Source organism: Lynx rufus, unplaced genomic scaffold (assembly GCF_022079265.1).
Source record: "Lynx rufus isolate CCGP_SWC_20201006 ecotype Redwood Valley unplaced genomic scaffold, mLynRuf1.p SCAF_4, whole genome shotgun sequence".
In the NCBI taxonomy this organism is placed as follows: Eukaryota; Metazoa; Chordata; class Mammalia; order Carnivora; family Felidae; genus Lynx; species Lynx rufus.
The window spans coordinates 39,812,399-39,933,100 of record NW_025814856.1 but is presented as its reverse complement, the minus strand read 5'-3'; the positions used below and the strand labels follow the sequence as shown (position 1 = coordinate 39,933,100).

Sequence of the window (120,702 nt, the reverse complement as noted above, 5' to 3'; positions counted from 1 at the left end):
AGTACGCATAAAAAACAAAAAACCCAACACACTCTGTGTTATTAATAATCATAACAAAAATACCTCCCTGCCTGAACCCAAGGCTCGTCTTTGACCCACCTTAAAAAGAAGCAATGCATACAAAAAAGAGATGAAAATTTCGGGATTGTAGCCATCTGGATTCGAAGTCCGACTCAACTACTTCCTGTGTGGCTTTGGGCTAGTGATTTAAACTCACAGAGCCTCAGTTTCTTCACCTATAAATGGAGGTTTGTAAACTCCCCCCCACCCCAAGACTTGAGTGAAATGGTGAATATCAAACATGTAACACGGTGCCAGAGAACTTGTAAGCACTCACTTAACGTGACTTCTATTTTTATTATCATCATGATTGGGATTGTCTTACATAAGCACCCAGGAAGTTAGAGAGGGCGGGATCTCAGAAGGCCTCTCCAACCCTGACATTTTACAAATGGGAAAGTTGAGGTGTAGAAAGCTAGTCTGGCAAAACAGCATCAGAACCCAAAACATCTGGCTCCCAGCCAGTGTGTTCATTTCTACTACCTTCTCTTGTCTGTAAGCTTTTCAAGGAAAGCTCACAAAAAGGTGTTCTCATTTCCAAGGACTTGCTAAGATAACTAACCAGTCAGTATCTCTCAATCACAACCTAACATGGGACAAGTGCCCTCTCAACTGTGGCCTGGAAAGCAGGGTCTCCTGGTGTAAGCCTGATTGCTTTGTCCATGAATGTGGGGCAACAGGGCCAGGCAATGAAGAATTCCGAGAGGTGAGGGGAGTAGTGATCAGAGACCCCAAGAAATGACTACAACAAGGGGCCTGATTGACCCTAACCAAACTCACACAAGAGCCTGAGCCAATGAGCAATCTGAGAGAAAGTTCATGTTGACTGTGCATGTTGTTTAGAAACACCATCCCATCCTATGTGAGAGTACAGTCTTCCAGCGTGTGCAAGAAACCACACCTTGCTCTCTCCCTCAGGCGGGGCTGGATAGGTGCTAATCAATTCTTGCTATCAAAGTCCACTGTTTAGCCTAGTGTCTGTCTTTCTCTCTCTCTCTCTCTCTCCCTCTCTCTCTCTCTTTCTGTCTTTCTCTCTCATATATTATATGTATATATACTGTGATGGTTAATTTTGCATGTCAACTTCTCTGGGTTACAGAGTGCCCAGATTCTCAGTCAAACATGATTCCCGGTGTTTTTGGATGAGAGTCACGTTTAAATCAGTAGACTAAAGCAAACTGCCCTCCCTAATTTGAGGGGGTCTCATCCAATCCTTTGAAAGCCTGAATAAACCAATAAAGCTAATACCTCCCTCCTGCCCACCTTACCAGGTATGAGAAAATTCTTCCTGCCCAATGACTCTGTAACTGGGTTGTTGGCTTTGTTCCTGCCTTTAGATTCAAGCTGAAACACTGACTTTTCCTGGGTCTCAGGTCTATTGGCCTTTGGACTAGAACTACACCATTGGCTCTCCCGGACCTTCCGACTCAAACTGGAATTAAACTACTGGCTCTCCTGAGTCTCCAGCCTGCAGACTGACCCTGCTGATCTTGCGGCTTTCCAGCCTCCACAATAACCAATTATTGTAAACCAATTCCTTATAATAAACACACACACACACACACACACACACACACACACACACACACACCCTTTTGGTTCTGTTTCTCCACAGAACCCTTCTTAATATGTATACACATATAACATTCAATAATTGAATATGATAAAATTGAATGGTGTACTGGTCAAAAGAAAAGGGTCTAACATCAAATAGATCTGGGTTCAATTCCTGGCTTATCACGTCCTAGCTGTGTGAACTCTGGTAAATGATTAATATCAAAATGCCCCAACTTCCTCATCTGCAAATTGGAGACAGTGGAAGTACCTCGCTCATAGGTTTGCTGTGAGAATCCAGCAAATGATCTGATTCAATCAACGTTAGCTATTGTTACTTAGATTAAGAATTACAACATTTGCGATTTTGTTTCCTTTTGTTAAGAAAAAAAAGTCAGACTCATAAAAAAGTTGCAAGTAGAACACAAACGCCGTGTTTTTAAAAAGCCCTTGAGTGTAAGTGGCCAAACACATTCCCCCAAGGCTCCTGAAATGACATTCCCCTTAGTATGCAAGTCCTACAAGGCCATCTGCTCATAACCACAATACTATCAAGATCGGGAAGTTGGCAGTCATAGATTATCTCAATCCGATCCTCATAACCTGTTTAAGTTACACCAGTTGACTCAGTGTGTCCATTTCTAAGAGAAATATCTAGTCCTGGAGCACCTGTTGCATTCAGTTGTGAGGTCTCTTTAGTCTCCTTCAGACTGAGGAGACTTCCATTACCTTGACCCTGTTGAAGATTACAATTGTAGACTGTCTCATTTTGGGTTTGTGTGACATTTCTTTGTGATTAGATTCAGGTGATGCATCTCTGTCAGGAATGTCGTAGAAGGGATACTGTGGTCTTCTCATTCCATCCTAGTGGGTGACCCACAGTTTCAATTTGTCTCATTACTGATGATGTAACATTCACTTGGATCATGTGGTTAAGGTAGTATTTGCCAGATTTCTCCTCTGTAAGATTGCCCTTTCCCCGTTGGAATTGGGTGAGTTTACTGTAGCTGCTGTAATAAGTTACCACAAACTGGGTAGCTTATACCAGCAGAAATGTATTTTCTCACATTTCCGGAAGCCAGGAATGTGAGACCAAGGTGTCAGTAGGGCTACACCCCCTGGAGGCTCTAGGGATGAATCCATTCTTTACCTCTTCCTCTGCTGACTGTTGGCATTCCCTGACACGTAGCTGCCTGCATCAGTCTAATTTTTGCCTCCGTGGTCACTTGCCTCTTCATCTGTCTGTCAAATCTCCCTTGACCTTACTCTTAAAAGGACATTGGTTTTTGGAGTTAAGGCCCACCTAGATAAGCCAGGGTGGTCTCCTCAGCTCAAGATACTTAAATTACATCTGCAAAGACCCTTTTTCCCAGTAAGGTAACAATCACAGGTTCCAGGGATTAGGACACGGACATATTACTTAGGGGGCTACTGTTCAGCTAACTATAGTAATTAAAAGTGCTTTGTGGCAAGGGACTTTGAAGCTTTGTAAATATCCCATTTCTCATTAAGCTTTCACTCTTCGGTTTTCATATCCATTGATCATTCTGGGTTGAATTAAGTATTACTATGAGGGTTGCCAAATGGTGGGTTTCTAATCCCATCACTCACTTTACATTTATTAGTTGGCAATATAACATAAGGGAAGCATCATCTCCTCGCATTTATTTGTTTTTTTAACTTATAGTAGTTTGGACTCATGGATTCCTATTTAATGGGTCGTAATTCATTACTATAACTATTTATTTTGATACCTAAATTGTTCTAGACTTGGCCAGTAGGACCTTCATCCAGCTGGCTTCTGTGTCCTTCTAACATGTTCCCATCATTCTTAGAGGACATCTTCATTTTCTGGTACAACACTATTCCGGGCTCATCTTGAGTCTCTTCCCTTCCTCAGACCTGGAATTGGTCATTTCTCTAAGAAATCCTGATTCCTTTTAGTGCTATTTAGGAATCTAAACAAGACTGCTAGCATACTTGCCATTGATCAGTTATTGCTCCTGGACCCTATTAGCAGACAGAGCTAGAGAATATACACATGTATTCATATACACACACATCCACATTTATTTCTGTATCTATCTATATCAGCATATATTTGGAACCAAGAGTTCACAGCTTCCAATTCCAACCCAACACTGGGGACTCATTCTAGTTTTCTCCCTTTCCATATGTACAAGTCTCCAACAGTAAAAACCTGCTGCCACTGTCCTCAAAATATTTTTTTATTGGAGAAGTCCTCCTGGTATGTGACCAACCTGTTACCATTGCCAATCCCTTTAAGAGTGGCCCATCTTACCTCTCTTGGGCCCTGACACCATGCCCCAGGCTACCTCCCCCCCATGCCCTTGCAGATTCCTTCTTTCCTTGGACACATTTAACTGGCTTGAGACTGAATTTTCCTGGAAGGGGTGGTAAAAAATATTAGTATTTATAATAAAAATAATAACAGTAAATTTTAACTCCTCGAATAGCAGGTAAATAGTGTTTCATCAAACAATTCAAAAAATACAGGGCAAGTAAAAGTCTCTTAGGACCCTCTGCCCCACCCAATACCTACCACAACTATAGGAAGCATGATGAGTTTGCTGTAAGTCTTTCCAGATATGTATTAGGTGCTTACATGTGTCTCACCTGTATTATGACACCAGCCTCCACCAGCCCTCCTGCCGTCTGGCCTTGCTTTCAACACAACAGCCAGGATCGTTTTAATAAGATCAGATCATGTCCTACCACTCTGCAAGTAGCCCTGCAGTTACTCCTCATTTCCCTTAGAGTAAAAACCACAGTTCCTCCAGCGGGCCACTCTGCCACTCCTGATCCCTCCAACCTCATCTCCCACCACTGCTTTCAAGCCCTTCTTCAAGCTGCCCCAACCTCGCTGGTCTCCAGGAGGCACCCTCAGCCTGTGGGAACACTCCCCACTTAGGATGATGACCTTGCCGTTGCTTGGATCTGGCTGTTTTCTGGCTTGTCACCAGGTATGTCTCATTTGCCTTATTGCATGTGGATTTTATAGTGTTACCACGCGCAAGGGGGTGGAGTAAGTAGAGCCTGAATATTTCCTGAGTGTGTACTTTATACTAGGCACTGATCTGTGGAGACAGTGGTGAACAAGGCAGACAGGATCCTTGTTGTCACGGATCTTACATTCTAGTAGGACAGAGAAATGTAAAGGAAATAGACAATTACATAAAAGCCCACGTATTGTAGACTGTAGTAAGCACTGTGAAGGAAATAAACAGGATAATATGATATGAGGGCCATGTGGGCAAGCCAGTCTGGATGAATGATCGAGGAAGTTTTCTCTGGAGAGGTGACATTTGGGTTGAGACCTAAGCCATGTTGGGGAAGAGCTGGGGAAACAAGGGACAAAGGCTTTGAGAAAGGAAAGGACATGGTGTGCTCTAGGAACCTGGAAGACGGCTGGAGCACCATGGGTGACTGGAGAACAGAGCAAGGGCAGCGAGGGGTAAGCCAGACGCTGTCGGTCCTCCTAAGACATCCTCAGCAGTTTGGTTGTCATCTTAAGGTGATAGATAGTGGATGGGGCACCTGGGTGGCTCAGGTGGTTCAGCGTCCGACTCATGATTTCAGCTCAGGTCATGATCTCACAGTTGGTGGCTTAGGGCCCTGTGTGGGACTCTGTCCTGACAACATGGAGCCTGCTTGGGATTCTCTCTCTCTATTTCTCCCTCTCTGCCCCTCCTCCACTTAAGCTCACTCCCACTCGCTCTCTCTGAAAATAAACTTAAAAAAAAAAAAAAGGTGATAGCGGAAAGTTTCAAGCAAGGAATGGCATAATTCAATTTATGTTTGTCAAAATCACCATGGTGTCTTGTCCAGTCTTCTCTTCCAGGATCCCAGAGCAGCACATTCTTTTAGTGATGCCCTAGTTCCTGTCATTTCCTCTGGCATCCTAAAATCTCCATCGGATGACATTCCACCTAGACCTGTTATTCTCAAAATTTAGGGTACATTAGAATCACTAGGAGAGCTTGATAAAAATAGGTATTCTGGGTCCTTACCCCACAGAATGTGATTTAGCAGGCCTGGAGCAGGGGAGCCAGGAATCCCCATTTTAGCAAACTCCTTCATCAGTGGTGCTCAAATTTCAGGCTGATCAGAACTACCTGGAGGGCTTATTAAAATACAGCTGTCTGGGTCCCGTGAATGGCTCAGTTGAACATTCCACTTTGATTTTGGCTCAGGTAATGATCCCAGGGTCATGGGATCAATCCTCGTGCCGAACTCTGTGCTGAGCATGGAGCCTGCTTAAGATTCTTCCCCCCCCCCCCCCACTCACATGTGCAGGCGCTCTCTCTCTTTCTCTCTCTCGAAACAAACATAAAACAAAAAATCGCAGATGTCTGCATCTCACCCCCAAAATTTCTGGTGCAGATCTGGAGTGAGGCCCAAGATCTGTATTTCTAACAACTTCCCAGGTAATACCAATGCTACCGATATTACTGGTTCAGAAACAACATTTTCAGAACTACTGCCCAAGTTGAGTCTAATAAAAGTGATCTCTGGGACCACACTTTGAGAAACACAAGCCCAGGGACTAAAGCTAATCTTACCAGTATGTCATAAAGATCCTTTGTAGTATCTCCCCAGACTATCTTTTTGGTCTCATCTTGTTACACCCATTCTCTGCCCTGGGACACCTGCTGGCATTCTTTCCTTCCCTGACACAGAATTCCAACAATTCCTGGCATCTGCTGTTACTGTGCCCACTCCTAGGCCTTTGCACGTGCTACCCTTTCTCCTTGCCATGCCCTTCACCTAATCATTCCCTTAAGACTCTGCTCAAATGTTGTCCCTTCTGTGTTGAGTGTTCCCCAACGCTGTGCTAGATATTTATTGCTTCTTTCATCGGCTTGCCTAACACTTTGTATACATCTCTAACATAGAGACTCCAAAACATTTTTGACCAAGAATGGAAGTAAAAAATTCATTTTATATTGAAACCGAATACGCATATAAGAAATACACGAAAGATATAAGAAATTAAAATGTGATTTTGTAAAACAATATTAATATGCACTGATATTCTATTTCATTTTTTTAAATACTAGCTAGCTATGACTTTTTATTTTTATTATTTTTTAAATGTTTCTTTATTTTTGAGAGAGGAAGACAGAGAGAGAGAGAGAGAGACAGGTAGGAGGGACAGAGAGAGAGCGAGGGGGACAGAGGATCCAAAGCAGGCTCTGCACTGACAGCAGTGAGTCTGATGGGGCTCAAAGTCACTAATGATGAGATCTTGACCTGGGCTGAAGTTGGACGCTCAACAGACTGAGCCAGCCAGGTGCCCCTATTTTTATTTAAAAATTTTTTTGGGGGCGCCTGGGTGGCGCAGTCGGTTAAGCGTCCGACTTCAGCCAGGTCACGATCTCGCGCTCCGTGAGTTCGAGCCCCGCGTCGGGCTCTGGGCTGATGGCTCAGAGCCTGGAGCCTGTTTCCGGTTCTGTGTCTCCCTCTCTCTCTGCCCCTCCCCCGTTCATGCTCTGTCTCTCTCTGTCCCAAAAATAAATAAACGTTGGAAAAAAAAAAAAAAACATTAAAAAAATAAATAAATAAATAAAAATTTTTTTTAACTTTCTTTACTTATTTTTGAGGGAGAGGGGCAGAGAGAGACACACACACAGAATCCCAAGCAGGCTCCGCACTCTCAGCGCAGAGCTTGATGTGGGGCTCGAACTTATGAACTGCGAGATCATTACATAAGCTGAAATCAAGAGAAGGACGCTTAACTGAGCCACCCAAGCGCCCTTATTTTTACTTTTTAAACGTTTACTTATTTATTTTAACACACAGAGAAAGCATGCACGAGCAGTGGAGAGGGTCAGAGAGAGAGGGAGAGAGAATCTTAAGCAGGCTTCGTGCTCAGCTTGGAGTTTGATGTGGGGCTTGATCCCACAACTGTAAGATCATGACCTGAGTGGAAATCAAGAGTTGGACACTTAACGATTGAGTTACCCAGGTGCCCCAAGCTGTGACTTTTCAAAAAAAAAATTTTTTTTTTACATTTATTTATTTTTGAGAGACAGAGAGAGACAAAGCACAAGCGGGGCAGGGGCAGAGATAGAAGGAGACACAGAATCCGAAGCAGGCTCCAGGCTCTGAGCTGTCAGCACAGAGCCCAACATGGGGCTGGAACTCACAAACCGTGAGATCATGACCCAAGCCGAAGTCAGACGCCCAACCAACTGAGTCACCCAGGTGTCTCCCAATTTATGACTTTTTAAATTGACCTTGAAATGAACACACAGCTCCAGTACACTTTTCTCCTATCACATTGTAATTTTATATTTATATCCTCAATTAAAATGTAATCTATTTGAAATTTGGGATTGTATCTTATTTATCATGGATCTCCAAAGCATACTAGTGACTTTAGCACTTAATAGACACTCAATAAATATTAATTGAATGAATGAATGAATGAATGAATAGAGGGCCTGTTGCCTTTGATTCTCCTTATTCAATGTTGATCTAATCATTAATGTCTAGCTAAACACAAGTCAGTAGGATCGATTGCTGAATCAACTGAATACCATACGGAAATCAATGAACATCAACCCTTATCTCTTTCCATATACATAAAAATTAACTAAAAATGGATCATGTATCCTCACATGGCTGAGAGAGAAATGTCTCTTATGTTTCTTTTTGTAAGAGCATTAAACTACCCTCATGACTTAATTACCTTTCAAAGGACACACCTTTTTTTTTTTTTAATTTTTTTTCAACGTTTATTTATTTTTGGGACAGAGAGAGACAGAGCATGAACGGGGGAGGGGCAGAGAGAGAGGGAGACACAGAATCAGAAACAGGCTCCAGGCTCTGAGCCATCAGCCCTGAGCCTGACGCGGGGCTCGAACTCCCGGACCGCGAGATCGTGACCTGGCTGAAGTCGGACGCTTAACCGACTGCGCCACCCAGGCGCCCCAAAGGACACACCTTCTAATACCATCACATGGGGGTTAGGATTCTAACAGAAGAATTTTGGAGGGACACATTCAGTCCTTGCAGTATAAAACATAAAACTATACAATATTTGAATACAAAACCAGGAGATTATTTTTGTAACCTGGGATAGGCAATCACTTCTTAAAACACAAAGCATAAAACAGAAAAAATTGACAAACTGGACTTTAACAATAAAAAACTTTTGCTCTTAGAAAATGCATTAATGGGGTACCTGGGTGGCTCAGTCGACTTCGGCTCAGGTCATGATCTCGCGGTCTGTGAGTTCGAGCCCCACATGGGGCTCTGTGCTGACAGCTCAGAGCCTGGAGCCTGTTTCGGATTCTGTCTCCCTCTCTGACCCTCCCCCATTCATGCTCTGTCTCTTTCTGCCTCAAAAATAAATAAACATTAAAAAAAATTAAAAAAAAAAGAAAATGCATTAATGGAGCCCCATTAAGAAAATGAAAAGGCAAACCATAGATTAAGAAAAAATATTTGCAGCACATATATCAAAGAATTTATATCCAGACTATGTAAAGACTCCCAAAATTCAATACGATATTAACAACCCGATTTTTTTAAAAAATGGAAAAGATATTTTAAATATTTTATCTATAAAGATATATGAATGTCAGATGAACACATGAGAGGATGCTCAATATCATTAGTCACTAGGAAAACACAACTTAAGACCACAATAGGAGGGACGCCTGGGTGGTTTTGTCGGTTAGTGTTCAACTCTTGATTTTGGCTCAGGTCACGATCTCATGGTTCGAGAGTTCTGGCCCATGTCAGGCCCCACACTGAATTTGGAGCCTGCATTGGATTCTTTCTCCCTCTGTCTGCCCCTCCACACCTCTCAAAATAAATAAATAAACAAACATTAAAAACAACACAATAAGGCATAACTTCATACTCACTTAAATTGGCTAAAATTAAAAAGATTGTCCACACAATCTTGGCAAAAACGTGGGGCAACTGGAAGTACTAGCGGGAATGTAAATGGTACAACCACTTTGGGAGACAGTTTAGCAGTTCCTTGAAAAATTACACATACACTTACTGTACTACTGTACTACTCACCTATTTCATTTTTTAAAAATTTTTGTTATGTTTTATTTTATATTTGAGAGAGAGAGAGAGAGAGCAAGCAAGGGAGGGGCAGACAGAATCCTAAGCAGGCTCCTGGCTCCGAGCTGTCAGCACAGAGTCCAACACAGGTCTCAAACCCATGAGCTGTGAGATCATGACCTGAGCTGAAGTAGGACCCTTAACAGACTGAGCCACCCAGGTGCCCCTCACCTATTTCATTCCTAGTTTTTGACTGAGAGGAAAAAAAAATGTCCAAAAACTTGTTCATGAATGTCCGTAACAGCTTTATTTGTAAATCCCCAAACTGGAGACAAGCAAATCCATCAACAGGAGAATGAGCAAACATATTATGGTTAATCCATAGAAAGAAATATTACTCAATAGTAAAAAGGAATGAACTATTAATACATGCAACAATGTGGGCTAATCTCAATTATGCTGAGTGAAAGAAGTCAAGCAAAGAGCACATATTGTGTGACTTCATTTATATATAATCCTAGAACCTGCAAACTCATGTACAGTAACAGGAAGTAGATCAACAGTTAGCCAGGGACACAGATGGGAAATGAGATAGATTGAAAGGGGTATGAAGAGACTCTTAGATTAGAGACTATTAGAGGTGATGAAATATTTGTTACCTTGTGAAGATGGTTTCAAGTGAGCATACATAAGGTACAACCAATCTAACTATACCTTTTAAATATGAGTAGTTTATGGTATTTCAGTTATTACCCATGACAAAGTTATACAAAACTATTAATGACTAGCTAAATATAACTCATAAACCTAACAAACAAAATAAAAACCCAAGTCCAAAATATAATGTATTTTAAATGCATACCTTAAAAAGGAAATAAAGGATAATGGAACTCAAAGCATTTGGGAATCTTTGAAGATCAATAAAAACATCCAACTAAGCTTATTTATAATACAATGGAAGTAATAACCATGCTACAGCTCAGAGTATAAATGTTATACAGCTTGAATATGTACAATAATAATAGCTAATAAAATCCTGTGATGGGAGAAAACTCAATAGTAGGATGTATAAGAATTCTAGTTTCCAAATATTTTGTGTGGGGGCTTAATTAAAATCTTCCCAAATGCAAACAGAGATGAAGAAGAAGGCAAAAGGGAAGAAGAAGAAAAAGAAGAGACAGAAGGAGGAGAAAAAAAGGAAAAGGAGGAACAGGGAAAAGGGGAGAGAAAGTGGGAGGGGGAGACACACTGGGGGAAGGAGAAGAATTAAATTCATAATAAGTAAAATAAGATCATAAGTATTAATTTTTATTTTTTATTGGCATGAAAAATTTATCAGTTGCAGATGATGAAACAAAGATTTGAGTACAAGTGGTTTATTTGGGGCCAAATCCAAGGAAACACCAGTAGAAGAGGAGAAAGTGAGACAGGGAAGGGAAGGAAGTGAACATGTTAGCAAACATGACAAAAAATTATATTAAAGATAAATAAATAAATGCAATCTGAATTTCATTATATATTAAAAGATAATATATTATCAAGGAAATTACTGTGTGGGGAGTTTGAGCGCTCTTTCTGTGAAGAATTCTGTGTGAGTAGTTTGAGCTCTCTCTCAAGAGTGGAGAATTCTGGGACAGAAAACCAAGTGTCACTCAACCTGAGAGGAGAGAGAGCTGGGGTATGTATCCACCAAGCCCTGTCAATCAATGGTTGAGGGCTACTCTCAGATGTGTTAATTTTCCAACACTTCCAGCCTGTCCATAGATGAGCAGGAGCAGGCTGCAGTGGAAATAGAACCTTCAGGCAGAGTCCCAGGGGCTGGAAATTAGATTTCAAGCTGACATGCATGGAAATAATGTGTGTTAAGGAAACAAGGGAGGGCATTCTGTACTGGTCATCAATTACATGCCAGATACTATAACAACTAAACAGACCGATAGCAACCTTAAGAAGTTTAAATTTCCTCTCACTTGAACACAGCTTCTTAGTTTGATGTTAGCTCTCTCCTACACAACCATGCACATGCAGACAATAGCAGAATATCAGGGGAACACTTATAAACAACTATCAAGATTTAAACATGCCAAAGCTGGTATCAGCTCTTTTATTTTTCCTTTAAGTCTGTCTGCTTGCAATCATATCTAATAACAATAATTTAGATGCAGGAGAACTCAATTTCCTAATATGATATTTAGACTTGTTCTGTCACTAGACCCAAAGCACAGAGTAGCAATCCTTAAAAAATATATATATTTTTAAAAATTTATTATTATTTTAAATATAATTTATTGTCAAATTGGCTAACATACACCGTGTAAAGTGTGCTCTTGGTATTTGGGGTAGATTCCCGTGGTTCATCACTTACAATGCAACACCCAGTGTTCATCCCAACAAGTGCCCTCCTCAATGCCCATCACCCATTTTCCCCTCTCCCCCACACCATCATCCACCTTCCATTTGTTCTTTGTATTTAAGAGTCTCTTATGGTTTGCCTCCCTCCCTCTCTGTTTGTAACTATTTTTTCCCTTTCCATTCCCCCATGGTCTTCTGCTAAGTTTCTCAAGATCCACATATGAGCAAAAATATATGGTATCTGTCCTCTGGCTGACTTATTTCACTCAGAATAATACCTTCCAGTTCTATCCACATTCGTGCAATTGGCATGATTTCATTCTTTCCCATTGCCAAGTAGTATTCCATCATATACATAAACCACATCTTCTTTATCCATTCATCAGTTGATGGGCATTTAGGCTCTTTCCACAATTTGGTTATTGTTGAAACTGCTGCTACAAACATTGGGGTACACGTGTCCCTATGAATCAAGAAGTGCTATTATTCTGACAAGATCTAAATGCTCAATAAACAGGCAAAGTCATTCCCAAGAGTCTCTTTATAGTTCTAGCCTGAGAAGACACATCTATGCTCATGATTTTGACTCTCACCTCTCAGAGTCTATGGGACTGTGGACTGGAGGGATGGTGATAAAATACTCTTGTCCAATAGTTATGAGAATGCACCCCCCCACTGCATCATCCATTCATATTAGTTGGTGAGTCATTTCTGGTATGAGAGCCTTATTTGGTCAATGGTAGTTCTCAATGAAGGGAAAAAGATATATTAATTTTAAAACATACACCAGGAGAACACTTTTCTTGATGTCTTGACCCAGGTTGACAATACAATTTTTCAGCTGGACACGGAGACAATGTATTTTTCCAAAGATGGACTGATTCTATTGAAATGACATGAAAGTTTTATGGCTGGAATCCTAGAAGGATATGTGGTTTTCAATAAAATATTAATGAAAAAAAGCATTGTTAAAATGATACATTTCCCTTGGCATCACTTAAGCCTTGAATTCAGAGCTATTTCTGGACTTTTCACTCACATGAGGCAATACATTCTCTCTCTCTCTGTCTCCCTCTCTCTGTGTCTTTTCCTGTGTATTAATTTGAATTGTATTTGCTGTCACTTGCAATTGAAAGAGTTTTAACTAATTCAGAAATTGGACCATGCGTGGTGTGGTTTCCAGGCAGCCAAAATCCTACAAATGTCCACAAGAGAGCCACAAAAAACAGATTATGGAAACACAGAGCATTTAAGTAGAAAGGAATTTAAACATTATCTAACCCAACCATGTCACTTTTAGGACAAGTTAGTAAATCTCCAAGAAATTCAATGAATCAATATACTTTCAATGAATGAGACTTTAGAGGATAGGGTATTATAACCTAGAACCCTGAACATTTACAGGAAAAAAAATAGTTTTTGAGAACAACACTCAAAAGTCAATACAGAGTGTCATGAAGTTTTGTGGATAGGAATTGGTCCCAATTCATGATGCAGCACAATCACCTCATTTATTCTCAATAAATATATTTTGAGCACCAGAAATGTATTAGTCATTGAGTTAGGTGATGGGCATAGAACAGGGAACAAGATCAGCAAGAAATATACATACCTTCAAGGAACATTGTGTCTAGTGGGGAAAGCAGTCAATAAACTAAAAGTTCTACGCAAATAAGTATTGTTGCTATTATAATATACACTGCAAAGGAAAAGGTTGACATGAATGAATGTAAGAGGAGGAGCTGCCCCTATAGCGGTGTGGTGGGGGGAAGGGGGGAGGGTTGGGGATCCAAGAAGGTTTCTGAGAAAATGGTATTTAAGTCAAGACCTGAAAGATACTAGAAATTTGCCAGGTGAATTTGCAGGTTGGAGGATTCCAGGCACATGCAGAACCTCTTGATGGGTAAGAGTTTGGCTTCTTAAAGAAAGAGAAAACAAGCCAGCATAAGTGATGATTAGTGGAGTGGAGAAGAATAACTCAAACAAGGCCAGGAAGATAGGCAGAAGGTAAGATCACACAGGGACTTCTGGGCAGATTGGAAAGAAGTTTGGACATTATCATAGGAGCAAAGGAACCACTCTTCACACACGGTGGGGTGGGTTGTGGTTTGGAGGGGGCCAGAATGAATGCAGAGATAAGACAGGCATGAGAACAACAATCCAGGCCAGAGATCAAAAGACCGCAGACAGTACTAGTTTCAATGGAGGCAAAAGTGAGGATAAATACAGGAAGTGGACTCTTAATATTCTGGAGGTATTCTCTGGCTTTCCTGTACTGGTTGAAGTTGTGTGTGGTCACTTAATTTGAAGGGTTTTTGCTACCGCAGAAACTGGTATCAGGGGCGGGGTGTTTTAGTGGGGAAATGATGATTCAACGAGGAGGGTGGTGTGCAAGGAGGGAGAGGAAGCAGATGAGAGTAAAGAATAACAGCCAGGTTTCTGGAATGAGGCAGCGAGGGGATGGATGCTGGTGACGTTTACCAGCTTATAAAACAAAGGAGGAGAAGGAAGGGGAATACCATAGGATCATGATGGCATACCAGAGAGCTACTTTTGAACTGTGTTCCAGCTTAAGGACTTGATAAGAAAGCCAACTAAAATAGGATTGCTTTGGGAAGGGTAAAACTACTGAAGCCTGAGAGTCTCAAACATTTCCACCTATGTTCCTGTAAAGCAGAACTTCAGCGTGTCGATGTTCCGGTGAGTAAAATCTCTGACATCACGGCAGACAATTCAGCTGGCATCCCTTCAATCTGATATCTTTTAAAAATCCACTAGCCAGGGGTACCTGGGTGGCTCATTTGGTTAAGCCTCCAACCCTTGATTTTGGCTCAGGCCATGACCTCACGTTTTTCGAGTTCGAGCCGCCCTGCGTCAGGCTCTATGCTGGCAGTGCACGGCCTGCTTGGGATTCTCTCTCTCCCCCCCTCTCTTTGCCCCTCCTCTGCTCGCTCATGCTTGTGCACACAGGCTCTCTCCCAAAATAAATAAATACTTTAAAAAAATTTTTTTTTAATCTATTAGCCATTTACTTAGTGGAGGTAGAGTTCCACAAACAAGGAATTTTAAAAATTTTGAAATTTTGTGTTTCTGTGTTTATTTCTTATCACAATCCAGAAGGAGAGTCATCCTCAGCCCTGTCCTAGTAGGTGGGAAGTATGAAGTGGAAAGAGGGTCAGGCTGAGAATGGTGGGACTAGGATTTAAATTCAATGTAAACTGCACGTAGTTCCTGAAGCTTATATGTCACATAATAATTGGTTGTGGGTTCCCACTTGTTCCAGAAAAACATATTCAAGTATCTTAGCTTTTTAAATGTTTTAAAATATAAGGAGGGAACTCAGTAGATGCATGGAGTACTTTGTGCTGATTTTAAAAAAGAGATTAGGGATTGGGGGGAAAACCTTTATAAAGACTCAAAAACTCATGGTACAGTTCAGTTATTTTTGATATGTTACTAGCTTTACAAGTAAGTTTCAACTTTGCTAAATAAAATGTGGGAATGGGGACAACTGATTTTTACATCCTCCAAATTCTCCTCGTATCTCAAACACAAAACACCATTAAAACCAAACAGCATATAATTTATAGTATGGCATTTGAAAAATACTTTTTTTTAATTTTATGGGGCTCAAACTCACAACCCTGAGACCAGGAGTCACATGCTCTGTGGATCAATCCAGCAGGCACCCCTATAATACGGCATTTTTTAAAATGAAGCAAAGTTTTAATGATTTTTAAAAATAGGCTAAGCTGTTTACCAAACCAAATATTACTTCACCAATCCTTAAAAGGAAGGAATTAAATATTACTATTTAATATAAAATTTTAAGCTTGAAATCTTAAAAAAATTTTTTTTTAAATGTTTATTTATTTTTGACAGAGAGAGAGAGACAGAGCACAAGCAGGGGAGGGGCAGAGACAGAAGGAGACACAGAATCTGAAACAGGCTCCAGGCTCCGAGGTGTCAGCACAGAGCACAAGGCAGGGCTCGAACCCACAAACTGTGAGATCATGACCTGAGCCAACGTTGGACGCTTAACCGACTGAGCCACCCAGCCGCCCCGTAAACTTGAAATCTTATAAAAGAAAAGAAACACACTTCCAAAATAACACCAAAAAAGACATGTCTTTTTTAAAGCTTTTAATTTAAAAAAACAAAAACAAAAACAACAAGAAATCGATAAAACAAGAGATGGCATTCAAAAGGACAAGTAATTAAATCATAATATTTCTGTTTCTTTTAATTTGCTGTAACAATTAATTTTCTTTGGAGTGTTGTTTTTTTAACGTGCATTTCTTCCCAAAGAAAAATCACTAAGAAATAAGTTTTCCAACATAAAAAATCTACTCGGGGTTTCCTTGGGACCTATAAACAACGGGCGCACTTTCCAGGGACAACACAAATGTGAAACTAATGATGCAGAAACTGCACCAGATTCTTACATACTCAGGCATACGGTGACACAAACACCAGTGCTTTTTCTTGAGGACTCACGAGACTATTTCCAGTTTTGACCTGGGAAGAACAAAAACTAGGATAACTTTCTCTGTTTGGCAGAGAAATCTCATCGGCTTCAAATACCAGCGCTGTCACTGTGAAATGAGTTGACCTAAGGTGTCACTCTCTATAATTCAATTCACAGAGCACAACGGATTCACAGAGCTCTTTCTGTAAAAGGCATGTGCGGTGCGTGTGTGTATATGTCTATGTATGTGTTGCATGGTTTGTAAATTTTTTTGAAAATTTCTTATCATAAAGATTCCATCTAAGGATTAGAACTTCCTTCTGCCTGCACAGGGTTCCCCAAGTTCTGTCACTCTGCCACTAGCACCAAGCCTCTTGGTAATGCTTAGAAGCCTGCATCAAAGACAGGAAGGGAAAAGCAGAAGTGAAAGGGAGATGAAAACATAGGACCCAAGAAACAGAAAAACCTAAGAAAGCTTGCTTACCATAATACTAATTGATGATATAATAATTTGTACCCCCATGGCATCCAACATAATTCTGAACTCAGTGTGTTTCTAAATTCAGTCATAAAATCCTGTTCATGTTAGCTTATCCAACATATGCAACCTATCTTTTTTTTGTATAAATAACAGGCAAAATTTGTACATAAACCTAAATTTGTACAAATGTTGTCCTGTCCTCCAGGTGGGTTGGAGTAATTACTCTATCACCGGGTCCCTATTTTGTGACCGTGAATAAGTTTTTGTATGGCATGCTTGTTTTATCAACACCATAATTGTAATAAGATAAATACTCTCCAACCTGGATGAGTCCATATAAATACCAATTTCAATAATAAATCCACCCATAGTCACAATTTGCAATGGAAGTCCTGAATATGTATTAGACATTTCAAATAAATAGCAAAGCTGGAGTGTCATACCCTGAAATGCTAAACTGTCATTCAGGAAGTTGAAGGAAAACTTGAACATATTTTCTAGCCAGTTAATTTTTTTTAATGTTGAAATTTTCAATGTAAGTCACAATTTCTGAGGTTTATATTAGAAAAGAAAAACTCAGCAAGAAAAATATTGTAAGCATTTCTAGTGACCCTACTACTGAACGTCTCAGTCTCAATGCATACAACAATACTGTTACATTTTGCTCTTAGACCCTGTTCTTTCATTTTTCCAGTGGAACTCTGTAGTCACATGTGTTTGAATAGAATTCTGAAGGAAACAAGAAGAGGGGATGACAGAACCAGTGTCATGCTCTTCCTGTATAGATTCTACGTGCCATATGGAACAACCCAACCTATGGCAAACTTCAGATCACAGAGTACATGTTTTAGGAGTCCACCAAATTAAAATCTGTGGTTCCCAGATTTCAAAGGCATTAATGTAGTAGTTGTCTGGGAATTATCAAAGGCAGAGGAAACACCACCTTGTGGTAATATACTGGATGGAAAACAATTAGCATTTTCAGGTAGTAGGGATTGCGAGAGAAAATTAACTGCAGATTCTCCACCAGACTCACCTCAAAATTTCAGGATACCATGAAGAAATTCCAAGGCAGAAAACCACACTAAATTCTAAGGTTTCACATTCCCATCGTGCATCATTCTAGAATGTTCTAGAATTGTATCATGGACCTTTGCTGGAAATCTGATTCTATGTATTCAGACCAGAACCAATAGTTAAGAGTTGCGGGTAAGATTCTCATAAAAGAAAAGGTGTTTCTATATTCAAATTCTTTATAGCACATTTTTTGTAGGACTCACCAGAGGAGGAATAGAACTTTTTTAGGTTTATAAACCACCAAAAATGTGAATGACGTTTGTAGGGTTTGGTGGCCATGCTGAACATGTAGCAAAACTGGAATGGAAGTCAGGCAATCATGTTCACATCCTGGCTCTTTCAGTAAAACCATATTTGTGGGTATGTAGGGTACTTTTCCTCCATCCAAAAGACAATCCAAAAATTCCTCCACAGACTTTAGACATAAACTAACGAATGACATCACCTTTAATGGTGAAATGAGGAAACATAAAATATAACAGTGAAGAGTTCCACATCTTAATGGTAATTTCCTTAACAAAAATAAATCACCTGACACCCAACTGATCAAAAGGAGGGTATGGGCTAATACTTTAACATTTTAAAATTTGCTACTACCATAATGGTACTATATCCCAATATTAATTGGCATCTACATATTTCTTTGTAGTGCTGAGGTTTTCATATATTTTTGCACGGTTAAGACTTCTTCTGTGGATATAGTACCTATGATATCCTACCAGGTTCCAATATATAGCATACCATATTTGCATTAACAAAATATTATTTTTCATTTTATACTTTTAGATTACTGTCCATATATGATGAAAAGTATTTAATATTTTTGTCTCCAAACTTCCTCTGTAAAAGAGGATGCATCTTATACATACCTGTATGTGTTATAGAACAGCAATTATATTGGGTATGCTTGTTTCTTTGGGTTACAATTTCCTTCTTTGCCCAATGACAGAGGTCCCTACTAAGTTCATTAGGCTGTTGCAAACATCAAGATCATTTAGGCACAAGGTTTTTGAGATAAATAAAGCATTATAAAAAATGTTCTTACCCTGTTACCAGCTACAGGAGCAACAAGGGATTAAGTCAGATCCCTCTGGGGAATATAGAATTTCCTCTACTGTAGCTAGGTGATAAGACCTGCCCAGTTCCTTGGCTAATGGATGGGTCAGCCTAGAGAAGAAAAAACATTTAAAGAGACCTTTCCAAGGCTGGTAGGAGGTTGAATTTTCTTGCCAATGGAATCAGCTGAACTATCTATTCTGTACATGTAAGTTTGAAGTTGGCCTTCAATTTCCAACCGTTGCCCAAGAGTTTAAAGAAGACAGAAGGTCACACCTATGAAAGTAAGAGATAAGATGTTTTTGTCTGTAGTTAAACACAAAAACACATCTCTGTTAAACTGACCCCTTGCGTTTAACACAATGACTGAATTTCCTTTCAGAAGGTATGGTTGCATAAATATTTCTTATGATTTAACCTTCCACTAATCTAAACAATTTTTCTTAAAAAATACCCCCAGATATGCTTCATCCTTTAACACTGCCCAATTAGTTGAAATTTGAATACTTCTTCCAGCTCTGTAAATACAATCATTTTGTCTAAATTTTTGTCTCAACATAAAAATCTCAGCATAGGGGCCAGCTTTTACTCAAACTACCTGTTTCAGATATGTATTACAATGGAAAAGACAACCAACAAATAAATATACGAGTAGGAAAAAAAGGCTGGAAGTAACTACCTTTAAAATAACTGGTTGGTAGGATTATGGCTAATCTAATCTTGATTTTGGTCCACTGGCCTACATCCTCTACAAACTTTTTTTTTTTAAGGTTTATTTTTATTTATTTTGAGAGAGAGATAGACAGCAAGCAGGGGAGGGGCAGAGACAGAGAGAGGGAGACAGAATCCCAAGCAGGCTCCACACTGTCAGAGCAGAGCCCAACGCGGGGCTTAAACTCACCAAACGTGAGATCATGACCTGAGCTAAAATCAAGGGTTACACACTTAACCAACTGAGCCACCCAGGCGCCCCACTCCTCTACAACCTTTGAACATTTTTCTGTTTTACAACAAGCATGTATTACTTTTACAAGAAGGGTATGGGGGAGTCATTGACATAGAAAGAGTCTCAAGAATACTAGATAAATATACAACACGAGATGCCTCTGACATTGTCTCAGACACTGAACAGGAAATGGAAGGCTCACAAAAGTTCCTCTTCACAGCTAGCTCAACCTGCTTGAACAATGCTAAGTGTGTAATAATATTTTTTTTAAAAAAAGAGAGAGATAAATACCATTTTAGAAAAAATTAAAGCACATTTCCTTTTAGGGGTGACTAATTCATCAACATTTAACGAAGCTTTTAAAACGCAATTGTCACAGAGCACCATTAAATATTCACACGAAAGAGACCCAGGCAGCTTAAAGATGGACACGTCCTTGTTCTTGAGATGCCCAATCCGCTTGCAACAATATGAAAAATATTCAGTGCATCTGGTTGGGGCCCACATGGATGATGACGTGTTTCTCGTAAGCCCTTTTCATTGTTTTCTCGATTTGCTTCAAAAACACTTGTGGGATTCGTCCACATAAAGTGTGCACAGTCTCCAAAAACTTCAGCTGGAGAGGGTAATACATGGATTGAAAGAGATTGTCTTGAAAGGGAAACTGAAAAATGGTTTAAAAAAAAATGAAAGAAAATGTTTTAGTTACTGAAATGCCATTTAAAACGCAAACAACATTTACCGAAAAATGAAACGGAATTAAGCATGCAAGCATAGGTTTGGAAGTTCGTTTTTTTTTTTTTTTTAATTTTTAAAAAATATTTATTTTTGGGGGAGAGAGAGAGTGCGCGCATGAGTGGGGGAGGGGCAGAAAGCGAGGGAGACACAGAATCTGAAACAGGCTCCAGGCTCCGAGCTGTCACCACAGAACCTGATGCGGGACTCGAACTCACGAGCTGTGAGATCATGACCTGTGCCTAAGTCGCACGCTTAACCGACTGAGCCACCCAGGTGCCTCGGTTTGGATGTTCTTAGACATAGTGGAAGGGAACTCTGAGGATAGCAATTCAAAACCTGATTCAATCCTGTGCAACCTGAGGCAATTACTTACCCTATTTGGGCTTCACTTTCTTTCTTTTGTTCTTTTTTTTTTTTTTTTTTAAAGATGGTTTATTTGGGTCCTTAAAACTCTTAAAAGCTAAGACCAACATGTATCTTCAGGGACAGGATATTCTCTACATTGTATGCTCTTGCTGAAGAGAAGCAAGGCTCAAGTAGAGACGTGACATCACCTGCAATAAGACACTGAATTCCTCGTATATTTTGTTTGTCTCAATCTCTTCTTTTCCAATTTATTTGTTTATTTTGAGAGACAGAGAGAGAGAGAGAGAGAGAGAGACAGACAGACAGAAGGGCAGAGAGAGACAGAGAATCCTAAGCAGGGTCCGTGCACTGCCACTGCAGAGCCTGATGCGGGGCTCCATCCCACGAGCCATGAGATCATGGCCTGAGTTGAAACCAAGAGTCAGATGCAGAAGTGACTGAGCCACCCAGGTGCTCCTGTGTTTGTCTCAATCTTAAATGAAGAAACTCTAGGGTATGTCTATAGTAATCTGATGAAGTCCACAGTTTGGCAATTACTAGTGAAATCTAACATCAATGAAATTCATTTCAATAATTCAGGTACCAAACACTGCTTGTTGGTTTTTTCCCCAAGTAATCCTGTGCTTTTCTTTTTTCTTTTCTTTTCTTTTCTTTTCTTTTCTTTTCTTTTCTTTTCAAGCAGGCTCCCTGTGGGGTGTGGAGCCCAACGCCGCAGGACCTGAACTCACGACCCTGAGATCAAGACCCGAGCTGAGATCAAGAGTCAGATGCTTAATTGACTGAGCCACCCCGGTGCCCCATTTTTAAAAAAAACATTCTCTTGTCTTCCCATGGAAGGTGTCTATAAACAGAATTTTCCAAAATAGATCCTGAAGATCACGTAGTTATGAGCATGTGTCAAATTTTTATTACAATCTGGATGAAATGGAAAAGGCCTCTAGTAAATGAAGTTAAAGATTCATTGTTGGCGAGGAAATTTTATACAAAGAGAGTAGAAAAAAAAAAAAGGAAGAAGAGTGAAAAGGTCAGTAAATGCTTGCCTGGCAGCAGAGTGGGTGGGTGTCTGGTTTCCTAGAACAAGCCTTAATCCCTTTAAAGTTCATCAGAAATATTGCATAAGCGTGTTTATCAGAAATGCGAATTTCTTCCCAGAAGGAGATTATGCATTATGTAACGCAAGAAGGACCATGTTTGGGACAACTGTTTTCTTCCACAGCACAATTTAGACTACTGATCAACTCCTTTTTCATCATGGTGTCCCTAGTGATAGGAAAATAGGTCAAAACCTGGAAGTCATCCTTGATTCTTTCTTTCCCCCACGTCCCTCTTTTCATTAATCCACAAATGCTGTAAAATCTGTCTTTCCAACGAATCCTACATGTGGCCACCATTGCCAACCTTCCCGGTGCCACACAAGTACATGCCATCCCCATGTTGCTCCTGGATGTCTCCAGTAACTCTCATCAATAGCCCTTGTGTTTTCACTCTTGCCTCCTCGCACTGAGTTACTGAGGTGATACTTTTAAAGCAAAGATCAGACCGTATCACTTTCCTGCAGGGGCTTCACGCTGCAATTAAAGTAAGATTCCAATTCCTCTCTTGTCCTCAAGGCTCCATGTGACCTGGAATTGTCATTGGTGTCTCTGTCCTTCTGGCCACACTGAATTCTTCCCTGTCCTTCGGGCTCACCAAACTCACCCTTGCCTCAGGGGCTTTCCCTGGTTTATTCCTTCTCCTTAGCAGTATCTCCCCCTAAACTGCCCCAAGGCTGCCCCGATTAATCACACTACCAGGCTAGCGGAGGCCCCCTGAGGACCCCAGCTCACTAACGCTCCTCCCTACCCCTGACTCTCAGCCCATCACCCTGCTCCGGTTCCCTTTTAACACCTCTCACTACCTGGTACGATTTTTCTTCTTTCTTTGTTTATGTGAGTATCGTCTGGCTTCCTCCACCCACAATATATGTGTCCTGGGGACCAGGCTTTATCAGTCTTGTTAACTTCTGAGTTTCTATAAGCTAGAATTGTTCCTGCAATAGATGATTGTTGGAAGAACTACTGACAGAACGTGTACCTGATAGATGACTTCCTTGGGTCACGATGGGAGGAGACTGCATGTCCCCTTTGCCAAACACAGACACACAGGCTTAGGATGTGTGTGTGAGAGAGACAGAAGATGGAAAGGAAAGGAAGCAGGAAAGACGGACAGAAGGAAAGGGGGAAAGGGGAGAGGGACAAGAAGAATATTTTCAGAGAGGGATGAAGGGAGAAAGAAATACAGTGTGAGAGAGAGAAAATACTTAGGAAGAGAGAGAGAGAGCGAGCAAGTGAGACTATGTGGACAAGGTAGAAAAGGAGGCAAGTGTGAAACTGTTAATAACTTGTAATTATTGAGCACAACCATAGGTCATGTGCCATACTACAAGTTTAAAAACCATCAGTTTGTTGCGTTCTTGCAACACTTTTATGAGGTAGGTAATGTTATCATCTCCATTTCACAGATGAGGAAACTGAGGCCCAGTAAGGTAAGAGCAAAGAGTTAACGACTAATCACCAGAAAGGGGCAAAAATTGGGCCTTGAACCAAGGTCTGTTGACCCCTACCCCAAGCCCTGACCCCACCACATGACGGTGCCCAGCCCTGGGGACAGCGGGGAAACATGTCTTCCAAGAGGGAGTCTACTTCTATTCAGGTTTCAGGATGGGGTTAGAGCATTCCTGTCTGAAATGATTCAGTGAAAATGGTCCCTTTAAGCCCATGGGAGGATCATCATTGAGGGTATTTGGCAGGATCATTTATGACACAGTTATTTGTTTTCTTTCTGCTCCTCCAGAAAGCAAACAAGATGTATTGTAACTCGAGCCACAGTTGCTCAATTCCAGACTAGGGTTGACAGATCACAAAAGAAACCCAAGAACAGCTCTGAGGTACATATACCTGCTGCATACTCATTGAACTTCTGTTTGTACTCCTCAATGGCTTTGCCCCTGGAGCCATGTTTGAATATCTAACGTGATGGTAGCACTAAGTACAGAACAAATTTTCTGTGTAATTAAATCACCTGGTCTTTGAAAACCACCAGCAGGAAATGCAGGAGAAGAAAGCGGTGTTAGCTTAGCTTACATGCAGGCTAAACTCATTCCCTGCAGAGAAAATTCTGGAAATTCCAGAGACTCTCCTTAGCAAGAGGCACAGTATTCACACACACAAAAATGCATGCCTGTGTCTCAGGATTCACTCCCACCGAAGCCCACTTGTGACCGTGAGGTTTTCTAAATTCTTAAGAAAAAAATCCTCTAAATCTACATACTTGATGTCTGGGGCCAGCAAATGTTTCCGATAAAGGACCAGATAGTAAATATTTTAGACTCTGTGGGCTACACAGTTTGTTATAAATACTCGTCTCTGCCATGATGGCTTCCAACCAACTACAGCCAAACACATAAATGAATGGGTGCCACTGTGTCCCAATAAGACTGTATTTATGAATGCTGAGATTGGAATTTCATATCACTGTCTCACGTTACGAAATATTCGTCTTTTCCTTTTTCCCCAGTGATTTACAAAACCATTCATAGCCCACATGTCTTGCAAACACAGGCAGCAAGGCAGATCTGGCCTGAGTTTACTGACCCCTACTCTACGTCTTGGAATTACGGTTTCAAAAGGGACATCCCTGAATCTCTGCCACTCCTAGCAATCTCCAGATAAAAAGCAACATCGAATGCAGCGTTTCCCACAGTGTGGGATGCAAGGCAAAGGAAGGCAGTATTTGAGATTTTAGGTAGTGAACCGCAAAGTGAGGTTTTTCTCAACTTTCCCATTTACTGCAAGAAAATAGTTCCCAGGTATCTTTAATTCCCCAGCACTTGCTAATCAATCCCTTCAAGGTTGTAAGAGGGGACCTCAGGCAGTGAGAAGTCCAGCTCCAGGCCAAAATTCTACTGTGTGATCTTTCAGACTCAATCACAGGTAATGACAAGGCTGCTGGCTGGCTCTGGAGGGGCTGGGAGCTACCTTTGTGACACCTGACTTGGTGCACAGGCAACGCCCTGTAGTTTACTTGAAGGAATTGGGGTAAAAAACTCAGGTCCCTGCCCTGGGCCAGCCACGCTCAGATGCATATCTGCATTCCCATCCCAGGCACCTCCATTTCGAGGCCTTCCAGGGACAAGGGATGGGAAGGATGGACACGGGAGTGGGGGGTGGATTGGGAGGGTGGTATCTTTCCACTCCTCCCTCTTTCCCTTCTCCTTCCTCCTCCCCTGGCCTAAGGTCAGGGTCCTAAGGATGCAGAGGCCTTGAGATGACTTTTGCCTCTAGGCTGCATTCTGCTGATCAGTGCCCTTTGCCCGGTAAAAATGCAACATGGGGGCTAGTGCCTCTTTTTGCCTCTTGAGTACACTGTTGCAATATGTAAATAAACACTTGCAGTCGGACCCCTTTTCCTAATCGACCACCTCCACGCCCACTTGTTCAACAGGATGCTGGCAACCAGCCAACAGGCTAAGCTCGAGCTGCATAATATCATTTTGTTCTTATTATGTTATCGTTACCCTAACACATTCCCCTCTATTATGGCAAATGGCACTGGGTTTCTTTCTGATGATATTTAATTTCCTCCTTAAGTGAACTTATTTAAGGACAAAAAAAAGAGTGACTTAGTTGTAAATACTGAGTGGATATAGTGTGAGGGGGCAAGTGGATATAATGAAATAGTGACTGGGATTGGGGAAAGGGATATCACTCACTGCTTCTGGGGGATTCTCTGGCCTTCAAAGGCACTGGTGACCAAAGTGCCTGTACCGTCTCGTGCTGAATAAGCATGTGTCTGCTGAACAGCGGCAAGAACACACTTACATCCCGTATTGCTTCATAGAGTGCTTTGAAAGTTGGCTGCTTTTCATCATGGTAGACGCCTCGGTTCCCGTGCAGAACAGACACGCCTTCCCGCTCAGCCTCTTTGCAGTTGCTTCCGTACATGCAGTGATCGGGACGGTAGTTCCACTGGCACGGGAACACATAGAGACACTCTGGCGGTGACAAGAGAAAGATGTGTCCGCAGTCAGTGCCGGCTCTCCTCTGCATGACTGGTGCTTAAACCAGTGTTTCCATAATCTGCACACCACACGGGATTTCAGTGCATGGGAATGTGACCGTGACCCACAGCCCTGATGTCACTCCACTTTTGTCCTTATTTTGAGGTAGGGAATTGAAGGGGCACATGCTAATGAGGCTGTAGGTTTCACCCAAAAAAGAAGGGCAATGTATCACGGACAAGGAGGCAGACAAGGTCAGCAGACAGCCTGGGTCCGAATCCCAACTGTCTTCACTCAAAAACAGTGCAACCTAGAGCCAGTGATTCAACCTCTCTGTGCTTCATTTTCCTCATCTGTAAGATGGGTACAACAGGACCTCCCTCTTACTGTGAGGATTAAATTTAAAAAACACTCAGCAGAATGCCAAGCACACAGCGGTGGTCAACAATGCCAGCACTTATAATCCCCTCTTTGTAAAGGTTTTATGAAACAGACAGACTTGAATGGGAATCAAGATCGAAGCAAAGATTCCTCTTTGGATTAAAAACCAAACAACAAACAAAATCAACAGGAAGGAAAAAACAAACAAAAAAAAAAAACCCTACAAGGGTAAAGGGGGGGAATCCCCCCAAAAGAGCAAAGGGAAAAAAAAAGCCCCCGTGTCAAGGTGACTATATACACTGTGAGCAATCATGTGCACACTTGTATATTTGTGCGTGCGTCTCTAAGCTGGTGGTTCTTTGCCAGGGCTCCCCTGGGGCCATTGGGTGATGTCTGGAGGGAGATATGGAGGAGGCCACTACTGGTATCTAGCAGGTAGAGACCTGGGATACTCGAAACATTCCACAACGAACAGGACAGCTCCCATAAAAGTAACAGTGCCAAGGTTGAAAAACTCGGCTCTAATTCTGTTGGACTCAGAAAATTTCCTCCTGGTAGCTAGGGTTGTAAAATCAGCAATAAAGTCATGTCCACTGAGCTTCCTGGCTCTGTAGCTTGATGCCTTTTAGGGCTGGGGCTGGAGAAGTATGGATCAAAGCTCTCTGCAAATGTTTGTCACTGTTTATGAGAAAGGCCCCCAGTGAGAACACAGAAGCATTAGAGCAAATCAATTACCATTGTCAGAAGAGCAACATAAAGCTGTGCTCTTTTGTTGGGCTGAGAGCTCTCCCTTCTCATGGAAAGGACCACAGCTTAGAGAATTACAGAGAACTTCAAGATGGAAAGCACACAGGGGCGCCTGGGTGGCGCAGTCGGTTAAGCGTCCGACTTCGGCCAGGTCACGATCTCGCGGTCCGTGAGTTCGAGCCCTGTGTCGGGCTCTGGGCTGATGGCTCAGAGCCTGGAGCCTGTTTCCAATTCTGTGTCTCCCTCTCTCTCTGCCCCTCCCCCGTTCATGCTTTGTCTCTCTGTGTCCCAAAAATAAATAAAAATGTTGAAAAAAAAATTAAAAAAAAAAAAGATGGAAAGCACACATCCTCTCTGGCAGACTGTGTATAATAATTCTACCACTCAGTTTTTACAGGCCACGCTGACATCCAGGCACCCTCCAATTCCTAAGCATTCCCAACACCCTGTGAGCTTTTCCTTTTCTCTGGAGGACCCCTTTCCGCCATGATGTTGCTCTTACATTCACTTCCACACTTATAATCCATAGCTGGGAGAGAGTAGTGCTCATCCTGAAGTCACATTATCTGGATTTAAACTCCTCTTTTAGTTGTGCAACTTTTCTGCCCAATAGTGCAGAGGGGGGCATAAGGGTTCCATGAGGGAAAATATCTAAAAATGCTTCTTGCTTTTATTTTTTAATATTATTTTTTAAAGTTTATTTAGTTTTGAAAGAGAGAGAGAGCACAAGTGAGCAGAAGAGGGGCAGAGAGGGGCGCCTGGGTGGCGCAGTCGGTTAAGCGTCCGACTTCAGCCAGGTCGCGATCTCACGGTCTGTGAGTTCGAGCCCCGAGTCGGGCTCTGGGCTGATGGCTCAGAGCCTGGAGCCTGTTTCCGATTCTGTGTCTCCCTCTCTCTCTGCCCCTCCCCCGTTCATGCTCTGTCTCTCTCTGTCCCAAAAATAAATAAAAAATGTTGAAAAAAAATTAAAAAAAAAAAAGAAGAGGGGCAGAGAGACAGGATCCCAAGCCGGCTCCATGCTGTCAGCGCAGAGGTGAACGCGGGGCTCGAACTCATGAACTGTGAGATCACCACCTGAGCTGAAACCAAGAGTTGGTGCTTAACCAACCGAGCCACCCAGGTGCCCCTGCCTGTGTGCTTTTAAATGGTGTCTGACCTCAGCCCAATTGTGGCCTTTTGTAACCCCGTGAATCCCATCACTCATTTCTGATACCTGCCTGCATCTGCAATTGCAATTCCTGCTTAAGCACCTGCTAATGTTCCCTGCTGAGTGAATCACCCTAGAAGCCATCTCTGTTTCTGTAAATATGCTGATTGAATCAACAAATATTTATTGAGCGCCTGCTATGCATTCAGTGGACAAAGGAAAGTCTGGTTCCTGCCTTTGTGTTGTTTGAGACTGGTGATGGAGGTTTTTGCCTCTTCCCAGGTAATGCAGGACCCACTAAAAAAGGAAACCTTCCCCTCTTTGCAGCCTCTGTAGAGGACCTAGTCCAGTGAGGGCACTCTAAGGCATAGGATGAATAGAAAGGCTGTGGAATCAAACAAAGGCTATGTTCGAAGTTGGCTTCTATCACCTCCTGGTTCTATGACGTTGGTGAGTTATCTGGACCCCAATTTAGAAGCAGTAAAAGGAAGCTAAATTATCTGGGGCTGAATTCCAGCTTTATCATGTGCTGGCTGTGACTGTACAGTGTAATGGCTAAGGAGGCAAGCTCTGAAGTCAACCCATTGGGTTTGAATACAGGATTACCACTACTTGCATGCATTCAGGCAAATTACATAATTTTTGTGGGCCCAAGTTTCATCATCTGTAAAAGGAGGAGGACTGTAAATATCACTTGTCCAGAAGGATTCTGGGGAGTACGAACTGAGCTTATAAGTATTTGGAACATGCTGGCACAAAAACAGACACTCAGGTTAATCGAACAGAATAGAGAACCCAGAAATGGGCCCACAAACGTATGGCCAACTAATTTTTGACAAAGCAGGAAAGAATATCCAATGGAATAAAGACAGTCTCTTCAGCAAGTGGTGCTGGGAAAACTGGACAGCGACATGCAGAAAAATGAACCTGGACCACTTTCTTACACCATACACAAAAATAAACTCAAAACGGATGAAAGACCTAAATGTAAGTTAGGAAATCATCAAAATACTCGAGGAGAAAGCAGGTAAAAACCTCTTTGACTTCGGCCGCAGCAACTTCTTACTCAACACATCTCCGGAGGCAAGGGAAACAAAAGCAAAAATGAACTATTGGGACCTCCTCCAAATGAAAAGCTTCTGCACAGCGAAAGAAACCATCAGCAAAACTAAAAGGCAACTGACAGAATGGGAGAAGATATTTGCAAGTGCCATAGCAGATAAAGGGTTAGTATCCAAAACCTATAAAGAACTTATCAAACTCAACACCCAAAAAACAAATAACCCAGTGAAGAAATGGGCAAAAGACATGAATAGACACCTCTCCAAAGAAGACAGCCAGATGGCCAACTGATACATGAAAAACTGCTCGTTACTCAGCATCAGGGAAATACAAATCAAAACCATGATGAGATACTACCTCACACCTGTCAGAATGGCTAACATTTACAACTCAGGCAATAACAGGTGTTGGCGAGGATGCGGAGAGAGAGGATCTCTTTTGCACTGCTGGTGGGAATGCAAACTGGGGCAGCCACTCTGGAAAACATTATGGAGGCTGCTCAAAAAACTAAAAATAGAACTACCCTATGACCCAGCAATTGCACTACTAGGCATTTATCCAAGGGATACAAGTGTGCTGTTTCGAAGGGACACATGCACCCCCGTGTTTATAGCAGCACTATTAACAATAGCCAAATATGGAAAGAGCCCAAATGTCCATCGATGGATGAATGGATAAAGAAGATGTGGGGTGTATTATATATATATATATATATATATATATATATATATATACACACACACACACACACACACACACACACACACACACACAATGGAGTATGACCTGGCAATCAAAAAGAATGAAATCTTGCGATTTGCAACTACATGGATGGAACCAGAGGGTGTTATGCTAAGCGAAATCAGTTAGTCAGAGAAAGACATATATCATAGGACTTCACTCATATGAGGACTTTAAGACACAGAACAGATGAACACAAGGGAAGCGAAGGAAAAATAATATAAAAATAGGGAGGGGGGACAAAACATAAGATGCTCTTAAATACAGAGAAGAAACAGAGGGTTACTGGAGGGCTTGTGGGAAGGGGGACGGGCTAAGTGGGTAAGGGGCACTAAGGAATCTACTCCTGAAATCATTGTTGCACTATATACTAGCTAACTTGGATGTAAATTTTAAAAAATAATAAAATAAGTATTTGGAAGAGTACCTAGCACATTAGAAAGCATACAATAACTGTAAGCTGTAATGATTATCACCAATGTTACTGTTAAGAACTATTGCATTAGGTCACTGGTAGGATAAAACAAAATCAAGGGAATGAGTCTAGCATAGCTCCCAACACATAGTACATTGGTAATAAATGTTTTACTCCAACTGTTTGTAGCTATGCAGGTGGCCAGTAATTCTTAAACTTTTATGGATCCACGCATCTCTCTCGGAATGCAATGAAAGCTTGGGATGCCTGGGGGGCTCAGTCGGTTAAGTGTCCAACTCTTGGTTTCAACTCGGGTCGTGATCTCACGGTTTTGTAAGTTTGAGCCCCACATCTGGCTCCAAGCTGACAGTGCGGAGCCTGCTTGGGATTCTCTGTCTCCTTCTCTGTCTGCCTTTCCCCCACTTGCACTGCCTCTTTCTCTCTCAAAATAAATAAATAAACTTTAAAAAAATTGTGAAAAAAGAATCTAACAAAAACTTTAGACCACATCGTTGGAAAAGTACAACTGGATATATCTAAGAATATTTGCTTATAAGTTTAGGGGCTTACTGATCTCCCAAAGACCAGCTAAGAACCCAGCGGTTGAACTCTGAGTATGCAACTTGTTTCTAGACAGAATTCAATTCACATCTTTTACAATCCTTTTCAGAATTTTTCAGAGGAAGAAACACAAAACACATGGAGCATATACATTGAAACAAGCATTTATTCACACACAGCAAGGCAGTGTTGTCGTTGGATGATAAGGTTCTGCTCCTGCTCTCGGAGAATTTATACTCTTGTACAGGAGACAGCATAGAGTATATAGTAAGATGAACATGTTTTTATCAGGTTTCATAGAAAGGAGGACATTTAAGTAAAGTTTCGTTTGAACTCAGGCTTACAGACTAAGGATGGGACTTTGCCAGTCAGAAATGCAGGCCTGGAAGAGCATTTGAGGAGAAAATGGCCGGATCATGGTGAAGAGTCTGGAAATCAGAGTGTGCTTTACAAAAGATGAGCCGTTCAATTTCGCTAGGATAAATTCAGTCTCTTCCAAGGGAAAGATAATGGTAACAAACTTGTCATATATAGAATGCTCTGACCTAAAACATTCAAGAAATATCAGTCTATAGTGGATTGCAAGTAACTAACTTTGATTCTAGTTTGAAGGAGAAAATGAATAAGAGAAAGGAATTTGCCTTTGGAAAGAGCGGGTGGCTCATAAAATCAGAGGTAAAGCTGAACTGGGTCAAGAAGTGGGACAGCTCCTGGGCTCTGAGAGGTGGGCACTAATTAATGTCGGCTTTTCACGACTGCTGCCAGTTCCACAACCTTGGCTACTTTCTACTCCTGGATCCCCAGTCAGATTGGGAGGACATGGTCTGACTGGGTGAGTGGGAGTCAGAAGCAGACTAGGCTCTAAGATTGCTTGCAAGAGAGAATGGGGTATGGGGAGGGAAGGGGAGAGGGAGAGGGTGAAGAGACAGAAAGAGAGAGAGAGGGAAGAGTAATTCCCCTGAGAAAACTGGAGCCCTGTTACCCAAAGAAAGGAAAATCAAGAGTGGGCAGTTAAAAAGTAACAGACGTGTCTCTTTGTTCACAAATTTTGCATGGGTTACACTTTGCAATCTCCATTTTTTAAGGGGGGAAGGAGAAGAGGGGTGGACTGAAGAGGCAACCCCTATGGAGACCAGTTGATGAACATGCAGAGTGGACTCATGATGGTTATTTGGCATGTGATCAATAACCATTCTGAAATGGATCTATTTTAAGCACGATTATCAGGGCTGTCAAAATCTGATGGTTAAAAATGATAGCATGGGGAAATGTCCAGGTTACTTTCCGCTGCTCGGGAAATAATACGGTGAGTGGTTTTAAAATTCCAAATCCCCAGAGCCTTAAACCACTGCAATTTATTTTAAAATATTTTTCCAAGCCAAGCCCTGTTTAAGCCCTGAGTCTTTGCTATTTTCCTCTCATTTTACATAGATAAAGAAGCTCATTAACTGATTATCTATGGCTCTGGAGTCCATTAGTGATCCCTTCAGGGGTCTACATTTATTTCCAGAGCCTCCTAACTATTTGCAAAGTACTGTGTGAATTGATTGTTCCTTACGTTTCTGATTATTTCATACTCTTGAGATCTCTAAGATTATGGAAGAGCTCAATGCCTGGTCATCTTCACTTCATGGTGAAACAGGCTTACTCCTCATTTGCTATATTACCAACAGAATGGAGGCTGTTGGATTGCATCATTAACAGTTATTTTCATTTTTTAGTTTTGTTTCTTTACTGTCTCATTCTGGAACTAGGCTTTCCTAGCATCCTCTTCTTCCTTCTTCCAGAATGTGCCCTGTTCCAGAGAAGGGCAATTAATTCTTCCAAGAAGGCCTCCCTGATCGCACAATCTAAAGAAGCAATCCTCTCCTTCCAGACAGGCTCTTTCTCTCAACCTCTCATCTGTTCCCTTGATAGCATTTATCACAACGTGTGATTTGGAACTAGTTGCTGTTTTTGGAAGGCTACCTCTTCCAATTAAAAGGTGGGTATCATGAAAAGAGGAACTTGTCCATTCTGTCTGCTGTCATATCCCCAGTGCCCACCATGGTGGCTGGCACATAGTAGGCGCTCAAAAATACCTGCTGAATGAATGAGTGCATGGAACCTTATACGTTCCTTTACCACATGTGTTCTTCTGCTTTCTCTTACTTTCTCTTTCTCCTTCCTCTCCAGCCAACACTTGTGAAGACCAACCCTGCTTCAGGCGTGAAGTCTTGCACGTGAAAGACAAAAAGTAGATACAATCCCTTCCCACAAGGACCCTACAATCTTCATTCTTGTGCTTTGTATCAGAGCTCATGAAACCCCCAGATTCCCCAAACAATAAGGTGTTTCCAGTCTCCCAGAACAGTCCTAACACCAGATAGTGGGGGCTGTCAACTCCGGCAACACACTCATCGCTGCCAGATGCTGGGAGCTCTTGGGGTGGGGGAGGGTCCAGGGTGGCTGCACACTCAAATGCAGGGCTCCAGTGACCCTGGCAGTGTGAGAACAAGGCCCTAATGGGGCCACTGAAGAGACCTGTGCCATGTGAGTATCTGTCCTGCTCCCTGTGGCCCCACCAAACCCCTCACTCAACTACCCTATGTAGAGCTCATGACAACCTGGGTATATATTCCAGGGATATTTCAGCTCTTCCCTCTCCCGGTGGGCAGCATCCTACTGTTACTATCTGGCTGAGTGCCTTGCCTCATCGTCTATACTTGGCTGGTTTCATTTCCTTCCTTCCCTGCGCACAGCCCACCTTTATGAAAATTATTCCCGAAGAAAGGAGAGACCTAGGGGCTCATGTCTGAGAAAGGAAAATGCCACAAGGCCTTGCTCTTCTGGCTCCTGATGACCAGATTGTGGGTGGTCTCCCTATCCAAAGAGAACTAAGTTTCAGCTGGGCTGGAAATCAGTTATAGGCTGGGCTGGGAAAATTTGTCTCTCTTTCTCTCTCTCCTTGGTTTCTCTCTCTTCAAGAATGTGAATTAGGAAACATAGGGGGCTGTTACCAAATATGCATCATCATTGGCTGTGGGCTTGTTAGGCTGGGCCACATATATATAAAGAGAATGCTGAGAAATAGAATGGAATCAGGTAGGCGTGGAGAGAAGCAAGGACAGCAGAGATCCTGGGGCCTCTGAGGGATAGAGAAATCAGCTTTGGTCCTTAGCAGATTCCCAAGAGGCCTAGCACAATCTGCCCCATGTATTCCCAGGACCGCCCCCTGGTCCCTTCCTTAGCTGGCCTGACTATAACACATTTTAAAGGGCACCTGGGTGGCTCAGTTGGTTAAGCGTCTGACTCTCGATTTCAGCTCAGGTTATGATCTCACGGTTCATGGGTTTGAGCCCTGCGTCGGGCTCTGTGCTGATGGCGTGGAGCCCTGCTTGGGATTCTCTCTCTCTATGCCCCTCCTCCCATTCTCTCTCTAAAAATAAATAGATAAACATTAAAAAAAAACCCCACACATTTTAACAAGTGGTGTTATTGACCACAGGAGGAGTAATGTTCCAGACATGTGTTCAGGTTTTTTGTGCGTTGCTTCTTTGTCCATGGCAACTTACAGAACCATAATAGCAAGTATGTTTATATCCTGTGTTCGGGCCAATCTCCTCTCCCTCTCTCCTTTCTAGATAAAGGTGACACATCTTTTTTCAAAATAGTTTTCGGGTTTAGAGAGAGTGATCGCAACCCATATAAACAAAGAAAAGGCTTATAATGTGAAAGATATCAATGGATTTCAGTTCAAAGATCTCATGTTTAATAAAGCACCTGAAAAAGGTATGAAAAAGGAAGATCCAATGCAGGTGACACAAAGAATAATCAAGGAGTTACCTAGTAATTTGCTGATCTAAAGCTGGAAAACTTGGTTATTGGTCCTGCTCAGAACCAGGGTTTAGAACAACTTGAAAAATTATTTTATAATGTTCAAGTACTCAATGGATTTACGATGGGGAGCACAGAGAAAACCAGCTGGTTTTCAGCTCCAATTAAAGACAAGGGCTCCTGTCTAATTGCAAAGCTGCTTACAACTGCCTTCAAGTATTATTTACTCACTGATCACGTCCTCAAATAATCTGCAACAGGCTAAGAGGATTTCTGGGGAGGAAATTGTGCGAATCTTTTGAATTCCTATTTGGGAGTATGTACAGATGGGCTTGTAAAAGATAGTTTTAGCCACATTACAGAGGGAAAATTGCAATATTTAAAGGACAAATAATTCAGTGGAGAGATACATTTTGGGATGTCTGCCCAGCTCTGTAGGATTCCCCTTGTTTAGAATTTCCCCTCTCTCCCAAACCCATAGGGCTGAAGTTGGGAGTGGCCTGGGTTTGTACCCCTCCTCCGTCACTCATTAGCAGTGCTGCAAATTATCGAACAAACTCCCTGTCCCTTGGTATCTTTGTCTGTATAATGGGGATTATATTCTCGGGTGGTTTTGAGGATTAAAGAAGATAATGCTTAGAACAGCACCTGGCATTTAGTAAATAATAAATGTCAGCCATGATTTCTCAGCTCCATGCTCCTGGCCTAGCTGGAACCGTCTGCTTTCTCCCCCTGGGAATTTGGAATTGGGATGGAATTGGGGGTTAATCCTTCCATGTGGTTGCACCTGGAGTATGAAGCCTTGGTTATCTACTTTGAGGCCTGAGGAGCAGAGAATGAGGTCCACAACGAGAAGAATAAACAACGTCAGTGGGAGAAAGCAAGTCCGACCTGGGATCCTCATCAATTTCCCCGTCCTGCTTCATGTCCCGGGCTGAGCCTGCTGGCCTTCCTGCCCTGGTTTCTAGCAGACATCAGTTTGCTTATAAAAAAGTATCCTTTGTGCTTGGGCTAACTTGGGGGATCTTTTATATGCAACCAAGAGTCCTAACTAATACATCAACACCTAGAAAAAAAGATGAAATCTGCTTATGAAGAAAAGGAGGAGATACAGACCTTAAATTCCCTGTTACTATCAGAGGGAAATGGATTAAAACAGGCCACCAGTGAATGGCCAAGACATTCCCTTCATCAATGAATTACTAGTGGGAATTTTCCCCAGAAACTCAGTTTCAATCTGCTTTTTTTTCTTTTCCAGGATTTGCTCCATTTAGATCCAACGACATACGACATTAGGTTTTAGTTCTGAGTTTTGTTTAAAAAAAATTTCAAGTACAAAGTAGGTGCTTCCAAGGTGACATGGCAGACAGAAAGAAGTCTTTATAAACAGGAGTCTCTACTTCAGGATTTTTTAAAGGCAAAGAAATGGATGGAATAGGTCCAGGTGAGGAGTGCCCTTTTTTTCCCCCAAAGGTCTTTTTCAAGGAGAAAACATGGTTTTGATTTTTAACAACATAAATAATGGTTTTAGCAAAGAAGAAAGAGGGAAATTTTATTAGTTTTAGGTGTCGACAACAGCCAAGAAACATAGATCAGAAATGTTCTTCTCCCTCCGTCCCCCAACTCCGCCAAATCACTGATGTAACAATGTAAGAACATCTTTTGCCTCCCGTGAAAAGAAAAAGGAACTGGGGAATCTAAGTCCTTATTTTAGGCTCATTTAACTCCCAGACAAGTCACTTAACTGTAGGGATCTCAAGAAATCAATTCCCCTCAATCTAGCCATTGTTCAGCTGTGGAAGGCCTCGTGCCTAGCCTATAATGTTGTCATTCAGTTCTGTGCCCTGCCATTAGTTTGGACCGCACTTCTTAGAAGAATGGTGTGGCAAAAATCGAAAAGATATTCTCAAAAAACGGAGTCCAGTGTTGGAGGTTTCAACATTTGGCCTTTTGTGTCAGAAGTGTGTGGGCCGCCTCTGGGAGAAGCCCAGGGGGTGAATGAAAGGACGCACTTCACAGGGGACACAGGCACAATTCAGGCTCAGTCAATAGCAGACCAGGCTGGAATGCGCTCTGAGGGGCGAGGTGGGCGGACTCCTACACAAAGGGCATTCTCGCAAGAGAGCCTACCTGGATTGAAATAAAAAATAATATTTAATAAATCCTGGTCTCCCCATGTGATGGCATTCTTGTACTTCTGGTACAGAGGGTACAACATGTCCTCCCAAGCCAAGCCTGTTGGAATCATGCTGTTCTGGAAAAGAGACAACCATTAGAATGGCTGAGGCAAAGCAAATACATTTTGTCCACTGAGAAACAGTGCAGAGGACCCCAAATCCCCCAAATCCCCCAAATCCCCCTATGAAGCAAATAGGAGGGGTCCTGCTGGCCTCAAGACATAGGACAAAGCAAAACTAGGGCTGGAAACTGTAGAGTTTTGCCAGATGGGGTAGCACATAGATACTAGATGGGCCAGGAACCACTAGTTGGGGCTATAGTTTCCACTCAGAAAACTATGCCCAAATTGAAACTCTCTTTCTTATGCTTAATTCCTGCCTCAGAGGGGAAGGAACAAAATATAGATGGCAGAGTTAAGGTATCTAAGGGAAAACACCTTCTCCTTGTCTTAACATAATTTACTTTTAAAATAAAAGCAACACATTTATAGACTAAATATTCAAATAGCACACAAAGATAAAATTAAAAAGTAAAAGTATTCTTCCTCCATCCTCCTACCATTTCCACCCCCACTCTTCCCAGAAATATCCACGGTTAACAATCAGGTATTCTATTAGGTATTCCTTCTGGAAATTTCTAAGCCATAAAAGAGATCATACTTATGGTACCATGCTTTGTTGCATTTTAACTTTTTTCCCTTAATATCTTTTTAGAGATCTGATGTATCTTACCTATAGATTGATCTACTTCTTAATTAGAGGATGATTTTTTTTAATTGACTAGCTCTCTATTGAGGTTCATTTAAGTTCTTTCCAGTTCTCTACTAGGATAAAAGATGAGGCCATGAGCAGCCTTGTACAAATATCTCTGTATACATATGTAAATATATCCCTAGGATAATTTCACAAAATTTTCCATGGTTTTTGAAGCTTTGGGTAAACACAGAATTCAAACATTATAGAATTCAGAAATGCAACATAACATTCTTGAATAGTAACTGTGCTGTAGCTTTAAATACCATAAACACCTGGGCTCTTCCTGAACAAACATTTCATAACTTTGCAAATATTTTCCTCTTCCCTGGCTCCTTCCTTCCTCACCTACAAGCGCCTTACTTCCAAAAGCAGTACATTGACAATCTAGGAACATCACTGTTGAAATGACAAAATCCCGAATTTTAAACATGAAATATAAAATATTTCCTTACCTTAAACTGGGCACTTCTTATACGAGTTAAATTCATCAGCATGACTCCTGAATTAACTCCCGCAGAGCCATAGAAAGGGTGCCGAGCAAAGCGGCTGTACCAGCCAATCTTGGGGATTTCATGCTCAGGGGCCATGGCTGCAAGCTGGGTGGCATTAAACTGCCTCAGAAGCTTCCATATGTCATCGACAGGTCTCAGAAAGAGAACGTCGGTGTCCACATAGAGAAGTGAATCCACATCCTTTAAAATCACCTTTGTGTGTTGGGGGGGGGGAGGGGAGAGAAACCAAAACAAAAACAAATCAGAAACAGAGGAAGTAGCCTGATATGTCAACAGTGCCATCAATTTCACTGGTCAAGGCTGAATTGCAGAAAGGGTGGTACCACTCTTAGCTTCCATTCCTCCTTTGACTCCAAGGATACATATTAATTGAAGGGTAGAGACTCAAAGGAAGATAAACCTTCATTTAGTTAGCTTCAATTCTAGGACCCTACGCTGTATTTGGGAAGGGTTGAACTTTCAGTCCATCAGCATATGGACTGAGGGGCTCTTGTGTACTTTCATCCTTCAGTGAAGCCATCTGTCTTTCTCAGTTTTTCTTAGAATGAGGGTCTGGCATTGGACAGCCTGAAGTGGACAATCCCTAGACTAGCTCATGCCAGGCTTTGGGGTAAATACTCTCTGTCTCTGGATCCATTTCTTCTAGTGCCGATGGGTATAACTGCACCTTTTTGAATAAACATTTTCAGCTAAGATTTAGTCTCGGGAACAGGCGAAACAAATCATTGGCAAGCTTGGTTTGTAGATCAGGGATTGGCAAACTTTTTCTCTAAAGGGTCAGATAATAAATCTTTCAGTCTCTTTCAGTCTCTTTTCATGGCAACAATACAAGTCTGCCATGGTAGCATGAAAGTTACAACAATGCATAAAGGAACGGGCACGGCTGTGTCCCAATGAAACTTTATTTGCGGACACTAAAATTTGTATTTTATAGAATTTTCAGATGCTACAAAATCTTTTGATTTTTTTTTTTAACCATTTGAAATGTAAAAGCCATTCTTGGCTCATGGGCTGTAGATTTCAACCTCTATTGCTGTTCTTTCAAGCCAGCCATCTAATAAAGCAAATGAATTCTCCTGTCCTAACTGCTTTGCTTACCAGAGTTTTGCCTTGGAGTTAGAGATTTCAAAGCCTTAGTTAGTAATAGTGTTATTTGCCTTGTTTTGCCGTTATTCCCCAAATTTAGTGGTAGCTTAATTAAGGAAGGATTTGAATATTCCTGTATCCCTGGCCTAATGTTATCCAAACAGCACCACAACACCTACTACCATAGTGACACTTGCATTGGGGTGAATGTCTGTACCTTCAAAATTCACATGCTAAAGCCCTAACCCCCAACGTGATGATATTTGTAGATGGGGCCTATGGGAGGAAATTAAGGTTCAATTAGGTCATGAGAGTGGGGTCTTCATGAAGGGATGAGTGCTCTTATAAGAAGAGAGGCCAGACACCTTGGTCTCCGTCTATCATGAAAGAAAATAATGAGAAGCAGTGTCTCAAGCCAGGAAGAGGTACCCGACCATGCTGGCACCCTGATCTTTGACTTCCAGCCGCCAGACCTATGAGAAAAGAAATTTCTGTGGTTTAAGCCACCCAATCTATGGTATTTTGTTATGGCAAGCCGACTAAGACAATATTCCATTGGAACCTCCAATATTTAAAACTGATGAACAGGTATGTGCACTATATGATGTAGGTATCATGCAGATTTCAGATTTGAATGATTTCAGAGCTTACGTGATCAGCCACAGGATTCAGCTTTCTTTCTCATCTAGTAGAGGAATAGATTTTACAAACCAATAAAATGAAATTAAGAATAACGATCACAAAAAAAATTAATAATAATAATGATCACCTATCATTTCTTTTTTTTTTTTTTTCAACGTTTATTTATTTTTGGGACAGAGAGAGACAGAGCATGAACGGGGGAGGGGCAGAGAGAGAGGGAGACACAGAATCGGAAACAGGCTCCAGGCTCTGAGCCATCAGCCCAGAGCCCGACGCGGGGCTCGAACTCACGGACCGCGAGATCGTGACCTGGCTGAAGTCGGACGTTTAACCGACTGCGCCACCCAGGCGCCCCAGATCACCTATCATTTCTTAGAAGATTATCTTGACATCCATCTTAACAACTTGACAATCTCGATTTTAGAATTAAGATGAATCCTTCGAATTGAACACACAAACTTAAAAACTCCCCTACCTTATCTTATTTTTTCTTATTTTCCCATGGAAAGGTAAAAAAATTTGCCACAGATCAGCCTCTGTTTGATAATTTTTTTTTTTTAATTACAGTTCTAGAGTACGCTGGAGCAAGGGCAAACTCTCTACAAAAGTATTAGTAAATGCATGTTGTGATAAAAATTATGAACTACATGTAAATACAATTATGATGTCTTGCATGTCCAACACAATCCCAAGGGCTCAACATTCTGCCAACTTATTTTACTGGGAAGAAAAACTAAAGCAAAATAAAGGGCTCTGCCCAAGTTCATATGTCAAATAATGCTAATGATGGCTGCATTTTGGCTAATAAGGTTATAACAAGATTAAGTCACTTTCTAGAATGTGTTTTCAGGGAAAAGAGACTGTATGGTGTTCCAATATAAAGCTAACTTAGAATTACAGAATTCGAGAGGAAGAGAAACCTATTTAAACCCATGTGAAATAGTACAAATTTCTCTTTATGGCTGATTACCTAATAAGGCCTGAATAAAAGCTCACAATGTAATGTTTTAATAAATTAAGGGTTATGCAGTCATCTGCCCAAAAGAATCAAGCCTGGTGATTTGCACTTGATCTTAGCCAAAAGGCTAAGAAGTGATAAGCTTGCTGACTTGATCACCCTAATTTTTTTCTTGACCTTAATCATTTTTATTAAAGTTATCATTACTTTCTTCTTCAAAATGTTACCACTCCTCATCAAAACAAAAAAGAAGAAAACAAAAAGACTCTTTTGAAGAAGGTCTGGAAAAAAAAAAACTAAAAAGATCTGAAGAATGGACATATTCCAACATGAAGTTACAGGCAGTATCTTTAATCAAGAGAGAAAAAGGCAAAAAAAGTTGTAACAGAAATGTATAAAATGAGAATAAACTCACATAGGGTAAAATTTTTATTTAACCCATATCCAATTATTTGATATGAAAGACTGCTCCCGTTTTTTATTATTAGAAACAACACTACAATAGGTGTCTTTCTAGGGAAATCTCTAAGCACATAATAAGGCATTTCTTTTTCTCCTTTTTTTAATTTAATTTTTTCAAGTTTGTTGGTTTATTTACTTATTTATTTATTTGGGGGGGGCGCGGAATGAGCACGAGTGTGGGAGGGGCAAAGAGAGAGAGGGGAGAGAGAGAATCCCAAGCAGGCTCCACGCTGTCAGCACAGAGCCCCAGGTGGGGCTTGAGCTCATGAATCTGTGACATCATAACCTGAGCCGAAACAGAGACTTGGCTGTTTAACCAACTGAGCCACCCAGGTACCCTGGCATTTCTTTTTAATGTAGTAAATATTTACACAGTTCAAAATAAAAATATCCTGAAGTAAATTTATTGACAGTTTATTCTTCCTTGTGATTCTGTCACCAACTCCCTTTCTTAGAGGTAACCGCTGATAACGGACTGCCCTTTGCTGTGCCAGAGATATTTTATGCATGTATAGAGCTATGCATGTACAATCCCCTTTCATGCTACAAATGGTAGCAGAGCATACACAATGTTATCGGCCTGCTGTAAAAATAAATAAATAAAACAGTCACGCAGGAGGACTTGACGTATCGGCACACAAAGATTTTGTTTATTGTTTTTTACTTATTATTATCTACTTACATGTTATAGAACATTTAGGTTGTTTTCAAGCTTTTGTTATGAAAAAAAAGTGTCACAGTGAGAAACCTCCTCATCTTAACTCATTTCCAACACACGAGTTTCTCTGTAGGGTAAATTCCTTAGTCAAAGAGTACATGCATTTGTACGCATGATACATATTGCCAAACTACTTCTCTAGAAGTGGACCCCTTTGGACTTCAACCAGCAAGGTAAGAGGGTGCTTTTTTGATCACACTTCAGGGTCTGGGCCTACACGGAGCACACCTCAGGGTTTCAGCCTTGCAATTCATTTTAGTTCATATTTTCTTGCAAGTCTTGCCCTGGAGGACTGCCTGGGATCATGCACTATGGCAAGAAGTGATGCGTATCTGGAAGACCAGTGACGAACATTTAAGGCCACTTGGATTCCAATGCTGGCACCACCAGATGGCACCCACGCAGGCCCCAGATCCCAATGCTTCATAGGTGGAAACCCTCTACAAACCTTCTCCAAGCCATATCTAACCCCTCCTCTGGTGATGTGTGATTCTGGAGACGTGCTTCCTGGACTAGGACCAAGGGACACGGAAGAAAAATTTAGGAATACATTTTCTGGCTGCTAATTCTGGAAAACTTGCAAGTCTTCAGTTAAGAAGGCAAAGCCAGGGGCGCCTGGGTGGCTCAGTCGGTTAAGCATCTGACTTCTGCTCAGGTCATGATCTCGTGGTTTGTGAGCTGAGTCGGGCTCTGTGGTGACAGCTCAGAGCCTGGAGCTTGCTTGAGTTTCTTTGTCTTCCTCTCTCTCTGCCCCTCCCCCGCTTGTTCTCTCTCTCTCTCTCTCTCTCTCTCTCTCTCTCTCTCTCTCCCCCTCTCTCTCTCTGTCAAAAATAAATAAAGCATTAAAACAAATTTTTTTACAAAAGGCAAAGTCAGTTCAACTTATACTACAGATTGCAAACTAAGGCCTGTGGGTCAAATTCAGCCAATGAATGGATTTTTAAGAAAATTTCATACATAGCCTTTTGAAAAAATTGATTTAGTTGCCAACATCTTTTAAAAACTGAAGATTTCTCAAAAATATCTGCATATCTGTCTTAAAAGAAGTCAATGGCCCCAGCAAGAACAGCCTGCATCCTACATGGGAAAAATCTGCTGGTGCTGGTTTACAGGCATTCCTTGCATTTTCTGCTAATTTATACAATAAACATTTATGGAGGGTCCACTAGGTGCCAGGGGTGACCAGCAGTGACCAAGACAGACAAAAATCTTTGCCTTCATGAGGGAGTCCGATAATAAATAAGATACATTATACTGATGATATAGTATGTAAGCAGGAGAAGAATAAAGCAGGGAAAGGGACCAGGGGTACCAGGAACACAGGGAGTTTGCAATTTTGAATCGGGTTGGAGAGAAAGTGTTGCTCAGAAGGGGTGAGCAAATGGGAATAAAGCAGGCTGGCACACTTCCAGAACAGCTGGGGACCAGTGTGCTTGGACCGGGGCCAACACACGAAGAAGAGTCAGGGAAGGAGACAGAGAGGTACGTGGGCCAGTTAGGGCTTTGTTTGCCCTGGGAAGAACTTTGGCTTTTACCCTGAATGACATGGAAGCCACTGACGAGATTCAACAGAGGGGTGACACGATCTGACTCAGAGAGATGGTCACTGTGGATGTTGCACTGAGAACAGATGACTGCGATATGCAGGGGAAGCAGGGAGACCAGTTAGAACACCATTTTATTTTTTTTAAATTTTTATTTATTTATTTTTTTAATTTTTTTTTAACGTTTATTTATTTTTGAGACAGAGAGAGACAGAGCATGAACGGGGGAGGGGCAGAGAGAGAGGAAGACACAGAATCTGAAACAGGCTCCAGGCTCTGAGCTGTCAGCACAGAGCACGACGCGGGGCTCGAACTCACGGACCGCGAGATCATGACCTGAGCCAAAGTCGGACGCTTAACCGACAGAGCCACCCAGGCGCCCCAGGACACCATTTTAATAATTCAGTTGAGATGTGACGGCGTAGTGGCAACCCAGCAAGGGAGTAGTGGTTGAATCCTCCATGTAGTTTAAAGACAGGGCCAACAGGATTTCCTGATGGACTCTATGTGTCATGTGAGACAAGGGAAAAGTCAAGTGCAACTCCAAGGATTTTCACCTGAACAAAAGGTACCACAGAGTCACCTTTAACTGAGATGCCACTTGATATGTGTCACTCCCGAGTTACCTGTCTGGCCCTCGCAGGGCAACGGCCCATTTGTGACCGTTGAAGCCTAGTTCCTTCACTCCCTCCTCTGCATCAGCGCTCCCTGAAATGTAAAGAAGCCCATGGGTGCTCCTGGGAGGGGATACATGGATGGGGGGTGTCTGGGGCAATGGTCAAAGCATCTAGTGCTTGACCACAGTGGTGGTTACAAGGGCGTGAGCTTATTAAATTAAGCATTTAGAGTTTTGGTAGGTAGGCCCTATTTCCAAACAGACACACAGAAGCAGCCCTAACGATACACTTCAGAGAAGGGACAATCCTTAAAGTCTCGAGTCTGGTATTTGTGAGTTCAGTTCCTGGCAGGATGACCTCCTAGCCCTGTGACTTTGGACAAGACCCTCAGGCTTTCCAGGCCTCAGTTCCCCATCTGTAAAAACTGTAAAGCAGTATCACCACCACCACCCTTGTCCCCAGGTTGTCCTCACGACCCAGAGAAACAACACACACGAGGTACGTGGTACCATGGCTGGTGGACAGTAAGTACTCCATAACTAACAGTGCTGTTACTGTAAGAAGGCTCTTGTTCTCCCTCGTCAGGCGTCAAGTGCAATTAGCCACCATTCCTAGCAATGCCCACAGCCCTTCAAAACACGTCAACCACACAAAACCTCTCACACAGAGTCAGGCAGAGAAGAAACGAAGTTTTTGAACTTTCTCATATCATAATCTACTTATTACCTTGAGGGAAAACAAGTCCAGAAGGCCTTTTTACTGTTTATCTGAAAAAAACAACAAAACACCAGGAGAAAAGGAAAAAAAAAAAAAAACACCTCACTCTTTCTGTAACAGTGTGTCTCTGGAGGCTAATTCTGCAGCAATGATTGCGGGTATTAATTTGAAGAAGATCATTTGGCCATGATATAATGGGAAGAGGAATATTTACCGAAAGGATGTAAAATTAGCCATTCTAATTCCCTTATGGAAATCAGTCAGTGCTAGAAATGAGGCCTTTGTTTTCTTAGGAAAGCGGGGCAAATAGGGAGCACACAATAGCTATTTGTACACGATCCTGCGGGTGTAATGGGCACTCCTGGACCTGCTCCATTCACCGCCTCAACCTGGTGGCTCCTTGTGCTTTGTGAGGACAAGAGGCTGGCCACAGGCAACAAAATTCTCAAGGGCTCAGCAGCTTACCTTCAAGTTTGTTTTGCTCCAGTCCTGTTCTGACTTTGACAGTACAATTTGGCGGTTAAAAGCTTTGGGTTTGAAGTCTAATTACAGTAGCAACCCCCCGCCCAGTCCAGGAGGAATACATTCCCAGACCCCTGGTGGGTGCCTGAAACGGTGGATAATACTGAGTCCCCTATTTATATTGTGTTTTCTCTTCTGTGTATATATCTATGATAAAGTTTAATTTATAAATTAGGCACAGTAAGAGGCTAACAATAACTAATAATAAAATGGAACAATTATTACGATATACTGTAATAAGTTACGTGACTGTTGTCTCTCTTAGGGGCGCCTGGGTGGGTCAGTCCGTTAAGTGTCCGACCTCGGCTCAGGTCATGATCTCATGGCTTGTGGGTTCAAGCCTCGTGTCAGGCTCTGTACTGACAGCATGGAGCCTGGAGCCTGCTTCGGATTCTGTGTCTCCGTCTCTCTCTGCCCCTCCCCTCCTCAAAAATAAAAATAAGCATCAAAATATCTTACTGTACTCTCCTCACCCTTCTATGACAATGTGAGATGATAAAACGCCTATGAGATGACATGACGGGAAGTGAGTGACGCAGGCACTGTGACGAACCGTCAGGCTACCGAGGACCTCTGGCCCTATGTGAGAAGGAGGACCACCTGCTTCTGAACTGAGGCCGAACAAAGGTAACCGAAACTGCAAAGAGCAAAACGTGGATGAGACAGGATGACTGTATTTGAAAACAATTCAAATCCCGTGTCTGCTACTAAGTGTGTGGTCTTGGGCAAGCCACTGACGCCTCCTAAGCCTCAGTTTCTCATCCTGTGAGGGGCATAGGTAGCCCACTTCATAGCACTGCTGGGATGATGAAATGAGACGGGGCGTGCGAAGTGTGTGGCAAACACATAGCAGGCACTCGGTCAATGTTGGCAGTCCATGCTCTGCTCAAGGGCTAAGATCCTTGATTCACAGTGTGGGGTACAAGTACCTGGCTATCGCAGTAGCGGCAGTTGTAGAAGCAGTATCGAAAGAATGAGGCATATCCTCTGTTCTCAAGGAGGTCTAATGGGGAAGCAGGTAAAAGACAGAGCAAAGTGAGGTGTGGGGGATGACAGGGGTAGCACGGAAGCACACAGCAGGGCCCCTAAACCAGTCTGCGGTGAAAGCAGGGAAGACTTCCCAGAAGAAGCAACATCTCTGCTGAGCAATAAGTGAACAGCGGGGCAAAGAGTTCTAAAGGTAAGTGGAACAGCATGTGAAAAGGTCCACAACCGAGAGAGAGAGAGAGAGAGAGAGAGAGAGAGAGAGAGAGCATGACACAGAATGGGATGGCAGGGTGCCGGGTGGGGCTGAAGCTGAAAGCAGGAAAGCCAGGCTGGTGAGCGATTAGACTAGCAGAGCGAGCAGGGCCCCAACAGAAGCTATGCTGACTGGATCCTGAGACCAAAGGGGAGATGTCAAATGATGTGAACCATGGGGGCGCCTGGGCCGCTCAGTCCATTAAGCGTCCAACTTCGGCTTGGATCATGATCTCACAGTTCCTGAGTTCGAGCCCCATATTGGACTCTGCTGACAGCTCAGAGCCCAGAGCCTGCTTCAGATACTGTGTCTCCCTCTCTCTCTGCTCTTCCCCTGTTCGCACTCTATCTCTCTCTCTCAGAAATAAACATTAAAAAAAAAAAATGATGTGACAGAAAACCCAAGGTCAGATGCTTCCCCTTCTACTCACATTGCCAACACCAAACCCTAGAGAGTTCCATCAGCTTTTCCTCCAAGAACATGTGAATCTACCCTTTACTCTCCCTCTCCAAGGCATGATTATAGCTCCCCCAGAAGTCTGGAAAGGTCTGTTTGCTAGTCTGTGTCCACACTTATCCCCCCGGAATGTATTCTTCACAGAGTATCCAGAGGGATTTTTAATCTTTGACCCATGGGTTATTTACAAGTGTGTGGTTTGATTTCCAAACATTTGGGATTTTCCAGATTTCTTTGTTATTCACCAGAAAAAAATTTTTTCAATGTTTATTTCTGAGAGACACACACACACAGTACAAGCGGGGGTGGGGCAGAGAGAGAGGGAGACACAGAATCCGAAGCAGGCTCCAGGCTCTGAGCTGTCAGCACAGAGCCTGACATAGGGCTGGAACCCACTAACTGAGATCATGACCTGAGCTGAAGTCGGACGCTTCACCAGCTGAGCCACCCAGGCGCCCCATCTCTTGTTATTTATTTCTAACTTAATTATCGTGTAGTCACAGAGCAGAGTCTACATGGTTTCGGTCCTCTCAAATTTATGGCCCAGCATATGGTGGATCTTGGTGAATGTTCCCCATACATGTGAAAAGTAGGTTTATTTTGCAGTTGTTGGGTGGAGTATTCTATAAGTTCTGTAGCTGTCAACTTGGTTTGATACTGTTGTCAAGGACTTCTATACCCATACTGATTTTCTGTTTGTTTATTCTAACCAAAGGAGCTCCATGGAGTTTTACCTCCAGACATTAAAGAAGGGGTAGAGAATTGTGAAATTACTGCAAATTCACTTACATCAACAGATATGATGAAGTCCCAGTAGTTTATTTTTGCTTTTGTTTCCCTTGTCTCAGGAGACATATCTAGTAAAAAGTTGCTTTGGCCGATGTCAAAGAGGTTACTGCCTATGTTCTCCTCTAGGATTTTAATGGTTTCTTGCTTCACCTTCATGTCTTTTTAAAACACTTTTTTAAGTTTATGTATTTACGTATTTATTTATTAAATATATTTTTTAAAGTTTATTAATTTATTTCAGAGAGACAGAGACAGCATGCATGGGGAAGGGGCAGAAAGAGAGGGAGACAGAATCTCAAGCAGGCGCCATGCTGCCAGCACAGAACCCGATGTAGGGTTTGAATTCATGAAACTGTGAGATCATGGCCTGAGCCAAAACCAAGAGTCAGAAGCTTAACTGACTGAGCCACCCAGGAGCCCCATGTTTATTTTGAGAGAGAGAGAGAAAGAGAGAGAGAGAGAGAGAGAGGGCATGCATGAGGGGCAGAGAGAGAGGGAGAGAGAAAGACTCCCAAGCAGGCTCCATACCATCAGTGTGGAGCCCGATGTGGGGCTTGAACTCACCAACCTTGAGAAAATGACCCGAGCTGAGATCAAGAGTCGGACACTCAACCTACTGAGCCACCCAGGCGCCCCCACATTGAGGTCTTTAATCCATTTTGAAGTTCACTCATATGTGTAATTTAAGAAACAAAACAAATGATCCTTGGGGGGAGAAAGAGAGAGAAAGGCAAACCAAGAAACAGACTCTTAACTACAATGAACAAAGCAATGGTTACCAGAGGGGGCATGAGTTGGGGGGATGGGTGAAATAGGTGATGGGAATTAAAGAGGGCACTTATTGTGATGAGCACTGAGTGTTGTAAGTGTGAAACTACTAAATTATACCCCTGAAACTAATATTACACTTTATGTTAGCTAACTGGAATTTAAATAAAAACTAAAAAAAAAAAAAAAAATCCAGCTATGATTTGGGACCATCACTCATTTTCACATTAATCAGTCAATTATCAAAAGGGAAGTGTTGAAGTCTCCAACTCAGCCTGTGGACTTGTCTATTTGTCTAAGTATGTTTTTGCTTTGTAGCTTTGGAAGTTCTGTTACTCATTTAGGTGGGTGACATCTTCCTGATGGCTTGATCCTTATACCATTATGAACTGCTTGGGAGGCTTTTTCAAAAAATCTACTTTAGAGGATGCCACTTTCCTTCTTAAACCTCCTCAAGACTTGTCCCTCAACTTTAAGTAGTCACAGACATACCATCGCCCATAAAAGGCCCTGGAGAATGGACATGCTCTGCTCACCTCCAACCTCGTCTTCTATCAGTGGTGTTCTTTCACCTCCTAGCCTAACCTAAGGTTTTTCTGGCTTCAGGGTCTTAAACTTTTCATTATCACTCTGTTACTGTCAAAGTCAGCAGAGGCTGGGGAGTGAAATAACTTACTACAGAGCCAATAAGCTCTTGATTCTCTTCCTACATACGGCCAAGGTTTCCTCTGTCGGAGTCTTAAGTCTTTGCTGAGACAGGCACTAACACATAAATCTCTTCTTTCAGAAGGAAAATAAATGGAAACTGGGGACTTCTTATTTACCAAGGAATCAGCTTTGGGAATGTTCTCTCACTACATTCCCTAAGTTCTTGACATCTGAGGTAAAGAAGATAAGGTCTCCAAATATGCTTAAAAAGAGCATGTTTATTTGGGCACCTGGGTGGCTCAGTCAGTTGAGCACTCGAATTTGGCTCAGGTCACGGTCTCACCGCTCATGAGTTTGAGCCCCACATTGGGTGCTCTGCTATCACCACAGAGCCTGCTTTGGATCCTCTGTCCCCCTTCTCTCTGCCCCTTCCCTGCTTGCTCTCTCTCAAAAATGAATAAAACATTAAAAAATTCTTTAAAAAAGAGCATGTTTATTGGCTATGAAATACACGTGCAGCCTCTGATGCTTTCGTCAGTTTCAAGGTTTGTGAGCTATTGTTTTAGATAATTGCTTAAAAAATCAGAACTATGATTAGTGTGAAAATGGACGATGTTCCCAGATCATACGTGCTGCTGTAAATAAGTTAGCAATGATTTGATGTTTCTCCCCTCCTTGGGAGCCTGTCCATAAAGCTCCATTGAGTTTCTGTGACTGGGAATAAGCAACTTCCCTGGCCTGTCAGTGAAGCGTTCCCCCATGGGAAGCAGAGCTTTCCACTCACTGTTCTAGAACACCCAGTTCTGACTTATCCTTCAGATCCGAGCTCAGATGGTACCTCCTCAGTAAGGCTTCCTGGAGAACGCCCACCCTTCCCCCTTCCCAGTGTCCTCATCACAACACCTAAGAACCCTTTCCCACCACTTCTTACACCAGTGGCCTTTGTTGAATTATTTTCTCATTTACTGCTTGCTTCCCTGATTAGAATAGAAGCTCTGTGAGGGCAAGACCCTCTGTGTCTACTTAACTTCTGAAGTCCATGTACCTGGCACAATGCCTGGTATAGAGATTAGGCATCCAATAAATATTTACAGAAACTAAGGAATTCAACTGCTGACCTGCATCAGAACCACTGTAAAACTTGAAATGCTTTAAGGCTGATCGGTGGATAAGACAGGTCCTGAGAAATGAGATGGTCTGTGAGCAAATGAAGTCTCGAAGACCCAAGGGGTCTAAGCATATAAGAAACCTAGGGGCTAAGCATATAATTCCATTCCCTTACCTCTCAAGCATCTCTACAACGTCCTTAAAACTGAAGGAAAGGTAAAGGAACCAGAGAGGGGAGGACAGAACAGAAGGAAAGACAAAGGAGCCATTCAGATCCAAGTAGAACCAAACTCTAGAGAGGGAGCCTTTGGAAAATGCCATCAACGATAATCGAAGAAGGTAAAAACATGTAAAGAGGGTTAGAGCAGGAGGGGGCAACAGAGAGGAGGAAAGGACAAGGTTTCAAGAAGTAGAAAAAAAGAAATGTTTTTTGGCCAGGTGAAGAAGACATCTATGCATATGAAAAATAAGAGACCTGCTTATGACTAAAATAGCCACAATCCATCTAGTCAGAATCAGCAAGGCACAGACCCTGTATTTACTAAATCAGATCATGAGTGAAGAAATGGTGCTCCTGTGGAAAGGCACAGGAAAGGCAGACACTATTTTAATTTTTTTTAATGTTTTTATTTATTTGAGAAGGAAAGAGAGAGACAGAGCATGAGTGGGGGAGGAGCAGAGAGAGAGGGAGACACAGAATCGGAAGCAGGCTCCAGGCTGTGAGCTGTCGGCACAGAGCCCGACGCGGGGCTTGAACCCACAAACTGTGAGATCATGACCTGAGCCGAAGCTGGATGCTCAACCGACTGAGCCACCCAGGCACCCCAGGCAGACGCTATTTTAGTGTGGGAAGATGGAACAGCTCTGGAGATGGATGGCGGTGCACAGCCCTGCATGTACTCAGGGCCACAGCACTGGAGGCTTAAACACAGTTCCAATGGTTAAAAGCATTTTATATTGCATATATCTTACAGTAAAAAAGATATATATTCCCTTTCCCCCTAAAAACAGGGGAAAGAGAAACACAGGCACTGTTAGCACACCTTTGCAATTAAAGTGCGGTTTACACAATGTACTCCGTGGGGTTACTTAACCTATTTCTACCTTGGTGAATTTTCACTTCCCTAAGCCAAATATACTCAAGGCATTTTTCCAAGGTATTCTTTCATTCTTTCATTTCCACAGTTCAATCAGGTCCCTGTCCTTTTCTTCTCTTCTTGTTTTGAAATATCAGTCGTACAGCACATTCTCCTCCAGGCAAGATGTCTATCAAAGCTGACCAAGAGGACATCTCGGGGCAAGAAAGGAGCAAGAGAGAGCAATCCCTCCGCTACCTGCCTCCAGCTCTCTTAACAGTCTTCCCCTGCGGGGATGGGGGGGGGGTGGGTGAGCAGATTCTGGGAAAATGCTTGGTGACCCCTGCCCCTTCTCATTCTACAGGAAGATCAACTAGATGGAACAGAGCTTCTAAGGTTTTCTGGACTTTCCGCGCTGGGACCAAAATTCCAAAGTCTCCAAACGAAAAGAAAAAAGGAAAGTACACAGCAACATAAATCTGCAATTTGATAAAAATAAGTAAAAATAAGTACCCTTTTCCTCCACCATCTTTTCACACTCCTTTTGAAAAAAAATGCCCACTGGACCTATATTGAAACAGGATATTACAGAGACAAGAACTTTTGAGGAAAGAGAGAAAGCTGAATAAAAATGAACATTTCCACCAACGTCTGGGTAATCTGGGAGGTCCTATAGTAAAGAGAGGTGGAAATCTGAAGAATGAAAACTGATCAGAAGGTGTAATAATAGCCTGAGACCCATGTAAACAATAATCCCATAAAATAATTAGGTAGGTAAGATACAATTCTGGCTAAATAATTATAATAATTATAAACACTCATATAGCACTATGTGCGAAGCCCTGTTCCACCAGCTCAACCTAATAGGTAGTAGTATTAGTATTATTAGTAGTATTAGTAGATAATAATAGTATTATCTATTTATAGATGAGGAAACTGAGACACAGAGAGGTCAAGTTACTTGCCCAAGGTCACAGAACTCTATGAAATAATGAATCCACAGATTTTTTTTTTGTCAATAAACTAATTTACAAATGTAAAGGAAAAATAAACTAATCCCTTTGTTTACTCAATACCCATTGCATGTTAAGCATCCTTCTGGGCATTTCATATACAATGGTACCTCAAAAACCTTGCTAAGGTGGTATTATTACCCGCATTTAACAGATGAGCTTGAATAACGTACCCAAGGTCACTGCTGAAAAATGGCAGAGTGAAACCAGGGTTCTTTGATACCAAGGCTCATGCTGATTTTCACCTAATGCTAACCGTACATGTTCACAACGTGACTGGTGGATGTGGTTAGTCACAGAGTAGTTGTTCTTGAACCTCCGTGTACCTGAGAATCATTGATGAAGTTTGTTTAAAATGCAGATCCCCGGTCCCTACCCCCAGATTCTGAATTATTAGGTCTGGCGTCGGCGCCTGGAACCAGCGTATATGTATGTATGTGTTTTTAAATGTTTTATTTTGTGACCATTTTAGACTTTCACAAAGAGTTTCAAAAGGAGTCCAGAGAGTTCCCACGTACTCATCACTGAGCCTCCGCTGTGTTGACGTGTGACATGACCACCGAGAACTTGTCAAAACTAAGAAATTAACCTTGTACAAAACTACTAACTTAAAACTATAGAATTGACTCTGATTTTAGCAGCTTTTCCACTAATGTCCCTTTTCTGGTTCAAAATTCAATCAAGGATCCCAACTTGCATTGAGTTGGTACGTTTTCCTAATTTCCTCCAATCTTTCCTTGTCTTTTCCTTAGTCTTTCCTTGTCTTTTCATGATCTTGACACCTTGGAAGAGTAGTGGTCAACCACTTGGTAAAAGTCACTCAATTTGCTGTCTGGTGTTTTCTCATGATTAGACTGAGATTATGCATCATTGGGAAGAACACAGCAGAAGTGAAGTGCCCTTCTCAGTGTATCATATCTGGGCGTATATGATGTTGATATGTATTACTAGTGATGTGAACCTTGATCACTTGGTTAAGGTACTGTCTCCCAATATTCTCTGCAATAAACATATTATTTCCCGCTTCATAATTGCCAAATATTCTGGAGGAAATGCTTTGAAACATGCAAACATCTCGTTTCTGGTTAAAGTTTCACCCCCTAATTTTATTTTTTTAAAAGGAGCATAGATTATTTAAAAAAAAAATGTTCTTTAATGTTTATTTTTGGCAGAGAGAGAGAGAGAGAGACAGAGCATGAGTAGGGGAGGGAAGAGAGAGAGGGAGACACAGAATCTGAAGCAGGCTCCAGGTTCTGAGCTGTCAGCACATGACCCGACGCGGGGCTCGAACTCACAGACTGTGAGATCATGACCTGAGCCAAAGTCGGACGCTTAACCGACTGAGCCACCCAGGCGCCCCTCACCCCCTAATTTTAGATCTTACCTACAGCCATTAGTACTATGGCATTCTAATGGTCATTTTCTATTTTCCGCATTCTTTCTACAAATGTTAATTCGAATTCTTCTGAAGGGAAGAGTTGTCACTTCTCCCCATTTATTTATCCATTCAGTTATTTATTTATATTAGTATGGACTTACGGAAAATTATTCTATTTCAGGGGTTATAGGTCCATACTGTCATTGCCTATTTTGTTGCCCATGCTGTTCCAAGTCTGGACATATGGGGCTCTTTCAGATTGCTTCCCATGCCCTTTCAGTATGACTCCCTCCCTCCCTCCCTCCATCGCTCCATCCATCCCTCCATCCATCCATCCATCCATCCATTCATTCATTTTATATTTTAACACATCATTAATTTCCAGCACCACAATACACTCTGCTTCTAGCCTCTTTCAGTGGATAGTTAGGAAGTGCACCTATGTATACTAACCAATGCATACACATATATCTATAATTATCTTTCTATCTATCTATCTATCTATCTATCTATCTATTTACTTACTTATCTATCAAAAACATGGATCCAAATCGATGCTTGACCTTGGGAGCCTGTATGACTATTTGATGCTGAGAAATAATTTATTGAAGGTAATGAGAAATTTGAGCTTAGATTATTAGGGTGTCGTGGTGAGTTTTAAAGAAATGGGTATGATTTTAATAAGTGAGGCTGGATTCGGAGGAGCGAAGTGGCCAGGGCATCATCCCCAGGCAACAGTATGGCGAAGGATAATATGTTCAGCATCTCAGGAGGACAATGGCAGACCAGCCTGGCTGGACAGGTAAATCAAGATTTGAAATAATGCTGAAGAATTAACAGGTGAACTCAGTCAAAATGCAAAGGGCCCTGAACAAAAGGCTGGCCCTGAACAAAAACCCTGAACAAAAGGGTTTGGACTGGATCCTACATGGGAACAGAGACTCTGAAAAGGTTCTTAGCTCAGAATTCACAGGCTAAGAGTAGCATTCAAAATCCAAAAATCCAGGAGTGGCATGCAGGAGGGAAGGGACACAGTTGGCAGGGAGATGAGTAACCAGGGTGGTACAACCATCCTGTTCTCTATTATCACTGCCATGTTTATTTTTTTGTATTAATGTAAATACAGCCAGACCCAGAACACCTGGTCAGAAAGAGGCCTGTACTTTCACAGTGTGCCTATATGTCTTCTAGCTTCCATACATTATGAAAAGCTCTTATGTTCTTGTTTTCTTCTCTTTCTTATTGGTTTGCCATTTTAAGAAATTCTCCAAAGTACACAATACACAAATGCATGCTTGTGTGTTAGCAAAACAGACAAGGCAGCAGTCTGTGGCGTCAGAAATTCAAGCTCCTCTTTTCCTGTCTATCCCCTCCCTACACACCACTACTCCAAGCCCCCACATCCTCTCTCTTTTCATTAAAACGAACTCATAGTAAACACTTCAGTGAACAGCACCCTGACTGTTTCTACACATTTATCTACACGTGTGATTGTAGGATGGCTAGGCATTCTGATCTTAACTCACTTATTACCTCCTCAGAGATCTCTACTCCGTCACTCTTTAAACTCATAAGTTTTTTCCCCATAATTCTTTTAACTACCTAAAATAAAATGTGTAACTTTTTTTTTTTTTTTGGTCATTCTTTCATGGTTTGGATGTAAGTTTTAAGAGCAGGAAATTTGGCTCCCTTGCTTACAACCGTATTTCCACGGACAGCTACATAGCTGGGGCTCAATAAACACTGTTGAATGAATGGCTGTGTGTATATATACACTCACCCACATATGTGCATTTGAATTTTTAAAAATAGTAGTGGAATCATGCTATACATACTTGCTAATTGTCTGCTTTGAGATACTTTCCTTTCACTTTGGATGTGCAGAGAGCAAAGGACTTTCTGTTCCATGCTGAATATTCTCAAACATCCTATTTGAGAATGTAAATTAGCCTAAGATAGGATAGAATCACGAACACTTGGAAAGTACTGTTCCTATATACTGTTTTTTTCCAGTTTAAAAAAATTTTTTTGTAGTATTTCTTTTTGAGAGAGAGACAAACAGAGCACGAGCAGGGGAAGGGCAGAGAGAGAGGGAGACACAGAATCCAAAGCAGGCTCCTCAGCTGCTCTGAGCTGTCAGCACAGAGTCTGATGTGGGGCTTGAACTCACAAGCGGTGAGATCATGACTCGAGCCAAAGTCAGACGATTAACCGACTGAGCCACCCAGACGCCCCTTTCCTGTACAAACACTGGGAGTCTGTACAAAAATAAATACCCATTTTTTATTAAATAGTGATCCACCAATTTAACTGTTTTGAGATGTTAAGGTTGATCATTAAATTACCAGCATAAAATACGGTGGCACAGGAGAAAATTAAGATAACAATTTGTATTTTTGCTTCCATTGTGCCCTCTGGTGGAATTACATGTAACTTACATACTCATTTTTGAGAAGTTTTAAAAAAGAGCAGAATGTACCAATGTCATGACTGCAGTCACACATGCTCCCCATTAACAGATTCCTCTGATCACTTTAATCTTTGATCTCCATGCAAACACAATCAGACTGCCTCCAAGTTGGGCAAATAAACGATGGCTTTGTTTGGGATGGTTCTCCTAAAATTCTGGCTCATCAAACTTGTATTTGGTCTTTGATTTCATCATCGCAGCTGTGTGGCCAACTGTCATAGCTGCACGCAGGACGTTTTCCACAGGCCTTGCATTACTGAAGGTGTCTGGTTTCTCTGGTGCGTTCTGAGATGATGGCTGTCTCAGATCTTCCATCTGCTTCCATCCCTTTTGGCTTTCTTCCTCCTGTTATCAGGTGTTGCAGTCCCAGCCAGCAAGTACACACTATCTTTTCCTGTTGACTGTAGACATCCTGGTAGCCAGGGAAACTGTCACTTAGAGCAGTCTAGTCTTTTGGTCAGATGGTGCCTCCCCAGAGGATGTGTTCTCTGCTAGGGAGTTGCTGGAAACGGGATCAGTAGGTCTTCAGGAACTGTAGGTCTTCCCTAAAACTGGACTCGTTTTCTAAGAATGTTTTCCCTTTCCATATATTTGAAAATCAAATCCAACCAACATTTACTGAGTATTTACTGTGTGCAAGGCTGGACACTCTTACGAGCGTTATACCTTCAAATCCTCTCTACTGCTCTTTGAAGCACTTGCTAAAGCCCTGATTGTAAGTCGATGCTCCCTCTCCTTCCCTCCCTCCCTCCCTTTCTCCTTCCTTCCTTCTTTCTTTCCCTCCTTTGTTCCTACGTTCCCTCCTTCCTTCTTTCCCTCCTTTGTTCCTGCTTCCCCCCTCCTTCCTTCTTTCCTTCCTTCGTTCCTGCTTTCCCTCCTTCCTTTCTTCCCTCCTTCCTTCCTTCCTGCCCTCCCTCCCTCCCTCCCATCTGTTCATGCATTGAAATACTTTTACAGAGTGCCATCTGTTATTAGGTGCTGGAGATCAAAGATCTTTCTCCTGACAGGACTCACATGCTAGTGGGAAAAGTAAAAAAAGAAAAAAAGAAACAAATAAATACATCATGCAGTCTTCTAACTGAAGACAGCAGAATCGAGGAAAAGCAAAGTGAGGGGTGTAGCAATTTTAAATATAACAGCCTCACTAAACAGCAAAGCAAAGACATATGTGCTTGCGTTACACCCATTTCATAGTGGAAGAATGGAAGGCTTGGGAGGTATTCTGGAACACTTTGGTAATGTTTTCTGTAAGTATAGGAGAAAACGGGGCCCTCTGAAAATGCAAGAAGTAGGGCAGAATACCTATGTTATAGAAGAAACTTGGGCTAATTTCAGTTTCCTCATTTATAAAAAGGATACAAATCAGAGTTGTGAAGAGTAATGAAACCATAAACTTAAAGATCCTCCAAGTGTTAAGTGCAACAGACACTGCATTGTCTTGGGCCACGTCGTAAACATTCTTTGCTTTCAGTGGTACATCCTGAAAATACATCTTAAAGCCCATTTCTCAAACTACTTTCAACTGCATCTCACAGTAAGAATGCATTTACATCATGATTCTAGTATGTGCATAAATATATGAAACAAACAAAAAATTCAAAAATAATATTTGTGCTCTATGCAGTGCATGCTCACTATTGTATTCTACTTTATTTTACTTTTTTGAAATCTGATTGTAATCCACTGAATTGATTTGAAGAGTTACCAGTAGATAATTTTCCACAATTTAACAAATACAAGGGTTGAAGTTAACAAAGGCTTGGTAAATAATTAAATACAGATAGAGAGACAAGTGGACAAATAAAATTTCCACGTCTCCCACTGCATTTACTACTTTCACAACTAACAATCAATTCTAATTCTTTAAATGCTGTTTTTGAGGGGAACCTGAGTGGCTCAGTAGGTTAAGCATCTGACTTCGGCTCAGGTCATGATCTCACAGTTCTTGGGTTCAAGCCCCACGTTGGGCTCTGTGCTGACAGCTCAGAGCCTGGAGCCTGCTTTGGATTCTGTGTTTCCCTCTCTCTCTACCCCTCCCCTGCTTGCATTCTGTTTCTCTCTCTCTCAAAAACAAACAAACATCAAAAAATTTTTAAAATACAATTTAAATTGTTTTGGATATGTGCATTCAAGTCACTAAATAATATGTTAAAATAACAACTATTTCTCTGAATCTACAGCACTTCTGACACCAAATGTGTCAATTCTCCAACACTGCGGATCTACTGGGTATCCTACAATTCAATGATGACACTAACCACCTGAGTTAGTGCAGATGCCAATGGATAAGGGCCCAGTCTGTCAAGACTGCACCCCACTTGAGATGCCGATCATAGTACTTGGTTCCCAGGTACCCACACTTATGTCTAACTTGGCTACAAGTACATGAGAGTTCCCATGATCTACTCCTCAAGTTAGATGACTTGCTGTAACAGCTCAGAAAACTCAGGAAAACGTTTTCATGGATTTATTATAAAGGATATAATAAAGGACACACATGAAGAAGTACATAGGGTGAGGTCCAGAGGGGTTGCGCTCACAGAAGCTTCCATCTGCACAAAGCATGGAGTAAGTCACCACCCTGGCACATGAATGTATTTACCAACCAGTCTTTATACTCCAAAGTCTACATGTTTTTATGGAGGCTTCATCACAGGGGCATGATAGTTTAACTCAATCTCTAATCTCCCTCTACTCTTCATGGAGGATGGGGAGTAGGGTTGAAAGTTCCAAGCTTCTAATCATGACTTCATCTTTCTGATGACCAGCCCAAGAAGAGTCACCTCAGGGGAACAAAAAACACTCCTATCACCCAGGGAATTCCAAGGAATTTAGAATCTCTGTGTAAGATGCTCCTATTACCCTAATCATTCAGGAAATTACAAGATTTTTTTAGGACCTCTCTGTCAGGAAGAGGGTCAAACACCAAATACTAGAACAAAAGGTATTCCTAGCACCCCTCTCACTCAGGAAATCACAAGAGTTTTAGGAGCTATGTATCAAAAACCAGGGGCAGAGTCCAGATATGTATTTCTTATTATATCACACATGTCTTATCTATTGACTTTCTACCCTGGAAGATAATGTAGCTCCCTTTCACACAAACTCCCAACCCCACCATACTTCTCAAATACACACTTCTCATCCCCTAATACAGCATACCAAACTACTGTTTAGCTCAATATACACTGTTATCTTATGATGGCATGTAAACATTATTTCCAATCAAGCCATGGAGTGAACCACAATACTTTACCACAATTCTTTTTTCCCTGGAATTAATAATTGCCTTTTTTGCTGTTATTGTGTTGCTTAGTTTTACACATATTTAGCAAAGTTCATTCCACAGCTTCCTGATATGCTTTAATCAGAATGCTGTGCAGCTCTCACTTTCTTTCTCTTTTATATCTCTTTTATAAACTCTTTTATATCTCTTTTATATCTCTTTTGTGGGATTCCTTGCTCCCAGGATCCCATGTCCTCTCCTTTATTGATCTACTCCTTCATTCCGGTGGAGCATTCTCAGTAGCTCCCTGAGAGAAGACTCAGAGGAGGTAAATATTTCAAAACTGTGCACATCTGGAAATGTCTTGGTTCTACCCATGTGCTTGGTTTGTAGTTTGGCTGGGTATGGAATTCTAGGTTGGAAATGATGTCGCTCTGAATTTCAAACGCATTGCTGCAATATTTTAGCAATTCGACTATTGCTGTTGAGAAATATGGAGCCCTTCTGATTTCTAATCCTTTGGATGTGACCCTTTCTTCACTATTGACACATAATATGACGTTTTCTCTCTATTGTTCTCAAAGTTCAAGTCCTTTCTGCCATTTGGTCCAGTCTGCTGTTGAATCCCTTGGTGCAGTTGAGTTTTGAATTTTTTGGTGCAGTTAGTGTATTCTTCAGCTCTGTGATTCTGTTTGGTACTTTTTTATACTTTCTATCTCTTTGTTGAAATTCTCACTTTGCCTATGTATTGTGCTCTGACTTTGGTAGCATCTTTATTACTGTTAACATTTTAATCAAGTAAATCATTTATTTCCATTTTATTAAGGTCTGTCTCTGGAGTTTTATCTTGTTTTTTAATTTGTAACATATTCCTCTGTTTCTTCATTTTCCTTGACTCTCTGTGTTGGATTTTGTGCATTAGATAAAACAGCTGCCTCTTCCAGTCTCCTATACATCTCACTCAAGCTCTAGGATGTCTCAAACATTTGTGATGATTCAATCCATCTTCTTTGTTCTTAGTGGCTCCCAGTAGTTGAGAGTGCCAAGACCCATTTCAATGTGGGTGAAATGGGTATTTCCTTGCTTGCCAAATGTGTAGGAATCACTCAGCTGGTTCCTAAATTTCTTTCAGAGGGAATTATTCCATGTGTAGCTGTAGACTCAGGGTGTCCATGAGAGAAGGTGAATTCAAGAGGCTCCTATGCTGCCATCTTGGACTGGAACCCTGAAAACTGAAGCCAATCTACCTCATGATGTATGACTTTTTTTCACTTAATGTAATAGTCTTTTGGTGGTTCCCTCAACCTGGAAATCTATGTCTTGCTGTTGTAAGAAATTTTCTTGGAATTAATTTCAATGTTGATTCCTATCCTTTGTGCTCTCTATTCTCACTTTTCAGAACTACTATTGTTCATATATTGGATCTTTCCTCTAATTTTCTGTTCATTTCACTGCTATTCTCCATCTCATTGGTTTTTATTGTTTATCACTCTACTTTTGGAACAATTTCTTCAACTTTTTCTGCAGTTTTTGTATTGAGTTGCTCATGTCTGCTATCAAATTTTTATTTATTTTGAGAGAGAGCAAGAGAGTGAGCAGGGGAGGGGAGAGAGAGAATCCCAAGCAGGCTCCACACTGTCAGCACAGAGCCCAACATGGGGCTCAAACTCACAAACCATGAGATCATGACCTGAGCCAAAATCAAGAGTCAGACACTTAAACTACTAAACCACCCAGGTGCCCCTACACATCTGAATTTGTAAACATTTTGGTTTTAGTCTCTAAATGTTTAATTTTTTATAGAATCCTATGCTTCTTGGGGCTCAGTCAGTTAAGTGTCCAACTCTTGATTTTGGCTCAGGTCATGATATGACAGTTATGAGATTGAGCCCCACATCAGGCTCCACACCCAGCGTGCAGCCTGCTCAAGATTCTCTCTCTTCCTGTTCCTCTACCCCTGTCCTGCTTACATGCTCACCCCCCCCCAAAATCCTATGCTTCTTCATATAGTATCTTCTTTCTCTGAGGATACTAATGATAATTTCTTTAGAAGTTTTATTTATCCTGCATATATTATTTTCTCTAAGTTGATAGTTTCTCTTTATTTGTTTTGACCTTTGTCATTTCTGTTAGAGTTTCTTCAAATGTCTTGTGATCTCTGGGTTTCTATTAACTCAGTCTGAATCAATTTTGATTGCTTGCAACCAGAGAATTATAGTAGGTACTCAACAAATATGAGTTATGATTCTTATGCTTCATAACAAACATGATACTTCTAGAACTACTAGGAGGGTAATCATGTTGGGGACAAAAAGACAATTTTCTACAGTGTATCTGATATTATAACAGTGGTGTTCTCTGCTGAGGTATGTTCCAATTGTTCTGTGTTGGTTATGGCTTGGCCAAATAGACCAAAAAAAATTTTGTTGCTATTAGCCAAGATAAGGTCCCTTTGAGAAAAAAGTTAATAATCTCAGTAGCTTCCTGCCACATATCAGTCCTTAAAATGATACTAACTATAATAAAAATAGAAGCTCACACTTACTATGTGCCAGGCACAATTCTTACGGATGTTAAATGTATTAACTAAAATTTTTTACAATTTTATTTACAAATTTATTGTTGTGAGTTGGCAATATTCTTATTCCCATTTTACAGATGAATAAATTCAGGCAAAGAAAAGTAATTTCCTCAGGTTACACAGCAGTAAGTGGTATAAGCAAGATCTGAACATATTTGGGCTGCTTTAGAGTCTATAGCCTTAACAACCACACCATATTGCCTTGATATATCTCAAATTAATTTCTATCTCCATTACATGCTTCCTAGTACTGTGGCTATTAAGTTTCTTAAAGGCCCCACCATATATATATTCTTTATCCTAACAAAGTAAAAGGGCCTATCTGAAGGCTTGAGAAGAGATGTTATAGAACAAGTCATTCTTTTTAAAAATTTTTTTTTAACATTTATTTATTTTTGACAGAGAGAGAGAGACAGAGCATGAGTGGGAGAGGGGCAGAGAGAGAGGGAGACACAGAATCCAAAGCAGGCTCCAGGCTCTGAGCTGTCAGCACAGAGCCTGACGCGGGGCTTGAACCCACAGACCGCGAGATCATGACCTGAGCAGAAGTTGGATGCTCAACCGACTGAGCCACCCAGGCGCCCCAAGAACTAGTCATTTTTAACTCAGATAATAATCTGTTGTTTGGCCTCTCCAGCATATCTTCCTTCATCTTCTGAGAAGAACAACCCTCTCTCCTGTGAAAAAATCAAATACCTGTGGTTCACATGTAGGTGGCCCCTGTTGCCCATGGATGATAATGTGATTTAACTTGGGCTTATCAGAGTATCTTACCTTTCTGGCCATAATGATTATTCAGGGATGGGCACATGAGCCATTCAGGGGCAATCACAATATACCACCGGATTTTTTTCTATTTTTGAAATACAGAGACAGAAAGAGAGAACATGAGCAAGCAGGAGAGGTGCAGAGTAAGATGGAGAGGAAGAGAGAATCTTAGGCAGGCCCCATGCTCAGGGCGGAGCCCGATGTATGGCATGATCTCATGACTAACCTCATGACTGTGAGATCATGACCTGAGCCCAGATCAAGAGTCGGACACTTGGCTGGCTGAGCCACCTCGTTGCTCCTACCCCAGAATTTTTATGACAGTTATTAAGTACCATGCTTTTGATTTCTAACAGCTCTACTGAAATATAATTTACATATCAATTCATCCATTTAAAGTGAACAATTCAATGGTTTTTAATATATTCACAGAGTGGTGCAACATCATCCCAATCTTTTTTTTTTTTTTTTTTAATTTACATCCAAATAGTTAGCATATAGTGCAGTAATGATTTCAGGAGTGGAATCCAGTGATTCATCCCATACATATAACGCTCAGTGCTCATCTCAGTGAGTGTCCTCCTTAATGCCCCTTGCCCATTTAGCCCATCCCCTCCCCTACAACTCCTCCAGCAATACTGTTTGTTCTCTGTATTTAAGAGTCTCTTGTGTTTTGTCCCCCTCCTTGTCTATATATATATATAATATATATATAATATATATTATATACATATATATAATTTTTTTAACGTTTATTTGTTATTGAGAGACAGAGAGAGAGAGAGAGAGACATAGCATGAGCATGGGAAGGGCAGAGAGAGGAGGAGACACGAATCTGAAGCAGGCTCCAGGCCCTGAGGTGTCAGCACAGAGCCTGACACAGGGCTCAAACTCATAAACTGCAAGATAATGACCTCAGCCGAAGTCGGACACTTAACTGAATGAGCCACCCAGGAGCCCCTGTTTTTATATTTTTATATTACTTTTGCTTCCCTTCCCTTATGCTCATCTGTTTTGTATCTTAAATTCCACATATGAGTGAAGTCATATGATATTTGTCTTTCTCTGACTAATTTTGCTTAGCATAATACACTCTAGTTCCATCCTTGTTGCTGCAAATGGCAAGATTTCATTCTTTTTGATTGCTGAACATCATCACAATCTACTTTTAGGACATTTTCAGCATGTCAAAAAGAAATTCTGTACACATTAGCAGTCACTCCCTATTTTCCACATCCTGATTAGCCCTAGGCAAGCACTAATCTACTATCTTTATAAATAGATTTGCCTATTCAGTACATTTCATACAAATGGAATCATACAATATGTGTTGTTTTTGAATGGCTCCTTTCATTTAGCACGCTTTCAAAGCACACCCACACTGTAGCATGTATCAATAATACTTACTTCATTTCTATTTCCTGCCAAGTACTATTCCATTTCACACGCATAATGCATTTTATTTATCCAGTCAACAGTTGATGGATTGTATCCATCTTTTTGGGTTGTATCCATCTTTTATCTCTTAGGAACAATGCTGCTATGAATATTTGTGTACATATGTTTTCATTTCTCTTCATTATGTAGAAGTGGAGTTGTTGAGTCATTGGGTAACTCTATGTTTAATCTTTTGGGGAAATGGCAGACTGTTTTTCAAAGCAGCTGCACCATTTTATATTCCTACCAGCAGTGCACAGGGCTTCCAGTTTATCCACATCCTTGCCAACATTTGTTATAATGTCTTTTTGATTACAGCCATCCTAGTGGGGTGAAGTGGCATCTCAGTGTGGTTTTGATTTCATTCCCCTGATGACTAATGATGTTGAGCATCTTTTATATGTATATTTCCTCTTTTTATATCTTCTCTGGAGGCATGTCTATTCAGATCCTTTGCTCATTTTTTAATTGGGCTATTTATCTTTTTATTATTGAGTTGTAAGAATTATTTATAACAAGTTCCTTAGATATGTGATATGCAAATATATTCTCCCATTCTGTGGATGTCTTTCTTTATATTTTCTTGATGGTCTTATTTGAAGCACAGAAGTTTTCAGTTCTGATGTAGTCCAAATATCCAGTTTTTCTTTTGTTCCATGGGTTTTTGGTATCATATCTTAAAACAACAACAACAAAAAAAAAACAACACAGTCTAATTGAAGGTCCTGAAGATTTACTCCTGTATTTTCTTCTAAGACTTTTCCATTTTTAGCTCTTCTATATGGGTCTTTGATCCACTTGAATTAATTTTTTTAATATGGCATGAGGTAGGGAATACAACTTTATTCTTTTGCATGTGGATATTCAGTTTTCCTGGCACCATTTGTTGAAAAGATTACTATTTCTCCATTGAATGAATCTGTAACTATGAGAATTCATTTCTGGACTCAATTCTCTTCCATTGCTCTATATGTCTATCCTTATGCCAGTACTGCTATGGCTTGGTTACTGTACCTTAGTAGTAAATTTTAAAATCAGGAAGTGAGAATCTTTCAACCTTGCTCACCTTTTCCAGGTTGGTTTTGGATATTTTGGGTCCCTTGAGTTCTCCTTCCTTCCTTCTTTCCTTCCTTCCTTCCTTCCTTCCTTCCTTCCTTCCTTCCTTCCTCACTCCCTCCATCTTTCTTTCTTTCTTTCTTTCTTTCTTTCTTTCTTTCTTTCTTTCTTTCTTTCTTTCTAATAAAGATTATTTTTAAGAGCAGTTTCAGGTACACAACAAAATTAAGAGAAAGTACAGAGATTTCTCCTATATCTCCTGTCTCTACACATGCATAGTCTCCTCTATTATCAACATCGCTCACCAGAATGGTATATTTGTTACCAAGTATGAACCTACATTGACATATCATAATAACCCCAAGTACATACTTTACATGATGGTTAACTTTTGGTGTTGTACATTCTTGGGTTTGGACAAAGGTATAGTTACATATATATACCAGTGTAATACCATATAGAATATTATCACTGCCCTAAAAACCCTCAGTGCATTGCCTGTTCATTCATTACCCTGGCTGCCCCCCAACCAGGCAAACATCTTCATTGTCTCCATAGCTTTTTGCCTTTAACAGAAAGTCATATAGCTGAAATCAAAAATGTGTAGCTTTTTCAGATAGGCTTCTTACACTTAGTAATATGCATTTAAGTTTCCTCCATGACTTTTCAGGGCTTGATGGCTCAATTCTTTTTAAGCACTCAATAATATCCCATTATCTGGATGTGTCCAGTTTATTTATCCATTTACCTGCCATAGGACATCTTGGTTGCTTCCAAGTTTTCAAAATTATGAATAAAGCTGCTCTAAACATCTAAGTACAGGTTACTGTGTGGGCATGTTTTCAGCTACTTTGGGTAAATACCAAGAGTGCAACTGCTGGGTCCCATGGTAAAGGTACATTTAGTTTTGTAAGAAACCACCAAACTATCTTCCAAAGTGGCTGCACCATTTTTCTTTTCTTTTTTTTTTTAATTTTTCAATGTTTTTATTTATTTTTGAGAGACAGACAGACAGACAGCACGAGCAGTGGAGGAACAGAGAGAGAGGGAGACACAGAATCCGAAGACAGGCTCCAGGCTTTGAGCTAGCTGTCAGCACAGAGCCAGATGTGGGGCTTGAACTCACGAACCATGAGATCGTGACCTGAGCCGAAGTCGGATGCTTAACTGACTGAGCCACCCAGGCACCCCATCCATTTTTCATTCCCACCAGCAAGGCATGAGAATTCCTGTTGGTCTACCCCCTCATCAGAATTTGGTAACACCAGCGTTCCTTCTGGCCATTCTAACATATGTGTAGTGGTATCTCATCATTGGTTTAATTTGCACTTCTCTGATGACATACTATATAAAGCATCTTTTCATATACTTATTTGCCATCTGTACATCTTCCTTGATTAGGTGTCTATTAAAGTCTTTGCCCATTTTTTTAAATTTAATGTTTATTTATATTTGAGAGAGAGAGAGCAAGCAGCGGAGGGGCAGAGAGAGAGAGGGAGAGAGATAGAATCCAAAGCAGACTCCAGACTCCGAGTTGCCAGCACAGAGCCCAACGCAGGGCTCAAACCCACGAACTGTGAGATCATGACCTGAGCCAAAGTCGGACGCTTAACTGACTGAGCTACCCAGGAGCCCCAGTCTTTGGCCCACTTTTAAATTAGGTTGCTTCTTAAGAGACTCTTAAAAACTGAGAACAAACTTAGGGTTGATGGGGGATGGAAGGGAGGGGAGAGTAGGTGATGGGCATTGAAAAGGGCATCTTTTGGGATGAGCACTGGGTGTGGTATGGAAACCAATTTGACAATAAATTCCATATATTAAAAAAATTAGGTTGCTTCTTATTGTTGTTTTAAAGAGTTTTTGGTATATTTTGGATAATAATCCTTTATCAGAAATTTGCAAATATTCTCTTCCAGCCTATAGCTGGTCTTCCCATTCTCATGATACTGTCTTTCACAGAGCAGAAGCTTTTAAACTGAACAAAGTCCATCTTATCAATGGTTTCTTTCATGGATCATGTCTTTGGCATTATATCTAAAAAGCCACCATGGTACCCAAGGTCATCTAGGTCTTCTCCTATGTTATCTTCCAGGAGTTTTATAGTTTTGCATTTTACACTTCAGTATCTGACCCATTTTGAGTTACTTTTTGTGAAGTATGTAAGGTCTGCATCTATATTTATCCGTTTGTATATGGATATCCAGTTGTTCCAGCACCATTCGTTGAAGAGACTATCTTTGTTCCATTGTATTGCTCCTCTGTCAAAGATCAGTTGACTGTATTTATGGGGGTCTATTTATAGACTCTCTATTCTGTTCCATTGATCTATTTGTCTATTCTTTTGCCTATACAACTCTGTTTTGATTACTATAGCTTTAGAGTAAGTCTTAAAGCTGCGTAGCATCGGTTACGCAACTTTGTTCTTCTCTTTCAACACTGTATTGGATATTCTGAGCCTTTTGCCTGTCCATAAGAACTTTACAGATTGTTTATATTTTTAAAGTAACTTGGTAGGATTTTGACTGGAATTGAGGTGAATCTATAAATTGTCTTGGGAAGGAGTGACATCTTGACAATATTGAGTCTCCCTATCCTATTAAGGTCCTAAAGCTTACTTTGTAAGATTCATTAAGTACAAAATTAGCTGTTGGGTTTCTTTTTAATGTTTATTTATTTTTGAGAGAGAGTGTGTGAGTAGGGGAGGAGTAGACAGCAGGGGACAGAGGATGTGAAGCAGGCTCTGTGCTAACAGCAGAGAGCCCAATGCAGGGCTCAAACTCACAAACCATGAGATTGTGACGTGAGCTGAAGCTGGACGCTCATCCAACTGAGCCACCCAAATGCCCCAGCTGTAGGGATTTTTATAGACAGTTTTTTATCAAGTTGATAAGGTTCCCTTTAATTCCTAGTTTACTGACAGTTTTTATCATGAATAAATGTTGAAGTCTGTCAAATGTTTTTTCTGCATCTATTAATAAGATCATGTACTTTCCCTCTTTTAGCCTGTTGATGTGATGGGCTACGCTAATTGACTTTTTAAAACAATTTTTTTAAATGTTCATTTATTTTTGACAGAGAGAGAGAGAGAGAGAAAGACAGAGACAGAGCATGAATGGGGGAGGGGCAGAGAGCGAGGGAGACACAGAATCTGAAACAGGCTCCAGGCTCCCAGCCGTCAGCACAGAGCCTGACGCAGGGCTTGAACTCACAGACAGCGAGATCATGACCTGAGCTGAAGTTGGACGCCCAACTGACTGAGCCACCCAGGCACCTTGTTAATTGACTTTTTAACGCTGAACCAGCCCTGCATACCTGGGATAAATCCCACTTGGTTAAGGTGTATAATATTTTCTATGCTTTTTTGGATTTGATTTGCTAATAATTTGTTGAGGATTTTTGCATCTGTGTTAATGAGAGATAATTAGTCTATAGTTCCCTTATTATCGTTTTGTCTGGTTTTGCATTAGAGCAACGGTGGCCTCATATAATGAGTTAGGAAGTATTCCCTCTTCTTCTATCCTCTGAAACAGATTGTAGAGAACTGGTATAACTTCGTCCTTAAATGTTTGATAGAATTCACCAGCAAACCCATCTGGCCCTGGTACTTTCTGTTTGTAAGGTATTAATTATTGATTCAATTTCTTCAATAGGCACAGGGTTATTCAGATCATCTATTTCTTCTTGTGTGAGTTTTGATAGTTTGTGTCTTTCAAGGAATCAATCCATTTCATTTAACTTATCAAATTTGTGGTCATAGAAATGTTAGTATTTTTTTTATTAAACTTTTAATGTCCATCAAAATAAATCTGTACTAATGATGTTCCCTCTTTCATTTCTAATAATAGTAATTTGTGTCCTTTCTCTTTTTTATTTAGTTAGCCTGGTTAGAAGTTTACTGACACTACAGTTCCTTGGATTTCTGTATGAATTTTAGGATCAGCTTGTCAATTTCTGCACTGAAGTCAGGTGGGATTTTGCTAAAGACTGCACTGACTATGTAGACAATGTTGAGGACTAATGCCATCTTAACAATATTAAGTCTTTTGATCTACGAACATGAACTGTCTTTCCATTTAACTCTTCTTCAATTTCTTTCAACGACTCTTACAATTTTCAGAGTACAGATTTTACACTCATTTTGTTAAATTTATTCTTAGGCATTTTATTATTTTTGTCATTATACTTGGAATTGTTTTCTTAATCTTATTTCAGGATTGCTCATTGGAAGTGTTTAGAAATACAATTTATTTCTGTGTCTTGGTTTTGTATCTTGCAACCTTACTAAATTTGTTTAAATTTGTATTGATATTTATTTATTTTGGAGGAAGACACTTGGAGTGTGAGTGGGGGAAGGGCAGAGAGAGAGTGAGATAAAATCTGAAGCCAGCTGTCAGCAGAGAGCCTGATGTGGGGCCCGAACCCACAAACCATGAGATCATGACCTGAGCTGAAGATGGATGCTTAACCGACTGAGCCACCCAGGCACCCCACTGAATTTGTGTATTAATGCTAATTATTTTTTAAGTTGATTCCTTAGGATTTTCTATATACGATATGAAGTCATTTGACAATAGAGATAGTTTTACTTCTTTCTTTTAAATCATAATTCATTCTATTCCATTTTCTTGCCTGAATGCCCCAACTAGAACTTTCACTACAATGCTGAATAGAAATTTTGAGAGCATAGGGGCGTCTGGGTGGCTGAATCAATTAAGCATCCAACACTTGATTTCGGCTCAGGTCATGATCTCACAGTCCTGAGATCGAGCCTTGCATAGAGCTCCGTGCTGAGTGTGGAGCCTGCTGGAGATTCTCTTTCCCTCTGCCCCTCCCATGCTCATGCAAGCGTGTGTGTGTGTGTGCATAGTCTTTCTCTCTAAAAGAAAGAAAGAAAGAAAGAAAGAAAGAAAGAAAGAAAGAAAAGAAATTTTGAGAGCATTTAACTATTTTTTATCTGATCTTAGAGGTAAAGAATTCAGTCTTTTGCCATTAAGTATAACACCAATTGTGAAGTTTTTATAGAAGCCCTACATCAGGTTGAGAACGTTCTCTTCTATTCTTAGGGTTGAATGTGTTTTTTTTTTTTTTTTCCATAAAGGGCACTAGATTTTGTCAGTTTTTTCTGCATCTATTGAGATATTCATGACCTTTTTGTTCTTTATTCTGTTTACATATTATATTACATTAATTGAATTTACTATGTTAAACCAACTTTGTATCCCTGGGGATAATCCCACTTAGCTATAGTGTATAATCCATTTTTGAGTTGCTGGATTTTCTATGGTAGTATTTGTTGAAGATTTTTCCATCTCATGAATTTTTACATTCATGAGTAATTGGTCTGTAATTGGTCTGACACCTTGTGATGTCACTGCATGGTTTTGGTAACAGGTTAATATATGGCCTAATAGAGTGAGTTGGGACATATTTACTTCTTTTCTATTTTTTTTTTTTTTGAAAGACATTGGAAACAATTTGTATTAATTATTTAAAGGTTTGGTAGAACTCGCCAACGAAACCATCTAGTCCTGAGCTGAAGTCGGACGCTCACCAACTGAGCCACCCAGGCGCCCCAAAAGTACTTTCTTACTGTTTGCACAGATTATTAAAGAATAGACGATCAGAAGTCAGTCTTTACCCTGTAACTTTTGCCTTTGGGGTTCATTCTCTGAAATGACCTCTACCAGAGGCGCCTGGGTGGCTCAGTCGGTTGAGCGTCCAGCTTCGGCTCAGGTCATGATCTCACCGTTTGTGAGTTTGAGTCCCACCTCGGGCTCTGTGCTGAGTTGTCATTTTCAAAGTTGTCCATTTCATCTAAGTTATCTAACTGACTATCATACAGTTTTTTATACTGTTGCTTTACAATTCTTTTTATATCACTAATGTTGGTATTCATCTTCCCTCTTTCATTCCTGACTTCAGTAATTTGAGTCTTCTTTTTCTCTCTTGTTCAGTCTAGCTACAGGTTTATCAATTTTGTTGATCTTTTCAAAGAACGAACTTTCAGTTCTGTTGTTATCCTCTATTCCTTGTCTATTCTCTACTTCATTATTTTTTACTCTAATCTTTACTCTTTCCTTCCTTGCTCTTGCTTGGATTTGGTTTGTTCTTTTTCAAGTGTATCAGGTAGAAGGTTAAAATATTGATTTAAAATCTTTCCTCATTTGTAATGTAGCAGTTTACAACTATAAGTGTCCATCTAAGTACTGCTTCAGCTGCTCTCATAAGTTTTGGTATGCTTATTTTCATTTATCTCAAAGTATTTTCTAATTTTTTCTGTAATTTCTTTTTTGGCCCATTGGTTATCTAGGAGTGTGTTATTTAATTTCCACATTATTTTTGAGTTTCCCAAATTTCTTTCTCTTAATGACTTCTAATTTCATTCCACTGTGGTCAGAGAACATACTTTACGTGACTTCAGTCCTTTTTAATTCATTGAGGCTTGTTTTGTGGCCTAACATGTGGTCTGCCATGGGAATGTTCCATATGCACTCAGAAGAACGTGGGTTCTACCAGTCTTGGGTGGAGGGCTCTATAGGTATCTGTTAGTCCAATTGCTTTTAAGTGTTGTTCAGGTCTATTTCCTTGTTGATGATCTACCTATTGAAACCCATTATTGAATGGGGGCATTAAAGTCTCCCATTATTATTGGTGGACTGCCTATTTCTCCCTCGAATTCTGTCAGTTTAGACTTCATGTTGTATATTTATAATTGTTATATCTTCTTGGTGGGTTAATGTTTTTAGCATTATAAAATGTGCCTGTTTTCCTCTAGCAATTTTTTTTCAGTTCTGTGCTGTCTGATATTAGTATAGCCACTCCAGCTATCTTGTGGTTGCTGTTTGATTGACATCTTTTTCCATCATTTTGCTTCTAACCTATTTGTATCTTTGAACCTAAGGTATGTTTCCTGTACATAGCACATTATTTTTTTTTATCAACTATCTCTGGCAATTTCTGACTTTTGATTGGATAAAACAATCCAATCAATCATAGTTGAATTTATGTCTGCCATTTTACTTTTTCTTCTCAATATGTCTCCTGTCTCTTTTGTTCCCATACTCTTCCTTTACTGCTTTCTTTTGCATTGAGTAGATATTTTCTAATGTAACATTTTAAGATAGTGATTTGTTTTTACCATATTTTTCTTCAGTGGTTGCTCCCGGGCTTACCATATATATCTTATCAAAATATGCTTCAGATTTATACTAAGTTAATTCCAGTAAGGTACACTAATGTCAGTCCTATATAACTCTATTCTCTTGTCTCCATTTTGTGATGTCATTGTTGTATGTATTACATCTATACCTGTCACAAACCCAGTAATATACTGTTGTAATCACTACTTCATGTAATTGTACGTGTTTTAAAGAAGCTAGGAGAGGAAGGAGAACAAGGATATATTTATGGAGTTTGTTATATTAACCTTCTTCTACCATTTCTGATTTTCTTCATTTGTTCCTGTGGATTTGAGTTACTCTCTGGTATCATTTTGTTATCCCCCACAACTTTGCTCAACTCCAACCACCTTTGTGTTATTATTTTTAAATACATTACATTTCTATGTTACAGTCCCAACAATACAGTTACATACATATTGTATTATATAATTGTTTTTAAAGTAAATTAAGAGAATAAATGATAAGAAATATTCGTTATAGGAGTGCCTGGATGGTTCAGTCAGTAATGCATGTGACTTTTGATCTCAGGGTTATGAGTTCAAGCTCCACACTGGGTGCAGAAATTACTTTAAAAAGAACTAAGAAATATTCATTATAATGTTTTCTATATAATTGCCTTTACTAAGGCTCTTTTTTATGAAGTGATTTTGAATTGCTGTCTGGACTCATTTGCTTTTAGCATGAAGAACTTTCTTTAGTATTGCTTATAAGTCAGTTCTGCTAGCACCAAACTATCTCAGTTTTCTTTATCTGGGAATGACTCAATTTTACCTTCTCATTCTCCTTCTTCTTTTTTTTTTTTTTTTTCTGTGAAAAGTTTTATTGTTTCCATTTGGTGCATGGCTTGGGAGAGGGTTGGGAGAGGCCTCAAGGCTCCAGGGTGGTTTAAAAGCTGCCTTGTGGCCTCAGGAAGAGGCTCAGGCATAAGTCCCCACACCACAGGGATGCCAGAAGGCCCCTCAAAGGCTGCTGGGCTTGAGCAGTTTGTAGTCATGCTTAAGTGTGAGCCTTTCAAAAAGATACTTGCCCAGCCCATCCTGGGGAGGTTAGAAAGCTTGTCGTCCATCTTCTTGATGAGTTTCACCTCCTCATCTAGGAAGTGGTTCTCCAGGAAGTCACAGAGATAGGGGTCTGCGTGGGCAGAACCCGGGGCATGCAGATCCAAAAGGGTCTGGTTCAGGTCTTCTCCAGAACAAGGGCTGCTTCCATGGCATCCAAGGTTTTACTCCACTCATCTGGGGATGGCTTCTGCACATCCTGGGCATGGCTGCGGTGCTGGTTTTGCATCTTCAAGGGACAGCTCAGTAGGCTCATTCTGCTTCAGCCAACTTGTGGAAAGAGTGGCCCATGCCCTCCAGAGCTACATCTTTGCAGAAATAGAAGCCCAGAAAGAGGTAGGTGTAGGAGGCCGGTAGATCCATGCTGACCAGGTGGTTGACAGCAGCATCCACTTCTGTGGAATAATTCTGATGAATCTGAGAGTTCATATTGATAGCTAATAAGGAGCTAAGCTCAATACAGGGTCTTGGCTGGTCCCGGAGGCAGAGGGTAGCTGAGAAGATGGCTCTGAAGGTTGAGACTGAAAAAAATTTGGAGGGTGGTAGGAGGCTGGTAGAAGAGGCATGCCTGGGTCTATTCCATCCAAACCCCGTTGAAGCAAGAAACAGATCCAGAGGACTGTTGGGCACACAGCCTATCTCACCTTCATTTTTAAAACAGTTTTGCTAGATATAAGATTTTTGGTTGACAGTTTCCCCCCACCCCTTGGCACTTCAAATATGTCATCCCATGGCCTTCTGGCCTCCACAGTTTCTAATGAGAAATTTGCTGTTAATCTTAATGGAGTTCCCTTGTATGTAACAAGTTGTTTTTCTCTTGTTACTTTTAAGATTTGTCTTTCAGGATCTTTATTATGATTTGTCTGCATGTGGACCTCCTTGAGTTTATCTTACTTAGAGTTCTGTGAACTTTGATGGGTAGATAGTTTTTCATCAAATTGGCACGTTTTCAACCATTATTTCTTCAAATAGTTTTTTCTATTCCTCTCTCTCTTTCCCCTCTCCTTCTGGCACTCTCATCATGCATATGCTCACTTGCTTTATGTGTTGCACATTTCTCTCAGTTTCTGGTCAATTTTAATCATTATTTTTCTCTGCTCCTTGGATTGCATGACCTTTATTGATCTATCTGCAAATTTACCAATTCTTTCTACTTTAATTTCAAATCTGCTGTGAGCTCCTTTAATGACTTTTCATTTCAATCATTGTAACTGTTAACTCCAGAAGTTCAATTTGGCTGTTTTTAAATATAAGTTTCGGGGCGCCTGGGTGGCGCAGTCGGTTGAGCGTCCGACTTCAGCCAGGTCACGATCTCGCGGTCCGTGAGTTCGAGCCCCGCGTCGGGCTCTGGGCTGATGGCTCAGAGCCTGGAGCCTGTTTCCGATTCTGTGTCTCCCTCTCTCTCTGCCCCTCCCCCGTTCATGCTCTCTCTCTGTCCCAAAAATAAATAAACGTTGAAAAAAAAAATTTTAAAAAAAATAAATATAAGTTTCATCTTTTTACCGATATTCTTAGTTTTATGAAATATTGTCATCATAGCTTACTTTACTTAAGTATGGTTCCCTTTTGTTGCTTGAAAATATAATGGCTGCTTTGAAGTCGTTTGTTATTTGTGTGTGCGTGTGTATGCGTGTTAGATTGCTTTTAATTACTGACAGCTGGGGAGAGCTGGGGTCCCAAGTGGTGGTGATGTCCCTACCTCCTGGTCAGACCCTCAGGAATCAGGCTGGTACCCACAGGTCCTGAGCCCACACCAGCAGAGCCCCAGGGCTGTACTATGTCCCTAGGGATGAGACCCCATCAAGTGACCAGAGCGAGGCCTGGCTCCCAAGGGGTGAAGTCTTTTTCTATTAAATCTGACATCTGGGTCCTATCACAGGCATTTTCTATTGCTTGCATTTTTTCCTGTGAATGAGTCACAGTTTTCCGTTTCTTTGCCTCAAATTTTTTTGATGAAAAAATATGGATAACGTATTTAGCATGTTAATGTATTATAGTATGATAGGATGTTTTAGATAATATATTTTAGCAACTCCAACCTACATGGCTTATTTATGTTTTTTATTTCTTTTTTTTTAATTTTTTTAATGTTTATTTATTTTTGAGAGAGAGAGAGAGAGAGCAAGCAATCAGGGGAGGGGCAGAAAGAGAGGGAGACACAGATCTGAAGCAAGCTCCAGGCTCTGAGCTGTCAGCAAAGAGTCCGATGCAGGGCTTGAACTCACGAACTGCAAGATCATGACCTGAGCTGAAGTCAGACGCTTAACTGACTGAGCCACCCTGGCACCCTTTGATGTTTATTTATTTATTCATTTGTTTAGAATCTTGCCTGGACTATTTTAGGAAAGTCCACTTCACCCACTCTATGCAGCCGGTGGTATTGTTCCTCAGTGGGTGCAGCCTGGGGCATGCACACAGCCATCCTGAAATGATAGTGGTTTTATCACCTCTTTTTGACTGACTCTCTAATCTTTCTGTTAAGCTGTCTACCTCTGATGATATTACACCCAGCTATTACCCTCCACTAACTGCCAGCTAATTGTTTTTGAGGCACTAAGTGCTCCTCCATCTGATCCAATTCAATTTAGGCTTATTTGCAGGGATAGTTATTGAGGCCAGTCTTTGAACGTTGTTCTGGCACCAAGAAGGCACTTTTTATCTGTCTCTTTCCCTGTTCTCCCTGGTAAACTAACTAGCTTATAGTTTAGTTTGTTGCTCTCATGAAGGTACCAGCTTCCTCTTAATTAAGGAAGCCCCAGGATGTTGGCTACATTTGCCTGGAATTTAAGCTCTGTGATACATAGCTGTAGAGATGAGAACTCCTCATGGCCTGCCCTCCCTAAGTCAATACCGTATCTCTCAACCAGGAGCTGGGGAGAAAGGATCCCTGTATTCTTGACTGAATTGCCCAGAGTTGACATTCCATCATGCTGAGTTGGAAGGGGAGACCAGAGGGAGGTTCAAATGTCACAGACTCTCCCTCTTTCTTACCAAGTTTTACTGTAACAGGGAGAAAACCAGCATGTCTGACTCCATGTTGCTTCTATTTCCCTTGCTAGTGTGACGGAAGCTTAGAAACTTCTGCTTTAGCCCTAGAGGTAGCCATGTTAATCAGCGAAGACATTTTGCTTACGGCTAAGATTTGGAAACAGTGCTTTCTACCCAAAATCTACCTTACCTGAGGAGATAGGGAAGCACATACAGAAATGACTATGATATGCTTAACATTCACAGGAATGACATGACCAGATTCCTGTACACAAAGATCACTGACCAAGGACAAAAAAGTTACACAACCTTCTTCAGATATCTACAGACATCAGTCATCTTTGGACTCCAATTCCCTCTCAGTTCCCTCTTTTGCTAACAACATAAAAGAAGCTCAAATTTCCTGCCAAGGGGAGATGGTTCTTTAGGACAATGGTCGGCATCCCCTTGGTTTTCTGGCTTTCCAAATAAAGTCACTTTACTTACCCTAATATCTTGCCTCTAGATTATGGGCCTGTTATGTAGCGAGCAAAGCAAGCTTGGATTTGGTTACATTAGTAGATTTTCTTGAATAATCTGTTTCTTTATTTGCTTAGGTCCTTATCATAATGTCCAAAGATTCTAGATAGTTGCTTTAAAAATAATTTTTACCACTTATGCCTATCTCTCTGGGGAACATTTGCACAGAGTTCTTCTGCCACCATTTTGGAAGTAGCCACCCTTTCTGCTTTTTCTGCTTTTTCTACTAGGCTAAGCTTCTAGCATTTGGATCTCAGGCTGCTTCAAGCAATCATTATACTCCTGGAGTGAGCCCTGGAAGGACTGAGGGAGAGGCACTCAGAGCCTGGGTGACAAATGTGAGCCCCCAGATCAGTCCTATGCTTGGGATCATCTGCATTTCACTGTCAGTTAAGCCAAAAAATTTCCTTCTTTCTTTAGCTACTTGGGAGTTGAGTTTTTTCACAGGTAACCAAGAGTTGTAACTAATATCCTGAATGTCAAGCTTTTAATAGTGTGTGAGTAAATGATAAGAAGTGTGGAAAGCTTGTTCAACCAAACTGGGATCGAGGGTCATTTTCAAGGGATCTTTTTGATAGCTCATCTTATCCTAATAATTTATGGCTTCTTAATGTTTAATGAAATACAGAGACATCATTTGTAGTGATTCTAATAGATGTTCCTCTTACTAAGGATTTTTAATATGTTCTCATATATCTGTCAGTATTTGTTGATGTCCAAAGCACTGGTTCCAAGGAAGCCTGAATGTTAACTGCTAACGCTGAGTTATAATATTAATAATAGCACAGAGGCCTGACCTTAATTATAGAAAGTTCTTATAAGTCAGGTAACCTCTCTTGTCCATTAGCTTATAGCTGACTCATTAAAATATTTCTTGTAAGTATACAGTTTTCCAAATATTGGAACCAGTTACAAACCTCTTTAACAAACTGTAAGCAGAAAAAGGAAAGATTACATATTGCTACTTGAGATGTGATGTAGAAAACCTAGGTAATCGAAGATTTCTATTTATTTGTCATGGTATGCCTTTGAAATATTAAAGGATGAGTCAACTTTGTTAGAAATATCGAAATGTCCAGAAAATTCAGGAAGAATTTACAGGTCAAGGCTGTAAGCAATTTTATCCTACCTCTCATGACAATATCCTTCACTAACTTCTTCCTCTGAGATGGATGGTTGTGGCCAAGTGTTGGGAGCAAGAATGACATGAGACATTATTGTAATCTTGGAATTTATCAAAACTTTGTTAAAGGGGGCCTTTCTCCTCGAGTGAGAACTACATAGCACCTTAACCTAATGTAAATTTCCACAATGGATGCCATTTGCCAATAAAGTCTCTGAAGATTCTGCAATTCAATGATCCCTGTCATGTTTTAAATATCTCTAGGGTCCCCAGAAGACCACAATTAGTGAGGACGTAGATTTTTGGAATCAAGGAGGCAGAGTGTGCAACAAAATGTATAGAGCCATTATAAAATCTCAGTAATTCCAATTAAATGGGAGAAGGGTATTATGAATTCATGACACTCCATTATTTTTTTTTTAATTTTTTTTTTAACGTTTATTTATTTTTGAGACAGAGAGAGACAGAGCATGAACGGGGGAGGGTCAGCGAGAGGGAGACACAGAATCGGAAGCAGGCTCTGGGCTCTGAGCTGTCAGCACAGGGGCCCGATGCGGGGCTCGAACTCACAGACCGCGAGATCATGACCTGAGCCGAAGTCGGTGCTCAACCGACTGAGCCACCCAGGCGCCCCAACACACTCCATTATTTTTACCATAGTGAAAGCTTTATGGCTGTCACTAAAGGAAAAGGGAAAAGTACTCTAGGATAAATTTGAATGAACAGATTTGATTTATTTCTAATTGACAGATTGTTTTAAATACTTTCAGCTTCTGAGTTACCTGAAAGTGGTATGCATCTTAGACAGCTTACTAGTACAAGCCGGCTGGAGCTTACTTTGCACTAATAATGGTCCTGCTCTTAGAACCATTATTCACAGAAAGAGAAAATTAAAGGTCCACTGGTTTCTGGGACTTCATAAATCATGAATTGGTGGGATCTGAATTCCACTAACTGTACTTAAGAAACTAATAGGCTTTGGTTGCAGACTTGTACTCTGATCTTATTCTGATAGTGAGATCTTATGTGAGAAGGGGTTTTATTTCTACAGGCTTGGGGTAGATGACACTGCCTCAGAATATGGGTGAGACTGTGGTTCTCAATCGACTGACCTACCACTTGCTAGAATGTTTGCATTTTGGGACCTCCATCTTCACTCTGCTGGCTCAGTAGTACATTTGATTTGGTTTTACAGAGATGAATTTCAAGGAAAACATCACCTAGACTTTACTTCAAATTACCCTGAGGTTCAATACATTCTATTGATGCCCCAAAACGCCATGCTCATAGTCTGCTGTTATGATACACGACTTGGAGAAGGTAAATGTCCTGTCAACTACAATCCCTCTTTATTATTTTTAAGGAGGGCTAGTTTCCATTATCAAAAGCAGATAAGGAATACCAGCACTCATTTGTCATTCAAAATGGAATGCTTACTTAGCTGGGAATGAATGAAAACCATCATGTGGTAGGTTTGTTTTTTTAATCGTGGCAATAAAGGCACAACTCAAGGTCAGGGAAAATTCAAATGTGGCTCCACTGGGTTGCTTATATTTTTTGGATAGGTGGGAGAGACAATTTTCCAATAGGAACCTGGGTTTTGAATACATTTTCCCCCCTAAAACAGAGATAAGGAAAAGAAACCTGACATTTTTTTCTCATCTTCTGACATGGTAATTAGTTATTATATTACCAACACACAGATTTTAGTTCCAGTTTAAATTAGTTGTTCCTTACCCACACTTTTACGCAGTTAATCCCACCTCACATGAAGGTCCATGGCATGTGACAAACAGGCCATTTCATGAGTGAGTGAGCGTGCACAGACACCAAGAGGACCACCAGGCCTTTTTCTTCTCACGGGTTCTAGGTAAGAAATGCTAAAAGGACCAACTTGCCATTTAGGATTTCAAGCCGACACATGGTGAGATTTTTCTGCATGGCCATCTCCCAGGCACCTCTGAGTCAAAATAGGACCCAAATTAAACTCATCTCCCTCCTATGAAAACTGGTCACCCTTTTGCCTTTTCCATCTCTCCGAAGACCACCATGCATTAAGTAGGATGAACCATAACAAGGTCATCAATAGCTGAATATAGGCAATTTCAAACAGATCAGCCTTAATATCTGTTCAGGTCAGAAACCTGGGTGAAATACTTATCACCGCACTCTCCCAATTCAACTCTTACTACTAGCCAATCACGAGGACTGGTAAATACTACTTCTTGGGGAGGTTCTGAATCCATCTTTAGGGCACCCACCATAGCCTACCTCATCAGCAACTGGTCTAGCGATTCCACCATCCACACTGCAATGAACTAGTGTGTCCTCTTTAAAACACAAGTCAGATCATGTCACTTCCAAGCCAGAGATCAGTCAATGGCTTTTCAGTGTCCTTAACACAAAGACCAGACAATACAACTGCTACTGGCCTCTTCATTCACTCTATGTTCTGGTTACTCTACCTTCTTTTATTATCCCAAACATGCTCCTTCCCAATTCAGGGCCTTTGAACATATTACTGTATCTGCTTAATACCCTCTTCTCTCTCATTGCCAACCAGGCCCTTGCCACTCAGTGATCCCCACTTCTCCGGTGTTCATGCCTCAGCATAAATGCAACGTCCCAAAAGAATCTTCTATGACCTTTCTCTGACCAGTGTGGAACCCCAGGTTACATATATCCATGGGACTTCAGCATAGATCATACTTTCAATTACCTGTCCAGTGCCCTGCTAGGCTCAAACTCCAAGGGAGCAAGGCTATCGCTAACTTGCTCATTACCATATTGCCATCACTAACCCAAGGCCTAGTACTTAATGGGCACCAAGTAAATGTTTGCCAAAAGCACAAATCTGTCACAAATGTGAAGAGTGCAATTCATAAGTCAAAAAGCTGCAGGGGCGCCTGGGTGGCGCAGTCAGTTAAGCGTCCGACTTCAGCCAGGTCACGATCTCGCGGTCCGTGAGTTCGAGCCCCGCGTCAGGCTCTGGGCTGATGGCTCAGAGCCTGGAGCCTGTTTCCGATTCTGTGTCTCCCTCTCTCTCTGCCCCTCCCCCGTTCATGCTCTGTCTCTCTCTGTCCCAAAAATAAATAAAAAACGTTTAAAAAAAAAAAAAAAAGCTGCCATCTTTGCTCCATGATAGACATCAGTGTTGACCTATCTTCGGTGAGGGGCACCTGGGTGGCTCAGATGATTAACCATCTGACTTCAGTTCAGGTCATGATCTCATAGTTCATGAGTTTGAGCCCCACTTTGGGTTCTACGCTGACAGCTCCGAGCTTGCTTTGAATTCTGTGTCTCCCTCTCTCTGTTCCTAACCTACTTGCGCTCTGTCTCTTTCTCAAAAATAAACATTAAAAAAATTTTTGATATATCTTCAGTGATTCTTCTATTTAGGATTTTTAAAAAGGTAACAAAAGCATTCAATTAAAAAATTAAAAACTGAAAGCCTGATCCAGAACTCTGGGCCTTTTTTGAACTATTCCCTAGCATGGCTACATCTGGCAATAGTTATTGTTATAAGAGAAATAATAATAATCACAAAGACTCATAATACAAGACATGCTTTGGATGCTCTCAGTCCCTCAATCTTGTGGAAAGACAACTTTTTTTTAAGTTTATTTATTTATTTTGAGAGAGAGAGAGAAAAAGAGAGACAGAAAGAGACAGTGAGGAGACAGAGAATCCCTAGCAGGTTCTGCACAGTTACCACAGAGCCCAATGTGGAGCTTGAACTCACGAACCGTCAGAACATGACCTGAATGGAATCAAGAGTCGGACACTCAACCAACTGAGCCACCCAGGTGCTCCTGGAAAGATAACTTCTTGCACACAAGAACCCTTTCTCTATATCTTGAAGAGTAAGGAAATCTACAGAATCCAAGAGAAACACATTTCCAGCTTTAAGTAAAATGTTTAACACCAGTTAATTTCACCGTGTTTGCAAGAGCAATTGTCTCCTGAGAACACCTTATTAAAGGCTCGTGTTCCTACCGGAAGAAAGAGTCTCTGAGCAGCACACGGTTTGAATAATTTCTTCCATTCCTGAGGGTTTCCAACCGAAAATGTGATGGGGTAGATTCGGTGCTCGAACTTCTTTGTATATGAGTCAGGCCACTGTCGTAACTAAAAAACAAGGAATACAAGAAGAGGATGATTAGGCCCCAGAGATACAGAAAACATCTGAAGCTTCTGCATGTTCAAGTGGACACTATTCAGGCAACTTACACAGAAAATCTAACTTCACCACCACTATTAGTGCTCAGTGAATGAAAGACCATGGCTAGAATTAAAAAAAATAATAATGATAACATCCAGAGTTAGCAAGGGTGTTAGGAGGCTGGTACATAAATAACACAAGGGGAGTATAAATTTGAGTAAACTTCCAAGAGGGCACTTTGGAAACTGGCAATAACGAACTTCAAAAGATAAAGGCACAAGACTTTCAATACAACCTACTTTGTAATAAAAAAAAAAAAATCCTTGTGAACAAACTAAATGACCAATAAGTACGAACTGGGAAAATTAATTATGATAGAACTATACAATAGACTACTGTTAACAGTTAAAATAAGATAGATCAATATTTTCTGGCATGGAAAAATGTTTATGATAGTTAGGTTTTAGAAAAAGCAAAATAAAAAAGAAATTTCATAATATAAGTTCCGTCTTGGAAAACATATGCATATATATTTCATATGGAGAGAAAAATCTCTACAGATGGACACTGAATTGTTACAAGTGGGCACCTGTGGAGGTGGTGGTGGTGATTTCGTTTTTTAAGTTTATACTTCTGTGTTCTTTAGAACTTTTACAATGAGTATATATTATTTTCTTTGCATATGTTATTTCATTAATGGGCTTTAGTTTTCAGAGCAGTTTTATGTTTATAGAAAAACTAAGCAGGAAGCATAGAGTTCCCATCTACCCTTCCCCCTTTCCCTCTCTACCCCCCAGTTTCCATTTCTATTATCTACATCTTGCATTAGTGTGGCATATTGTTGCAATTGATGAACTAGTATCAATATGTTAGCAAGTAAAGTCCATAGCTTATCTTAGGGTTCACTCTTTGTGTTGTACATTCTATGGATTTTGACAAATGTATAATGGCAGGTATGTACCACTACAGAATAGTTTCAGCACCCTAAAAATCCCTTCCCCATTCCCTCCCACTGAATTCCTACAACCACTGATTATTTTTTTTAATGTTTACTTATTTTGTGAGACAGAGAGAGAGAGAGAGAGGAGCAGGGGAAGGGCAGAGAGAGAGAGAGAGAGAGAGAGAATTCCAAGCAGGCTCTGAGCTGTCAGCTTGGAGCCCCAATGTGGGCCTCTAACTCACAAACCGTAAGATAGTGACCTGAGCCAGAATTGAGAGTCAGCCGCTCAACCGACTGAGCCACCCAGGCACCCCTACAACCACTGATTATTTTACTGTCTCTTAGTTTTGCCTTTTCCAGAATGGGATATAGTTGGAATCATACAGTATATAGCCTGTTCAGATCGGCTTCTTATACAGAGCAGTATGCATTTAAGGTTTCCCTATGTCTTTTTGTAGACTGATAGCTTATTTATCTTTTATTTTATTTTTTTTAATTTTTTAAACATTTATTTATTATTGAGAGACAAGAGACAGAGCATGAGCATGGGAGGGGCAGAGAGAGGAGGAGACACAGAATCCGAGGCAGGCTCCAGCCCGACGCAGGGCTCGAACTCACAAACTGTGAGATCATGACCTGAACTGAAGTCGGACGCTTAACCGACTGAGAAATCCAGGTGCCCCAATAGCTTATTTATTTTTTAGAGCAGAATAACGTTCCATTGTGTGAATATACAATGGTTAGTTTCTGCATTCACCCATAGAAAGACATCTTGCTTGCTTCCAATTTGGGGTGATTACAAATAAAGCTGCTATAAACATTCATGTGCAGGTTTCTGTGTGGACAATTTTTCAATTCATCTAGGGAAAATGTCAAAGAGTCTGATTGCTGGATTGTATGGTCAGTCTCCATGTAGCTTTCTAAGAAATGGTCAAACTGCTTTCCAAAGTTGCTGTGCTGTCTTGTGTTCCCACCAGCAATGAGATTTTCTGTTGCTGTACCTCCTCGATAGCATTTAGTGTTGTGGATTTTAGCCATTCTGATAGGCGTGTAGGTATCTCGCTGTCTTCAGCTGCAGTTCCCCAAGGACATTTGATGTTGAGCATCCTTCCGTATGCTTATCTGCTTCCCCACTGACACCATAGTTCTACTTCTAAGAATTTTCTAAGGAAAAATTCCAAAAGTACATTCATATTTATTACAAGGTTGTTTATCATAATGTTGTCTGTGACAGTGAAAAGTTGGAAACAACCTAAATAACAATTTGGTTAAATAAGCTCTGGGGTTTGTCTACAGACAGAATATGATGCAGCAACTAATGACAACAATGTACAATGAGCGTTGGCAAGCTGTTGGTTGTACAAGGATCAAATCCAACCTGCTACCACAAGCACATAGCCAAGAATGATTTGATATTTTCAAATAGTTAAAAAAATAAAAACAAATGTAATATTCTGCGACATGTGAAAACGACATGAAATTTGAATTTCGGTGTCCATAAATAAAAGTTTTATTGGAACGCTGCCACACCTAATTATTTACATATTTCTATGGCTGCTTTTACAATGAATATCAGAGCTGAGTAGCTACGAGACCACACAGCATGCAAAGCCTAAAAAAGTTACCGTCTGGTACTTCACATAAGAAAGTAGCTAGTGGCGCCTGGGTGGCGCAGTCGGTTAAGCGTCCGACTTCAGCCAGGTCACGATCTCGCGGTCCGGGAGTTCGAGCCCCGCGTCGGGCTCTGGGCTGATGGCTCGGAGCCTGGAGCCTGTTTCCGATTCTGTGTCTCCCTCTCTCTCTGCCCCTCCCCCGTTCATGCTCTGTCTCTCTCTGTCCTAAAAATAAATAAACGTTGAAAAAAAAAAAAAAAGAAAGTAGCTAACCCCAGTTTTAGAAGAAATTCAATAATATAAGACTCAGTGATATAAAAGGGAATGTAGGATACGATCTCATTTCTGATGTTTATATGAAAAGAAAAAGAATATAAATAAATACATAAAAATTGCTCTCCCTGACCATTAATAGGAAGGTTGATTTTTTCCTTTATAATTTTATGATTTTTTAATAATGTACATATAATGCTTATATGGTCACATAAAAATGTTTGAAGAGGGGCACCTGGATGGCTCAATTGATTAGGTATCTGACTTCTGATTTCAGCTCAGGTCATGATCTCATGGTTCATGAGTTCAAGCCCCATGTTGGGCTCCCTAGAGCCTGCTTGTGATTCTCTCTCTCTGCCCCTCCTCAGCTCACACACACTGTGCACACACTCTCTCAATATAAATAAACTTAAAAATGAATAACTTTGCAATTTTGAGATGGATATATGGGAGGGAAATCTCAGAATGAGAAAGAGGAAGAGTGATAAAGGATTTAATAACTGATTTATGAAGGCCACTGACCAATGAGAAGCCACAACCAGGCACAAATACCCAGCACAACTGCACTGACACATCAGAACGGACACCGGGCACAAACACTCAGCACAACTGTGCGACGGCACAACAGCCCAAAATCAGCCCTGGAAGGGGAATGGGAAGGTCCCATGGTCTGTTGCTTTCCTTGATTCCTTGATCTTTAGGATCCTACCTTCTAGAAGGGTTTATCTACCTTTGCCAATCTATGTCTTTTAACTGGACTGTTCAGTCCTTTTACATTTAAACCAATGCATGTATTTGAACTCCAGCCACTGAAAGTTCCTGCTGACACGTATTCCCGTGGCAGAACCACATACCACACCCACAAAGAAGGCTGCCATTCCACTGGCCCTACCTATCACCAGAATGCAACGGTGGTTATCCCCACTTCCGGGTCCCACTTTTTCCTGACAGATGAGCCAAGCCTAAAGCACACGTCTGATTCGCGAGTTGCCTAGAGAGGCAAGGAAATCAACCAGCTGGTATTTTCAGCTTCTATATTGGGAGATGACAAGACCAAATGAAACTCCAAAATATTAAGTATCTATTATACTTGGTAAATATCACCAGACATACTGGACTCACACAGCTTAAAAAATTATTTTTTAAAGTCTACTTAAATATAGAATTCACCCATAAAACAGCTTCTAGAGGAGTCATGATATCAACTGGCACTTTGTTTTGTGTTTTGCCCTAAGATATACGGCCCTGAGCTTCACTAGAAGTTATCACAAGAAACTGGATATTCCCACAATGCCTTGGTTTTGTAAGGGACACTTTAGAGGAGGGAGGCGTAACTTGCCCCTGCACACCGGCATCTCCTGTGGCTTCACACAGCCTAACTGCTGCTAATCTACTACTTCGGAGCTAACAAAGTGCCCAACATACTGGAGATACTCCAAAGAATCTTCGTGGAATGAAAGAATAAATAGATGATCTGAGTCAGCCTCACAAGTATGCTCTACAGTAAGATTCATTTGCCCTTCAATACAGGTGAAGAAATTGTGAGTGAGAGAAGTTCTGTAACTTACACAGGAGACAAGGTTTTTTTTTTTTTATCTAAACTGGCACCATAATCCTTGCATGGAAGAGAAAGGGATGAGGCCATATGCCCTGCCTGTCTTTTAGCACCCTAGTACAATTTCCTTTGTTAGTTGAGCTTCACTGGTCTGACAAAGACCTGAGGAAATGAGCCATCAAAGGAATAAAGTCATCAGAGCAATTCAAATGATTTTTCAAATTCAATGATTTTTCCATGCAAGTCAGTTCCTAATTTATAATGCGCCCATTACTATGGCTCATGGCAAATTACCCCCCAACTTAGCAGTGTAAAACAACCATTTATTATGTTCACAGATTCCACGGCTCAGGTGTTCGGACAAGGCACAGAAGGATGGCTTACACTGCTGTATGATGTCTGTGGCCTCGGCTAAGAACTTTAAAGGCTGGAGGCTAGAATCTGAAATCTGGTCCACTCACATGCCTGAGAGTGGAGGCTAGCTACATGCTGGGGACCTCAGCTCCTCTCTGAGCAGGTCTCTCCACACGAGCCCTCTGTATGGACTAGTTTGGGCTTCCTCACATGTTGGCCAGGTTCCTGGGGCAGGTAACCCAAGAAAGAGTGAGGCAGAAGCTGTATCCTTTCCATGCCCTAGCCTCAAATGTCACCTGAATACTACATTAGCATACTCTCTTTTATACATACATACATACATACATACATACATATGTAAGACATAAGTAGATGTGTATGCATTAGCTATTATAACAAGTTATCCCTAAAACTTAGTAGCTCAAAACCACAAAAACGTATTCTCTCATGTAGTTTCTTAGAGTCGAAATTCTGTAAGCTGGGCTGTTCTGGCTTGGGTGGCTCATGAGCGTGCAGTCCAAGTTGTGACTGGGGCTACAGTCATCTGAAGGCTTCATGGGGCGGGACCTTCCATTTCCAAGCTCACTCGTGTGTTACAAGCAGCTTTCAATCCTTATCATGTCGACCTCTACAAGGGCTGCTCTGACATGAAAGTGGCTTACCCCACGGCAAGTGACCCAAGGGGAAAGTGAATGTGACCAAGATAGAAAGCGCAGTGCCTTTTAAAACCTAATTTCAGGGGCCCCGAGTGGCTCAGTTGGTTAAGTGTCCGACTTCGGCTCAGGTCATGATCTCAACTGTTTGTGGGTTTGAGCCCTGCATCGGGCTCTGTGCTGACAGCTCAGAGCCTGGAGCCTGCTTTGGACTCTGTGTCTCCCTCGCTCTGTGCCCCACCCCCACTGATGCTCTGTCTCTCTCTGTCTCAAAAATAAACATTAAAAATTTATTTAAAAAAAATAAAATAAATAAATAAATAAATAAATAAATAAATAAATCCTAACTTCAGAACTGATGTTGCGTCGCATCCTCCCTATGCTGCTGGTCACAGAGGCCAATCCTGGGTCAGTGAAGGAGGGAAGCACAGGAGGATGTGAGTAACACAAGGTGGGGGTGCTGGGGCTTCTCTGGAAAACACGGTCTGCCCCATATACATAATTGTACATACACACATCTTCCTTCCCCTCATCTTTTTTAAGTTCAAGTCTAGTTTGTTCTGCTCCGTCTCATGTCCCAGCCTCTAGCACACAGTGGGTACTCAAGAAATACTTGTTAGATGGATATTGTGTAAGACATTGCTAGAGTTTGCCCACAGCTAGTTTATCCTCCCTTCCTGCACACTGAGCACTTCTCAGCCCCTTGCCGCTGGGTGAGCCTCGTGACTGCTTCTGGGCAGTTACATGTGAGCAGAAAAGACTCACATAGCTGTCAAGCTGAGGGAGTGAAACGCATAGTCATGAAGCACTTGTCTCTCTCTTTCCTGTATGGCATCCCAAGAACTTTAGATGCCAAATGTTCCAGCAGGTGCAACTCAAAGCATGAATAGTCTTGAAGCACCTGCCTGGCTCAGTCAGAAGACCGTAAGACTCTTGATCTCAGGGTTGTGAGTTCGAGCCCCACGTTGGGTATAGGGATTACTAAAAATATATATATAAACTTAAAAAAAAAAAAGAGCATGAACAGTCTTTGTCATCTTCGGTCCCAGACCTGAGTGCCTGTGTGAAACATGTAGCAGGCACAAGGCAAGTCTCTGAGCTTTTCAGGAGGTGTTACAGCAGCCTAACCTAGCCTATCCTGATTCCAGATACCTTAGCTCTTTTGATCAATGCTACTAGCTTCAAGTTACAAACAGGGAAGCTGAAGCTCTAAAAGGCCACCAGGCTTGCTGGAGATCAAGCAGCAGGTGCACAGTGGAGGTGAGGTTTGCATTTGAGTCTTCTGCCTACTAGCTTGAGATGGAGTACGGTACAGTGGTTAGGCTCACGGAGCTTTGAGTCTGTGACCTTGAACTGACACCTGATGAGCAAACCACTAACACTCTCTGTGCCTCGATGATCTGTTTGCAAAACAGAAACGGGAGTGCTACCTTCCCATAAGGGTTAAAGAAGAGTACATCACAAATCAGAAGCCCTTGATAGATGATAATCACCATCACCATCACCATCATCACCATCTCCTGTCCCCACAGCTTCAGAGCAGCTAACCACATGTGTTCCATCCCCTTCCCCTTCCTTTGACTCAGATCTGTTTTCAAGGCAGTTTCCAATCAATTTCAAAGCTTCAAGACTATTTGTTCTTTGGCTTCCCTTGGTGAGGATGTCAAGATGATATTTTTCTTTAGGAAACCTAACATGTTTTCTAGCTTTCTGTTATTAGCCTTTCTCTGCTCAACATGCCTCTCTGGCATTTCTCATTAGTGCGGCCAACCTGGCGACAGGAGGCCGCCCTGCTTTGACCCCAGTCAACAGACACAGAGCAAAACAGGGTCTCACTCTCCCAGTACTCGAGGCCTTACCACAAGAGAAAACTTCCAAGACAAAGCAAAGTTTGGTCTGCAAAGTCACACATGTACCTAGACTGAGGACAAGAGGTGGTTCCAAAGCTCTCCTTGTGTACTGGTAAAAAATCATTACTTGTTCCTCACTGTAGGAAAAGTCAAATAAACAAGGATCCAGATATACAACAAAATACTGTTCAGCCACCAGAAGAGAAGAGGTAAGAATGTTTGAGTCCTGACCTGGAATGATGCTGACAATATGGTTTTAAGGGGGGAAAAGCAAGTTCCAGAACAACACATAGAGAATAACTTTGATTTTGTAAAAGAAACACACTTGAATCCAGGCACATACAATTGCATGTGTTAAACATGTAGATGTTTAATTTTTTTTCAGGGCCAAAAGGTGACTTTATTAAAGCACAGGGATAGGACCCATGGGCAGGAATAGCTCCCCAAACATGCAGATGTTTATATATATAAATACACATGTACACACATATACATATACTCACACAGATACATACATACACACACACACACATCTGCACATGAAAAAATATGGAAAAATAACTCAAAATCGTTAACTCTGATAGTATCTTATGTGAGACTGAGGGTAGCAAGGACTCGTACCTTTTAATTCATAACATCTGTATCATTTGAATTTATTTTAATGAACATCTATTACTTGTCATTCAAAAAACATATATAAATAGATTTTTTAAAAAAGCTACCTGTCCCCCAAATAAGAACAATGTTAACGACACCAGAGGCTCAAGCCCTGGGCTTCAAGGGCATCATCACATAGAACCCTTACAGTATCTCTGTAAGGCAAGTGTAATGATCCCCGCATTATAAGTAAGAACAGTAAGGCTGACAGTCAAGAGTTTATGGCCACACAGCTGAGTCCACAGCAGAAATACATTAGCAACCAGGATATGCATTTCCCAAAATGCAGTCTGTCTGCACTCAGGAATATGGTGCTGCCATTTACACACATTCACCTGCTTCTCAAACTCGGGCTTCAGAGAGTCTTCTGTGAAGATGTGGAACTGGATCTTCCTGTGGCTAAAGAGTACAGCTGATTTGAGCATGACCAGTGTCTCCTCCAGCCGATTGCCACAGGCCACCACGGCCAAGTGGATCCAGAGCTCTGGAGGCAGCACAGCCTGGAAACTCCTGAGTTCTCCAGGCCTCCTAGGAAGAGGAAAAACAAGTTAAAGCTATTACTAAACTCATAAAAAAAAAAAAAACAACAAAAAAACAAAACAAAACAACCCAGCTAGTGAATAGTTGGAACATTTCAAAACATGAACAGGCACAATCTGTTATATTTTATAAAGTGATAAGCATTTTGACAATTCTTCCTGCTTAGAGAAAAATACCATTTATTCCCATATTTATCCTGGCAATAGCAGCATGAGTCACTGTTTGGCCTGCCTTAGGTGTCTGAGACTTTTTCTGCCCCACTCAGCTGTCGAGTGCCTGCTGCCTGCCGAATGGCCCATGTTTGGAAATAGCATTGCTAAGCTTCAACAGCTGACACAGGGGTTGTGGTGCTCACACTCAGAGAGGCCACACAAATTAGATTTGAACGCAACATGAACAAGACAAGGGTGGGTCGTGGCTTTCCCATGTGAAACGAGCAACATGATACTTCCATCATCTGGATGGTTTTAGGTTGCGGTGGAATGCATGACCACCGCACCAAAGGAAAACCATGCGAGTCCAGGAGGTGAGCAAAGAAAAGAACATATGTGCCTCCATCACATCCTCGGAAAGTCTTGAAGAAACAGGTGTTAATCCTAACTGTCTCGCTCAAGATTCCTGAGGTGGTAGACTTGAAATTCAGCCTCCAGCATGTAAGTCGTATTAATGAGAAACAGGCAGGAGAGGAGGCAGGTTGAGCTGAAAATTACCAAGGTATCAGATACTGAGTCAACAGCTGAGAGGGGAATAGGGTCCAAGAGTCCAGAATCATCATCCAGCTATTTCCTTGTAATAAAAGATTTGTTCCAGACAAGGAGACGCAGCCAAGCCTCAAACACACCACTGAGAGACATTCGCAGGCAAGTTGGAAGGAGTTGGCCTGGAAAAGGTGCCCTGAGACAAATGAAACTAATTTACTTGCACAAAAGAGTTGGAGGCCAGGGAAACTTGGACGAGGAATGCTACCTTCCTTCCAAAAGCTTCGAGTCCAATCAGTGCACTGCTCCATTATCCACTGCTCTGCTGAATAATGGAAGTCTTGCTCCAGATTTCTTTCATCAAGAGGAGAGGTGAAGATGTGGGTGGGGCACTCCAGACAGCTTTCCAATTCAGTTACTTACGAGCATGCTCAGGGGAAGCTCAACGAAGTCCAGATGCCGAGAGACACTCAGATTCCACTGACTTCAGGGATCCACAGGAAGACACTAGAGATGTCCTAAGCATCTCCCAATGTTGTCCTCTTCTCTTCGTCCTCCTCCTGCTACGTGATGAGGCCACCATCTTCTCTCACTTCGATTGCTCTGTCAGCTCCCTAGATGGTCCACCTGCCTCCAGTCTTATCCTTAACTCCCACCCTCCGATTTCTTCTTGTTGGCACCAGAGTGAAGTTCTTCTAAAATGCAACTAGTACTGTGTTATTCTTTTGATTAAAATAAGGTAAGGGCTCCTGACTGCCCTCAAGATTGAGTCCAAAGTGACGATCATGGCTCCTATTTACATCTCTAGCAACTGCCTCCAGCACCTCCAGCCTCGGTGGACAGCCCTTCATAACAGTGGCCACAGTCACATATTCATACTTTCCATCCATTTTCACTTCTGGTCAGCAGACTGCTGAGTTGTCTCCAGGTCTTGGCACACGTATTCTCTCTCTCTCTTTCTCTCTGTGTGTGTCTCTCAGAAATTTTCCCCTCTGCTCTTTTTCTTGCTAACTTCAGACCATTTATTAACCAACAAATCTATACTGAGTACCTACCATGCACCAGGCACTGTTTTAGGTACCAGGAAGACAGCAGTGAACAAAACGGACATAGATGCCTGCCCTTGAAGAAATTACATTGTCAACGTGGTAGGGGAAAGACAAAGAAGGAAGTAGCACTCAAAGCAAATAGTAACTAAATAGCTTATATAGAAAGTTATCCCGCGATAAGGACTATGAAGGAGGTATACCCTTGAACAGGGAGGGATACAGGAGTGGCCGATGGGCTGGTAGATATTTTTATGCAGTGCAAAGTTGGGAACGTCCTCACTAAGATGGTGAGATCTGACGACAACTTGAAGGAGGTGAGGATATGAGTCATGGGCATTTCTGGGTGAGGAACATTCCAGGCAGAGGAGACAGTGAGAGCAAAGGTACAAAATCAGGAGCATGTCTGGTAAATTCAAGGACCCCTGCCATAAGGACTCTGATGTCTTCCCTTCCTGAGCCCTGTGGGTGGGTTTTCATACCTACTATTAAAGCCAGCTTCCAATTAACTTATGTAAAAGGATCAGAAGGCTGTGTCACAGATAATGCTAAAATCACAGTCAGTTACAAATCATGCAAAAGACTGGCCAAAATATGCTACTGATAAGATTCAATGCAAACTGGTTTCCTTGAAATTATGCTCCACATTTAGGAGCACAGGTATCATCCAAAGGTTCGAAAACAGTCAATGTAATAGCATAGCTACCTTAAATATGAAATACTGCCCCGTTCCAAATAACTCTGTCCAGTTTAGCTTTACATATTGAGCTTCTGCTTGAACAAAGGCTTTGACATTAGTAATCAGGGAAATACAAATGTAAACAATAAAGCGATTCCATTTTATTTTCAGATTGGCAAAAATTAAGGAATAAAATAAACGTTGGATCATCCAAGCTTCAGAGTGGATATGAGTGTGGGGGACAGCTCAGAAAGAACCAGGGGCAGTATAAGCTGACCCAAACATTTTGGACAACCATTTGGGAATGTCTAGGAGGAATGAAGATGCACATACACCCTCCAGCCCTGCAGTCCTACACCTACACATGTAACCTAAAGAAATCTTATACATTTGCACAAGACCCATTCAACAATGTTCACAGCAGCCCGGTTTGTAATAGTGAAGAACTAAAAATAACATTGCTGTCCATGCAAAGGAGAACATGAATATATGTAATGTGTTTAAGAGGAATACTACATACCAGTGAAAATGAACAAACCAGAATGTCACATATCCACATAAGGCCAAAGAGGAAAAAAGCAACTTTCAAAAGAATAATACCTTAGATGAAGCTTGAAAGCAAGCAAAGTAGCACTCTGTGTTGTTAACAGACTCGTGTAGTAAAAGTAAACATACGGGAGGATGATAAACATCAGATGCAGGATGGTGGTTATCTCTGGGGATTTAAATTTTTTTAAGTTTATTTCTTCATTCTGAGAGTGAGAGAGAGAAAGCAAGAGCAGGGGAGGAGCAGGAGAGAGGGAGAGAGAGAATGCCAAGCGGGCTCCAGGCTGTCAGTGCAGAGCCCAACATGGGGCTCAATCATACAATGACTTCAGCAGATATCAAGAGTCAGATGCTCTACCGACTGAGCCGCCCAGGTGCCCCTAAATTTTTATTTCTTAAGATGAGTGCTAGGTACACAGAAATTCATTATGTTATTATCTGTATTGTTTTGTATGCCCAAACTATTTGACAATTTTTTTTAATGTTTATTATTTTTGAGAGACAGGGAGAGATAGAGCACGAGCAGGGGAGGGGCGCAGAGAGAGAGAGAGAGAGAGAGAGAGAGAGAGAGACAGAATCCAAAGCAGGCTCCAGGCTCTGAGCTGTCAGCACAGAGCCTGACATAGGGCTCAAACACACAAACAGTGAGATCATGACCCAGGCCAAAGTCAGACACTTAACCAACTGAACCAGGTGTCCAGACAATTTTTTTTTTAATTAAAAAAAGCTTGCCCTCCTCTGCAGCCTACAGGCTACTCTCTGCAGGCTTCCATGATTTGGGACTGCACAGTACAAAAAGCAGGGGCTAGGGACTGCAATCTTTCTTGGTGTCTGGTGACAGGTATTAAAAAAGAAAAATAAAGGCCTCTCCTGGTGGCAGGTCAAGTATCAGTGGTTGGGATTTAACGAGACCTTTGCTGCCCCCACTCTCTTACTTCTCACATTACATTAAAAATCTCAGGCTTCAGGTAGTAAGCATTTCTGTCACGTGATCACAATGAATAGTCAAGTTTAAGGGCACTGAAATGGTGTGCCTTTCACCAGCTCCTACCAATGACGCACTCAGCACCTCTCCGATGTCACTTGAGACCTTTGAGGATCAAGCAAGTCCAGTCTATGAACCTAAAACTCCTTAACGCCTTGAATTACAGAGTCTGGGCAGGGAATGGGTGATAGGGAACTGGAACACCGTTCTGACGGATGGCTAACTATGTTCTTATTTATACTTTATAAAAGGAGACTGGAGTAGACACTTGCTGCCCAGGATTTTGAGGAACTTCCAGCTAAGGCGGGAACTGATGGTACCCATCTTGGCCACCACACTGTTGGAACCTGAATGGGAGTCAACACAGTAGAAAGCAGAGCCAAAAGGTGATGGGGGTGGGGTGGGGTCACATGTCTGCTGGCATTACTTGAATACTTGCCTCCAGGTGCCCCTGACCATAACTGGATACAGTTCGATTCTTAAGCCAATACATTTCCTTTTACTTAAGCCACATGGAAACAAACTTACAGTGTAGCAATCACAAAAGAGTCCTAATGCAGGGCTTAAAAATGTTTCCAACCCCCTTTGACTAGCGCCACCTCTCTCATATTCTCACCTTGAGTCAGCTTTTGAAATGCTCACTGAATCCATTTCTTCCTTGTTGCTCAGTGCTAGGGCCCTGATCCAAAGGCTCATCCTTCTTACAGTTTTATAGCTGGAAGAGATACCAATTAGCATCTAGCACAGGGGATTCCCTACCCAGCTGCACATTATAGACATGCTAGGTGCCTGTTAATATGCAAACCTCCACACCACAGAGATTCCGAATCAGTGGGGCTTGGGAGAGATCCTGGAGCTTGCTTATTAACACAGTTGTACCACAACCACCCACAGTTCAGCTATAGCCAAGAACCAAAGATCTGAGCTGACCTGTCACCTCCCCTTTCTCTCCCAAACTCTCCCTCCAGGCCCTCAGGAAAACCCACTCTGTGCTCAGCTTTTCCTCAGGGAATTCTCTTCGCATCTTGACTTAATGAAAACATGGCCGCTTTGTGAGGATGCCACCCACCCCCCAGCAGAACCCCCAAGTGGAGGCTGCTCTTCCTCCCCTGACCCGGGAGCCCCCGGGGCAATGAGAGGACTGGTGTCCTCCTTGTTTCTCACTGCTACACCCAGACATGGCACGTGTCTTCAGAGTGAAGTCTGTGGATGAAAACTCTTCTACCTTTTTTTTTGCTGGCATCTCCCAGCTTCCTGAGACTTAGCTCCTCACTCACAGAATTCCTCCCCCCACCAATCCCTGCTAGCATTCTTGAGGACTTCACCCACTGTTCAGAAGATGCTCAAGCCTCCTGACCCTTGTGTTTCATGACCTCTGCACCCACCACCTTTCCTTCTTTCTACCTGAGACACCCAGTGCTATGCTCACATCCTGGACCTTTAAAACAAACTGTGTCCTCCGCCTGGAATATTCTTCCCTTTGCACAGATCCTCCTTTTCTTTTAAACAGCAGGATGAGCTTCCCTGACTACCTCATCAAGGGAACACCCTCCCTTTTATTCTCTGTCACGGTTTTTGCTTATTTTCTTCCAAAATCTTATCTCAGCTGGTGGTTACAAATTCTTTCCTTTTAATTTATATCAAGGGCACATTATATACCATCAAAATAAGGCCATGTAAGTAAACAAAAAATATCTATCTTTAAAAAAATGATCAGAATAGGGATGCCTGAGTGGCTCAGTTGGTTGTTAAGTGTCCGAATTCAGCTCAGGTCATGATCTCGCAGTTCATGGGTTTGAGACCCACGTCGGGCACTGTGCTGACAGCTCAGAGCCTAGAGCTTGCTTCCAGCTCTGTGTCTCCCTCTCTCTCTGCCCCTCCCCTGTTCGTGCTCTGTGTCTCTCAAAAATAAATAAAAATTAAAAAAAATAAAAAAGATCGGGGCGCCTGGGTGGCTCAGTCGGTTAAGCGTCCGACTTCAGCTCAGGTCACGATCTCGCGGTCCTTGAGTTCGAGCCCCGCGTCGGGCTCTGGGCTGAAGGCTCAGAGCCTGGAGCCTGCTTCCGATTCTGTGTCTCCCTCTCTCTCTGCCCCTCCCCCATTCATGCTCTGTCTCTCTCTGTCTCAAAAATAAATAAACATTAAAAAAAAAAACTGAGGGGCGCCTGGGTGGCGCAGTCGGTTGGGCGTCCGACTTCAGCCAGGTCACGATCTCGCGGTCCGTGAGTTCGAGCCCCGCGTCGGGCTCTGGGCTGATGGCTCAGAGCCTGGAGTCTGCTTCCGATTCTGTGTCTCCCTCTCTCTCTGCCCCTCGCCCGTTCATGCTCTGTCTCTCTCTGTCCCAAAAATAAATAAACGTTGAAAAAAAAATTAAAAAAAAAACTGATAATAAAAAAAATAAAAAAGATCAGAAAAAAATACACAATGTACACTTCCAACTAAAAAATATAAAACATATGTGTTGAAATATTAAAGTTGGTAAATGAAAAAGGATCTTGCCCTATATGACTACTTTTTCATGTTATATCTTGGTCTTTATTCCACTGAATACATATTTTTACAGCTATATTAATAGTATGCATTCAATTTTGTTTTGTTTTCAATTTTATATTCTGTTTCTCATCTGATTTTTATTCTTCTTGTCACTTTCTAAGTCTTTAGAACCATCATTTTCACTGCCTCTCTACTATTCCCTCCAACTAAAACACCATAGCTTATCAGCATTTCCCTTTTGTTGGGTGTTTCCAACTGTTCTGTCGTATTTAAAAAAAAAGTCTGACACTAAACATGTGTGTGCCAACAGACTGTTTTCTTCTTTTCATTATGTCCTTTGACCACATTCCCAGAAATGACATTAGTAGGTCATCATCCTATCGAGAATGTAGTAACCTTGACAGTTTCTCAAATTTACCCAAGAGTTATTAGAAAACACCATACCATGAGAAAAAACAACCCCCCCCCAAACGTAACAAACATGATCCCCTACACCTCTGAGTATTTGTATGACATAATCACGGAGCCGACTGTGGAAACACGATGAGATGGGTTTGCATACGGCATCTGTGCCTCCAAATTCCGCATGTTCTAGAGGGTGATGCGTCAGTTACAATTATCATTAAGACACCGCATCAAATCACTCTGAGTCTCTGAGTGAGAAAGCTATTCCACTTCCGGTTCTTTCTCAACAATGTCAATGAGAGAGTCTCAACTTGGTGCTAACATGTCTTGAACACCTTTCTAATGTTGCCTAATCCTCCCTTTCAACTAAAAAGACAGCAGAACTCAGATACAGAACCTTCAACGGCCAAGTTAGAAATACGCAAGGTTGTTTCATCTTCTCAGTGTCTCCTTTGATGATTATTTCTTATTTACGTTACTGCCGACAATCCATGGCAGCGATAGAAAAGTTTCCCCTAAAATAAATACACTAAGAGGGTGCCTGGGCGGATCAGTGAGTTAAGCGCTCAACTCTTGATTTTGGCTCAGGTCATGATCTCACCGATGGTGAGCCTCACACTGGGTTCTGCCCTGAGGGCGGGGCCTGCTTAAGATTCTCCCTCTGCCCCTCCCCCACCTCTCTCTCAAAAATAAATGAATAAACTTAGAATGTGCAGAAATTAGAACCCTCACGCACTGCTAGTGGGGCTGTAAAATGGTGCAGCCACTTTGGAAAACAGTTCCCCAGTGCTGCAGAAGGCTAAACGCAGAGCCACCATGTGACCTGACAATTCCAGTCCTACGTATCTACCCTAGAGAAATGAAAACTTACATCCACATGCAAACTTGTATACAAGGGTTCACGGCAGCATTATTCACAATAGCCAAAGAGTCTAACCCAAAAGTCCACCAACTGATGAATGGACAAACAGAAGGTGGCATATCCATAAAACGGAAAATGATTTGCCAATTAAAGGAATGAAGTGGTGACGTAACTATAGCATGGATGAACCTTAAACAAGTGAGAACCTTGCGGAAATACAGCAGACCGCATACTGATGATTCCATACACAGGAAAAGTCCACGAGAGGAAAATCCATAGAGACATAAAGCAGATTAGTGGTTACCAGGGACTAGGGGAAGAGGCAAATGTGGACTGATTGCTTACTGGGTGCAGGGTTTCTTCTTTGGGTGAAGAACATATTCTGAAATTAGATGTGGTCATGGTTGCACGCTCTGCAAATAAACTAAAAACCACTGTCTTGTACACCTCGAAAGGGTATTTGGATTGTATCGCTATCAAGCTATTAATTAAGTAAATAAATCACTGATGTTTAATGACAAATTTTTTTTTTTTTTTAATGTTTCAGGTTAGCAATGGTAGTAGAGCCATATTATAAGAATGATGGCTCTGATGCGGGATTGCCTGCAGTTTGGAAAACACTGCCTCAACTGTCCTGGCTCAACCCCTCCCTGTACAAACGAAAAATGATATTCAGAGAAGGCTCAGAGGGAGAGCTGCCTCACCAGCTCCACACTGTCCGACACGAGGCGTCTCCTTAATCGTTAAAAGTCTCAGGAGTGTGACTTAATTAAACTTCAATTTCTGGAGTGTATAAATAATGAAATACGGCACTTATGTGTAGCACTATTTACTTTGTAGCCTATTACTGCAAAACACACTGAATTATTAAAGCAAGTAATTGGTTGTACTCAGACCCTCTTTCCTGCTGTCTCTTGCTACCTCTCTTACCAAGGCTTCTCCTGAACTGACAAGCTAAATTAACTCAGATAAACCTGATGCTGTGATACAGACAAGCTGTGGAAGCTTCGCAGAAAATCCTAGTTCTTTAAAATACAGTCTGGGGCACAGGGGTGCCTCATCGATTGGGCATCCAACTTCTGCTCACATCATGATCTCGTGGTTTGTGGGTTCGAGCCCCTTGTCGGGCTTGGTGCTGACAGCTCAGAGCCTGGAGCCTACTTTGGATTCCGTGTCTCCCTCTCTCTCTGCCTCTCCCTCACTGACATTCTGTTTCTCTCTGTCTCTCAAAAATAAGTAAATAAATAAACATTAGAAAGAAAAAAAATTTTAAATACAGTCTAAAACCGTGCTGTTGGTAACTTGTTTTAAGAGGGAAGGAAATATAGAAATATTTGGGGGGGGGAAGGGCAGAAGATGAATTTGAAGAAATCACATCTAGGGGAAGAATAGATTCCCTCCCAAGTGGAATCCTTCCAGATGAAACCATAGCTATTTGGAACCTGCAGAAGGCCTGCAGATGAGGCCAGAGTGGCAGTTTAGAAGTGGAAACACCTCGATTCAGCCCCTGGAAGGAGTCTGGTAATGGGTAATTATATCCACGTTACATGTTGGCAGTGAGAGGCACTAATAAAGTTCCCTGCAAACCACAGGTCTGGGAACACGTTCGTCCCCTGACAAAAAATTTCCCTGCTGGAGCTGTGAGTACAGCCTTCACTTAGAAACCCAGACATGACGCTGAGGACCGTGCTAACAGTTAAATCACTTTTAATGACCCATGGTTTGGAGTTAAATCAAGTATCATTAATCTTCCATGATAGGCAGAGAAGCTGACGTTTGCCTTGAAGCCATGCTATTATACGAATAGTGTGTACACAGTGCCAAAAAACTGCTGGGGGGAGGGGGGCAGTGCATAATACAATTATTTGATAAGTATGCTCAATTATGAATAGCATATTTTTAGTTTGGATCACGATATCTAAAATATGGCTGTGCTCCTAAACAAAGTCTAGGTCCAATACATAGGAGATGTTCAAAGCATGAAGTTGTCAATCTTATCTATATGTCTATATGTGTGCGTGTCTGCTTTTAGAAACTCTTGGACACATATACCTCCTTTATGGTGAGTAAGTGGCAGTGCAAGGATTCAGACTCAGGAAGCTGGACTTTGAAAAGCTGGAGCTTTTTTTTTTTTTTTTTGAGATTCTCTCAAAAAATTATTTCATCATTATGCTCTATTTGGAACTATACACCAGTGATCTAGAAAAGGAGCCTGCTCCGGGCAAATAAACCCTTTATCTGTACTCAGGGCTCGACACTCAGTGATCTGAGCTTGGGTAGGATTTTAGACCCCATCCATGCACAGCCCCCCCGGGCAGGATGCCTAATGCACACCTTTACCAACTCTGCCTTCGTAACCCATGCATCCGCCATTACCTGACATCATGCACAAATGTATTTATACATATTCCTCTCCCTCTAAATCTGTGATACTGCCTGGACTAATTCTCATTTCATTTGTTCCCCTTATGATTGTTTCTGACACACAGGAGATTCTATTTCTCCACCTCCCTCTTCTTTTCAAATTAAGCTGTTATTGAGATGGCAAAATATGAACTAGCAGAGCTAGTTTGAGATAAATAAATGGCTGGTGACATACGAGGGAAAAGAATGAGGATTACATATTCTGCAAATGGACACTTCTAGCCCATTTCCGAAAAAAGAACATGAAACACCAACTTAAGGGGAGGAGAAATGGTCTCTCCATTTAATTTCCATCCTCCTAGGCCTCAGGCCAATAAGGGATTTTTAATTTTTATAATTTATATATTTTAACTTATTTTGTAAGTTATAAAAGGAATGCAAACATTCATCACAGAAAAAATTTTAAATACAGACAAGCCAAAGGGGGGGGCACCATAATTCCAATTCCATAACCACTGTTAACATACAATGGAATAACCTTCCAGAGTTACATTCAATATATGTGAATGTGTATATATAACTACGTAAATACATTAGAACATTTTTTTTTCAACGTTTATTTATTTTTGGGACAGAGAGAGACAGAGCATGAACGGGGGAGGGGCAGAGAGAGAGGGAGACACAGAATTGGAAACAGGCTCCAGGCTCTGAGCCATCAGCCCAGAGCCTGACGCGGGGCTCGAACTCCCGGACCGCGAGATCGTGACCTGGCTGAAGTCGGACGCTTAACCGACTGCGCCACCCAGGCGCCCCTTAAATTTTTTTTTTTTCAACGTTTATTTATTTTTGGGACAGAGAGAGACAGACCACGAACGGGGGAGGGGCAGAGAGAGAGGGAGACACAGAATCGGAAACAGGCTCCAGGCTCTGAGCCATCAGCCCAGAACCTGACGTATTAAAACATTTTTAAGGGATAATTTTTATAGCCTATTTTTCCCTTACAAATACGAAAAATCTTTGAAAATAAAGAGAGACTTTATCAAAGGATCTTCTTCAAAGGGATTCTGGAAAGCAATCGAGTAGCTCAAATTGCAAGATCTGTTCCCAAGGACAGCATGGTGATAAGCAGTTTGACTTCAAAAGCACATGGGCCTGGCTTCAAATTCTTGGCTGCTCCATCTCAGGCAAATGCTTTAACCACCTCTAACCCTCAATTTCCACATCTGTAAAATGGGCATACTGATTATAGTGGACATCTGCTTCTGGTTTTGGTGTTTCTTACTAGCATCCATTTCCAAGAGTTTCTTTCTGATAAGAGCACCTTAATTGTCTTTTGGGGAAACCATTCCTTTTCTGCTCTCAGTCCATGAGGTTTGGAGGGGCTGATTCATCCACTCCCTAGGCAATGACATCAACAATCAGATATGCATAGGATCCATATCAGGTCAATAGAGGCAACTCTGGGACTCTCGTTGGACGAAGTTTTTCCCTTGGCAGTGACTGAAGGAGGACAAGGTAAGCCCAGACCTGCTGGAATTCTCCAATGGAGAAACCCACGTGAGGGTGTGGCCCACACAGAAGGCAGCAGAGATTGAAGACAGAGGCAAGATGGCTAGAAATCGGGGATACACCTGTAACCTTTGCACTTTACAGCTATTGGTTTTTTTTTTTTAAGTTTAAGAGAGTTTATTTATTTTTTTTGACAGAGAGAGAAAGAATGTGAGTGGGGGAGGGTTGGCCGGAGGGAGGGAAGGGGAGAGAGAGAGACAGAGAGGGAGAGAGAGAATGAATGAATCTCAAGCAGGCTCCAAGCTCCGTGCAGAGCCTGACTTGGGGCTCAAACCCACGACCCTGAGACCATGACCTGATCAGAAATCAAGAGTCAGATGCTCAAGTGACTGTGCCACCCAAGGCGCCCATGCACTGATCCAGTAAACCCCCTTTTATGACTAAGTGGTATAAGCTGATGAGCTGAGACTCTAACTCTTGCAACAGAAAGTGTTCTGACCTATCCAGTAATAGTACCTCATAGGCTTTTAGGAAGGTAAAATGAAATAATGCGTGGAAGTGCTTCATACAGCAGCATGGCATATTTTAAGTCTTCATTAAATATTAATTATTACCATCATCGTTATTATTAAATAACTTGAAATGTATAGGAAGCCTTTATTTTTCTCTATTTCAAATCCATGATAAAAACAGGCTAGGCAGAGCAGTAAAAAGCATATTACTTCAAGTATCAGTACTCTATCTTATTGCAGATCAGATTTGAAGTTTTTGTACACTTTTTAAACTCTAAATGTTTCTTCTAAAATGCCAATTTCCAATGTATTTCCAACTTCTCTTGTGTTTCTTCTAAGCCAGCAATTTGGGGGCCCATGGGTAGTTCAGTCAGACTCTTGATTTCCACTCAGGTCATGATCCCAAGGTCGTGGGATTCAGCCCTGCGTCGAGCTCCAAGCTAAGCATGGAGCCTGCTTGAGAGTCCCTCTCTCTCTTAAAAGGAAAAAAAAAAAAATAATAAGGCAGGAATTCCTAACAACCCATTCTCCCTGAGGGGTAAAATCTGATACTCGAACATCAGAGCTTGTTACTTTAAGGCTGGCAGCCAGATGGCTGAGGTCCTTGTGAGTCTCACAAAACTGGAGGGAGGAAAATGCAGAGCCTTTTCAAGCTCAACTGGAGAGGCAGGCCCCTTGAATAGCAGTGACAGTGGACAAAATTCTGCATTTGGGTGCCCTGAGAACAACCTCCTAATTTCCATGCACATGAACGTGAACGCTTCACTCACCCTCCACTTTTCTGAGCTGGTAAACAATAGCTCCCTGCCCTTGAGGAGACATCAAAGCTACAGAGAGCCACTATTCCAGGCTTGCCACTCTCCAGATCAACAGTCCAACTGCCCGAGAGGCAGTCAAAATGATCCTCCCTAATCTACTCCTTCAGCTTCTACTGAGGATCAGAAGACTGGGGTTGGTGTATTATTTTTTTTTTATGTTTATTTATGAGAGAGAGAGAGAGAGAGAGAGAGAGAGAGAGAGAGAGAGAGAGAGAATGAACATGAGCAGAGGAGAGGCAGAGACAGGGGGACAGAGGATCCAGGACTCGAACTCACGAACCACAAGATTGTGACCTGAGCCGAAGGCAGATGCTTAACCAATTGAGCCACCCAGGTGCCCCTGTATTATTTATCACATATGAAAGCTGAGTCTTGATTTCCTCAATTCATAATCCAAGAAAAGCCTGCCCTAATCTGCATCTGAGCCCTAGCTCCCGTTTGTTGAGAGTTTCTTGCATGCTACATACTGTGCCAGCATTCTACCTGCGATAGTTCATTTCATCATTGAACTTAGGAGAAAGCCATGATTTGCCAAGGAGGAATAATTCAAAGTTAGACTGCCAGTGAGCTGGGTCTAGTTAAGATTCAGTTCCTGACTAATAAACAACAGTGGATAATAACAGTACTTGGAACAATGAGTCATTTGTTGAGCGGCCACCATGAGCTAGCCCTGTGCTAGGTACTTTATGTACATTATTATTATCATTTTACCTCTTTGGACTTCAGTTTCCTTCCCCAAAGGGGTCGTGTTCTCCATTGTCTCTTACTTAATGTAAAGCTTGGATTCTAAATTGTACTGTGATGAATTTCTACTAGACCATTTCAGTCTGTCTGTTGCCAAAAGAGGTTGGGGGGGGGGCATGGGCAAACATCAAAACATCACCTTCATATATATCAAAGTCACTCTTTGCTGGCACAAAATCAAGGAGTCCCAATAAAGGCATCAAGTCAAGAAATTCCTCTTTCCAGGGGCAATTTTTAGAATTTCATGATCTGGAATAAATCAAGTGCTGGGGAAGATTTGGAAAGGAACACAAAAGGAATTTCCTCTTCAACAGAAATCTCTTATTTTCTCTTTTCTAAGAAATATTTTAAATGGTAGTAAAATATATAACATATATAATTCTTTTATTTTCTTGCAGTGAGATAATGTGAAGGGAGGTATCTCCAAAGGAAAAAACAAAATCTGTTGTCAAATTTTCTTCCAAAGAATCTCATCTGTGAATGTGTATGGGGATAAGAGTCACTATAGCTACTATTTACTGAACTTAGTGAAGGTGTTAAAAGCAGTAGCTACGTATCGAAATTAGTCAGAACTCCTTGGTGGTAAGTGACAGAAACTCAATTCATGGATTCTAGGAAAGGGATGAAACAACATGGCCAGCAAGGGGCAGAAGCTGGCCTTGGGAACAACATTAGGCCTCGCCCCCCCACCCCCATTGCTCTGTGTAGTTTCTCACTTCAGGTTCATATACTCTCAGTGCACACCAGCTTTCTCCACATGGCAGAAACATGGCTGTCAATCCTGAATTTCATACCTTAGTCTTAGCCACTAGAAACAGTTTGCCATTATACTGTCTCTGCTCCAATTTTTTAAATCCCTAAGAAAGGGTCTAATTTGGCCCAAGAACCTATCTCTGAATCACCTGCCAACTGGGACAAGGTTGAAGGCACAAAATGGTTGCTCTATGGTGTGGTGGACATTTATATCCTATGTGCTCCCTGCAACCATTCCCCTTTCTCTCCATCAACAGCAGCGGATTTTGATCTAAAGAACCATCTGGTTTGGGCAAGATGACTTTGGATAAAAATGCCAGAAACCTCAACTCCAAAGTATGTAACTACAGGGCCCAAGACAGGGCAGGAGTCAGGATTCGCTGATTCTTGGACTCAGCGATGTCCTCAAGGATCCATATTCTCCTTTCTATTCTACTGCTCACAGTGACGGCTTCATCCTAAAAGTGCTTCTACAAGAATTATGGTAGTAACTAGGACTATTCATTTCCTTGTCCATATCTAGCACATGGAGTCTTTCATCTAATAATACAAAATATGTCCGTCGATTTGGTCAACTTGGGTCAGGTAACACCTGTGGACCAATAACCATTGCCAAGAAATGAATTTATTGAATGTTTCAGTCCTAGATACATGCAGTTCATACCATGAAAGTGGTGGGGCCTGGCGTACACCATCTCCTGGAGGTATGTATGGTCCACCCACAAACTGCAAGGGGTGGGAGGAATATAGGTTGGAGCCAATCATAAGATCTACCATATCACCTTCCCCAGGTGGTTTGGGTGGTCATGGCCTCATCTCTAACTCAGGCGTTGGGTTTTGCTCAGTTTCAGTCAAGTAGTCAATCCTATCCTACCCTTCCACTCCTTTCCAGTCCCTCCTCCATACCACAGGCATTTAAGCCAATCAAAGTCAATGAGATGCGAAAAAACTGGGGCTTGGGGAACCAAAAAAATTCTCTCTCCCTAACAGGTAAGGGAAGGAAGCTATAATGGTCCAGGTAGTAATGTTTAGCTTAACACAGAGACGGTTACATATGGAAATATGTATATGTGTAAATAAGTAGGGTAGTATTAACACATACATGTTTTACTCTGTCAGCTGTGAGGGTCTAAAAGAAATGGTATCCCAGTAGCAACTAGCATGCCTCATACCCAGATCTTCGTTTCAAATACCAGGCTCCAATAAGAGGAATCAGGGCCCTTTGAAGAAATGGCTGATTCAAAAAATGAAGCAGAAAAATATACAAGACGAGCCTGGGGCATCCTATAGGGCCAGAGAGTAAGGAAATGCTCAAAAAAGTAGAAATGGAAACAAAAACCAAAAACACACCGATGGGATTATGTCAAAGAAGAACAGAGGCCAACTGTAAGAGCTCCTGATGGCCAATAAAGAAACAATTCCAGCAACAAAATAGTCCTACTGGCTTGTAACTCAAAGTATAAAATAAATATCCACAGGCTCATAGTGATATAATGACTAAATACATTAATAAATGGAGGAGAAGAATCAAATCTCCCCTGCAGGACAATTTCAAATAATTTATATAGATACTCTACCTTCAAGGAGGGAGAGAGAGAATCGCTTCCCACTCTTCAGGTGTGTGGGCTGTGCAGAAACTTCCTTCCTTTTAAATTTCACAGTATAGAAAGGGAGTGGGGGGAAGGGCAAGCTGCCAGTAGAAAAACCTGAACAAACAAACACCACCTGTCCCAGGTGATGAAGGCCGATAATAGCAGTCATAAATCATGTCGATAGCGTATACACTTGATATGATGCGATGGAAATGGTACTTTACCTCTCGGCTATCCTCCCAATAACCCATAACTTAGTACTATAATGAGTAAAGCATTAGACACATTCCAATAGTGGGGCATCCTACAAAATATCTGACCTCGTCAAAACTCTCAAGGTCACCAAAAACAAGGAAAGTCTGAGAAACTGCCACAATAAAGAAGAGCCTAAGGACATAGGACAACTACATGTCATGTGCTATCCTGGCTGGGATCCTGGAACAGAAAAGGGACATTCTATAAAAACTAAGGAAATGTAAAAAAAATGAAACACTAGTAATAATGTATACTATTAATTCATTAATTATAATATACTACTGTAAGGTTTTAATGATGGAGGAAACTGGGTGCAGGGTATTGGGAAACCCTGTACTACTTTCTCAGTTTTTCTAAAAATCCCAAACTGCTCTAACAATTAACATCTATTGGAAAGCCTGTGTGGCTCAGTTGGTTAAATGTCCAACTCTTGATTTCTGCTCAGGTCATGATCTCAGGGTTCATGGGTTTGAGCCCTGCATAGGGCTCTGCACTGACAGCATGGAGCCTGCTTGGGATTTCTCTCTCCCTCTCTGCCCCTCCCCTGCTCATGCTCTGTCTCTCTCTGTCTCAAAAATAAGTAAAAACATTAAAAAGAAATAAATAAACTTAAAAAATTTTTTTAAGAAAAAAGAACCCCTCTCTTTTAAAGATTTTATAATTAAAGATCTTTATAATTAAAGATCCTCACTATGCTTCTCATTGTTCTTCACTATGAGATTATTTTGAACATTATTAAATATGTAATTTACTCATATAAGTAAAATCTTAGCATAGTGCTGGCACAAGGTGGGTGCTGAATTCATTCACTAGGTCATTTGACAAATATGTATTGAGTACCCGCTAGGAGATCACTCTGTTCTAGGTGGCAAGGTGCAGTGATTAATAAGACATGAAGTGTACATTGTAGGGAAGGAGCAAATAAAATAGAATGTTCATATAATAACGCAAGCTATAAAACAACAACAACACGAACCAGGGTAAGGGTGTAGAGAATGGTGGGAAGGGTCCTTTTTTCTAGAGCAGCTGGGAAGACCCGTCTGAGAAGAAAACACAAAAGCATAGTTTGAAAGAAGGGAGCTAGCAACCCAAGGATGTGAGCAAAGAATATTCCAGCACAGAGAACAAGTAAAAAGTGCTGAGGCAGGAATGAGCTGAGGGTATCTGAAGGCTAGTGTAGCTGAAGCAGAGTGGTAGAAAATGATGTCAGAGACCTAAATGGGGCTGAAATCAGACAAGGGCTTGAAGGCCGGACTAAGAAACTGAATTTTCTCACGGTGACAAGAAGTCTGTCACCGAAGGGCTTTCACCAGCAAAGACCTGATGTGGTCTGCCATCTTTAACATTATCCCGGCAGCTGTACAGAAAACAAACTGTAGAGGGTGCTAGAGTGGAGGGATGCCAACCCGATCCTGTGCTGCTGTGGAGGTCCACGTGTAAAAAGATGGTGGTTAGAAGCCAGTGGTAAGCATGGCAGCAGTAGAAAAGGTGAGAGTGGGGATATTTTTTTTTTTACTTTTTTTTTGGGGGGGGGTTATTTAGTTTGAGAGAAAGAATGCGTGTGCACAAGTGGGGGAGGAGTAGGGGGAGAGAATCCCAAGCGGGCTCTGCACTTTCAGCACAGAGCCCAACATGGGGTTCCATCTCACGAATCATGAGATCATGACCTGAGCCCAAATCAAGAGTTGGACACTTAACTGACTGAGCCCACCCAGGTGCCCCAAGAGGGGGCATATATTTTGAGATTGAACCAGAATGGCTTGCTGATCGATACAAGGCGGAATCATGGACCAATCCACAAAAATGAATGTGAACAGAATCAAGACTCAGCAGTACAGAATATCACAGACAGTACCTTCAACGTGTCGTGGGGCTACCAGACAATTATAGGATCACCGCAGTGTTGGCATTTTGCTCTGTAACACCATGCTGCCTAAGTGAGACCTTTATTCAGGCTTGAACCCTCTGAGAAGACTTATCTCAGACACCAAAGGGAACCGCAGGAAATGGTGTCTCTTGACGAGCGAGTAAACACGCTTCCTCTCACTGGGGCAGCCGGGGCGGCTGCCAAGTGTAACGTGTTTCTCTATTGTCTCCCCGCCCCCATCCCTCCCAAATTCTGGGAGGGCACCAACTCCTTTCACCACTGTACAATGAGTGCCTGGTCCAGAATATACGTGCAATAAACATTTGCTGAATGCAGAATAAAATGGCAGGGGACCTCTGCAGAGTTTAGAGTAGTGTAGAAACCATATTTTAAGAGAGAAAACAGCAATATCCAGGCTAGTGCAAGAATAAAAAGAATAAAGTTCAGGAGAGGGTTGAGATTGAGTAATCAGTAAGGGTTCTAGGCTACAGCCAATAAATGAGAAACTGATTTTGCAAGAGATGGCACACAGGGCCTAGCAATAGCCATTGTTGGGATTTCACAGCTAAACTGGATGATCTCATCACGGGATCATCAAATGTCAGAGCTGGAAGAGATCTTGGAAAACTTTTGGATTGATGTGCTCAGTTCACAGATGAGGAAATTAAGGTGAAATGGCTTGGGGACTAGAACCCAATTTTCTGGCCTCGAGATGCCAAATTCTTTTCTACATTGCACTGATTAGCAGTGCTATTCAACTGCCTTTAGCATACGTAGGCTCACAGAGGTTTTCAGAAGCAAACTGGAGAGACAGTCGTCTAAAGTTTACTCTCCAGTAAAATTCTTTTTCGAATTCATTTCCATGAAAACCAAATCATCCCTCATGAGCAACTCTTACTCTTATCATTCAGTGAAAATAAGGTAGCCCATCGTGATTCTCTTTTTGACATGGCTGCCAGGAAGCTTAAAGCTAAATTTAATACTTAATCCTCATAACAATGGTGGCTCAGTTTTTGACAAACAGTGCTTATTTCCTCCTCTTTTTTATGACTTTTCATTTTTTATGATGATTTCAATGGCCTTATTATATATGTTTTTTTTTTACTGAAAGTCATCTCAAATTCTCTATGGAAGTCAGCCAGGTATAAATCACCAATAAACCAAAACAAAAGGAAGATTTCATTTCTCTTGTGTGCTTGGAACTGCTACTTAGATCGTGGTATCCATTTTCAGATCCCACCCCTGACCTAAAAGCTTAGACCTTACCTCCGGGCTTTATATTTATAGAGAGGAGAGGCCACCGCAGGACAGATTGCCTACAAATGACTAGTTATAAAATTGTAGGGTCTGTCTGCTAACTAGGCAAGTCCCTGGAAACTTCTCTGAAATGAAAACAAGATGTGGAAGGAGAGGGCTATGTTTCCTGCGCTGACGTGGCAGAACTTCACTTCCAACAGTACCCTGGGGGAGGCAAGGCAGCCGGGTCCACGGATGGTCAGCAGGTGGTGGACTGTATCACATCCAACTGCAAGCTTGCTCTCACTACTCCCCAGGCCCGAGAAATGAGATCATGTAACCTTCATCTCTTCTGGATTCTAGCCACATAACGAGATTAAAGCACCCAATTTCTAAAAACACGAGGCTTTCTTTTCCCTCCCTAAAATGAAATTCCTTCTAAACCACAAAAATTTAACCCAAGCAGGATTAGGAAAGCAATAAAGGAGCCCATGCAGAGATCTTTCCTTCTGCTCCCTCAGTGTCTCAGAATCTTCTGTCGCCATTTCTGTCCAGGTAGTAAAAAAAAAAAAAAAAAAAAAAAAAATTACGTCCCAGAAAATGTCAACTTCTCCAGAGGACACTAGACTTTCATCTTTATGCATTTGAGCTTGAGACTTCTGGTGGCTTTTTTGTTTTCCACTCTGCCCTGAGTTTTTAAATTTTGTTCTATATTCCTATGGTGTTGGCCATGACTTCCATGATGATATAAGAGATATGTTCAAAAAGAAAAATGGCTTCAGGAGCTACTGCTGCTCATGGAAATAGTCCTTTCCTAAAACATCCATCTGGATTCTGTTCATGATCTCTTCCTAGTCAGAGCCAATTTGTTCAGATAGAGACAAGAAGATGCTGTCCCATGTTCCCAATACCTTGAAGAATGAGACCGCTGTAAAAATCTATGATGTTTCTTTAGAAAAATCTCAGAAAAACTTACGACACACAGGCAAGACTAGTTAGCATAGGACATCAGCATAGCAGGTAAGAATGTACTGGGCCCAGGATGCCTGGATCTTCATCCTTATCTATCACACGTGATCTATGAACCTTGAACAGGCGGCTGAACTGTGTGCATTACCTTCCTTAACTGTAAAATGGGGATGATATTAGTGCCTACTTCATAGAGCAGGCTCTCAAACGCCGGTGTGTGTTAGAAACAATAGGAGGGCTTGTTAGAACACGGATTACTGACCTCATCCCAAGGGGTTCTGATTTCATGGGGCTAGGGTGGGGCCTGAGAATCTGCATTTCTAACAAGGCTCCAGGTGACACAGCTGCTGCTGGTTCAGACTGCACTTTGAGAACCACTGTCATAGGGTTGCCGTGTGGTTGACATGGTTAATATATGCACGGTATATGTCAACAATGACTATTTTTACATACCCCTGTGAGCACTGTACCTGGCAAAAGGTTATTAGCGATGTTAAATGGTGTCAATTATTATTGATGTAAAAGTTGTCCCATCCACTACAAATCATAGTAAACTTGCAGTTGAACCTTAACATAATACATTCTAAGAAACCTCAGTTCCTAACAGATATAGCCTTAAAGTATGCATACATTCATAAAATGCCGTAAATGGCTCTAACGGCTTAAAAGCGACTCTGTAGATCATTGGGGTTTTTTTCCCCCTCTAAAACTTGTCACTACCCATCTGTACATTTATTATGAGGCAGAAGAGAAACAAAAGCTGACACAGCTACTTCTTGAGGTTTTGTGTCTTTTCTCTTACAGTAAAAGCGGCAAAACAGATCTAATCATTACAGCCAAAAAGAATTCTTCAACTCATTTCAAGTAATTAAGGAGCCCAGCACACGCAGACGCAGCAACAGCAGTTACAAACATCACCAGCTTCCAAAGGGCAGAGGAAACAGACTCGCTGCAAGGGGATTGTTAAAAAGCTCTCCACAACAAAGGAAATGAACGCAAATCCCTAACCTGGGGGCGGTCCAGCAACCCTGAGGACAAAGATAAAACGCTCCGATGAAAAGCGTGGAGGGTTAAACTCCACGCAGAGAAAGAGAATATCAAACATAATGTCAAAGGTTAAGATGTTTTGCTTGTAAGACACTTGGACCGTACTTAAGTCTGAAACACAACGAGGAACAGGGAAACCGTCACTCTATTTTGCCCGTGCCACGCCACGCTCCTTGCAAGAAGAAAACTTTTTAATAAACTTAGGTCGAGTGCCTCTTCTGTTCTAAGCACAGGGCGATTCAAGGTTCAATGAGAGGCAGCTAGTCTTCGGTAAACATCTAACTTTTCCAACTCAGTTACATCTAAGTTTTTGGTATATATATAAAAAAAAACCTCCAGTGAAACATGAGAATTAGATAAAGCATTCTTGCATCGTGATGGCTTTTGAAAGATTAAACAAAGGGCGCACGTTTGCAAGAATGCAAACACACGCCTTGCCTTGACTGTTAAGAAATGTAATATATAAGCCACCCTCCCTGACACTTCTCTTTCAAAAATGTACGTGATCAACAGCACTGGGCTGTCAACAGGACTCCACGAAGGTGGCTCTTACTTTCCAGCGGAGCAAGAAACAGAAGTGGGCAGCCCGCGGGTGAACTTGGGAGTCCGTCCCTCCAGCCCAAAGCCTCCCCTGCACTCGGCACCGGCTGAGGGAGTGAGACACGGGTCCCAGAGGGGATTCTGGGGCTGCCACGACTCACCTCGCCAACTTCTCCAGGCTCGCGGCGCCCCGGCGGCCGGCTCGGGGGCGCGGACGCGGGGGCCGGCGCCGCCGAGCGCGCGGACCGGCCCCCGGGAAGGCGCCCGGGCCCGGGAGGCGCGCGGGGGCCGGCGCGGGGTGGCGCTGCGGGGCGGACGCGGGGCGCGCGGGCGGCGCGGGGGGCTCGGCGCGGCCGGCGCGCAGAGACAGCAGCGCGAGCAGCAGCGCGGCCAGCGCGAGCAGGAGCAGCGCCGCCGCCTTGCTGCGGAGCTTCATGGTGCGGCGCGGCGGCGGCGGCCCCCGGGCGGCGCGGCCCCTCTGCGCATCGCTGCGCGCCGGGCGGCTGCGGCGGGGCCAGCGCAGTAGAGCGGGGCGGCCGCCTCCTCTGCCCGCCCGCCGGGGACTGGGGTCCGGGCGGCCGGCCGGCGGGCGGGCGACGAAGGAGGAGGAGGACGAGGAGGGGGCGGGAGGGAAGGAGGAGGCGCGAGCGGGGCTCGAGGAGGAGCGGCCCGCGTCTACCGTACTGTGTGGAGTAGCCGCCCGTCCGCCCACCCGGCAGCAGCCGGGAGACTGGCGCTTCGGCTTCAGGTAGGGCAGCCTCAATACCTCTTCATTCATTCATTCATTCATTCATTCATTCATTCATTCATTCATTCTTTAATTCATCCTTCCATCTACTCGTCCATCCATCCATCCATTCATTCCCTCCCTAACCATTCCATTTCCTCCCTCATTCGGTCACTCACTCACTTACCCTCCGGTTGCATCTCATTATTGTATGCTTTCTCCCCATCATTTATTTTTATCCGTCTTTCCACACACCCGTGCACCTATTTATACATTTCCATTCAGGCAGGGGCATCTCTGTTCTGTTTGCCCATTGCAGGGCCTGGCACTTGGTGGATATCTGTTGGACCAAATCACTCCAGGTCCACGTAGTCTAAAGAAGTCATAGAAAAAAATTCAAAGTCTGGGTTTAAAATCTGACTCAGTCTCCTACTGGCTTAGTGATCCTGAGCAAGTTGCACAGTTAGAACCTTCATGTCCTTACATGCAAACTGGGAATGATAATACTGCTCTCCACAGCGGCAGTATTATCATTAAATTTAAAAACACATTCAAAGAAACTAGCACAGTACCTGGCTCACAATAGGTGCCCAATAAAAGCTCTGTGATAATCACTACAATAAAACGTAGCTTATCATAAATATGTAAATGCAAATATTTTTTCTCTCTGACACAGATTTGAGATAGAGTAATAACTTTACCCCCAACGTACAAATAGAGTCTTGTGAGACCTTCACAGCTATAGTCACCAGATTAAGTTTTAGAACTTTCAAACTATTCTTTCAGGGCATCTCCAGTCACAAATCTGAAGCATTAGGACACAAAGTGTTATTATTCACTATGAACTGCCAGCCAATGTTCTATTAACTCTCTTTTCAGCATGGCCAAAGAAGATCAGTTATAACAATGTCTCTGAGTTTCTACCAGATTCCATGTTGACTTATAGATCATTAATTTTTTTTAAAAAAATTTTTGATGTTTATTTATTTTAGAGAGAGAGAGACAGAGACAGAGCCTGAGTGGGGGAGGGACAGAGAGGGGGAGAGACAGAATCTGAATCAGGATCCAGGCTTCGAACTGTCAGCACAGAGCCTTATGTGGGGCTCGAACTCACGAGCTGTGAGATCATGACCCGAGCCGAAGTCGGCCACCCAACCAACTGAGCCACTCAGGCACCCCATAAATCATTTCAAAGTCAATTATATTCCTGGGTAGCCTGGGTTGCTCAGTTAGTTTAACTCCCCACTTCAGCTCAGGTCATGATCTCACGGTTCGTGGGTTCAAGCCCTGCATCGGACTCTGTGCTGACAACTCAGAGCCTGGAGCCTGCTTCTGATTCTGTGTCTCTTTCTCACTCTCTGCCCCTCCCCCACTCACTCTCTGTCTCTCTCAAAAATAAACATTAAAATTTTTTTCTTAAATTCAATTATATTCTGAATCATTCTTATATTAACATTATATTTTAATTATTTGGGATCCCACTGTATTTAAAATTTTAGGAATGAGAATGTTTACTAACCTGGAAACTCTTCAAAGCAGGCACCACGGAAATGGCAGAGTGCAAGGTCAAGCGTAGGCTACCATTGGTTCTCTATGAGGGTGAGGTACCATTCCAATAGGAGGCATCTGGAAATGTGAAAAGGATGTTTTGGGTTGTCACAATGATTGGCTGGTTCTACTGTCATATGCTAACCCTCTTACAATGCTCAGGACACAATAGCACAACAAGAATTGTCCTGGGCCAAGTGCCGACATGGACGCCTTGCGGAGAAATGCTGAGCTATGCTAAAGCTTGGTGTATAGGCCTTTCAGATTTAGAAATGGCCACCGTCATGTTGCTATGTGGCCCAGTGAAGCAAAAACTCCCATACTCTGTCTTACCGCCTCTCTTCTTCCTCAAGGAGGACACATACAACAAGGATAAAATTAGGCATAGGGACAATGAAGTAGCACCTGGGGTTTTAGCCTCAAACACCAAAATGGAACTTGGGATAATTATGCTTGACCAAACAGAGGACTTAATTTTCTTAAACTCTACTGACTTACCTCCTTCTCCTAAATCCATACTCAACTTTTGGATTTCACTGCTGTGATTGGCGGAGAAGTACAACTTCTGACATCATGAAAAAGGGGTTCCAGACTCCATACCTATCTATGGCTCACATAACTTCTCACTTGGATGTTTAATACACAAAATGCTTGTTTATTTGACCCCCACCCTCACTCCTGAAATCTGTTTCTCCTCCTGGAGTTTTGATATCTCTAGACACTTAGTTGCTCAAGCCAGAAATTAGGTGGCAGTCATCCTTGATTTCTCTATTTCCCTCACCTCCTGCATTAGTTACCTATCATCTATTATTAGTTATTATTATCTGTTGTTCATAACAAACTACTCCCAAATTTGGTAGCATAAGATAATGCACATACTATCTCATCATTTCTGTGTGTCAAGAATCCAGAACACCTTAGGTAGGTCCTCTGCTTCACAAGCTCTCACAGGGCTGCAATAAAGTGTTGGCTCAGAACTGTGGTCTCATCTGAAGGTTCAACTGGGAAGGATCCACTTCTAAGTTCCCGTACATGGTTGCTGGAAGAATCCAGTTTCTTTCTGGCCAATGAACTGAGAGTCTCAGTTCCTTGCTATCTTTTGGCCAGAGGATGCTCTCTGTTCCTTGTCGGGTGACCCTCTCTATCAGCAAAAGCTTAAGCCTTTAAGAAGAGTCAGAGGAAGGATGCAGCAATACAAAAGTCACAGTCTTTTATAACCTAATTTCAGAAGTGACATTCTGTCACTCTGTCTTGTTCTTCTTGCTAGAAGCAAGTCATTACATCTCATTCATACTCAAGAGGAGAAGACTACACAAGGGTTTGAATATCAGGAGGCCAGGATTATTGGGAGTCATTTTAGAAGGCTGCCTTTCTCACCTCCCATATCCAGAGAACGAGCAAATTCTGTCAAAGCTACTTCTAAAATATGATTGCCATCTGTCCAGCTCTCTCCTTCTGAATTGCCAATCATGATTGCCTGACAAGACCAAATGTTGATAAATTCTTAATAGCCTCATTCCTACCATATTCCATATAAATTGTGACAACTCCACTCCCCACCCCCCAGTCTCCACCCCTGTTACATGATGCGGCTATTTTACAGCCTACATGCAACAGCAATTACCTTCTAATTATTCTCCTTGTTTCTTCCCATGCCTTCTTCCAAGTTTTAAGACAGGACGACTTTTTTTAAGAAACATAAATTGAATCTTATTTGTCCCCTGTTTAAAACTCTGCAGTGATTCTTTATGGTTCTTTGAATAAGTCTGAACTCCTTACCATAGCATCTAAATCCAGCATGATCTGGCCCCTGACTGCAGCTCCAACTACATCCATCCTGGGGCTCCTTCCAGCTCCAGTGCCTTTCCATCAAGGCCTCTACCATTCCTGGATTTTCCTTGCTTCAGTGTCTTTGTGCTTGCGGTTCCTTTTGCTGAATCCAGGCTCTGGAAGGCACTTCAATATTTAGATCTTGGCCTAAAGCCACCTCCTTAGCAAGACTATTGCGGACTTCCTTTTTTTTTTTTTTTTTTTTTAACGTTTATTTATTTTTGAGACAGAGAGAGACAGAGCATGAATGGGGGAGGGTCAGAGAGAGAGGGAGACACAGAACCTGAAACAGGCTCCGGGCTCTGAGCAGTCAGCACAGAGCCCGACGCGGGGCTCTAACTCACGGACCAGGAGATCGTGACCTGAGCCGAAGTCGGACGCTTAACCTACTGAGCCACCCAGGCGCCCGGAGGACTTCCTTTTTTAAGGAGATAGTGTTCCTCTTATTACTATTTGCCCATTTTGTTTCCTATACAACACTTACTACCAATTGTATGTGTGTGTATACATACATAGACGCACACACATACACATATATGAACACACACAGATACACATTACACATACACATATATATGTTTATATGTTTCCAAGTGATTATTTATGGACAGTAATATATATATATAAATATATATATATATATATATATATATATATATATATACATGCATACAATTTAAGAGAAGGAGAGAGAGAGATTGAGCAGGGGAGGGGGCAGAGGGAGAAAGAGAGAGAGAGAGAGGGAGAGAGAGAGAGAGAGAGAGAGAGAATCTTAAGCAGGCTCCATGCTCAATGCAGAGACCAACATAAGGCTCAATCCTACTACCCTCACATCATGACTTGAGCTGAAATCAAAAGTTGGACACTCAACCGACTGAGCCACCCAGGCACCCCTAGCATATATAGTTCTTAATTGTATAACTGGATATACCACAAAAACCAAGATATAGAACTTTTCTAACATCTCGGAAGACTCTTTATGCCCTCTCCCAGGGGTTACATTCGAGGATAATAATTACTCTAGCTTCTATAATCATAGATTAATTTTGTCTTCTCTTTGAAACATTATATAAATAGAACTATATGATATGTATGCTCATTCAACATATTGTCTGTGAGGTCAATTCATGTTTTTCCATGTATCAGTTGGTTTGCTTGTATATATGTTGGTTTGTTTGATGGGTAATATTCCATTATATGAATATACCATAGCTTATTATTTTTTATTCATTTTACTATTTTTATTTTATTCATTTTTACTATTGAGATAATGAAATTATTTCCAGCTATTATGAACATTTTGTACAAATCTACCTCTGGACATAAACACACATCTCTTTTGAGTATGTGTCCTAAAGTGGAATTTCTGGGTCATACAGTGGGCATTTATTTAGTTTTACATGCTGCCAAATGGTTTCTGAAAATGGTTGTACCAATCTGCCCTCCCAATAGCACTCTAATTTATTCCACATCCCCACCTATACTTGATCTTGTGTGCTAATCCAGTTTTAGCCATGCTGGTGAGTGTGTAGAATCTTGTGTTACAGTTTGAATTCTCATTTCCCTTGAGCACCTTTTACATATTTATTGACGATTTGGGTATCTACTTTTGTGAAGTGCCTCTTTGGGTCTTTTGCTTATTTGGGGGTGGGGGTTAGGGCATTTGTCTCTTTCTTATTAATTTGTGGGAGTCCTTTATATATTATTACTATATTACTATATTACTTTTGTCAGATATACATTTTGCAAATAACTTCTCTCTGTGTGGCTCTTCCCTCTTTTAATGGTATCTTTTGATAAAGAGAAGTTCTCAATTTAGTGAAGTCCAATTTTTCAATCTTTTCTTTTATGTTTGGTATACTTGGTGTTTTATCTAACAAATGTTTGCCTTAGTCACAAAGAAATTATTTTATTTCATTCTAGTATATAGTTGTATGATAGTACTTTCTCTGATGATGGAAATGTTTTATGTCTACACTAAATGTTGTATATCTACACTATATTAATATGGTAGCCATTGGCCTCATGTGGCTATTGAACACTTAAAATGTAGCTACTATGATTGGGGAACTGAAATTTTTATAATTTTATATAAATAGTCATATTGGGCTAGTGGCTGCTATATTGCATACTACAGATCTAGACACTTTATTGTTCTAGTTTCCACAAGTAGGTATACAACTCATTGTGGGTTATTTTTGTGTATGTGTGTTTGTGTAAAGTATAAGGTAAAGATCAGGATTATATTTTTCTATATGGATACTTAATTGGCCCGCTTGTTAAAAAACCCATCTTCTCTTCCAGTGCACTCCCAATAACTTTTCATAAATCAGGTGAACAGACTGTAACAGAAATGAAGAATGCCTTTGATGGGCCCATCAGCAGACTAGACGCAGCTGAGGAAAGCATCTCTGAGCTTACAAACATGTCAATAGAGACTCCTAAAACTGAAAATAAGACTGAAGGAACAGACAACCAAGACATGTGGGATATCTACAAAAGGTGTAACACACATGTAGTAGGAATACCAGAAAGAGAACAAAAGAAAGAAAGAAGCAGAAGAAATTTTATAAGCAAAAATGACTGAGAATTTTCTCCAAATTCATGTCATAAAGCAAACCACAGGTCAAGGAAGCTCAGAGAACACCAAGCAAAATAAAGGTCCGAAAGACTACACCTAGGAATATCGTATTCAAGGTGCATAAAATCAAAAATAAAGAAAAAATTTTGAAAGCGGCCAGATATAAAGAAATGTTTTAACTATAGAAGAGCAAAGATAAGAATTATGTCCAACTTCTCCAAAACCTTGCAGGCAAGAAAAGAGTAAGTGTAATACATAAAGATTTATAAGAAAAATTTACCAACCTAGAATTCTGTATCCTCATAAATTATCTTTCAAAGGTGAAGGAGAAACAGACTTTCTCAGAAAAACAAAAATTGGTAGAATTTGTTGCCAGATCTGCCATACAAGAAATGTTAAAAGAGTTTCTTCAGAAAGAAGGAAAATGTGGGCCCCTGGGTAGCTCAGTCAGTTAAGCTTCTCACTTTGACTCAAGTCATGACCTCGTGGTTTGTGTGTTCCAGCCCCGTGTTTGGATCTGTGCTGACAGCTCAGAGCCTGGAGCCTGCTTGGGATTCTGTGTCTCCCTCTCTCTCTGCCCCTTTCCCGTTCACACTCTGTCTCTCAATACAAATAAACGTTAAAAAAAATTAAAGAAAAAATAAAGAAGAAAGAAAGAAAGAAGGAAAATGATATAGGTAAGAAAAAAAAATCAGATCTACATAAAGAAAGGAAGAGCATCTTTGATGCTTAAAGAGGGAATAAGGTAAAATAAAAACTTTTTTTTCTTATTCTTTATTGATCTTAAAAAAGCCAGTTTGGAGGATTCTGGGAAGATGGCGGCGTAGGAGGACGCTGAGCTCACCGCGCGT

At 41.6% G+C, this 120,702-nt stretch overlaps 1 protein-coding gene and 1 pseudogene across 1 annotated transcript; both read right to left on the bottom strand.

Annotated features, from left to right (window-relative positions):
- Positions 1-20,064: 20,064 nt before the first annotated feature.
- Positions 20,065-113,601, bottom strand: GXYLT2 (glucoside xylosyltransferase 2). The gene is made up of 7 exons (XM_047095197.1): positions 113,327-113,601; positions 91,041-91,233; positions 82,645-82,776; positions 38,441-38,692; positions 37,186-37,309; positions 26,007-26,179; positions 20,065-20,707 (listed from the first exon to the last, which is right to left on the bottom strand). The coding sequence occupies exons 1-7, from the start codon at positions 113,599-113,601 to the stop codon at positions 20,525-20,527; spliced, it is 1,332 nt and encodes a 443-aa protein (XP_046951153.1). The 3' UTR covers positions 20,065-20,524.
- On the bottom strand, positions 73,920-74,447 carry LOC124524002 (ferritin light chain-like; annotated as a pseudogene).
- Positions 113,602-120,702: the final 7,101 nt, after the last annotated feature.

Excerpts from the sequence above, each read along its gene's own strand:
- GXYLT2 (XM_047095197.1), bottom strand. The coding sequence starts at position 113,601 with ATGAAGCTCCGCAGCAAGGCGGCGGCGCTGCTCCTGCTCGCGCTGGCC. Across the intron at positions 91,234-113,326 it reads AGCCTGGAGAAGTTGGCGAG|GAGGCCTGGAGAACTCAGGA; the intron begins GTGAGTCGTGGC and ends TCCTCTTCCTAG. Across the intron at positions 20,708-26,006 it reads TCTATGAAGCAATACGGGAT|TTTCCCTTTCAAGACAATCT; the intron begins GTAAGTGTGTTC and ends ACCATTTTTCAG.